General features: G+C 43.8%; 1 protein-coding gene across 2 annotated transcripts; it reads left to right on the forward strand.

Moving 5' to 3' along the window:
• Positions 1 to 12,488: 12,488 nt before the first annotated feature.
• FAM151B (family with sequence similarity 151 member B) lies at positions 12,489 to 109,570 on the forward strand. 2 transcript variants are annotated; one of them, XM_040341597.1, is made up of 6 exons: positions 12,489 to 12,658; positions 20,674 to 20,799; positions 31,155 to 31,314; positions 76,389 to 76,606; positions 105,021 to 105,156; positions 107,928 to 109,570. In XM_040341597.1, the coding sequence occupies exons 1-6, from the start codon at positions 12,532 to 12,534 to the stop codon at positions 108,079 to 108,081; spliced, it is 921 nt and encodes a 306-aa protein (XP_040197531.1). In that variant the 5' UTR covers positions 12,489 to 12,531; the 3' UTR covers positions 108,082 to 109,570. The 2 variants fall into 2 exon arrangements, with proteins under 2 accessions (XP_040197531.1, XP_040197528.1); XM_040341594.1 differs by having other exon boundaries at positions 12,490 to 12,658; positions 20,671 to 20,799.
• Positions 109,571 to 143,997: the final 34,427 nt, after the last annotated feature.

Genomic DNA, 143,997 nt, shown 5'->3' on the forward strand with positions numbered 1-143,997 from the left:
CCGAGAGGACTTTCCAACTAGTAAGGGACAGGTTCTACTGGCCTCACATGAGGAAAGAAGTGGAGAGTTACTGTCATTCCTGCCTCAGGTGTATACAACGAAAGACATTGCCCCAGAGGGCTGCCCCAATGGGCCATTTGGAGAGCCAGGGACCAATGGACCTGGTCTGCATAGACTTTCTTTGTTTGGAATCCGATCTGAGTGGGCAGGGGGACATCTTGGTGGTAACAGATCACTTTACCCGTTATGCCCAAGCATTTCCTACTAGAGACCAGCAAGCAACCACAGTAGCAAAGACTCTCGTGGAAAAGTTCTTCGTCCATTATGGCTTACCTCAACGGATACATTCGGACCAAGGAAGGGACTTTGAGAGCAAATTAATAAAAAGACTGTTGGATCTACTAGGCATACAAAAGTCCAGGACTACTCCTTATCACCCACAAGGGGACCCTCAACCGGAAAGGTTCAACAGGACTCTCCTGAATATGTTGGGGACGTTGACTGCGGAACAGAAACCCCATTGGAGTAAACACATTACTGCACTGGTTCATGCCTACAACAGTACCAAAAGTGACGCCACTGGATATTCACCTTACAGATTGATGTTCGGCCGTGAAGCCCGATTACCAGTCGACCTGGCTTTTGGTTCCTCCTTGGATCACACATCAGAGACCTCCCATAGAGGGTATGTGGATAGGCTGCGGAGGAGCCTGAAGATAGCTTACGAGCAGGCTCAAGCCACCTCGAACTCCAGAGTCAACAGGAACAAGAGAAACTTTGACCTGAAAGTAAGAGTTCAGGATCTTCAACCAGGTGACCGGGTTTTGCTGAGGAATCTAGGCATCCCAGGCAAGCATAAGTTGGCTGATCGTTGGAGATCACAGCCTTATGTTGTGTGTAGGAAGCTTCCAGGGCTCCCAGTGTATGAAATCAAGCCAGAAGGAAACACTGGGCCAATAAAAACCTGGCATCGGAATCACCTTTTACCTCTCACTGAGGCAGTCAGGATAAGCACAGAGGAGGAATTCCCATCCACATCCACCGATGTGTGTAGGCCAATAACCAGATCTCAGCCTGCACCCTCTACAGATGAAGATGAGGAAGTGGAGATGAGTTGGCTGTGGCCTCCGGAAATTTCAGAAAAAGATGCTGATATCTCTTCAGAAGTAGAGGAGGATAATAACGGAACTCTCAGGGCAGAGGCCCCAGAATTTGTGCCGGCAACTCATCTTGCAGAAGAGCCCAGTACTCTTATTTACTCTCCATTTTTAGTCACTGAGAGGAGGGATGACGACATTTGTCAAAAAGGAATGGATACTCCGAAAGTGCAAAGAGCAAAGAGAGACATTCGCCCACCACGCAGACTGACTTATGATACATTGGGCGAATGCTCTGAAGCATCTCAGTTTGTCAGCAAAAGAAACCTTGAACTGTCTGGTCCCTCTACTTTTGATTCAGTAAGGGACAACCCCACCTCACCCCTTGGCACATATGTACCAGACACAGTAGTATCAGCTGTGAGTGCACAGGATAGCTCCCCATCATATGACAATTGGTGGGAAGCTCCTCTGTCTGTATTGTATAACCGTATAGAGGCTAAAATGCAGAATAGAGTTAGCAATTTGAACCTCTTTGGAGGACCAAAGAGATAAAGTAGGGGGAGTGTGTAGCGCTGACATTCTTGTATATTGATGTGTGTTTGCATACTTTAATACAACGTCTATGGACATTGCTATGTTTAAGTATTTGGAGCCATCTAGTGACCAAATACTGGTAATGCAGAGAGATGTTTTGGGTTGAGGATTTTGGTTGCCTTGGAGACGAGGGGAGACAGGAGTGTAAACAAAAAGCCTTCTGGAGGTGGATGCCGAGCTGCTGGGGAGCGAAAGGCTGAGCTCGGAGAGCTAGAGGACAGTGGCCGGATTGCAGAGACCGAGAGACACTCATCCGAGCATCGGAGAACCGGATCCATCCAGCGGAGCTGAACGGAGCTGACGGAGAAACAAGTTGCAGTCATAGGACCCTGAACAAAAGTTACTACCCGGAGCTCCGATCCAGTGGGTGAGCGGGTCAGGACCCACAGTTTGCTAAGTTTACACACAGTTAGACTCATATACAGGCCTCACTGAGATTTATAGTTCCACAGAGGAGCAGAGGAACTGAAACTGAGAAAGCTTGAGGCCTATCTAATTTGACATTTCAAGCGATTTTAAAATAGTTGTTGCAGTTACACAAGGAGCATTTTCACTTCAATTTGACTCATCAAAACTGTGGATTACAAATCACTTTAACTAGCGAAGAAAAGAAGATCCAAGACCAAGTACTTTAAGTGAGATCTCATGCATAGCTAATAAAGTAGGGGGAGCTCCCAGGTATAAAATGTTTATGTATACTGTTTTCAAATAGCTTATGTTTAAATCAATTGTGCTGTCGTCTTACGTTGGGATGACAGCACAATTACTGTAATCACTTATTTGCATATTTCACAGTAAAATATATCTCTGGTTAAGTATCCAGTTGTTGTGGCGTACTGTTTTTCTCACTCCAAATGCAGTCAGTGGATCCTGGGGTTATAATACAGGTATTTTGTATTGTCTTACATTGTATTGTATTGCATTGCATCACAGCTGTGCCAAGGGGATTGAGCCAAGTTAGTGGGGTTTATTAGTAGAGTGCAGGCCCAAATTAAACCAGCAGCTCCTTCGGGGGTCAGTGCTACATTACTTATTAGTATGGTTGGCCTTCAAAAACAGAAGCAAAAATCGATATTTCAGTTTGCTGTGGTTGCTGGCAAGTTGCATTTCATGCTGGCTTTTTAGATCTCCCTGGAACAGTAAAATCCCCCAGGTAGTGCCAATGCATATTATTATTGTTGTTAACCAAGTGTGCATGTGTCTTTTTAGAGCAGGCATGTCCAAAGTCTGACCCAGGGGCCAATTGTGGCCCCCCTGGTGATTTAATATGGCCCCCCTGGGGATTTGAATATATATAGCCATTGCAGCCTCACATGTGCCCTGAGGGCCACAAAAGATATATACCGTATTTATCGGCGCTGCCTCGGAGGGGACAGGACGTGCGCCGTCAGATTACATGAAGAGAATCTTCTGTTTACTCGGCGGCGTCTGTAATAGGAAGTTCGGTTTCCTGGGATGCCATTGGATGACTGTTCTGTTTATCATAGGAGGCGGGACTTTGTATAAAAGAGGCCACCGAGTAAACAAGAAATTCTCCTGTTTGTAATCTGACGGCACTTGTCCCTCCCCCTCCCTGTCCCCTCCGAGGCTGCAGATGGGCATCGATCAGGCTGCACTGATGGCAATGGTGAGGCTGCATTCATGGCAATGGTGAGGCTGCATTCATGGCAATGGTGAGGCTGCATTCATGGCAATGGTGAGGCTGCATTCATGGCAATGGTGAGGCTGCATTCATGGCAATGGTGAGGCTGCATTCATGGCAATGGTAAGGCTGCATTCATGGTAATGGTGAGGCTACATTCATGGCAATGGTAAGCCTGTGCGTGTTATACGCTTTATCCAAATAACACGCCCAAGCTCATTCTTAGTCCTGAGCAGTGCTTGGGAATTCGTTGGGGCCACAAAAGAGATATATACAGTATATCCAAATAACACGCCCAAGCTCATCTCTTCATCACACACAGCCACAAAGGCAAGAGAATTATTGTTGGGCAGTGTATTAGTTTCTCAGACGAACACACTTAGATCAAATTTTAATGGTTCAAAGAATGTCAGGCAAAATGGTCGGCCCTCGAGCATGTTCACTTCATCAAATGTGGCCCTCTTTGAAAAAAGTTTGGACATCCCTGCTTTAGAGCATTAAGATGCAATGGGGGAGATTTGCACTCAAAATCTGATGCAGCCGTGCATGGTAGCCAATCGGCGTCTAACTTCAGCTTGTTCAGTTAAGCTTTGACAATAAAAACTGGAAGCTGATTGGTTTTTATACAGAAGTGAGCCTGATTTTGCACTCTTCAGCGTTATTAAACAAACCCCACAGTGTCAGGGTAGTCTCTTCATTTTAAATGTGCTGTTGTATTTTCCCACACTAAAAAGTGTACCTGCACTCTAAAACACATGTTCCTTGTGGTGGGCTGGTGAGGTACCATTCAAATAAAATGTCACTTCATTAAACGCAGTGCAGTGACCAGCCTCAGATGATACAGAGATGAAACCATCCCCCCCTACATAACTTGTACTTGTTTATCTGCATCCCTCCTTTTCTCTACAGCCATTTAAAGTGCAGAATGTGTACAGTTTTTCTGAGATTCCAGAGGCAGGGGGTCCAGATCTGACATCACACACTGCACAGCTGAGTTTAATCCGAAACCTGAGTGGAGGCAGTGGACAACAAATCTCCTAGGAAAAAGTGCACAGCTGATGCCGTCAACCACAGGCTGTGTGCTGGAGGTTCCCTCTCTGCCCCCTCAGCTACTTTAAATTGGCGCATCCTGTCAAAAATTACTTGTGCTGATAGAGGACTGAGATAGCAGACAGACATTATACTTGGACTGATGCAAGTACACACTATAGAAGGATATGCTTTGTTCATTTTTTATGTTGGTGGTTTACAACCACTTTAAAGTGTTAAACCTACAACAGTAAAATCTGTCTGTATATGCAGGATTGCATGCTTGCTATACTCTCTACAGGGGCTTAAGGGGTTAATCCTCTGGTTTATGTAAAAAGACTCTTTAATCAATGCTGCCTCACCTGTGTCCATCAATCCATCTACCTCAGATCATCAGAGCACTGAGGAACATTGCCATAACAGCTTTAATTTCAATTGCCATGTGTTCCCTGTGCGTGCCATCACATATAGCCCCGTATCCTGGCCTGGGGACTTTGATATACGCCCCTGGATTGGATGGGTGTTCTGTCTATTAAAGTACCTGGGTTAGGAGGCGGGGCTGTATGTGACAGTGAGTCCCGGGAACACACAGCTATTGAAATTAAAGCTGTTGCAGCTATCCTCTTTTCTCTTCTCTGGGCGATCACTGGAAGAAAGGCTCCCATTCCAACAGGTGAAGCGGCGTTGATGGACACAGGTAGGCTGCATTGTTGGGCACAGGTGAAGCAGCATTGATAGACGTAGGTAGGAAAACAGGTGCTGCCCCTTTATAAACTGATGTATATGGTTCGGAACTGCCCAAAAGAGTTTTCGAAGATTTGGGGTAACTGGATTAAGGCGACAGGACCGACTCTGTGATTACTGGGTGTATCCCCCCCTCTTTTTTTCCCCTCCTCTCCCCTTCCCCCACTCTTCTATCTTTTCCCTTACAAGGGAAAATATCTGTTTTCAATTTTTCCTTTTTGATGGATTTTTGTTGTGTATTGATGAGGATATGTAATATAACCTCCCAGGTGTACGCTTAGGTAATGCAAAATAACACTTCAGTGACCTGTCAGATCTGAGCGAGAGACACAAATTAACACACATGAAAGAGTTAGGAAGTGTATCAGTTTCTCTAGTTTATTGAGCACAGATTTACAGTATTTATGTAGTTTCAAAGACGATAAATGGGGGCAAGGAGGGACTTCCTCTACATCATAAGTCATCTTATCATCGTGTTCCTTCCGCCATCGGGGCCACACATTGATTCGGCTATCCATGCTCACATGATCCGCTGTCGCTGACATATGGGTCCACCTGTTGCGGTAAGAGTATTCATTCTTACTACACTAGAGAAGATTTATTTACATATTGGATGCCCTGCTCATCAGGTTTTCCATACTTATTTAGTTGAAGAGCACCATTTTATCACTGTGGACTTACTCGCCTTTTTTTTTTTTTCTTTATTGGACTTGATTTAGGTCATCAGACTAATTTTGTCTTTTTATCAGGTTGGACTTTTTCTTTTCACATTGAATAATCATAATGCTGGACTTTCTTATTAATTTATTTCATGAATGAATATTAGAAACGTTCATCCTTTTATGTGCACTTTCATTCCATATAAGGATTAGCGCTACATTCATATCCATATTCCATTTTGAATTTTTGTCACATTCATATGTAGCAGCTTCCTGTTTTATCACTCACATCTTCTCATTATGCGTTATTCACCTTTACTGTTTGCACAATATTTCCCCACATATCCACTCTATCTTGATGATGCATATTTCTCAATAACGTATATTACAGTTAGGACAGAAAATGTATTCTTAGGCTTCGGCTAAAACCACAGATCACAATATATGTCACAAGAATGCACAGCTCCATGTATGTGAAACACAGATGTTTCCCGCATATTACTTTGTACCTTTTGTGTTTAGAGACCCCAGCCCCTTTGAAAGTGTAATCTGTACTTATTCTGTACCATCCTATGTTTTTAAATTGTTTTATTTTGTTCTGCTAATCTATACAAAATAAACTGCATCCGTAAAAAAAAAAAAAAAAAAAAAAGAGGGCCAAGCAGAGCTGCAGGTGTGTCTGTGTAAACCCAAGAAGTGACCAGGCAGCAGCTTCAGCTGCCCACAGTTATAATTATTAAAAGTCCAACCTGATAAAAAGACAAAACTAGTCTGATGACCTAAATCAAGTCCAATAAAGAAAAAAAAAAAAAAAGGCGAGTAAGTCCACAGTGATAAAATGGTGCTCTTTAACTAAATGAGTATGGAAAACCTGATGAGCAGGGCATCCAATATGGAAATAAATCTTCTCTAGTGTAATAAGAATGAATACTCTTACCGCAACAGGTCGACCCATATGTCGGCGACACCGGATCATGTGAGCATGGATAGCCGAATCAATGCATGGCCCCGATGGTGGAAGGAACATGATGATAAGATGACTTATGACGTATAGGAAGTCCCTCCTTGCCCCCATTTATCGTCTTTGAAACTACATAATCTGTGCTCAATAAACTAGAGAAACTCTGATACACTTCCTAACTCTTTCATGTGTGTTAATTTGTGTCTCTCGCTCAGATCTGACAGGTCACTGAAGTGTTATTTTGCATTACCTAAGCGTACACCTGGGAGGTTATATTACATATCCTCATCAATACACAACATATAAAAAAAAAATCCATCAAAAAGGAAAAATTGAAAACAGATATTTCCCCTTGTAAGGGAAAAGATAGAAGAGTGGGGGAAGGGGAGAGGAGGGAAAAAAAAGAGGGGGGATACACCCAGTAATCACAGAGTCGGTCCTGTCGTCTTAATCCAGTTACCCCAAATCTTCGAAAATTCTTTTGGGCAGTTCCGAACCATATACTTCAGTTTATAAAGGGGCAGCACCTGGTTCACCAGCTCTCTCCACTGCTTGACCGTGGGGGCCAGGGGGTGTCTTCCATTTAAGTAGGACCAGTTTCCGTGCATAGAACGTTGCATAGAAGAGGAAGCAGCGCTGATAAAAGGAAACCTCCTTTGGGGAGCGAACTCCTAACAGTAAGAAGGCTGGATCCAGTGAAACCTGTTGTTGCATTAGGGCATCCAATTCTTCCACAAGCCCAAGCCAATAAGATTGAAGGGCAGGAGAGGACCATACCATGTGTATAAATGTGCCAACCTCCGTTCCACACCTAGAACAATGTGGGTCAAGCCCCAGATATATAATGGTTAATCTTTGTGGGGTATAGTACGCCATTTTAAGAATTTCAATTGAACAAATCTATCCCTAACTGAGATCAACATAGGAATAAATTGTAGTATATCCACCTCTTAGTCCTCAGCATCCATACCTGGGATATCTGCTTGCCACTTCTGGGACAATTGGGTCATCTTGGTGGCTTTGTGCCCTGATATTCAAAGGTAGATAGAGGAGGCATTTTTAGAGATCAGGAGGCGCTCAATTGGGTGTGATTCCAGTGTATTTAATAAATAGCCTCTGAGGGTGAAAAATAATTCAACATTTAAAGGGGGCGTACCATCATCCAGATGATAGATATAAATATAGAGGTACTGGCTCTAAGGTCCCCAGACCAAAGAGCCAAGTACACGGGGGTTTTGGGCCATGGTTGGATGGACTTGGACTCCCTGTGGCCTTACCTGGCTCACAGTGCCACTGATAGGCGTCACTACCCTGACGCCACCATGGGATCCTTTGTGGTCCCCCCTCCTCCCGGGGTCCATTATCATGGACACCCTTCAGCGGAGGTCAATTTGGCTCCTTCAAGAAACCCTAAACCAGGGCACCCCCTTTCCGGAGGCCCCTTACTTGCTGTTACACAACCTTGTATCTTTGGTCCAATCATCCATACCAGTGCCTCTCCGTCGCCATCCGGACCCTATGTGGTGGCAACTGCCCTCCTCGCTCTGTGCGCGGGGGCTTTTAGACTTTCTTCTGATGAAGCGGCTATAGCCGCGAAACTAGTAAAGATGTTTGACATGACCTTCAACCCACTGTTCTTCTCCCCCTTCTGGGATTACTACACTGGTGTTATGCTGGTCATCTATTGTATTTTTTAACTCTATATTGTCCAATTATGTTTTTATTGTTTTTGTACTCAATAAAATGTCTTTTTATGATTTACTTGTTCTTTTTTACTTCTCATACCTTGCTAATAGTACCGCGATAGTCCAACCATGGCCCAAAACCCTTGTGTACTTGGCTCTTTGGTCTGGGGACCTTAGAGCCAGTACCTCTATATTTATATCTGTGATTCCAGTGTAATTGGATTGGTGAATTGTGCCCTGAATGCGTGGCGCAACTGCATATAACGAAAGAACATTCAGTTGGGCAAGTTAAATCCCTGTTTTAACGGGTCCAAAGTTATTAAGGAACCATCTTTAAATATGTGGTTTAAGGGTAGTGATACCAAAGTTATCTTGTAAATACAAGATAGCGTTGTCCACATATAGTGACACCTTCTCAATGATGAAGCCCACTGCTACACCCAAAACCTCTTCTGCACCACGTAGTCAAATTTCCATGGGTTCAACTGCCAGAGCGAACAAGCTCAGTGAAAGAGGACACCCCTGCCTTGTCCCTCTAAACAGTGAAAAGAAGGGGAAAGCAGGCCATTGGTGCAGACTCTGTAATCTATAAATTAAGGCCCAAATCCAAATTTTTGCAGGACGAGCCAAAGCTACTTCCACTCCATGGAGTCAAAGGCTTTCTCCGCATCCAGATAGGCTACAACTCCCGAGCCAGAGCTACCAGCAATCACGTATAGAGTCACCTAAGGTTGATGTCCGTTCCCTTTCCTAGCATAAATCCTGACTGATCAACATGGACTATGGTGAGAATGACTAAGTTTAGTCTATTGGGCAGAACTTTTAGTCTTAGCATAGAAGAAGCCACGTGGGAGAGTGGCATAACGCCTACAGACGGAGCATGTCATTATCTGGATGCTGTGAGAACCTGCTTGATACTTCTTTATACCACTTTGCTTGTTTTTAATTGAATAAATGTGAGTGCGTTTCTTAGGCTTGGTTGGTACTTTTGTATGCTTATTCACCATGATACTGCACTATTGGAGATTGTTTCCTTTATTTTGAGAGCTCTATGGAGTTATCCTATCCGGGGAAGCTTTAGGGCTCTTTCACACGGGAATTGTTTTAGGCGGACCCATTTTTTTAGGCGGACCTGAATGGGCGCTCCGTGCTCCTCTATGGAGCCACGGATGTCAGTGGTGACATGCCCGCTGACATCCGACCCGCTCCGATCTGCCAAATTTTGACGGAGGAAAACCCTATTTTCCATCCGTCTGGTGGATTGGATCGGGTGACAACGGACTCTACAGTCCCTCGTCTTCCGATCCCCCATAGGGGAGAGCGGCGCTCTGACAGGTCGGTCCCTGCACAGTGTGCAGAGACAGACCTGTCATCTGCTGGCTCAGTGGGGATCGACGGAGCGATCCCCGCTGAGCAAAGCGGAGCCCGAAAACGGTCTGCCCCGTGTGAAAGAGCCCTACTATCTGAGGAGGAAGTGAGCAGAGGACCTACCACCTGGTGTATACGATTGATTTCCTTTATGCTGTGTTGGCCCATTTGTGGGTCTTGTCCTAAGGTGAGTGTGTACTTCACCAGGTGACAGAGCACTGTCTATGATATGGTAGAGCCCTCATTGAAATGTAAAGATTTACACGCACTTTTTTTCGTATGAAGACGCACTATTAGAGCGCTTTATGTGTGGACTCTTGGGACTCTTTATATAGTTCATTATGTACCGTATTTATCGGGGTATAGCGCGCTCCCGCGTATAGCGCGCACCCCTAAAGTTGCCCCGAATTCCTGTGGAAAATTTTTTTTTTGTACTTACAGTTTTGGTGTCTTGCGCTGCGTCCATCGGCGGCCTCGTCGGGTCCGGCGTCCGTCTGCGGCTTCGGGTGTCCTCTTCATCGGGTCCTGCGTCCTTCTGCGGCGTCCTCGCGTCCTCCCCGCTCGTTTCCTGCGCCGAGTTTGAATACTGCGCCGACATATACAGAGCGCAGTACACTTGTGTATTGTCGGGCAGGCTCGGCTACTCTCGCGCTGACGTCCTGTACGTCCAGGACGTCAGCGCGAGAGGACCCGAGACTGCCCGACAATACACGAGTGTACTGCGCTCGGTATATGTCGGCGCAGTATTCAAACTCGGCGCGGGAAAGCGGGTATCGGCGTATACCGCGCACCCACGATTTTGCTCTGATTTTCAGGGCAAAAAAGTGCGCGGTATACGCCGATAAATACGGTATATATTTTTTGTTCTATCTTTTCTCATCATACAACACTGTTGTTTTATTGTTTATGTTTAGCACATATTTTTTTGTTTATTAATTATTGATTGAATGTATTTTTTGGGCAGCACTATCGCACATAGTATGTGTATGTATATATGTATAATTCCATTTAATTTTATATACATAGGTGAGGTTTAAAAAAGACACAAGTCTATCAAGTCCAACCTATGTGTGTGATTATATGTCAGTATTACATTGTATATCCCTGTATGTTGTGGTTGTTCAGATGCTTATCTAATAGTTTCTTGAAGCCATCAATGCCCCCCGCTGAGACCACTGCCTGTGGAAGGGAATTCCACATCCTTGCCGCTCTTATATAACCATATAGATCAGACCAAAAAGAGTGACAAATGAGGAAGAAAGAGGGACTTTGTTCCAAATCAGGGACAGGCCCGCAAAATCAGGAACTGTTGGGAATGTATTAGGGCTAAGACAGACATTTTACTGCAATGTAAAACCTCTTTTACCGCAGGGACACGCAGGAAGCAATTGTTTCCAATGTGTCCCATTAACTCTGAAACACAGCACATGGCTGCGCTAACATGCAGTGCACCGTGCTGAATCTCATGGTAATGTATGGCAGCACAGCGCATCGCACTGCTGTATATTGTTATGAAGGAAGTACAGTAAAACGTTGGTTTGCGAGCATAATTCGTTCCAGAAACATGCTTGTATTCCAAAGCACTTGTATATCAAAGCATTTTTTTTTGCAGGGTATAAAAGAGAAGCAAGGCACCTCTAAGTGTAGCATTAAGTTGCTAAATGTTGTACCTTCATTAAAGCGGATCTCCACCCTAAAGTGGAACTCACGCTGATCGGAACCCGCCCCCCCTCCGGTGTCACATTTGACACCTTTCAGGGGGGAGGGGGGTGCAGATACCTGTCTAAAGACAGGTATTTGCACCCACTTCCGGCCACACGCTACGGGCAAAAGACGGGTTTTTCTGACTTCCCGTCTGTCGCCCGTTGTGTGCTGGGAACACTCGGCTCCCAGCACACAGCGTGTGAGCCAATCAGCGGGCGCAGCGCGATTCGCGCATCCGCCGTAGGGAACCGGGTAGTGAAGCCGGAGCGCTTCACTTCCTGGTTCCCTCACTGAGGATGGCGGGGGGAGCAGCAGAGAGACGAGCGATCGCTCATCCTCTGCTGCGGACGGCGCTGGACTCCAGGACAGGTAAGTGTCCTAATATTAAAAGTCAGCAGCTGCAGTATTTGTATCTGCTGGCTTTTAATATTCTTTTTTAATGGCACATCCGCTTTAAATGTAACCATATTGCTACACTTAGAGGCTCCTCTCTTCTTTTTTATACTCAGTTGTGACATGACGCTACTCTTATATCAAGACATCGCTTGCATATTAAGGCAAAATGTATTAAAACATTTTGCTTGTCTTGCAAAATGCTCTCAAACCAAGTTACTCTCAAACCAAGGTTTTATTGTATTTCTTTTGTGCAAAAAGAAAAAAGAGTGCGGTATGATGTGCTGAACTGCGCACCATGCTGCCTCCTACCACAGCTGGCAATGGAGAGCTGCCATAGTGGAATACAGCCTTATCATAAAAAAAACTTGCCCTTAATTTTCTCAAACAAGTCTACGTTTCATATAAGTGATATTTTTTTACACAAACGTGAGGAATTCTCTGAGGTACTCGATGCAGCCAAGGCGCCAATATAACTTATGGCCACAAGAGGTCGCACTTCGGTTTCTTTGGCTGCACTTCGAGCAGAGCTGGAGGGCTGTGAATATATGAAGGAATCTCAGTGATTGGCTCATGAAGTGCCGAGCACTGATTTGCTGTGCCGGAGTTGTCCCCGCCTCCTTCCTGTAGTTCCGTCCAGTTTTGTACGTGGATGAGGAGGGCACTGCGGTGCGGTGACCCCAGGGTGTATATCACTTGTATGGTGGTCACGGTGGGCGCTGTCATTACTTATTACAGGCTGTTCTGCTGCAGTGTGCCGGCTATGGAGGAGAGGCATGGTAAGCTGAGCTCCTATCACACTGTCTGCAGCCCCTCTGGCTCCTTCTCCTGCAGTTTTCTATGGGGAAGTCATTGTAATCATGGAGAGTGGATAGACTGTGCTCCTCACTTTCCTTCTATTAGGCCCCATTCACACTTTGTATAAAAGGAACTTGTCACATTTGGAAGAATTACACAAACTAATCTTTTATTCGTGGTTTTACCACAAATAGAGATTTTTTTGGTGATATTTGATCACCTCTGTGTTTTATTTTTTATTTTTTGCTCTATAATTAATAATAAAAAAAAAATAACCGTTTTGAAAAAACTCACAGTTTTTGCTATAAAACATACCCAATAAAAAAATGTAAAAAATCGAATTTTCCTTTTCTAATCAATTTAGGCCAATATGTATTCTACACGTTTTTGGTAAAAAATATCAAAAGGCTTATATTGATTGGTTCGCGCAAAAGTTATCACATCTACAAACTATGGGATATTTTTATTTATTTTTTTACGAGTAATGACGGCGACTGGCGACTTAAAGGGGGACTGCGACATTGCAGCAGACAAATCTGACCCTAAGGCTGCTTTCACACTGAGGTGCTATAACACTACAAATAGGGCCTGTAAAGCGCCTCTCCCCTCACTCCCCAGAGCGGTGCACTGGCAGGACGCTAAAAATATAGCGATTCTTTACTGCCGACGCTCCCTCTGCCCCAGTGTAAAAGTAGCCTAAGTGACACTTTTTGAAGTTACGCTGAGTAAATAATTACCTAACACGTCACGCTTCAAAATTGCACAGGCTCATGGAATGGCGCCAAACTTCGGTACTTAAAAATCCCATAGGCGAAGCTTTAATTTTTTTTTGAGTTACAGAGAAGGTCTAGGACCAAAATTATTGCTCTCGCTCTAACGTTCGTGGTGCTACCTCACATGTATGGTTTGAACGCTGTTTTCATATGCGTTCGCTTCTGCGTGAGTGCACACGAGGACAGGGACGCTTTAAAAAACGTTTTTTTTTATTAATTTTACTCTATTTTTTTTAGTTTGACTTTTTTTATCGCTTTTATTCCTATTACAAGGGATGTAATAAACATCCTGTGTGATAGGAATATGGCATGATCAGTCCTTTACAGTGAGATATGGGGACAGTGAGACCCCACATCTCACCTCTAGGCTGGGAAGCCGAGGTGGCGCCATTTGTTTGAATGCAGAGGCCGAGCGTGATGTCATAATATCACGCTTGGCCTCAGACGATCATAGAGACTCCAGCAACCATCTGGTCTGCCGGGAATCTCTATGGTAAACATCCAGGGCCAGCGGATCCGTTCTACGACTCACCGATCGTAGTGGTGAGTCGGTAGAAGCACCGAAGGGCGGTGGGAGGGGGGGGGTCCCCTCTTGCCGCCTGTAAGAACGATCAAGTGGCGGAACAGCCACTAAGATTGTTCTTATGGTGTAGGGAATGGCCGGCTGAAAAAGCCGATATAAGGGCTTTCCTTCCCCAGTCCTGGCAGCTGAATGGAGCAGCATGCTGCTCGTGGGAGGTAAAGCTCACCTAGGGTCAAAATGTAGAATCATATATATTTATTTGAGTAATTGCTAGCCTATTCCTATTAACCACTTCAGCCCCGGACCATTTCGCTGGTCAAAGACCAGGCCACTTTTTGCGATTCGCCACTGCGTCGCTTTAACTGACAATTGCGCGGTCGTGCGACGTGGCTCCCAAACAAAATTGACGTCCTTTTTTCCCACAAATAGAGATTTCTTTTGGTGGTATTTGATCACCTCTGCGTTTTTGTTTTTTTTTTGCGCTATAAACAAAAATAGAGCGACAATACTGAAAAAAATGAATATTTTTTACTTTTTGCTATAATTAATATCCCCCAAAAATATATAAAAAAAAATGTTTTTTTCCCCCTCGATTTAGGTCGATACGTATTCTTCTACATATTTTTGGTAAAAAAATCACACGTTTGATTGGTTTACGCAAAAGTTATAGCGTCTACAAAATAGGGGATAGTTTTATGGCATTTTTATTAGTATATATATATTTTTTTACTAAATTCTAAAGTAATAGTGGTGATCAGCAATTTTTATCGTGGCTGCGACATTATGGCGGACACATCAGACACTTTTGACACCATTTTGGGACCATTGTCATTTTCACAGCGATCAGTGCTATAAAAATGCACTGATTACTGTAAAAATTACGCGGGCAGTGAAGGGGTTAAGCACTAGGTGGCGCTGTAGGGGTTAAGTGTGACCTGGTGAGTGATTCTTACTGTAGGGGGATGGGCTGTGTGTGACATGACACTGATCTCTGCTCCGTGCGCTGTCATTGTCTCTAGGCAGAGCGGGGAGATGCGTGTTTACATTAGCATCTCCCTGCTCTATCTCTCCGTGAGACGATCATGGGTATACCCGCGGCGATCGAGTCTGTAGGACCCACGGTCGAGCTCGCGGCAGGGTCGCGAGCACACGGCGGTATCTTAAAGGGGACGTACCTGTACGCCCATATGCCTGTCCGTGCTTTTGCCGATGTAAATAGGCGTGCGGTGGTCCTTAAGCGGTTAATCTGAACCATCTTGACATTTTTTGAACTTGGTGAAGATCTCCACACATTTACTTCCTTGACGTTTGTGGCATGTATTCTCTATGCCCTGTGAGTAGGCTACAGCAGCGGTGTCCAACCTGCAGCCCATGATGGCTGTGAATGCGGCCCAAACTTATTTTAATTTTTTTATTTTTTTGGAATTTCTTGTAAAAATATGTTTACATTTAGTGAACACATGAGGCCAAAGAAAAATATGACAGTGTCTTTACTGGACTTTTAAACGTTTTATCTTCCCAAAGAAAAATCTCCCATTCATCGCAATCGCACCCTATTCATGTCATCTGTTTTCAGGGGCACCTATATTTTGTGAGCAACTATTTCCAGGGAAGAAGCACCTTGAAGGGCTAAATTAGAACTAGAGGTGCACCAAAATGAAAATTTAGGATGCGCTTGGCCGAAAATGACTGTTTTTAAAAAAAAAATATATATATATTTTTATATATAATATTATTATAATCGACTTTTAATTAATATCATGAATATAAACTTATTGTCGGCCATTATCGGCACTTTTAGTGCAAGCTCAAGGAAAATGCATCCCATTAGCTGCATTTCGGTCAGTTAAAAAAGGCACTAAAAACGCACCTCTCGGTTGAAATGCATTGAAAGAACGGCAAGAACAAATCAATAAGGCACCCGTGTTTTTGATGTGGTTTTTGAGTCACATGACCCATGAAAAACAAACAACAAGCATAGTAAAATTGTGGCAAAATCGTGTGCATTTTTGGTGCCATTATTGGCACCTATTTCTCTATCTGCGAAACACAGATACAGTAGGTGACCGCGATATTCTGTCAATCTCGCTCCCTTTCTCGGCGAGATTGACCACCTACGAGCCCCATCGCGGGAGCCAGCACCGCGATGGAGACAAAGCCGTCATAGAAGCGACAGGAGATCCGACTTGGATTCCAAGTTCCAATTCTAGCTGCGGCATTTGGTATGCATTCCTGAGAGGGAGAACTCCACGCCAATTTTTAAATAAAAAACCGACATGGGTCCCCCCCCCCAGGAGCATACCAGGCCCTTAGGTCTGGTATGGGTTGTAAGGAGACCCCCCCTACGCCGAAAAACAGACCTAGGGGGTCCCCCTACAATCCATACCAGACCCGTATCCAAAGCATGCTACCCGGCCGGCCAGGAAAGGAGTGAGGACGAGCGAGCGCCCCTCCCCCCCTCCTGAGCCGTACCAGGCCGCTTGCCCTCAACATGGGGGGGCTGGGTGCTCTGGGGCAGGGGGCGCACTGCGGGGCCCCCCCACCCCAGAGCACCCTGTCCCCATGTTAAGGACAGGGCCTCTTCCCGACAACCCTGGCCGTTGGTTGTCGGGGTCTGCGGGCGGGGGGCTTATCGGAATCTGGGAGCCCCCTCAAATAAGGGGGCCCCCAGATACCGGCCCCCCACCCTAAGTGAATGGATATGGGGTACATCGTACCCCTACCCATTCACCTGGAGGCAAAGTGTTAAAGTTAATAAACACATGACATAGTCTGCTCCAGGGGCCCCCCTGTCTTCTTTAGCTCTTTCACCAGGGGGTGGCTTCTTCTTCACCGCCGTCTGGTTCTCTTCCGCTCTCCGGGGGGGTCTTCTCCGCTCTCGGGGGGTCTTCTATCTTCGCCGCTCTCCACTGTTGACTCGGCGCTCCCCCGGTTCTTCTCCCGCTGTCCGGTGCCTTCTCCTTCAGGGCTGGCCGCCGCTATCTTCGTGTGTTAGCTCAATTACTAGCAGCGGCCAGCCCGCTGTTCTGTGACGTCTTCTTCTCCCTTCTTCCGATGTTGATCCAACGCCTATTCTCACTGCAATGACGGGTGCGCGGTTTGCATCCGATTTATATAGGCCTCACAGTCCCATCATGCTCCGGTATCTACCCATGTGGGTAGGTAAGCACGTGGGTAGGTACCGGAGCATGATGGGACTATGAGGCCTATATAAATCGGATGCAAACCGCGCACCTTTCATTGCAGCAAGAAGAGGCGTCGGGTCAACATTGGAAGAAGAGAAGAGAAGAAGACGTCACAGAACAGCGGGCTGGCCGCCGCTAGTAATTGAGCTAACACACGAAGATAGCGGCGGCCAGCCCTGAAGGAGAAGGCACTGGACAACGGGAGAAGAACCAGGATGCGCCGAGTCAACAGCGGAGAGCGGCGAAGATAGAAGACCCCCCCGGAGAGCGGAAGAGAACCAGACGGCGGTGAAAAAGAAGCCCCCCCTGGTGAAAGAGCTAAAGACAGGGGGTAAAAATAAATAAAAATAAAGGCTTTTGCTCCACTCCTATTTTTCTTTTGTTTTCCGGTGCTCTCTTTTGCCATACCAACTATAGGTAGGGGCAGGCTTTAGGGCTCTTTCACACGTCCGTTCCGTTTGTCAATTTTTTGGATGTCCGTTAACGGACCGCAATGCTTCCCTATGGGCTAGCGTCCGTTAGCGGATGAGCATCCGCTAACGTCCGTTAGCATGCGTCTCTGTTCAGTTCCGTTTTTTTGGACGGAAGAAAACCCTATTTTTCTTCCGTCTAAAAAACGGAACGGACGAAAAACGGACGTTAACGGATGATCCGTTTATCATCCGTTCCGCTAACATCCGTTTTTCTATGTAAAAAGCCCCCCCAAAAAAAAAGAAAAAACGGATGCAAAAACGGATGCAAAAACTGATGCAAAAACTGATGCAAAAACTGATGCAAAAACTGATGCAAAAACTGATGGAAAAACTGATGGAAAAACTGATGGAAAAACTGATGAAAAAACTGATCAACTGATGAAAAAAAAACTGATCTGAAAAACTGAACGGACGTGTGAAAGAGCCCTTAGGATATCACCTGTCCTCTGCCTATTGATTAGCACACCTGGGCTCCCTTTCAGGAGACCTTAAATTCATAGTTAGGACTGCAGCTACACAGAGTGTCGTGTCGCAGGCGCTGCAGCTTCCCAGGTATTTGCAAATGCTTGCAACTAAACCTCTGTTTTTAATTACATCAGTTAGACAGAATAATTTGGTTTAGTGCTTTTTGGTTGACAACTTTGAGCCTGGCCACATGGTAACATTTTTTTTTCCCCATGTTTATATTTAATTGCATATTGCTAAAATCGCATCTCATATAAAGTCCCAACCTCCCCCATTTTTTATCTATTTACAGGGATGGAGGCCTATGGTAGTATCTCTATATGCCTCATTTAAAGTCCCACCCCTATCCCCCCTCTTTTTATAGAAGACAGGGGGGGCCCCCGGAGCAGACTAATAAATTATTTTAAAAACCATGTGTCGTGTGTTTATTAACTTTAACACTTTGCCTCCAGGTGAATGGGTAGGGGTACGATGTACCCCATATCCATTCACTTAGGGTGGGGGGCCGGTATCTGGGGGCCCCCTTATTTGAGGGGGCTCCCAGATTCCGATAAGCCCCCCGCCCTCAGACACCAACAACCAACAGCCAGGGTTGTCGGGAAGAGGCCCTGTCCTTATCAACATGGGGACAGGGTTCTCTGGAGTGGGGGGGCCCTGCAGTGCGCCTTCCTGCCCCAGAGCACCGAACCACCCATGTTGAGGGCATGCGGCTTGGTACGGCTCAGGAGGGGGGGGCGCTCGCTCATCCCCACTCCTTTTCTGGCCGGCCAGGTAGCGTGCTTTGGATACGGGTCTGGTATGGATTGTAGGGGGACCCCCTACGTCTGTTTTTTGGCGTAGGGGGGGGTCTCCTTACAACCCATACCAGACCAAAGGGCCTGGTATGCTCCTGGGGGGGGGAACCCATGTCGGTTTTTTATTTAAAAATTGGCGTGGAGTTCTCCCTCTCTGGAATGTATACCAAATGCCGCAGCTAGAATTGGCGGGAATCCAAGTCGGATCCCCGTCGCTTCTATGACGCGCTCGCTGGAATGTGCTTTGTCTATTCCAGCGAGTGCGAGATGTCGGCACCATGTCGCCGAGAATCAGCGCGATGCTGTCGTGCTAGAAACACATTCTCGGCAACATGTACTGTAACCCTTTTTCAAGGTAGAAGTTTTTTCACCTAAATGCATTATGTGCATTAAGGTGAAAAACATCTGAGGATTAGCGTTGCCCTAACCCCCCCGTTTACTTACCTAACCCCTCGAAAGTCCTGTGCCGTGAACACGCTTGCTTCTTGGCTCATTCATTGGTTGATTGAAAGCAGCGCAGCCATTGGCTGGCGCTGTTGACAATCGCATCCAATGACGCGGCGGACCAGGGGGGGGGCCGAGTGATACAGTGAGCGGCTATGGCCACTGGCTGTATCCCAGGAGCGCGCCCACAAGAACTCGTTACCATGCTCGCTCGCTCGCTCGCACGAAGGTGATCAGTTCTTGTGGGAAGGAGCCGAGACAGCCGCAGAGGGACCCCAGAAGACCAGGTTCGGGGCCACTCTGTGCTAAACGAGCTGCACAGTGGAGGTAAGTATAACATGTTTATTTTTTTTCTTTACATACCCTTTAAGTTGTATCTCTAATTAGAACTAAACTATCTGATGAGCACCATGAGAATGCTACTCCATCCATCAAACCAGATATTGATGTGTTAGTTTATCAAAAACATTGTCAAATATCGCACTAGTCTTATGTTGCCCTCTTTTACTTTTATAATAAAAAATATTACCAAAAATGTATGTTCTATTAATCAGATAGGTAAGTTATTTATGATCATTAACTTGTTGTCTGTCTGACCTTTTCTGCTCATTTGCAATCCTTATTGTTAGTGTATTTTATGTGCGGCCCAAGACAATTCCTCTTTTTTCAATGTGGCCCTGGAAGGTCAAAAGGCTGGACACTCCTGCGCTACATTGTCAGACATTTCACAGAGCCTGCCTTCTAAACTACAGGTGCTGGGAGGAGGAGTTTCAGAAGGTGGAGTCAGTACAGCTTGCAGGCAGCAAGGTACCATGGGATATGTAGTCCCTAGAAATTGAAGGTAAACAGCAGAGGTGGAGCTGCAATATGAAGGTAAAATACATTAAGTATACAGCTCCCCCCCCCCCTCATAGCACATTCTAATACTTGTCTAAGCCCTAACCCGATTCACCGATTTGAGTGAGAGCAGCTGCTTTTCTGGGTCACTGCCTCCTCATTGGCTGAGAGACAGCAGCGGGAGCCAATGTTAATCGCAGCCAGTGAGGAGGGGGTAGTGGCCCCGTTCTATGTGTCTTATGGACATTCAGTGCGGCGCTCAGGAGCAAGCACATACAAGTGCCCCAATAGCAAGCAGTTTGAGAGAAGCGGGGGACCTGAGAGGAGGATGATCGGGGCGGCTCTGTGCAAAACCATAAAGCAGAAAAGCATCATTTTATTTTTTATTTTTTTTTATTTACCTTTAATATCACTTTAAGGAAATATATAATATACATGTATATTAGGATCCATTGATCATGTTTTTAAAAGTTAATTTTTTTCTGTTTGAATGTTGAAGCAGGTCCGTGGGGTGAAGATATCCTAGATTTTTTCCTGAGTAAAGGACTGATAAAAAGCAAGGATGGGATAGAAATTGTGTGGGAGCATGCTGCAAACAGCAAGGACAAGTTACACCATGCATTAGAGAGTGAGTATGGCATTGCACATAGATGGTGAGGTATGGCATTCAAGGTGTTGTTTTCTGTCAAAATAAATGATTCTGATACATTGTCAGAGTAGGTGGCTGTGTCACCAGCTGACTATTGTTTGCGGTATGGAGGCTGCTATTTGCTCAAATTCCTTTGTGAAAATGCTACTTGCTTGGCTGTTCTGGTTTTAGTTCTAATGCCGTGTACACATGACCGTTTTTCGGGTTGTAAAAAATTTAGTTATTTTTTAATGTCATTAAAAATTATCGTGTGTGGGCTCCTGAGCATTTTTCACGATGTAAAAAATGGCCATTAAAAATTTCGAACATGGGGGGGCGTGTCCAAGATGGCGCTGGGAGCAGACATGTAATCCACGAGCTCCCACTCAGAGAATCTCTCCTACCTCGATCCTGTGTGGAATTTGGTTTGCCTTCTCACCTTTTCTTACCCTCTTCCGTGGGGAATGCGCCGGAACAACAAGGGAGGCCAGACTCGCCGGAAAACCGCTCCTGTGGGCACCCCTCCCAAATCTGGGCCTACACTGCCCTCGCCGCCTGCCCGCATGGAGGCTCACGTGGACCCACGTGGTGCGATCCAAACCGGATCGGAGGCGTTCGAGGCGCTCATGACGGCGATTTCCACCTGCCAGACCACCCTCACGGTGAAGATAGACCATGTGCAGGCAGACACGGCGCTTATCCGGCGAGACCTCGATGCGTTCCGAGACCGTGTGACGGAAGCGGAGAGGCGGGTCTCGGACCTGGAAGACATCCAGCATGACCACCACTCCGATATCCAGGCCCTGAAATCCAGAGTGAAGGCCTTGGAGGACAGGGCGGAAGACGCCGAAAACAGGAATCGGCGCAATAATCTGCGCGTACTCGGGATCCCAGAAGGGGCGGAAGGCACCGATCCGGTGGCCTTTATGGAGCAGATCCTCCCTACCCTCCTCCCTGCTGCCCGCTTCTCACACTACTTCTCCATAGAGAGGGCCCATCGAATTCCGGCGACCAGGGGCCCTGTGGGAGCGCCGCCGCGCACCTTTATTTTCAAGTTCCTCCACTACAAGGACCGAGACACCGTCCTCCGTGCTGCCCGCCTACAGGGAGAACTCAAGTTTCAGAATGCCCGGCTCCTGATCTTCCCTGATTACTCCGTGGAGACACAGCGCCAACGCAAGTCGTTTGACCACGTCCGAGCCATGCTCCGAGATCGCAGGGTTAAATACAGCATGCTTTTCCCTGCCAGGCTCCGAGTCCAGGACGGCGAGAGGGTGCAATTTTTCACTTCCCCGAGGGATGCTGCAGCCTGGGCTGATTCCCTTCCAAGATGAGAGGCCTGGTCGTTTCTCCTACAGCGTGCATCCTGGCTGACTGTGAGTAGCCTCCTGGGGGATTTTCTCTATGGGGGGCTGGGGGACTTGCCTGGTCGCCCGTACGGTACTTGGGGCACTCATCCCTCCTACCATGGCTGCGGGTACACCTGACTGGCCCATCCTGGATGGAGACTATGGAGTTCATTCCCCCGGCAGCCTAGCGAACACATACTTCTCCTGTTTGTCCCCTGGGGGTTGGATGGGTCCCGTTCCCCACTTGCTGGCCCCCTCAGCCCTCCAATGCTCACTGACTCTCCCCTGAGGGTTGAACCCCGGACCGTCCCCCTGTTCTTTACCCCTCCACTCTCTCCAGCGATGGGTGCCCCTCTTTACTCCCAGGAACTGTCGCACTGCAGCGATGGCCCACACTCCTTGCTGAAACGGCATGTGATTTTTTTCCCCTTCCCCGGTCTTTTTTGTTTCTGTTTTTGGATCCTTACTGTTTTTCCGCCTTTTATTTGTCCCTAAGTATTGCGCCCCCGGGGCTCCGGGTGATCCACACATTTTCATCCTACTATGGATTCTCAGGTTCACTGACTGTTGTACCTAGCAGAAGCGGACAGTCGCTTGTTCGATGCCCTCATGTCCGGCCTGAGGGCTGGGTTTAGTTTGGGGATACAAGCCCTCTTCCATGTTTGGGGGGGGGTGGGGGGGGTTGGGGGGCCCTGTTGGCACCCGGTTGATTTTTTATGTTTTATGGTTAACGACAGTACTAATTGAAATTGTTGATTTGCATGCTCTGTTGGTGGGCCAGGGCCCTTCCTCCGGCCGTGCTCTGGCCTGGGGGAATGATCCGGGGCTCTTATGTTTGCCTTATCCTCCTTTGCTCTCCCTGTTGGGTCACCATGACAACCCTTGATGTCCTCTCCTGGAACACACGGGGATTGAACTCGCCAATCAAGAGATCCCTTGTGTTTCAATTCATTAAAAAGCATAGTCCTCATATCTGTGTGTTGCAGGAGACGCACCTGGTGGGCAGCAAGACCCTTAGCCTTAAAAAACCATGGGTAGGACACCACTACCACTCCACGTATTCTAACTACGCCAGAGGGGTCAGTGTTTTGGTGCTCAAATCACTCCCTTTTAAACTCCTTGACCTAGTGCTAGACCCGGGTGGTAGGTTTGTGTTGGTACACGCCCTGATTTGTAACCTTCCGTGGGTCTTGGTGGGGCTATATCTCCCCCCCCCCCGCCTCCTTGGGGGTCCTGGGTGTACTTGCGGCCAAGTTGGCGCAATTCCCCTGTGACAATGTGGTCCTGATGGGTGACTTCAACCTAGTCCCAGACACTGGTATGGACAGGTTCACCCCATCGGGCACTACTCGCCAGGGACTGGCGGAATGGGCGGACACTTATGGTCTTACAGATGTCTGGCGTTGGAGACACCCGACCTCCCGGGCCTTCACATGTCACTCGGCCACCCACAAATCCTTTTCACGGATAGATCTGGCGTACGTGGGGAAGGCGGTCCTCCCTAGGGTGCGGGACATTGCTATCCTCCCCCGAGGGATCTCGGACCACGCTCCCCTGCTTCTCTCATTGACACTGTCGACCGAACCGAATAGCATTTTATGGCGGCTCTCCAGGTTCTGGGCATCTGACCCGGAGGTGGAACCCAAGTTTCATGATACCCTGCGGACATATTGGACGGAAAACCCCGGTTCGGCTGGGGAGGCCACGGTGTGGGATGCCTTCAAGGCGTCCTCCCGGGGCCATTACCAATCGATTATCGCAGGGGTGAGGAGGGAGCGGAGGAGGGAGCTTACCGAAGCAGAGAGGGAGGCTGTCAGGCAGGAGGCCCTCTATGTGCGTACACGGGGCCCTCACCACTATTCCCAGCTTCAGATACTGACACAACAAACCGTCCTTTTGCGGACGGCCCTGACGCAGAAGAAGCTCCTCCATCAATCCCAGCGCATCTTTGAGCAGGGGGAACGGACGGGGAAGCTTCTTGCCTGGCTGTCCAAGGAACAGTCGGGCGCGTCTGCCATAGCCCAGGTTAGGGACAGTGACGGGGCCCTCCATTCGACTCCGAAGGAGATCAACCAATGCTTTACCGACTATTACCAGCACTTGTACAGCTCCAGAGTGACATATGACTTAGCTGACCTACTGAGCTACCTAGAGGGGGTAGATGTCCCGGTCCTCACTACCTCATCTATGCGTAAATTGGATGCTCCATTTAAACTGGAGGAGGTACAGGCTGCTTTAAAAATGATGCAGGGGGGCAAGACCCCGGGACCAGATGGCTTCCCGGTGGAGTTTTATAAACTCTACGGGGAGGATCTGGCCCCTAAGTTACAGTCGCTTTTTGCCGACACGTTGACATCGGGAGCTCTCCCGGAGTCGATGAGCGAGGCAATAATCGTAGTTATTCCTAAGCCCGGTAAGGACCCTGCCCTATGTTCATCATATCGCCCCATATCCCTCCTAAATGTCGATGCAAAAATTTTTGCTAAGGTCCTGGCCAATAGACTCAACTCGGTGATCACGGCCCTGGTTCACCCGGACCAGACGGGCTTTATGCCGGGCCGGGGAACGGACGTAAACCTTCGTCGTCTCCATACCCACCTAGCGCTGGCCGGCCCTGGGGAGTCCGGGGTGGTGGCCTCACTCGATGCCGAGAAGGCATTCGACTCGGTCGAGTGGGGCTACCTCTGGGCGGTGTTGTCTCGGTTCGGTTTCGGACCCCGCTTTCTGTCCTGGATACAGATGCTGTATGCCCGCCCCAGGGCGCGCATTCGGACCAATGGGACCCTGTCTGCCTCCTTCCCCTTGGAGCGGGGGACCAGGCAGGGCTGCCCGTTGTCACCGGCATTGTTTGCCCTGGCCCTGGAGCCCCTGGCTGCGCACATTCGGCGCGACCCAGGGGTCCGGGGGGTTAGGGTAGGTCCCCTGGAGGAAAAATTGTCCCTCTATGCCGACGACGCTCTGCTATACTTGGCGGACGCCTCCGCCTCTCTACAGAACGCATTGTCACATTTTGAGATGTTCGGTCGGTTTTCGGGGGTGCGAATCAATTGGGACAAGTCGGTCCTGCTCCCACTCCATCCATCGTTGCCACGAGTGGACACTCGCACTCCTCTCCGGTGGGTGGACGACTTCACCTACCTGGGGGTGAGGGTGGGTCTCGAACTCGGATCCTACTTAGACAAAAATGTCCTTCCAATGCTGGACCTCCTGACCAAAAGATGCTCGACGTGGCGTAGCCTCCCCCTTACACCGGTGGGCCGGGGAAATCTCATCAAGATGGTGATACTGCCTAAATTGCTCTATTTCTTCCGCCAGACCCCGGTCATTATCCCGAGGTCCTTTTTTCGACGGCTCGACGCTATCGTGATGTCGTTCATTTGGGCGGGCAGCCCTCCCCGGGTTGCTAAACGTGTCCTCTATCTTCCCTTGTCCGGGGGCGGGTTAGCCCTTCCAAACTTCCTGGCCTACTACTGGGCGGCGGTCCTGGTAACGGTCCGGTGGTGGTTTTCCCAGCCACGGCAGAACCCGGCGGTCACTCTGGAGGCGGCGGTACTAGGGTCCTACGCGGCCCTTTCCAACCTTGTGTTCCGAGGGCGCAGGGCTCATCCCTCCGTCACGGAACCCATGGCGACGGTGATACGGGTATGGACGTCGTCTAGAGCTCGAATGCTTAAACCACAGACCGTATCCCCGCACACCCCGTTGTGGGGTAACCCGCATCTTCCTCACCTGAACACGGTCCCTGACCCGGTAGTCTGGGCTCGGCGGGGGGGGCCCCCCCCTCCGGCATGTGATGCCGGATGGTGTGGTGATGCCCTTTCAGGAGCTATGCCAGACCTATAAAGTCCCATCCTCCTTTAGTTTTAGATATGCGCAATTGAGACATGCTCAGTTCCCGGAACCGGTGGTGCTCGAGTCGGACTCGGTCGAGCGCCTCCTGGTTTCGGGTGTTATGGGGAAACCCCTCTCATCCCTCTACTTAAGGTTCACGTTGGCATACGACACGGACATGACGCGCACCCTGGCCAAGTGGAATGCCGACATACCGGATCTGGACGAGGAGATTTGGGAGGAGTGTGTTTCTTCTTATCTTCCGTCCATGATCGCATCCAAAGACAGGTTCATTCAACTAAAACTTCTACACAGGGCCTACTACACCCCTCAGAGACTTGCTAAAATCTACCCCGCTAGGAGCCCGGCCTGTACAAGATGTCTGGGGGACGAAGGCTCATTTATCCACATGGTCTGGTCCTGCCCCAAATTAGATGAGTACTGGAGGAAGGTGGCGGAGGTCCTCTCGGACCGCTGTGGGGTGGTGCTTGTGAAGGATCCAAAAATTTTCCTTCTGAGTTACCTGGGTGAGATAGAGGGAGATAGATATACTAAATTATCCATCACTTTCGCACTATTCTATGCCAGAAGGGAGATCCTACTCCGATGGCGGGGCTCTGAGCTCCCCACTGTGTCCTCCTGGCTGGCCACGATCAGCAAAGTCCTTCCCCTTTACCGGTTGACATACGAAAGCAGAAACTGCCCAGCAAAATTCGAACGCATTTGGTCGAAATGGATTGATTCGGTTGGAGACCCCTGATCGCATCCTCTATCATGTCTCTGCCCCCGGGGGCGGGGAGGTGGGTGAGACCCCCTCCCCCCCCCCCCCGGCCGTGCCCCTCCCCTCCTCTGCCCCCTCGCTTCCCTCCTAAAAGGGGGGGTGACGGGGCGGGATTGGCGGACGGGTGGCGCCTCATGGTGCCGTCCTTCATTGGTCTCAGCTCCCTCCTTGCAGTTTATCCCGCCCTAGGCGTGGCCGGTATGTCCTCCCGCCAGGAGTATGCTATGTTTGTGCTGTACGTGTATGATCATCTACATTTGCACTGTGACCTTTGCACTCTCTGTACTGTTGTGTTTATGTGTGTGTTGTTGTTTGTCTTTTAAAAACAATAAAAAACTTATACTGTAAAAAAAAAAATTTCGAACATGCTCTAGTTTTTGAAAAAAAAACGTGCATTCTCAGAAGCAAGTTATGAGACGGAAACGCTCTTTCTGGTAAAACTAGCGTTCATAATGGAGTAAGCACATTCATCACGCTGTAACAAACTGAAAAGCGCAAATCGTCTTTTACTAACACGAAATCAGCAAAAGCAGGCCAAAGGGTGGCGCCATCTGCATGGAACTTCCCCTTTATAGTGCCGTCGTACGTGTTGTACGTCACCGCGCTTTGCTAGACCATTTCTTTTTCACGATCGTGTGTAGGCAACGTCGTTCTAATGATCGGGTTGAAAAAAAACGTTGTTTTTTCTAGACCCTTAAAAACTGCATTTTTTTACAACCCGGAAAACGGTCGTGTGTACGCGGCATTGGACTCATTGGCACAAGTATGCAGATCAGCTATTCTGACTTTTGTGATCTGAAACTTGTTCTATAAACTGTATTGAAACAAGGGGCCAAAAATAACAGCCTATCAACTGACATTTGTCAGTCAGTAATGGCAGCCTCTGTAGTTCTTTCAGAACAGGTTTCCTTTTAAAAGACAAATACTCAGGGAAACCGGCTTAAGAAAATCGTACTGCAGTTTTAGAGCGGAAATAACCCTCTGTGTAAAAATGTGTAAGGCCCATTCACACTTGTCCATTGTGGCAACGTGCGTTAAAACTTGCCTTACTAAAAGACACAGCAATAGATCTGTCATTGGCACCCCAATACGCTGTACAATGCAGCACTCCAATGAATGATGCAATGCAGCACTCCACAAAGCGCGGTATGTTTATTGTGGTGTACTACTCTTCCAATAAAGGGCTATCTGCATTTTTGATTTGTTGTGGTGCTTTAGCAATAAAGAAAAAACGACTCGAGAGATGCTAAAATTCACATTTACTTCCTTAACCTCCCCAGAGATCAGCTATGACTCATATGCCAACAACTAATTATTCTGGTTGTCAGGTTTTCTGTACTGAAAACTTAGATCTCAGATGATACAATAATTTTTTTACAATATACTTGCACATGTTTACATCATGGTCATACAAATGTTCATTGCTTTTTGCTTGTATCTGAAATTGTTCTTTAACCACCTCAGTACTGATGTACAGTGCATCCGGAAAGTATTCACAGCGCTTCACTTTTTCCACATTTTGTTATGTTACAGCCTTATTCCAAAATAGATTAAAATCATTTTTCCTCCAAATTCTACAAACAATATCCCAAAATGACAACGTGAAAGGTGTTTGTTTGAAATCTTTTCAAACTTATTAAAAATAAAAAAAATCACATGTACAGAAGTATTCACAGCCTTTGCTCAATACTTGTTGGAGCCCCTTTAGCACCAATTACAGCCTCAAGTCTTTTTGAGTATGATGCTTGGCACACCTATTTTTGGGAAGTTTCTCCCATTCTTCTTTGCAGGACCCATCACGCTCCATCAAGTTGGCTGGGGAGCCTCGGTGCACAGCTATTTTCAGATCTCTCCAGAGATATTTAATCGGCTTCAAGTCTGGGCTTCCTGTTGGAAGATTAACCTTTGCCCCAGTCTAAGGTCCAGAGCTCTCTTGAGCAGGTTTTCATCAAGGATGTGTCTCTACATTGCTGCATTCATCTTTCCATCCATCCTGACTAGTCTCCCAGTTCCTGTCCCTAAAAAACATCCCCACAGCATGATGCTGCCACCACCATGCTTCACTGTAGGGATGGTATTGGCCAGGTGATGAATGGTGACTTTTTTTTTCAGATGTAATGCTTCCCTTTCTGTGATCGCTCAGTTTGGCTGTGCTGCCCCCTCTAGGAAGAGTCTTGGTGGTTGCAAACATCTTCCATTTACGGATGATGGAGGCCACTGTGCTCATTGGGAGCTTCAATGCTGCAGACATTTTTCTCTACTCTTTCCTAGATCTATGCCTCGACACAATCCTGTCTCAGCGGTCTACAGACAATTCCTTGGCTTTCATGGCTTGGTTTGTGCTCTGACATGTACTGTAAACTGTGGGTCCTTATATAGAGAGGTGTGTGCCTTTCCAAATCATGTCCAATCAACTGCATTTATCACAGGTGGGCTCCAATCAAGTTGTAGAAACATCTCAAGGATGATCACTGGAAACCTGAGCTTAATTTTGAGTGTCATGGCAAAGGCTGTGAATACTTATTTACATGTGATTTTTTTTTTTTTAATACATTTGCAGATTTCAAACAAACTTCTTTCACGTTGTCATTATGGGGTATTGTTTGTAGAATTTTGGGGAAAAAAATGAATTTAATTCATTTTGGAATAAGGCTGTAACATAACAATGTGGAAAAAGCGAGGCGCTGTGAATACTTTCCAGATGCACTGTATGTCTACATATTGTATTGAGGTGGTTATACTGGGGGCATGGTTGATGCTACAGCCATGATCCTGGCACTGTTTTTTAGAGTAGGCGATTCTCTTTCTTGTAAAAGTGATCCACGCAGCTATACAGCTGCTGGATCACGAAAGGGGTCCCCCCTCCACTCCCGCCCTCGCCTTTTACCAGGCTCTTTTGTTCGATTTGGTCGCATTCATTGAGAAGAGCGTCAGGAACAGAAGTTCCCACCTCTCTTCTCTGACATCAGAAACCAGAACCAAAAGGATTTTGTCACTTCTGACTTTGGCTTGTTGACAAGCCATTACTAGCTTGTACAGCATCTTTTCAAACCAATCTCTGTTAGATCTAATGCTTTGGAGACCAGATGAGAGATCTGGGGTCTAATACAGCAGTTCCCAACCTTTTCGCTGCCAGGGTCTGGTATCGTGCAGCCAATTTTTACATGTATGAGAAAAATGTGAGAATTGGCCTGATAGACAAGTGGCTAAACAGATTACCAATGCTATTATTTTTTTTAAACAGGTAAAGGTTTATTGAATAACGCACAGGCTAAATATAAAAATCAGTCAGTATAACACATTATGAATCCATCACGTATATGCCACAATCAGGAATACAACAGGTCATACAGTACATCACACAGTAATTTGCACCGTGTATGGCCTGCTTAACTCTACATTATTTATCTCAACTCCTTTTGAAGATGCTGATTTACCAAAGTGTAATGTGGGATAATTCATTTCAGTTATCCAGTCATCTAAAAAGCAAGTTTCTGTTCACTTTGAATACCCAATCATGCACAGATGAGCTAGGTAACTAGGTGTCTGGTTTATCACATGAATAAATTGTGTGAATATTCACTTCAATTTTGAATCACGCCTCCTTTAGTAAATCAGGTAATATTATAGTTAGAGTTGAGCATACCAGGGTTTGACCATTATCCATGACAGTTCGTGGATTCCTGACACCTGGGTGTATCAGTGTGAACCCCTGGATATGACAAGCCAGGTGCACCAGTTATGTTGGCTATCATGTCCACTGTGTAGAGCCCCTTCTGCATGGGGCTGTTCAGCTCCAATGCATCCCTGGCATTTTAGTGCACCCAGAAGGGACAGGTGTCAAACCCTGCTGAACACATCCTGTGTCTATGGCAGGCTGTGGCTTGATGGGGCTGAACACTGCTCTGAGCGGTACTGGTGTTTAGGGTACTGTGCATTCAGGGATGAAGGTCATTCTTTTGATCTGCAGATGAATGATACAGTTCATACAAAAGTAACAATGTAATTATCCTGCACCTAAACAGTGTTTATAAGCATAATGTCAGATGGTCTGTTTTTTTTACTTCAGCTTCTACAGTTGCTGTATTTACATAGCAATGCCCGGCTGTCGTTTGGACAGCTGAAATTTGCCTGCAAGTGCGACAGAGAGGGCGTCAGGTAGGGGAGAAGGACTTGATCTACTGCACACACCTTTTGTACTTCATTGAAAATATTTTGTCCATGTGTAGCCTGCCTAAGGTGCACGACTGGTTAGGCATACAACTTTTTTTTTTTTTTTTTAAATCAGGCAAACCACATCTTTCCTCATAACATAGGGCTCATATTTTTGATTGGTGGAATTTTACTTTTGCATGAATGTCAACTTTAAATTTTTATCTTCTCTGTATTGACAGGTGAGGACCATATGATTGAAGCAGATGTTCTCCTTGGGGGATCAGGTGATGGAGAGCCAATCATGGCTCATCCTCCTGCTACCGAAAGTGATATAAACCTAAAAGACTGGCTGACTGCGGTCTCTGATTCTAACAAAGGCATTAAGCTTGATTTTAAAAGGTAAGATGGGCTGAAGAGGCTATTCTAATAATTTGCTGAGCCTAATTTACAATGATGTCCTGAGAAACAGCTGCTAATTTCCCCCTTAGTAACCAATCAGATCTTCCCTTTCTTTCTCCCAGTACAGTATATGATAAGAAGGCTCCATTCACACCTGAACGATCTGCAGCAGTAGCCTCTTTTTTTTTTGGTTAAGCATTTTTGTTAAGGCACCATTCACTTGAATGGGCCTCCCTCTGCTCCAAAGGAAGCTCATGTACCAAATCTTGACACAGAGCCAGGAGCGTTAGCGGTCACGATTGTTTGCTGCGATTGTAGCAAAATCGCCCCGTGGTGCCATTAAAAAATAATGGCATTGCAAACGCATTCTGCATTTTGCCACGATTCTGCCTAGGTGTGCACGTAGCTCAAAGGAAATCATTCTTTGTATACCAAGGGCAGTGAAGGCTGTCTGAGACAATTCTTCCAATATAAAATATGGAAGTCTCAAGGATGAGATGGTATTATCCAATTTACTTACTACAGCCAGTTGGATTGGCTTCAATCATGTTGCTTCTGAAATGTTTGGCACCAATAAACTGGTAAATGGGCTAACCATGTTTCTTTATTACATATAAAGCCTGTCTGGTAACATCCTGATGAAGTCTTTATTCCCACAAGTGTTTTTGTAATCCATTTTTTCTTCAGTAGTAGATATGCTTTCTTGTTGGTCAAGGGGCTAAGATCAATGAGTGTTTCTGTATTTGTATGCATTATACAATAGTTTTTCCCCAGTCGTCTTCCAAGTCAGCCCTTGAGAGATGTAGCTCCTCCTCGCAATCAGGAAACACATTGCCATTAATTCCTTTTCCTCCCTTTAAGAGGCGGTCCCTCAGGTCCCTGGTCAGTCTTAGTGTTTCCTCTGTCCAGAGGAGACATGTTGCCAGAGGACCTGGAGGAGCTCCATTTCTCATGGGCTGACAGGGACAGGCGTTCTATGGTGCAGCAAATCTTTCGTGCACAACAGGCACAGGGAGTGGAGGAGCCTCAAAAAAACGGCAGGGGGTCAGGGGACTCACCGGCGCTGTGATGCGGTGGAGGAGGTCGGTTTTGTCGCGACCACGGGCAACCCTCCGTCGGCGGATGAAGGAGGTGTCCTGGGTTCGGATTTCCTCTGTGCCCAGGCGTGGAGAAAGGCGCCATCTCGTTGTTCCCTTGGCAGCGTCAGCAGGGGGCGGATACCCACGCTGAATGCAGCTTGACCCGGAAGATGCGGCGCATCACTTCCGGGGCGGAGTGACGTCATCGGCGTGCGCCGGGGAAACTGGTCCAATCCCCTTAAAGGCGCGGGAAATTCGAACGGTCGGCTGGTACAAACGGTGGATGCAGCTGCATGCGTCAGCACAAAGCACCACATTAACCAGGAGGCTCGTGAAACGGCGGCACTCTATCTTGAAATGCTGGAGGAGGATGAGATCCAGTCGGGCCAGGCTCCAGGGGAAAGTACCAGCAGGGTACAGGTAGGCACCAGTGGGTGATCCTTTTTGTACCTATTTTGTGTAAAGGGAACAGCAGCTAGATGGTGGTGGTCACTAGCTTAGCTGGGGGCTTACAGGGGTAGTGTCACCGGGTGTACACTGTAATGGTATGGTAGAATAGGTAACTCACCGCCATGGGGCCCCTATGTTTTTTTGTGTCTTTGTACAGGTGAAAACACCTAAAGAGCAAAAGCCCACTCCCAGGAAGCGGTGTGCAAAGTGTAATACAAAGATGCCTTTAGAATACACTGAGCCGCTATGCCAGACTTGCATGGACAAGCTGGTACAAAAACAATCTGACGCAGTTTATGCAAAGATTTTTGGATCCGTGAGGGAGGATATGGCTAACACCTTTAAGGATCTCAAAAAGTTTATTGCAGAAGTTAAAAACCCAGCAATTCCTTCTGGAAATCCCTCTCCTATGGCCTCTCCCAGATCTGAAATCGCATCGGGGTCACATGAGTCTGTGAGGGAGCGAGCAGGCAGCAGCGCAGCTAGCGTTTTGGCCAGCGATGACTCTGAACCAGAACAGGAGGAGGGGGGTGAAGAAAGAAGGAAGGCACCCAATTACAAATTGTCGCTGGAAGAGGTGGATGATTTACTTGGGGCCATCTATGAAACCCTGGAAATCGAACATGAAAGGGAGGAACCTTCCAAGCATGACCTAATGTATCAGGGTCTGAGGAAGAAAAATTCCAAGGTGTTCCCAGTGCATCAGGTGATGTCTGACACCGTAATAAATGAATGGAAAGATCCAGAGAAAAAACCATTTTTTGCAGCAAGTCACAAAAGACGTTTCCCTTTTAGTGACGATCCAAAAGAAGTTTGGAACAAAAATCCAAAACTGGATGCGCCACTTTCAAAAGTGTCAAAAAATTCTGCATTAGCTTTTGAGGACATGGGTCATTTAAAAGAAGCTATGGACAAAAAAGGTGACATTATCCTAAAAAGAGCCTGGGAGACAAGTGTCGCTAGCTTAAAACCAGCGCTAGCTACCACCTGTGTTGCAAGAAACATGGAATTCTGGCTAACCCAGTTACAGGAACATATTAAAAACGGTACACCTAGAGAGGAAATCTTGAAGACCCTTCCAGTACTCTCTAAAGCTGTGGGTTATATTGCAGATGCCTCTGCAGAATCCGTAAAACTGGCAGCAAGGTCAGGTGGACTAGCCGTCGCAGCTAGGCGTGCGATTTGGATGAAGACCTGGACAGGTGACGCTGCATCCAAAAAAAGACTTTGCAATTTGCCTTTCACAGGAGACTTGCTATTCGGGTCAGGCCTAGATGAGGCTTTGGAGCGAACAGCAGATAGGAAGAAGTCCTTTCCTACGGAAAAACGAAAATTCCAACAAAAAAGATTTTTTCAGGGGAAAAGAAATCGACCACAAGAGGGGAAGAAAGAATTCCCAAAGAAAAATTGGACAGGTCAAAAGGGAAACCAAAAGAGTAACCCACTCTTTGGCGCTGCTAACACAGCCGCCAAGCAATGACAACCAGATGCCAGTAGGGGGAAGACTGGCTGCCTTCCTACCTCAGTGGCAAAAGGCGACAGCCAATCAATTTATTTTGGAAATAATCACAAAAGGTTACTCGCTGGAGTTCAGTTGTCATCCTCCAGAGAGATTCCTATTGACGAAGCTTCCCAGAGATTCGGAAAAAGCAAAAGCTCTTCCTCTGTTGCTGGGGGAAATGGTGGATCAAAATGTCCTTACCCCAGTTCCAGAGAAGGAAAAAAGAAAGGGTTTTTACTCTCACGTATTCATAGTCAAGAAGCCCTCCGGGAAGTTCCGTCTAATACTGAATCTCAAACCTTTGAATCAATCGATTCAATACAAAAAATTCCGCATGGAATCCATTTTTTCTGTCAAGAACATTCTGCAACCAGAAACATTCATGGCGACCATGGATCTCAGGGACGCATATCTTCACATTCCAATCAGAGAAGAATCCCAGAGATTCCTAAGGTTAGCTGTAGAAATAGACGGGAAGGAATACCACTTTCAAAGCAGAGCTCTTCCGTTCGGGCTGTCCTCATCACCAAGGATATTCACCAAAGTGTTGGCAGAGGTTCTAGCCCCTCTAAGGTTAAAAAAGATGACAGTAATTCCTTATCTGGACGACCTACTGTTCGCAGCTCCATCAGAAGCACAGCTGATAGGGAATCTCAACGAAGCTCAACGGTGGTTGAAATCCCTGGGTTGGATCCTAAACTTGGAAAAGTCAAACCTTTGTCCCACCCAAAACATTCGGTTTCTGGGGTATCTACTCAGTTCTACAGAACAGAAAACGTTTCTTCCACAAGAAAAAATTCAAAACCTCATCACGAGGGTAGGTTCCATTCAGAACAATCTACCGATCACAATCAGAGAACTGATGTCGGTTCTGGGACTGATGACGTCATCGATTCCGGCAGTCCAGTGGGCAAAATTTCACCTAAGACCACTTCAAATTTTTCTCTTAAAAAATCAAAGAGGAGATCTGGACAAAGCTGTGTTGCTCCCAACATCAGTAAAAAGATCGCTATGGTGGTGGAGAACCCACACAAATCTAAACCAAGGTCTGGCTTGGTCCTTCCAGGTATCCCAGAAGTTGACCACGGATGCGAGCAGTTGGGGTTGGGGAGCTCACCTGGCGGGGCAACCTGCTCAGGGGAGATGGTCCCCAGAGGAAACCAAACAATCCTCAAATTGGAGAGAGCTCATGGCAATAGCCAAAGCCATGGAGGTTTTTCAGAACCAGCTGAGGAGTCACCACATCCTGGTACTGTCAGACAATGCCACAGCAGTGGCTTATCTAAACAAACAAGGGGGCACAAGAAGTTCCTCTCTAAGTTGCATCTCCAACCAGATATGCCGGTGGGCAGAAGGGAACTTACTCTCACTAAGTGCAGTTCACCTGAAAGGGGAAGACAATCAAGTGGCGGACTTCCTCAGTCGCCAGGAGATCTCCCGGGAGGAATGGGCATTACATCCAGAGGTTTTCAAAGAGATTACAGTCCGCTGGGGAGTCCCAAGTGTAGACCTGTTTGCTTCGAGAAAGAATGCTCAGGTGAAGTATTTCTTCTCTCTAAACCAGCAAGACCATCCGCTGGGAATAGATGCTCTCCAGAACCCCTGGAACTTCAGGATGTGCTATGCCTTCCCTCCAGTTCATCTGATCCCAAGAGTGATAAAAAAGTTTCTTCAAGAACAAACGAAACTCATACTAATTGCACCATACTGGCCCAAGAGAGCCTGGTTCTCCCAGCTCCTCAGTCTCTCAGCGGAAGAACCATGGCTTCTACCTCACAGGACAGACCTGATGTGTCAGGGTCCACTAACCGGCCTAAAGCAAGAACATTTCAAGTGGGTGGCCTGGTTACTGAAGAGGACCTTTTAAGATCAAAGGGACTCTCAGAAAGGGTAGTAAAAACGCTTCTGAGTGCCAGGAAGCCGAACACCAGAGCCATCTATAGAAAGGTTTGGAGAAGATTCAACAGTTGGTGCACAGAGAATCAAAGACAGAGAATGGACACTCCAACGGTCCTTGAATTCTTACAACAAGGCGCTGATAAAGGGCTAGCGCTCAGTACACTGAAGGTACAGGTGGCAGCACTTTCAGTGTACCTAGAAAGGACACTACAAAAAGACCCTTTGGTCTCTCGGTTTTGCAGAGCATTGGCAAAACATAAAAAACCCAAAATCAAAAAGTGTCCCACATGGGATCTATCGGTGGTGCTTAGGGGGATCATCAAAGGTCCATTTGAACCACTTCAAGAAACATCCTTGAGATTACTAACCTTAAAGACGGTTTTTCTTGTGGCCATTACCACGGCAAGAAGAATTGGTTATTTTACTGATAAGGCTTGAATTTCTCCTTTTTTAAAGATCTATGATGATAGAATAGTTCTTCAAACTGATCCGGGATTCGTGCCAAAAGTGGCATCAACTTTTCACAAATCCCAGGATATTGTGTTACCTTCTTTTTGTACCTCTCCAAAAAACGACAAGGAACAAAATTTAAGTTTTCTAGACGTCAGACGGTGTCTACTTCAATATCTAGAAGTAACCAATGAGTTTAGATTATCAGATAATTTATTTGTGTTGTATGCCGGCCAACAAAAGGGCAAACAGGCGTCCAAAAATACGATCGCCAGATGGATTAAGGCAGCTATCCTGGAGTGCTACAATGTGATGGAAAAAACACCTCCAGAAGATCTTAAAGCTCACTCTACAAGAGCTTCAGCAGCCTCGTGGGCAGAAAAAGCAGGGGCCACTCCAGAACAAATATGCAAAGCTGCAACATGGTCAAGATTTTCGACTTTTGTTCAACATTACAGGCTGGATCTGATTTCCAGCCAGGACCAAGCTTTTGGGAGGAAAGTCCTCCAGGCTGTTGTCCCGCCCTAGATCTGGTGAGTTCTTGATTATCCTCTCAAGGGCTGACTTGGAAGACGACTGGGGAAAAAGCAGAGTTAGATTCTTACCGGTAACTCTGTTTCCAGTAGTCTTCCAAGGCAGCACGATCCCACCCTTGAATGTCTAACCTTGTGGGGTTGTGTTGTGTATTCTATATCATTTCAGATTCCGGCCTTCGGTTCTCGGGGATGACTGACCAGGGACCTGAGGGACCGCCTCTTAAAGGGAGGAAAAGGAATTAATGGCAATGTGTTTCCTGATTGCGAGGAGGAGCTACATCTCTCAAGGGCTGCCTTGGAAGACTACTGGAAACAGAGTTACCGGTAAGAATCTAACTCTGCTTTTTCACAAGATATCAAACCCCCCCCAAGAGCATCTGCAGCATGGAAATCACTTGTGTAGGCCATGTGCTTTGCTGGTTTAGCCTGTTGCTCAATGTACATTACATTCTTCTAATCCCTGTACATTCCACACATTGACATCTGAACTCTGTATATTCTGTACACCTTTTACCCTATGTACAATCTCACTACATTGTGCCATCTCTCTTTTTTTTTTTTTTTTTTATCTCCTGCCATCCAAGAATCCCTTTCAAATGTTTACAGCTCTTGGGGAGGGGATATTGGCAAAGGGGAGTGTCGGGTAAACTGTAAAATCCAAAATTCTGAATTGTAACCAGAACAAAACTAGAGCGGGGACACGTCTTCTGGTGACAAATTTGTGGGCAAAAAATTTGCCTGGACTATGATTGTATCTTTGCAATCTTTGGAAAAGTGCTATCTAGATACTTAACATCTGTAGCAGATCTATGTTGTTAGTTAGAGGGTTTTACCTTAGTGATTTCTCCCGTCCATGCTAAACAGTTTGGATAGAGCAACCCAAGTGCCCGCTGTTGTATTCTGTCTAAATATCTCAAAAGTGATTGTATCTGATAAGAAGCAATCCCTGTTCAGCTAACTATTTTCTACCTGGTTCAGTTGATTTTTAAATCAACTTTTACTGAGCAGGATGATGCTGACCAGGCCACCCATGGTTTGAATTTTGCCCAATTAAGAAAGTCCATGGTTATCTTAAAGGGGTTGTAAAGGTAAAAGTTATTTTACCTTAAAGCGGGGGTTTACCCTAAAAAAAAAAAAAAATTTTTGTCTACCATGCCATCCAGCATACTAGCGTCAGCTACAGTATGCCTTTATTTAATTTTTTTTCGCTGTACTCACAGTTTAATCCATTAGTTACGTTTCAGACTCCCCGCGGGGAGTAGGCGTTCCTATGAAGAGGGGAACATGATTGACGGCCGGCTATGGCGCGTCACGCTTCCCGAAAATAGCCGAAATAGGACTTGGCTCTTCACGGCGCCTGCGCAGTCAGCTCCTAGTCTGTGCGCAGGCGCCGTATAGCGCTGTGAAGAGCCGAGTTCTACTCCGGCTATTTTTGGGAAGCATGACGCGCCATAGCCGGCCGTCAATCAGGTTCCCCTCTTCATAGGAACACCTACTCCCCGCGGGTAGTCTGAAACAAAACTAATGGATTAAACTGTGAGTACAGCGCAAAAAAATAAAATAAAGGCATACTGTAGCTCACGCTAGTATGCTGGATGGCATGGTAGAAAGTTGTTTTTTAGTGTGAACCTCCGCTTTAATGCACTCTATGCATTCAGGTGAAAAAACATCTGTGGATTAGCGCCCCCCGTTTACTTACCTGACGCCTTGAAAGCGCAGGCTTCTCGGCCGTCTTCTCCGCTGATTCATTGGTTGATTGAAAGCAGCGCAGCCATTGGCTCCCGCTGCTGTCAATCACATCCAATATATTTTTTAATTTTTTTTTTATTTACCTTGTTTCTATGGCATAATTCTTCTCTTCCTATGTACACCCGCCGCGGCGAGATATGTTATTTCCAGCTGCGCAATGGCTCCTGGGAGATGCTTGTCATCAATCCCAGGAGTCGATGGGCATCGCTGGTTGGAAGCATCACGTTCTTTCCTTTCCGAAGATCTCCAAGCAACGCTCCTTGATCTAAACCTCATCACTAGCGAAGCGTTCCCTGAGAGTTCCTGCCGCAGAGCCGCCTCCTGCTCTCTCCCCCCCCCCCCCAAGAAACTTCAACCCTCACCAAGCACCAACACCAGCACCCGAACCTGAGGATTCCATTGACTGACTTGTCTGACCTGAACCTCGGTTACTTGCTACCCTGGTGTACCAGGTGCCCTCCTTCACCTTACCCTTTAGGCGGCACTGAAGTCACTGTTTTGTTTTTATTTTTAACTATACTCTGGCCAAACTCTCAATCCAAATTGAGATGAACATCACCATCCTCTTCTTAAATATGCTAATGTAATTACCCAAATGCTCCCCCCTAATCCCTTACCCCTGCATAGCTCCTCTTATGCCTATATTACTGTCAGTTATGCCTTTAACTATTTTATAGAGATTGTGTCCTACAGGCACCTTACTCATTATAGTTCCCCATTAACTTACTCTAACAAGCTCTTCTTTGCTTGGAAACATTTATTCCTGAAACCTCTGATAGACGCCTTGAGTTCACAATCCCCTTGATAAGAATAGTTGACTTTGTGGGGCCTAGCTCATCCCACCATCTCTATTGGCTGGGGAGACCCATGTCCAACTATGTTATTCTAACCATTTTAATAGTTCAAGTGGTTACTGTTAGATCATACATATGCCTATTAACGTTATTATAACTAGGTTGTTATTATTTCTCTCCAATAGTACATGAGATTTAAACCGCTAACTCACCTGACCATTTGTACTCCTACCAGGCATATAAGTGGAAAGTTAGACTTGACCCATATTCTACTGCCTAGACCTTCTGCATACCATATATTGGAGGGTGTACCCCTTAGTTTTTCCCCATGCCCCACAGGGCCCCTTTAGTAGTTTTGCTTGGGCACCCATAACCAATGCAATGTTGAGATTGGTTACGTTCACATTACTGTTAACAGTTCTTTCACCTTATGTAGGCTGCAGCAGTCTCGGCGACAGTCCACTGCATCCTCACATGAGCCTCGATTTTTTTTTTTTTATTTTTTTTTTTTACCCCTTATTTTCTGGGATAATCCCTGGCTCACTTTTTTTTTTGTCCTTTGGCCATGTAGAAACTGCTACAACAATTGCTTTAAAACACCCTCTTCCGCCCATCTTTCTTTACCACCCACTCTCTTTTTTTCTTTCCCCACTCTACCACCCCCCCCGCACCCCTAGAGCGGCACCTCTGGTCACAGATAAAGCAACCAATCTTACCCTCTCCTAGCTTTCTCTAACCCAGATAATGGCCACTCTTAACGTCCTCACACTCGATGTGAAAGGCCTCAACCCCCTCCTATAAACATTCTAAAGCATGTCCCTTCTCCTCTCCGTCTCGTCAACGTCCAAATATTTTACTCCACAAGTTTTCACTACTTCAGCATCTACTAGGCAAAGGGGCTATCTGATTGCATTCCACCATACTACTCCCTTCACTCTCCTGACAGAAGTCCGAGACCCAGAAGGGTCTTACTGTTTACCTTTTTAGATAGCGAAGTCACAGTAGTTTCTTACTACACCCTTAACAAAAACCATCTGCCGTTTCTTTCCCATTTGCTAACTGTTATCAACTCCCACAAACAGGGAATGTTTTCACTCAGCGGTGACTCAAATCGGATCATATATCCCTTTTCTGGAAACCCTAGCCCAGGATACCCCATATCCTCATTCCTTTTAACAACTACCAAACCAACACTCTCTGCTTGACTCCTGGAGAGAGCAGAACCCAGCCAGACGACAATATACCAACGACTCCTACTATCAAAGCCAGTACCTCTCCTCTCCTCACCTCTACCATAATCCCCTGTTCCTAGTCCGATCACAATGCCCCTTTCTCTTCCTTGGTCCCCCGACCCTGGACTATCCAATGATAGTCTTTACTTGCTATTCAATCCCTATGACTAGAAATTGAGAGCGCAATCAAGAACTACCAAGCCAACAACAATTGCACAGGTGTTGCCCCACCTTAATGTTGTGGGAGTCCCACAAACCAGTAATTAGGGGAGTCTGCATTTGCCAAGCATCGCAAAGAGAAATGTATCCTCAACAAGCAACTCAAAGATGCCTTCTTTAAGGCCTCACTGGTCTTTCAATCCTCACCACCTCCATCCTCTTATTGGGACTTTGAAAAGACCCGCTTAGAACTAGACCTGACAGATTCTGCGGGAAAAAAACCTTTGCAAAATGTTACTTTTTTTTTTTTGGAGTGGGGAAATGTCACCCCTGTCAGGTTTTATTACTGTACTGTATGCTTTTTGCAGGGGAAACTGGTGGGAAATCGAGTGTAGCAGCCCCCAGAGTGATGGGAGCAGGCCCACTTGTTCCCTGCTCTCTTACTCCCAACAAATCCATTCACACATGTTTAGTATTAAAGACCTACATCCAAGGTGAGTCACCATTGGTGTTTGGTGTGAATTCGTTTCCCACTGAAGGTAAATTAAATATGTTTTGCACAAACATCTGCTAGCTGCAAAGTTTGAAGGCATCATGAATTTATAGAGCACCATTGTAAAGACATGAGTAAAAAATCATGACATCTGAACATCTTTCAGCAAGATGCATTTTTATTTAGCAAGCTATTTACGTAACTTGTTTACAAGTGTGTGTTGGTGTTACACTCATTTATCCGAATTCATTACAAATTGTACACAAGGTAACTAATTTCAGGGAGATTGTCATAAGAGGCAGACCTAGATGGCTGCAGCACCAATCCCAGCTGCATTTGTCCCCTGCCATCTCTACCCTGAGAACTAGGCAGTCAAACACTGCCGATTGCTCAGTGTCCCTCTCCGCTCTGAGCAGAGAGCTGTGACTGTCAGTTAGCGGCTCTCTGCTCTGCTACTCCAGCGTTCACTGGAGCGCTGGGCTGTGGAAGGGGCAGGAGGGGCTGAGAGGCTGAGCTAGCTGTCAGCCCAGGCATCTGGGGGGGTCCCAACTGTAAAGTGGCATCAGCTGACAGCAGGCTTTAGCCCAATGTTGGCTGAAAACGGGTCACAGGAGTGCAGAATGACCTGCACTCCTGTGATCCATAGAAGTGTAGCCAAAATTCTTTAGCTATACTTTTCCTTTCAGACCCCTTTCACACATGCGGACCGTTTGTCCGTTTTTCATCCATCCGTTGACTGATAAAAAAAAAAATGCATCCCTATGAAAAAACTGATGTAAATGGATGATCATCCATTTACATCTGCTTCCATCAACATCTGTTATTTTGGAAAAGATCAAAACTCTTCTTCTTTTCTTCCTTTAATCAAACGGATCGGACGATAACACGGATGACAAACTGATGTAAACTTCATCAGTTTTTTTTCTTGATGAAATGAACGGTCGGCATGTGTGAAAGGGGCCTATTAAAAGACACTCATTTTCACCTGGTGTTTCCATGCCACTACTGTGGCAAAAGTACACTTCTTACTTTTTTTTTTTTTCTATGTAGATGTTGTATTATGAGCTCCTTCAAGAGTAAGACGTGTGTGTGCGCGCAGGTGCATGTGTTTGAATGCTTGTGCATTTATGCTTGCATGTGGGTTCTATTGTGTGTACATATGCGAGTATGTATGTGAATGCGTGTGTTTTTTTTGTGTGTGTGTTTGTGTTGTAGAAATGTTATTAAGATGTATTGTCCGTGTCCCCCACTGTTCTACTTGCAGCTAGCTCATAAGTGTGAACCGGCACAGGTGAAAGGACTGGTAGTGAAAAGCTTCCTGTGGATGTGAACAGGTGTTCGCTGTGCAAGGATATGTCCGCCAGCGAGGGCCCCTGCATTATGCGCAGATTTGTTTGATTGGTGGGGATATGTTCGCTCTGCAAAGACATTATCGGTTTGATACCTATCTGCTTTTGCGGAGAGATGTATGCTCATGTCTGATCACCACATGAAAAGGCCTTAGCATGTCCCTGCAGATAGCCTCGCATCCATAAGAACAGTAGTATAATCCGGCTATGCATTGTTCTCTGAACAACGTATATTCATTTCCACAACAGTGTGCTTGTGTTCTTTCGTGCATGTGTGGGATTGCTCGTGTTTGATTTGACAAAAGGGTGGAAATAACCTGGAAGTGTCCATGAGATTACTTGCAAAGCTTTTTCAGTACATTGCATAACACTTTTATTAAAACTTTCTAAACTACATTTTTTATGTCATTTTAGTACATTCTCTCTTTCTTTCTTTTTTTTTTCTCACTTTTTTTGATGTGTTTGCCAGGTTCACACTGGTGCGTTTTGACATGCGATTTGGCATGTCAAAACGGCGGTATTTGCCGCAAATTGCCGGCAATGGCACCGTCCTAATCGGTGCGACTCCGCATCTGCGGAGCTGCACCGATTTCAAAAAGAAGTTTCCACGATTTACATTGACATCTGTGCAGAAACCTGCATAGATGTCTCTAAAATCGCGGCCGAAATCAGGACTGCCAGCAAGAGTGAAATTGTGCGAGTTCAGCTGAACTTGCACGGCTTCACTCCCGCAGCCCAGTGTGAACCTGGGCTTAAAGTCATTCCAGTACGTTTTTTTTTTATATGTGTTTTGTCGCATTCCAGTAAAGTTCTGTGCATAAATAATGCAGCATGCTCTACTTTTTTTTTTTTTCTGTGCTGGAACTAACCGCACTGGTGTGAATTTCATTGGAATCTACTGTACATGCATTTTTGATACAGGGGAAAAAAAATCGTGCTGGACTGCACCTGGTGTGAACTGGCCCTAAAACTGCTGTACTGGGAGGTGGATAGGGAGTGGAGACAAGGGTGGCCTGGGGAAGTGGAAGGGGACTGTGAGCACCTGCACCAATTCCTTGACAACAAAAACTTTTTCCGGGCAATCCATTTTAAAATGTATTTTCTACTGTGGGGAAAAAAGCCGGATGGGCAGGCCAGGAAGTAAATAAATCACTTTTGGCTGCAGCAATCAGAGGTTTGTGGGTGCAAATTGGGCAAATCTGACCATTTAGTCCAGGGATCCTCAAACTACAGCCCTCCAGCTGTTGTGGAACTACACATCCCATGAGGCATTGTAACACACTGACATTCACAGACATGACTAGGAATGATGGGAATTGTAGTTCCTGAACAACTGGAGGGCCGTAGTTTGAAGACCCATGATTTAGTCCATCCGTTCAATGAACCATAAACAGCTAGAGTTTGGATTGACTTCTCCATCGACCTTAACCTGAAGCTCATCTCTAGTTGCTAGTCTGTGTTAGGCTTTTCTGATCTTTATATTGGTAACGGCTTCTACTTCTACAACTGTTGGTTTCGTTTTTAAATGTGAACATGCAGGAAGAGAATGTAAGTTGACCAATGAGGTGATTTTCTTTGACCAATCACTCCTACTATTTCTGAAAAGATAAACAGGATGCAGAGCAGCCCACGTTAGGAAGTCTCGAGCCTACGGCATGATACCACAGATGCTGCCTGTAATCACTGCTGACACTTTTCAGTAAAGCTGTAAGAGATGGCAGCCAGCTTCCCAGCAGCAGGTCCAACATGCTACAAGCACTTAATGCTTGGCTCAAAATGATTTTAATTTTCTTTTTTTGTTATATTTTTTTAATTAAACGGTTAGTCTGCCCAAAACGTGCTTTGCTTAGATGCTAGATAATTTAATCACCTAATGGGTCCAGCAGCAATTTATAGAACAGATAAGCTGGGTGGTGATTTCACTTTTTTTTAACAATAGTTTTTATTTAAAATTTTCAGATTTTCCATAGTAAAACTAAATATATACAAAATATAAATAAAAGTTCTTCTAGTGGGGTCTGTGTCTATGCCAAATGAACACTTTTAGGTTTCAGCCTGATGACCCGCATAATTGAGTCCTCCTAATCAGGTGTAACCAAGAGGATTATTTTACCCAAAGAGAGGTAGTTTAAGAAGAAAGAGTTTGAAATTTAGAAAGTGACCCTCGCACCTCTACGTCCACCCCCGATATCAATGTAGTCCCAGAATCTTCCGTTAAATATTGTACACCCTGATCCTGTATCGCCTCACTTTGGGACACTGCCACCATATGTGGAACATTGTCCCCAGTTGTCCACAGCCTCTAAAACATTGCGGGGATGCTTCGGGTATAAAAGTCGCCAGCCTTATAGGGACCATATACCATCTCGTTAAGACTTTGAAATTTACTCCTATTAATGAAGTATTTATGATGGATTTTGTGGCCTCCTGGGCTATTTTGTGCCATTCGTCCAGCTCAATGTTCTCCTGGAGGTCAGCCTCCCATCTCTGCATATATTCTAACTTTTCAGTCCATTTTGTTAGGACTATATATATTTCAGACATATGACCCCTGATCCTATCGTACTGTGTACATAGATATTCCATTGGGGTTGGATGATTTCACTTTATATCTTCCTATGAAAATATGAATTTACAATCTAAAAGCTTGCAAGTTTAACTTGAACACCAGCACTGCTCAAAAAGTCAGTTGATGAACATTTTCCACAAACCCCTGTTGTGTAAGTGCAGTGCTATATCTCGTAGCCTGATATATTATCTTAAAATGTATCCCTATTTGTGTGTCAAATGGTAATGTACAAAATTACTATACATATTTTTTCAGTTAATTCTGGTCTGGACCAAAAAAAGTATTTTAGTTGGTTAATATGAAATATTGCATATACATTTTTGTTTTCTGATATACAGTCAGCAAGTAAAAGCCTTTGACTCCTATTTATTTGTTTTTATCTTCTCTCCTTACTGCCTTTTAGAAAATGCCTGTTGTTTACATGGCTCAATAGCTGATGCTAATGTCAGAACTGTGACACTTCCACTCCTCTCCCTTTCTCCCGTCTCCAATTTTTAATAAAAAAAAGTAAACCCGAAGTTAAGCAGGTTTTTCTGTGCTATGACTTTTGAAAACTGGAGGGCTCTAGTAATCCCTTCCTAAATGAAATAATTAAGCATGTAATTGGTAATGTTGGTAATGTTTATGTGATGAGAGTCACTTTGAGCAGGGGGCTCGTGGAACCCAGCTTAACTCAGAGAGCTCTGGAAACTCATTTTGCAGCCCCCCAGGGCTCTCCTATGTTTAAGTCACCCTGTGTCTACTATTAGGGGTACAGGGGGACTGAGAACCCCAGTGGGGTCTGCCCTAACCAGACTCCCAGTACAACCATACCAGACTTTCATTTGGGACAGTAATATTTATGAACAACATCCCTCAAGAATTATATGAATAAAAATAATTCCATCTTTCAGACTGCTAGAATATTGTAGGAGGGTCTGGGAAATCCAAACTTCTACCTGAATCCAAGGTCCGGATAGCAGGAGAGGAGAGTTACACATACCAGCTGCTATGGAAGAGAAGTTTGGAAGGAGATTACGAGAGATGCGTACCAGTGTCAGAGCAGGTCCTGCTGGGATGGTATGATTATGTCCGCTGGGAACTCTGGAAGGAAGTGCTAGCCCGGGAGCAGTGACACCAGGGAAAAATTCTCCCCTCCATCCAGGAAACGTACTGGTCGCAGTACGAAGTGTGAATGCTGGTTTTGGGGAAACAACCGCACAAAGAATGGAAAGCTGAGTGGTTGGATGAGAGCTACAGAGCCCTCCGCTGGTATGTAGCCCAAGTGTGCCTGTTGACAGTGGATGAAAGCCCAATGGAAGGCTTTGGCTACGGAGGCCTTAGGCTGTTATTAGAGAGGCTGTCCAAGGACCCTGACTTTGGGAGCGATCTGGAGTGGCATTTGGAGGAAATTTTGGAATACAAAGAAGAGATGCTGAATGTCTCTGGGCACTGGAAGATTTGGAGTTTCTAGCCAATCAGAAATGGGAGCTGGAGATCACCTACAGGTGACTGCTGGACTCTGCCTGGGATAGTCCTTTGCCTGGGACTATCAGGAAAGACCAGTTGACGGCTCTGAAATCCTGGCTATGTGGCAGAGTAACAGTGTGCTTTGCACATCTCCACCCGTGGCTATGGAAGCGGAGGTCTTATGGCAAATGCAGCAAGTGCTGACTCACCTTGACGATCCTGTTTCTGCATGGAACAATCTTGGATGGAGGAATGCATCTGTCCAGCAGTCGGATGAAGGTATGGGAGATGGAGGAGTCTCCAGCCACAGATCATATGGATGGATTTAATTGACTTTTTATTGAAGGATGTTTATGGATTATGAGTCACCTTCTAGAATGTTGGCACTGGGCCCAAGTGCCGCCAACCTGTGCCCTGGGTTTTCAGCAGTTCCAGAGACTAGTGATTTATTCAATAGACTTTTCTGCTGAGGAGGAACAACCCAGTGAACCTTCAGCACTGGAGCTAGCATCAGGGCAGAGCTCTGCTGACCTCTGCCTGCAGCAGTTTGTAAACCTGTATAATTTGTGCAAGGCCACTGACTTTTTTTAGTTTACTTCCCAGCAGAACAGCTGGCATCAGGGCTGAACATCACTGAGCTCTCCCCAGCACCAACAGCAGCTTCAGCCTTCCTGAGAAGCAGCCTGCCGTTCTCCCACACCACTGACAGGAACATGGGACTTCCCAACAGCAGCATCTGTGGAGTAGCAACAAACTTCTCCAGCTGAAGCACTGCCGACTGGACAGAGGGTCCAAGACCCCTGTCCCACATCTGCAGCCGGTGGGCCGAGGAGACGATCAGTTCCCAGCAGCAGATCAGAATCCAAGGGGAGAAGGGAGAGGAGGTTGTCGCCCTCTCTCCCCAACAGTCAGCCAGAGGGGAGGAAACTGTGTTCCCTCCCCAGCAGGGATACGTGCACCTAGGAGACGGTGACAGAAAAATGTCATCCCAGCAGCCAGATGAGGGAATGGGAGATGCAAGCACCTCGCTCAACTCCCCCAACGGCAGCTACACAGTTTAGGAGAGAATGAGGAAACGGAATTTGGAACAGATCCGTCAGTTTACATCCATAAAGTATGTTGGACCCAGCTGGTGCTAAAGGAGTCCTTAATTTCACCGGTAAGGCATGCACAGAATGACTCATTCCAATTCACGAAGCAAAAATAGTCGTACAAGTTGCCTAAACGCATCTGAGCTATCTGGACTGTATAGCCTTGTATACATGATGAGACTATCTGATGAAGTATTGTCTATTTGTTTTATTTGCATGCTAGTCTCTCATATTGAAAAGGAAGAGGTTATTAAAGTTACAAAAATTCTCGTACGTCCGAATACAACTTCGGAAGCGATGTAATGTGTTGTAGTGTATTCTTTCATTTCCGAGCATGCGTGGTCTTGGTCTTTCGATTTTTATTTATTTTCAGCCCAATACTGATTAAATGAAAATCATTTTTGTTATGGTATCTTACAAGAAAAGTTTTTGTGTATGTTCCTTCAAATAATTCCACATGAACTGTTATCGACTCTCGAAAGCTGTGTACTAACGATCAGATTATCATATGATCGCTGCAAAATCTGTATTTTTCATCTGGTTTTGTGATCGTGTCATCAAATCCCACCAATACTGAGGAGAGGTAATGTACCAGACTCTGCAAAATGGCACACAAGTATAGAAAAAGCAAAATTTAACACAGATTTGCATGTATACGTATGCACTATTGCAAATTTTACATGTTTGCATTAAAAAGATACTCTAGTTATATAGTTAGTAAACACAGTATTTTAAATATATACTGTATTTATGTGGAGAAACCAAGCTAAATGTATCATCTGATTACACAACCAATATTTCCTAATATGCCAGTTTTCTAGTTAATATTTAACTAGACCTAGCACTAATATTTAACTAGAACTAACTAGCATTAGCTACATACAATAAGCGGTGCTGTGTTCTAGCAGCAGTACTGATGACTTCCCATCTGCCAGAATTGGAGAGTCGGACTTGGTGCTTCTTCACCATTTAGGAGATGCCTTGTATTTTTTATGATTAAACACAAGACTTCCTTTGGTTCGCCATGGTGGAAATTGTAATGGCATCCACCTGCTTCTCCACCTTTGCCATTCAAAGAAAGCCTTGCATTCATTGAAAAAAAAATTACAAAGCTTTTACTGAATGTCCGAGAAGCACTCAGTCTGACTCTCTTTATTTCCGTCATCAAGGTCGCCTGCCCTGTACTCATGGAACACAGCCCACTGTCTTTAGCTAAGGCTACTACAGTCCATTACAGCACACACAGCAGCAGCTGTATTGTTCTGTAGTGGAAATATTTTATTTGCACCAGCTTGACCCAAACAAACTATTTAACCAGTTAAGACCCGGACCAATATGCAGGTTAAGGACATTTCCCCTTTTTGCGATTCGGCCCTGCGTCGCTTTAACTGACAATTGCGCGGTCGTGTGACGTGGCTCCCAAACAAATTTGGCGTCCTTTTTTTCCCGACAAATAGAGCTTTCTTTTGGTGGTATTTGATCACCTCCTGCGGTTTTTATTTTTTGCGCTATAAACAAAAATAGAGCGACAATTTTGAAAAAAATGCAATATTTTTTACTTTTTGCTATAATGAATATTCCCAAAAAAGATATAACATTTATTTTTTCCCCTCAGTTTAGGCTGATACGAATTCTTCTACCTATTTTTTGTAAAAATAATCGCAATAAGCATTTATCCATTGGTTTGCGCTAAATCTATAGCGTTTACAAAATAGGGGATAGTTTTATGGCATTTTTATTAATAATTTTTTTTTACTACTAATGGCGGCGATCAGCTTTTTTTTTTTTTTTTTTTTTTTTTGTGACTGCGACATTATGGCGGACACATCGGACACTTTTGACACATTTTTGGGACCATTGTCATTTTCACAGCGAAAAGTGCTACAAAAATGCACTGATTACTATGACAATGGTAGTGAAGGGGTTAACCACTAGGGGGCGCTGTAGGGGTTAAGTGTGACCTCCATGTGTGTTTCTAACTGTAGGGCGGCGGGGCTGGACATGTGACGTCAGTGATCGTCGTTCCCTATATCAGGGAACAGACGATCACTGACATTGCCACACAGAAGAACGGGGAAGGTGTGTTTACACTCGCCTCTCCCCGTTCTTCAGCTCCTGTGACCCGATTGCGGGACACCCGTGGCGATCAGGTCCGCAGGTTCTGCGGGCGCGGTCATGGAGCTTCGGACCATGGCTGGGCTCTTAAAGGGGACGTATATATACGTCCCTGTGCCCAGCCGTGCCATTCTGCCGACGTATATCGTCGTGCGGCGGTCCTTAAGTGATTAAAGGTAAATTAAACCTGGAATTCACCCTTTTCACTCATGGTGCAGAACTGCTTGACCTTGAAAGAATTTAGAAACCTCTCAAACTAGCTTTTCAGAGGCAGAAAGTTTCCATTTGGCTAAGGGTAGCTATTAGATTCCATTGGACTTATTGGCTAGGGTCTTATGAATGACCCCTGCTCCTGGTTAACACCCCCCCTTTACTAAAAAGTTCCCGTACTTTTTGTAAAACTGAAAACAAGTCCTTTAATTATTATAATATGGTTCATTTTTTTTACATTCTAAAATGAAACATAAAAAGTACAACATGAGGTAACGGTAAAGTAAGTCATTTCCTTGAAATCTTTTCACGTTTCCATTGTTATTACCGTGACCACCAATACATGTCATTATTACTGGCCTTTGAGGCCTTCTGCCTCCTATTCCCGTGCCTGTCATGTGAGTCATTCAAGTGCAAAGTAATTCTGGTCCCGGCGGTAGCACAGGGGGGTCATGTGATTCGTATAGAATGAGGAAGCCATGACAGCCTAACAATTTCTCTTCAATTACTGTTTAAAATAAGCTTTCAAGCTGTCAACTCTTTAATGCTGCAATTTATATTAGTCGTATATGCAATCTACACCAATTACCAGAGTTCTGTATCTGTACAACACAGTCAATCTTCTGTTACTCATCTACTTTCACAGGAAAGGTGAAGGTCGACAATTCACTAACCTTTTAATATTCTCTAGAAAATTACAATAAAATGCTCCATGTTTTAATATCTGATTTTTAAACTGATCAACATCCTAGAATGCAGATAATTATCATTTATAGAACAGAAACTGTCCTAGCATACTTAGTAATATTTTAAGGGGGACTTGTCACTTTGTTGAAGATATATTGCTACAAAACAATGGTGGCAAGTTTTAAGTTACTAGAAATGCTGTTTATTGACTTCAACTTGAAGCTGTAGACCCAGGTGACCCCTATATTTTACAATGCAGTGCACATGCTTTGGTGACCAATCAAGTACAATTTTTATTTTTATTTTTTTTAACAGGTGGCTTAGTGCTTAACAATTTGACATGCAGCACTGGAACTTTTGCTTTAAGTGCTGATCAGGATACTATCTGCATGGAGTTTGCATGTTCTCCCTGTGCTTACATGGGTTTCCTCCAGGTACACCAGTTTCCTCTCACACGCCAAAAAAACTTTGTAGGTTATTTGGCTAATGTCTAATATTGGCCCTAGTATTATAGAAATATAAATTAAAACATTTAAATCATTAATTTTAAAATAAATAGTTTGTTGTATGTGGCAGGTTTTGGAACCTTCTGAACAGATTTGGAGAAACGATTTTACATACCAGTGTTAACCTGACGCCTTTCTTTACTGCTAGCAAGTTGTCAGAGCTTGTTCACGCTTGTGCAGTAATTGTTTTCTTTTTCTGTCTTGATCTCTGCAAGAGCACACTGGAAACAGTTGTTTTCTTTGTGCCCTGTTGACACGCGTAACGTAAACTGTGCTTTAAATGCGAAATGCACCACCGGCCTTAACCTTCACCTCCTTCACAGTAAAAGACAGTGTTGTAAACTTTGCCTTTTTGTTTACATTAGACGGCTGACAGGATGCAAAGTTTCTGTTCCTTAGTGTGCATGATCTAGGCACAGGTTCACTTTAAAGCAGATAAAGCATATCCTTCTATAGTGTGTACTTTCCTTGATCCAAATCATCTACTGCAGGGGTCTCAAACTCAAATTACCTGAGGGCCACAAGACAAGTTTTCATATGCCATGGGGAGCCGCATGCAAACTTTCAAACTTCAAAAACAACAGCACTGGTGTCAGCGAGCGCATTAGTACCACCAGCACTGGTGTCAGCGAGCGCATTATTACCACCAGCACTGGTGTCAGCGAGCGCATTATTACCACCAGCACTGGTGTCAGCGAGCGCATTATTACCACCAGCACTGGTGTAAGTCAGGGTTTGACAAATTTGCTTGGAATCTAGGAGCCAGCTAAAAAAGTTAGGAGCCAGAAAACGCACCCCGTCCCGACGAGCTTGCGCGCAGAAGCGAACACATATGTGAGCAGCGCCCGCATATGTAAACGGTGTTCAAACCACACATGTGAGGTATCGCCGCGATTGGTAGAGTGAGAGCAATAATTCTAGCTCCTCTGTAACTTAAAACATGCAACCTGTAGATTTTTTTTAAACGTCGCCTATGAAGATTTTAAAGGGTAAAAAAGTTTGTCGGCATTCCACAAGCGGACACAATTTTGAAGCGTGACATGTTGGGTATGAATTTACTCGGCGTAACATTATCTTTCATAATATTAAAAAAAATGGGGATAACTTTACTGTTGTCTTATTTTTTTAATTAAAAAAAGTGTAATTTTTTCCCAAAAAAGTGTAATTTTTTCCCAAAAAAGTGCGCTTGTAAGACCGCTGCGCAAATACGGCGTAACAAAGTATTGCAACGATCGCTATTTTATTCTCTAGGGTGTTAGGATAAAAAATATATATAATGTTTGGGGGTTCTAATTAGAGGGAAGAATATGGCAGTGAAAATAGTGTAAAATTACATTAGAATTGCTGTTTAACTTGTAATGCTTAACTTGTAATACCAACGGCCACCACCAGATGGCGCCAGCTTACACATCTGGTGGTAATAACTTGTAATACCAATGGCTCACCACCAGATGGCGCCAGCTCACATCTGGTGGTAATAACTTGTAATACCAACGGCTCACCACCAGATGGCGCCAGCTCAAAAAAAAAAAAATTTTTTTTTTTTTTTGCTCCCCTCACTTCCACCATGCCTGCGGGCCATTTATAACTGGTCCGCGGGCCGGTTCTTTGAGACCACTGATCTACTGTGATTTCTTTCTGCCTGCTCTGTCATTCCTCTTCTATCTGTACAAATCACTTCTGACAATCTATGCAGACACCAAGCATTCCCCATAGACAGCTTGGCCCACCTCCAGCACAAAGAAAGTGATTGACTTAGCTGTGCATGTTTCTCTATTGGACAGTGTAGGGGTTGCCCACTTCCTTCATTCAGGTCTCCGATTACACTCAGCTCCCTGTTTTATGCTGTGCAGAGTGTGGTTTCAGATCCCCGCCTCCTGCCTTCTGGAGCTCAGAGATGCTGTGTAAAATGTGTGCTTTAAGAGGCTGTAGAGGAGCGAGGGCAGCAGATAAACAGGTACAACTTATGTAGGATTTATTTTATCTCTGTGTATCACTTCAGAGGTGGTTCTGGTCAGCTCAGTAGATTGCTTTAAGAGAGGCCTGGATTCTTTCCTAAATGTACATAATATAACTGGGTACTAACATTTATAGGTAAAGTTGATCCGGGAAAAATCTGATTGCCTCTTGGGGGTCAGGAAGGAATTTCTTCCCCTGCTGTAGCAAATTGGATCATGCTTTTGCTGTGTGTTTTTTTTTTTGCCTTCCTCTGGGTCAACTATGGGATTGATTGATATTTATTATTTATTATTTTTTATTTATTTATTTTTATGGTTGAACTAGATGAACTTGTGTTGTGTTTTTCTTTTTTTTTTTTTGTTATCAACCTAACTATGCAACTTCAGTGGGTATATGCAGGGTTTACAACCACTTTAACCCAAAAAACAAAAATTTACTATTTTACAGCTTACCAATCCTTTTTTTTTAGGGTAAGTTTTATTAGTGGAGAAGTCCAGCCTGAGCTCATTCGGCTGGGCTTCTCCTATGGGTCACAGAAGTGCAATTAGTTTTGCACTCCTGTGACCCGTTTTCACTAGAGAGCGGGCTGAAGTCCGCTCTCTGATGTCACTGGAATCAGTCCAGGCACTGCGTTATCCCGACTTTGTGAGTTTGTGAGGTGCCCTGGACTGATAGCTGTCTCAGCCTCTCAGCGAGCTTGAGACCAGCCTCGCGGTGCTTCAGCATTTGACAGTCAGCAGCTCTCTGCTTGGTGGTGGGGGACAGATGCAGCATCCACCTAGGTAAGTGTAAACCTGCAAAAAAAATACATACGTCTCTCTTTTTTTTGTTTTTAAAGTTTTGCACTTCTTTATAGTCTTGTGTGTGTTTTGTTAAATCTCATAGAATTTGAAGCAACAGATAATCAACACAAATCAATTAAACAATTAAAATCAAAAGTAGCAGCAACAAACGTATTATTATATTTTGTAAAATAACAATTACAACCAGATGCGATACATTACCAATTCTTAGCTGTGGTAGCTACATTTTTTTTTTTTTCACCTACTGACGGGGGCGCTTAAAATGGTCCGCGTTTAATCATTAACCTCTTTTTGCCTGCCATCCACATATACAGTATGTGGCCTGCTTTGCAGATGTGCCTTAATGCTGAGCAGCCACATATATGTGGCCATGTTAAAACAACTTACCATGCTAAGAGTGTGCTCCTTGTAGGGTAGCCGGCGGTGATCCGTAAGCTTTCCAATCATGTGGCTGCTGTGAAAGCCAATCACAGCAGTCGCATGACCCGAATGCCTGCCTCTGCCTCAAAACCATGCTGTAAAAACTGTAAGTTGGAGTTTGGCTTTCTTTTCTTGCTCAAGTCTATCTAAACTTGGTAGTGCATCTAACGCTTCCCTCTCCCCAGATTGTCAATGCTACTGTCCACAGATGTCTCAATTGCTCCTCCATCCAGAGGAAGTGGAAGTGTTTTACTGGCTGGATTACAAGGCTAAAATAAAGCAAAAAAAGCATAAAAAAAGAAAACATCGGCACCACATTTAGGAATTGCTTAAAGGGGTTGTAAAGGTAATTTTTTTTCCCTAAATGGCTTCCTTTACCTTAGTGCAGTCCTCCTTCACTTACCTCATTATTCGATTTTGCTTTTAAATGTCCTTATTTCTTCTGAGAAATCCTCACTTCCTGTTCTTCTGTCTGTAACTACACACAGTAATGCAAGGCTTTCTCCCTGGTGTGGAGAAAGCCTCTTGAGGGGCGAGCAGGAGTGTCAGGGCACTCTCTACTTTGCAGATAGAGAAAGGAGCTGTGTGTTAGTGGGTGTCCTAACAGTCCTGCTTGCCCCCTTCCCCCTCAAGAGGCTTTCTCCACACCAGGGAGAAAGCCTTGCATTACTGTGTGGAGTTACAGACAGAAGAACAGGAAGTGAGGATTTCTCAGAAGAAATAAGGACATTTAAAAGCAAAATGGAAGGATGAGGTAAGTGAAGGAGGACTGCACTAAGGTAAAGGAAGCTATTTAGGGATTTTTTTTTTACCTTTACAACCCCTTTAACTGTAACATATTAAACATTTGTTTATGGGTTTAACTGTTGAGAACTCAGATGTGGTGTTTGTCTAAGTCAGGGGTGCCCACGGAGCCCTCTGATGTGGCCCGCGACCCTCCTGCTCTGGGATGGAATAAAAAGAATACTGTTATTAAAGGTCAGTTTATTACTAAAATCACAGTGTATATATGGGCATATCTTTTCTGCAGTGGTTACTGGGCTGCTTTCAAACTGACCTGCAGGTGTAGAGCAGTTTACCTGCGTGTTACCTGCACTGAGCCATAGACTTCTGTAATTACCTGCGAGTTTGATGAGCTTTCTGAAAGTGCACCACACCTGCAGAATATAATAGAAGTACAAAGTGCAGGAAAGCCAAAGGTACACTGCATTGCACCAGTGGTGCAGGTAAACCACACCGTATCAGTGTGAAAGCAGCCTTGGACGCCTTTCACACGGTCAGTCCGACCAATTGGACCCTCCAGTAGTAGTAGTGGCAGACATAAACTGACTTGTGTTCTATTTCCAATACGATCCGCTCAAAAGTATCATGGACTACGTCCGTGTCCACTCTGCATATGCATAGCAGACACGGACATGCCATCCACCTGCTTCGCTCATTGTGGCCCGCAACCGGTTACCAAGTCGCTTAAGTGGCCCTCACTCTTCAAAAGGTTGGGCACCCCTGGTCTAAGTCTACCACTAGCAAAGCAGAAACAAAAGTCCAAAGATACTTCATGGCTCAATCTTTGTGAAATGTGTTGTATCCTAATCTGAATTAATTACTGCTTGGATCGTTACCCTATAAGAACTCTGTGCTGAGTACTATTTACTGAGAGCTCTCTTGTACCAAATGAATTAAATTGTAGAATATTAACTTTTTACTTATGATTCACTTTAACATATTTAAACAAATTAGCAGTTAATCACTTGCCTTGATTTAAAATTGATCTGAACATGTATTATGTAAGACACATAAAAGCAGTGCAAAGGGCTAAGTGCACCAATCTATAGCAACAAATGGAAATCCATATTGTACTGGTGTAGCTACAGCAGTGTTCACTCTTATTGCTATGGGTTATTCTCCTTAGCACTCTGTTTTTTGCATTGTTTATTGAACAAGCTCTTCCATTCATAGACTGACATTGTATGTGCTAGCTGTATTGGCTGCACAAACTAAAGTAAATCATCAAAGGTAGAGTGATAGTTTTAAAGCAGTTTTGTTCCTATTAAAGATCTCAGTGCATTGACAGGTTTTTCGAGCTAAGAACATGTGGGCTGAACAAAATTATTTTGCAGAAAGATCTAGAATCTGTAGGTGTTTTTGTGAAGGATTTTAGTCAAAAAGAAAATGTCACTTTTGAAATTAATCCACTAGAAATTGTCTTGTGCTGTGAATAGACATTATATAATTTGAGTATTTACTGCATTTTATTTGTGATTAACCACTTGCCGCCCGCCCATTGCAGATTGACGTCGGCAAAGTGGTTTGAATATCCTGACTGGACGTCATATGAAGTCCTCAGGATATTGAGCCGCTGCGTGCCCCCGGGGGCGCGCATCGCGGTGATCGTTGTTGCAGGGTGTCGGTCTGACACACCACAACACCGATCTAGGTAAAGATCCTTGTGATCAGCCGTGTCCAATCACGGCTGATCACGATGTAAACAGGAAAAGCCGATAATCGGCTTTTCCTCACTCGCGTCTGTCAGACGTGAGTAGAGGAGAGCTGATCGGCTGTTCCTCTGACAGGGGGGGGTTTGTGCTGATCGATTATCAGGGTAGCCCCCCCCCCCCCCGAGGATGCCCACACTGGACCATTATAGATGCCACTAGACCACCAAGGATGCCCACCACAGGTATCACAAAAAAGATGCAAATCAGTGCCCACAATGGATGCCAATCAGTGCCCACAATGGGCATCACTGATTGGCAGGCATTGTTTGGCACTGATTGGCATCCATTAGTACAACACATACATTAATACGTTGGTGCCACCTATCAGTGCCCATCTATGCCCATCCGTTCCGCCTATCCGTGCCCATCCGTTCCGCCTATCCGTGCCCATCCATGCCACCTATCCGTGCCCATCCATGCCGCCTATCCGTGCCCATCCATGCCGCCTATCCGTGCCCATCCATGCCGCCTATTCGTGCCTATTAGTGCCCATCAGTGCCACCACATTATTGCCACCTCATCGGTGCCCATCAGTGCCCGTCAGTGCAGTACCATCAGTGCCCATCAGTAAAGGAGAAAACTCACTTATCTACAATGTTTTATAACAGAAACCAAAAAAACTTTTTTTTTTCAAAATTTTCGGTCATTTTTTTAAAAAATTTTTGCAGAAAATAAAAATCCCAGAGGTGATCAAATACCACTAAAATAATGCTCTATTTGTGGGAACAAAATTATAAAAATTTTGTTTGGGTACAGTGTAGCACAACCGCGCAATTGTGATTCAAAGTGCAACAGCGCTGAAAGCTTAAAGCGGTAGTTCACCCCCCCGACACATTTTACCATCGAGACAGGCATTGTAGCGCGAGCTACAGTATGCCTGTCCCGATTTTTTTAACCCCGTACTCACCTTGTACTCGGACATCGTAGATTTCGGCTCCCGCGGGGAATGGGCGTGCCTATGGAGAGGGAGGATGATTGACGGCCGGCCCTGGCACGTCACTCTCCCCGAAGACAGCCGGAGTAGGTCTCGGCTCTTCACGGCGCCTGCGCACAGGCTATGCGCACGCGTCGTGAAGACCAAGCCTATTTCGGCTATTTCCGGAGAAGCGTGACGCGCCAGAGCCGGCCGTCAATCATCCTCCGTCTCCATAGGCACGCCCATTCCCCGGTATCTTCGATGGACGACTACAAGGTGAGTACGGGGGTAAAAAATTCGGGACAGGCATACTGTAGCTCGCGCTACAATGCCTGATTTTAAGGTAAAAGAAAAAAAAATGTTTTTTTTTTTCGTCGATAGGGTGAACCCCCGCTTTAAAATTGGTCTGGGTGGAAGGGTGTATAAGTGCCCGGTATGGAAGTGGTTAAAATTGCATCCCACCTTCATCAAAAGCTTCAGCTCTATACACAGCACTACAGACGCGTTTGCTCATAGGAAATTAGCAACGTTGACTACAATGGAATTATATATGGTGTTATACGTTATGTAATAATCTGATCTCAACATAGAAATATTGGTTTATTTCAGCAAACTGGTCCCCTCTGGGAGGGCAACTCCAGCCTAACTGCTTAAAACTCTGGATAAAGGAACTTCTCAGTTTCCCGTTAGATATGTACAGTAGTGCAGATATGCTTGTCACCTTCCCACCTGTACTGTGCTAGGCGGGTATAAAGCGGCATTGTCCAATTTAATTTGGCTCAAAGGCCACATTTGTATCCTCAAACCAACTGCCTCCTATATGAACACCTCTGCTATACCTTTTCCAGGCTACATGGCCTCATGGGATTGGTGGGTCAAGGTCCCCTGGCAAGTGTGCGGTCCCCAAGTGTGCGGTCCTGTCCCCCCCCCCCCCCCATCAAACGTTTCAATTTAAAAAATGTACAAATAGTTTCTAAAAGTTTACACTCAAATGAAACAAAAGCTAAGGGAAAGAATTAATAAAGACTCATTAGAGTACACAAACATTTTAACTAGAGATTTAAAATTTTAAGGTGGTTGTAAACCTCAGTCATCGAATTTGAGCAAAGCACACATATCTGCAGTGTTTACTTATCTCTCTCCAAAGCTGGAAGTGTCACTTCTCTCTGCTGCTTCATTCCTCTGTTATCAGCATGAGTCCCTTCTGATAAGTCTTTCCAACGCATAAGATAAATTTGTGTCGGGGAGGGGAGCTCAGAATGGAGCTTGTCTATTCAGAACTCAGTTCTTCTGCTTTTGTGAGGGAGGTGTGTTCCTTTCCTCCAATCAGCTCTAACACTAACTGCAGTCTCTCCAGCCAATCCACTGTGCTGACAGACGAAGAAAGAATTTTATTACAATCTGGGTGTAGAGAGAACACATAAGGGAAACCTATGTAGGATGATTTATTTAGTCTCCATGTATCATCTGAGGCTGTTCACTTCACTGGGTATATGTTCGGGTTTGCCACTTTAATACAAACTTTATTTCTGTTTTTATGGTTCTATCACAAAGCATGTTTTAAATTCTGTGCTACAAAAATGAATGGACACACATTTAAAATGTTTGTATACAAAGGATAAAAAAACAAAACACATTCTGCAAAAAAAAACTGCTACAGGAAGGGGGATGAAGGATTAAAAGAGAAGTATGTTGTGTTTTTGTTTTTTTGTTTTTTGCAGTCTTATACTTACACACTTATCAATATGATGCTGCATTTGTCCCCCAGCTCCTCTGCGCTGAGAACAGAGCAATTGAGAACCGCAGATGGCTTGGTTCTCACAGCTCTCTGAGCAGAGAGCTGCTGACTGTCAATGGAAAATCTGCCCATTTGTATGCTCCATCGGACAATTGTTGGATTTTCCATGGAAAAATGTTGGATAGCATGCTTTAAAATTTTCCGCCAACAATTGTGTGTTGTCGTATTTTCCGAGCGTGTGTAAACGTGTCCGTCAGTACAAACACGCATGCTCCGAAGCCATGCTCACCATACTGCAACATTAGCAGAAATTGCCCAAAGGGTGGTGCTAAAGAGCTGAAAAAACACGTAGTTTTGTGTTTGTTGGTCGACAATTTTTTGCCGTTTGTATGCAAGACAAGTTAGTGGCCAACGCACTTCGGACAAAAGTCCTACGCTTTGTCCGCAGAAAATCCAATCATGTGTACCAGGCTTAAGAGTTGTTTATCCAGCTGAACTTTGAATCTAAATGTTCAGTGAGACTGTCCAAAGTAAATTTTAGACACTTAAAGAAAACATATGAACTTTTTCTACCCTGAAGTATTTTAGAAAATATGACGTTCAAATGATATAAAGATATAATCGTCATTTCAGTATATACTAAGTATTTTATATATTATTTAGATAGAGATGTATAGATATAATCTATAGGTAGGTAGAATATATACATATATATATATATATATATATATATATATATATATATATATATATATAATTATCCAGATTCACGTATCTGGCCGTATCTTTGTGCGGGCGTAGCGTATCCTATTTACGCTACGCCTCCGCAACTTGGACAGGCAAGTGCAGTATTCACAAAGCACTTGCTCCGTAAGTTGCGGCGGCGTAGCGTAAATTGGCCTGCGTAACCCCGCCTAATTCAAAATAGGCTGGTAGGGGGCGTGTTGTATGTAAATGAATCGTGACCCCGCGTAAATGACGCGCCTAACGAACAGCACATGCGCGCGCATGCTCAGTATCACGTCGAATTTACTCCATAAGATACGCCAGGCCCAATGCCTGTGACGTGAACGTAACCTACGCACAGCCCCATTCACGTACTACTTACGTAAACAACGTAAAAAGATTTGCTTGCCGACGTCCATACTTTGCATTGGCTCATATAGCAGGGGTAACTTTATGCCAGATGTAAGCCTAACATAACCGGCGTAGCGGGCGCAAAGTACATTCGTGAATCGGCGTATCTACCTAATTTACATATTCAACGCGTAAATCTACGGAAGCCCTCCATGCGGCCAGCGTAAATAAGCACCCAAGATACGACGGCGTATGAGACTTACGCCGCTCGTATCTTGGCCAAATCTATGTGTAACTGATTCTAAGAATCAGGCGCATAGATACGACGGCTCACATTCGGACTTACGACGGCGTACGTGGAGATACGCCGTCGTAAGTCCACTGTGAATCTGGCCCACAATCTCTATCTATCTATCTATCTATCTATCTATCTATCTTGACCATGTCTACATAAATATATATTCATATAGAATGTGTTTTTTTTTATTATTTTTTTACCTAGATGAATAAGTATTTATAGTATATACAAGATTAATACATTTATCCATATTCAATCATTATATATATATATATATATATATATATATATATATATATATATATAGATATATATATATATATATATATATATATATATATATATATATATAGATATATATATATATAGATATATAGATATATAGATATATATATATAGATATATATATATATATATATATATATATATATATATATATATATATATATATATATATATATAATTATAGATATTTCAGGTTAAGTATTACAGTATCTGCCCTTGGACATGCTTGGTGGTTGAAAGAGGTATTACCTAAACCTTCAAAAGGGTTTATCAATAGATCTTTCCAGCAATGGAAATAAAGACACGGCTTGTGGGTTAGGTTATTAAATTTTTTAGAAGTTCATTGTTCATAGTGGTATTTAAGACCACTGAGTTACCCAAAAGGACACTCAATCAGACATACACACACTGCATTCATTAAGTCATAACTCCACCCACATTCATGAAGCTTCCTTGACACCTTAGGGCTCTTTCACACTGGCGGCCCGTTCAGATCCGCCTGCCAGTTTTTTAGGCGGACCTGAATGGGCGCTCCGTGCTCCTCTATGGAGCCGCGGATGTCAGTGGTGACATCCCCGCTGACATCCGACCCGCTCTGATCTGCCAAAGTGTGACGGAGGAAAAAACGGAAAATTGTATACTCACCTTTCCGTAATTTTCCTTTCCTGACGCATCTTCATGGCAGCACACACTGGGTTGTGACTCCGCCCCCACAACCTGACAGGATTGGTTAGCTATAAATTTGAAGGGGAGACGCCCCGCACCATTCTCTGTATATATCATCATAAAACAATAGGGCAGGCATCTGTGTGCTGCCATGAAGATGCGTCGGGAAAGGAAAATTACGGAAAGGTGAGTATAAAATTTTCCGTTTTCCTGACGCATTCATGGCAGCACACACTGGGAAATAACTCGCCAGTCGGGAGGGTGCAAGAAAACAGTAATATTTATTCTCTATAGCGCTGAGGAATTGGCTCTAAGAACAGATCTGCCAAAGTCGACGGTAGCCAAGAGAGCAGAATCCACTCTGTAGTGAGAAATTAAGATGTGTTGGGAAGACCAAGTTGCTGCTCTGCCTATGGTTTCCGGTGAAATCCCGCAATATGCTGCCCAAGAAGTGGCCACTGCCCCTGTCGAATGAGCCCTAATGCTCTTTAGGAGTCGTAAGTTGCTGGATGGAATAGGTCTCCGCGATAGCACTAACAACCAAGAGGTAATGGTACGGGAGGTAGCTGGCTGACCTCGTCTGCTCCCGTGTGGGATAATTAAGACAGAATCCGTCTTCCTGAGATGTAGCTGTGAAGTAACTGGAGATGGTAGGATTGACATCCTAGGCATGGGACTCGCCCCTCTCATTAGTAAAAGATGGAAGGACGATGTCCTGGTTATAATGAAAGGAGGAAGTTACCCTTGGATAAAAATGGTCTGAGGGCTTCAGAACCACTCTGTCAGGGGAGAACACTAAATAGGGGTTCCGTAGCCATAAGTGCTTGTATCTCCGACGTCCTCTTAGCTGAGGTGATCGCAATACGGGAAGCCATCTTCAGAGCTAGGTTCCACGGTGAGACTAAGTTGAATGGAGAAAAGGGTGGATTGGACAGGGCCTCGAGTACTACACAGAGATCCCCTGTTGGAAAGGCTGGCCTCCTAGGTGGTCTGATCTTACGCAGGCCCTGAGGAACAGAGTGACCGGATGATGAAGAGCCCATCTAGTACCCGTCATGGCTGAAAGGGCGGATACTTGCACCTTCAGGGTACCCGGGCCCGGGCCCTTGTTAAGCCCTGACTGAAGAAATTCAAGAATTTGAGATGGGATTCCAATCTCTTTGCTGTGACGACACGAACCTCTCCCAGATCCTAGTATAGGTGACATCAGTGGAGCTCCTTAGAGCTTGTAATAAGGTTGATATTACCTCCTGAGAGTATCCTAGTTCCCCTAACCTAGCCCTCTCAACTTCCAAGCTGGCAAATGCAGCTTCTCTGGGCTGGATGGAAGAATTGCCTCTGATGTATGAGATCCCAGGTTACTGGAAGATGTATTGGAGGCCGCGTACCTAGTTGTAGCAGGGTCGTAAACCATGGCCTCCTCGGTCGGAACGGTATTGGTACAATAACCGTGGCTGAGGACCTCCGAAGTCGGGACAGGAATCTTGTAATCCAAGAAGTTGGAAGAAAAATGTACCCCAGCTCGAAGCTCCATGGAAGAGCTAGGCAGTTTGTCCCTTCGGCTGATGGAAAGTGGGCTCTGGACAGGAACCTCTGACACTTGGAGTTCTTTGGCGTGGCCGCTAGGTCGACTTCTGGTATTCCACAAGTTTTCATAAGAATGGAGAATACCTGTTGGTTCAGGGACCATTCGTTGTTTGAAAGTGTCTCTCGGCTTAGGTAGTTGGCCAACGAATTTTGTGTTGCCGGGACGTACACTGCCCATAGATCTAACAGGTGCACTTGTGCCCTTTCCAATATGGGCAAACTTCCTCTTGAAGCGTGCGACTCCTGATGCCCCCCTTTATCTGGATACATGACACCGCTACTTGTTGTCCATCCTGATCAGGACACTCTTCCCCTCTAGAAGAGGCGCAACGGCCAGGAGAGCCTGAAAGGCTGCTCTGAGCTCTAAAATATTTGACACTATGCCCTGAGCCCGAAAGTGCCACTGTCCTTGGGCTACTTGGTCTAGATAGTGTGGACCCCATCCCCCCTGGCTGGCGTCCGATGTTACTACTTCTGGACTTGGGGGAACTATTGGAATGGACTCCCTGAGGTTGGACGGGTGTGTCCACCACCATACTAATTGCTTTACCCAGTTCGGGATGTGAATGGTTTGGAGTATTGACGTTCCATTCCACTGCCTGAGAAAGGAGTTCTGTAAGACTTGCATGTGTCACAGGGGCCACTGTATCAAAGGTATGGATGCTGACATGGACCCCCGGGTACTGAGGCAGGCTCTGACAGTAGACGTCTGGATGATAGCAGATTCTGTACCTTCTGGAGTAAGGGCTTCAGCCTCTCATGAGGGAGTTGCACTCGGTACAACCTGGTATATTATTCTGCCCCTAGGAACACCCTGACTTGCTGAATGCTCTGGGTGCTGAGGTGATGCGGAATGGGGGGCACCAAAATTGGAAATAAGATTGATAGATTGAGAACCGAAGGGACCTCTGGAAGGCAGGATGATCGGGACGTGAAGGTAAACGTCCGAAAAATCTAGGAGATAGCATCCAGTCTCCCACGTCCACTGTCAACAAAATGGACTGAAGGCTTTTCCAATCTGAGGGCCTCTATTTTGATCGTCTGTTGAACCTCTTTAGGTCCAGGACTGGACGTAGATCCCGTTTTTTTTTTTTTTTGTACCAGAAATAAAGGGGAATAAAACCCCCTCCCTTTCTGGTGCGGAGGTACTTGGTAGGCTGGAATGTGTTCCCTGGCAATGTGCCCATGAATTTCCAATTGTGACCGGTCTTGATAGAGGATAGTGTCCATGAATCTGTTATACGAGTTGCCCATATCCGAGCGAATCTCTTGAGTCTGGTGCCCACCTGAGCTGGGTGGGCAGACGGACCCTCAAAAAGGACTTCTGCTGTTCCCCGGCTGTGATAGCCTTGGCTTACTGTAAATACATGAAGGAGGGTCGAGTCTTCCAGTCCCTCCTAAATTTCCTGCCGGGACGGTAGGATCTAGCATCCCTGTACTTGACAGGAAGATCGCGTCTGTAAGCGGGGCCCTTCTGGGGCTCTGGTCTCCTATCGGAGGGAATCAGCCCGGATTTCCCCCCGGTAACCTTGGAGATGGCCAAGTCCATCTTTGTGCCAAATACACTTGAGCCGCCATATGGAGTTTTGCACCAGTAGATTTTGATGCTGTCTCCGCTATCCAGGGTCTCAGCCATAAGGCTCTTCCCAGTCATGAAGTCGCCCCCTCAGGAGCTGTAAGCCAACTTAATTTCCCTGCAGGGAGGAGAATATCTTCCCCTGGTCGGCTCCTTCTAGAATGGAATTCTCAACGTTAGCCGCCCATGCAGCGATAGTTTTAGCTACTGACGCCGTGGTGATAGCCGGCCTACTAGCGTCTCCTGCCGTGGAGCAGGCTTCCTTCAGTTCTATATTGATTTCACGATCAAGAACGTCTCGGATGGTAACTGCATCTTCAATCGGTAGAGAAACGTCTCTAGCGAGTCGCATTAAAGATGAATCGACCGTAGTTGCATTGATCAAAGAATTGATCCTAGACTCCCACAAGGGGTACAATCTGCAAACGTGTTGCTCATACTGGGCCGCTTATGCGATCTCCCCTACTCATCCTTTATGAGGTTTTCCAGCTCTTTGATGAAGGGAAATGATTCAGGACCCCCTTTTCAGCACCAGGAAATATTTCTGAACCTTCAGAGGTTCTGCCATAACCCCTTCCCAGCCGATCGCTTCCTCGACTGAATGGGCAAATGGTTCAACTAAAGAAGAGACAGTCCGACGCCTGCTCACACTCCTCATTCTTAGAGAGGGTTTTTGCAGCCTGGCGTAACGGCCGGGTGCTGGGCGATGTGCTTGGGGAAGGATCGCCCACAATTGATCCCTGTGCGATTCTCCTAGGAGCTCAGTATATACTCTGGCCTCCGAATCCTTGGTTACTTCAATGAAGCACAAGCGGCAGGCCAATTCCCCTGGCAAGGCTGGCACCCCGCATATTTGGCAAACATTTGCTGTGGTGCGGGTAAGATAGCTCCATCTGGGATGAAGGTAATCGTCTGCGGTGGGACCGACTATGACAGGAGTGGCTGTGACGCGAGCGGCTATGCCTTGATTGAAGAAAGCAAGAGGGTAACCTTGAGTGACTTCTTGCGCCTTCTGCCGGAAGCATGGCTAGAATCTCCCTCTGTGCCGCAAACTTGCGTCTTTTGACCCGATAGGGCTACCAAAACTGTAGCGTCAGTGGCCAAGCTCTCTTTTTTGTCTCTTCTCTACTTACCACCTTCTGGACGGCCTCTATACCTGGTCAGCTGATGGTGGTCTGCGAGGGCAGTGGCCCCCATGAGGATAGCAGGGACACAGCCCGGAAAGGTGGGAAAAAAGAGAGAAGGGAAAACATTACAATATGTCCCCCCCCCCCCCCCAACATTTCTATTTATTAAATATAATGATTTATATACATATATCTATCCTTATTTTATTTTTTATTTTTTGGATTATATTAATTGTTTAATTATGGATATACTTTCTCCTATAATATGTTATAAATTAATATATAAATGTATTATATCTTCTATCCTATTTGTTCCTATTTCTTTTTTTTTTTGTATGTAATCAATTGGCCCAGGCTGAACTGGGACGAGCCTGCACACACCTGGTGCAATCTTCACTCTGAGTAGAGCAGCAGGACTGCAGCCAGAACTACAGAGCGATAGGACTGTTTCCTTTTTTTTTTTTCTTTTTTTTTTTTAAACGGCGCCGCCATTTGGAAGAGGGCAGAGGAGACCGGCGGCATCATCACTGAGCTGCGTGCATGCGCAGAGCGCTGAGGGGTACGCGGCGGTGACCCCGAGAGTATGGGGTGTCAGAGGAACCACAGGGCTCAGCAGAGCTGAGAAAAAAACAGGCAGGCAAAGGTACAAAACAGACTAACCTTAGGTGGCAAATGTAATGATACAAATACCTTTGTGGAAGCACACACTGCACTGGAAGGAAAGACAGAGCGAAAGTGGGGACCACTGCGAGATTTGAAGCTTCTTTAAAGCTTGCTACAGATGCCAGTATAATTCCAGAGCCCCTGAGACCACCAGAACGGGGGTTCCCACCATAAAGCTCATTTAGAGACTGTACAGGAGGGACTTCCAAGCAGGAGAGGCTGAACCTGCTGGGGCAATCTGCGGTAAGAGGCATGCTTCTTGCTTGTTCGTCCAATCTGTCAGGTGAGGATAAAAAAAGAGAATGGTGCGGGGCGTCTCCCCTTCAAATTTATAGCTAACCAATCCTGTCAGGTTGTGGGGGCGGAGTCACAACCCAGTGTGTGCTGCCATGAATGCGTCAGGAAACCTACTTTTCCATCTGTCTGGCGGATCGGATCAGATGAACACGGACATACGGTCCGTGTTCATTCGATCCCCCCCATAGGGGAGAGCGGAGAAAAGACAGGGCGGTCCCTGCACAGTGTGCGGGGACCGCCCTGTCATCCGCCGGCTCAGCGGGGATCAACGGAGCGATCCCGGCTGAGCAAGTGGAGGTACATGGGGCGGATCATTACTGATCCGCCCCATGTGAAAGGGGCCTTATACTCTGAACCTGAGGACGAAAAACAGTCCTCTTTAAGCAGAAGCCATCTTGAAAACCACAGCTGCCATTGTAGAAAAACATGGGAACCACCTTTTTAGGCAGGTAGCCATTTTGGAAAGAGTAATTATACTGGATTAATTTTTACCTTCTATTCATTTTATTTTATTATTATTTTTTTTGTTTTTTATTTGATTGTTTTAAGCAGTTTGATAACCACCTTGTATATGTTTTTTTTTTTTCCAAGCTTCATTTTTACATTTATAGTTTTTGTAGTTTCCTTTCTGTTGACATAGCAGACGTCTATTTTATTTCACGATTTCACGTTATTGATCACTTACCTGCAGTATAGTAACAGTTGAATTAGTGAAATTCAGACGTTCTGTCTAATCGTCATATATACACAGTTATTGACTCTACAGGGAAGTTTTTATAATTTCTGTGTCATTTAACCACTTCCCGACCTCCGCATGTAAATGTACGTCCACAATATGGCACGTACAGGCACATGGGCGTCATTGTACGTCCTTGCGTATTAGCGGGTGGGGGGTCCGATCGGGATCCCCCCCGCTACATGCGGAGGTCGGGTCGGCTCGGGGAGCGATCCGGGACCACGGCGCGGCTATTTGTTTATAGCCGCTCCGTCGCGATCGCTCCCCGGAGCTGAAGAACGGGGAGAGCCGTATGTAAACACGGCTTCCCCGTGCTTCACTGTGGCGGCGCATCGATCGTGTCATCCCCTTTATAGGGGAGACGCAATCGATGACGTCAGTCCTACAGCCACACCCCCCTACAGCTGCAGTCTCTCGGGAGACTTGTGGAGGAGATCGCTGTCGCATATACTGAACCAGGCTTACCACTGCCTTAATACCTGGCTATCAGCCGGCACCCAGCTCTGGTTGCTCACTTCTGCTACCAGGAAGTTTAGCATTTATTGAGGATTGATAGAGGGTACTGTTTACTCTCTCCCTTCTTTCCTTTCCTCAAGCCCTGCCCTCCTTCATTGAAGACTGTTACTTTTTATTTTATTTGGGTCATTTCCCCTATACCCCTTACAACGTCCAGCAGCCCGGACACAGTCTGTTTCTTCCTCTATTATTGCCAGAAAATTTATGTATCGATCCCCCTACCAACCAATACTGTTTTTAAAACTACACTGCTGACTCCGTGAGGAAGCGCTGCTAAAGCGCGAAACCGGTCGAGTCTACCAACGCAGCAAGCCAAACCACCACAGACATATCTTTGCCTGCATTTCCACAACTTGACAGGATTACTAATTATGTTTATGCACTTTATTCCAAATCCTTTTGGAAGTGTTCAATCTCATTGTGGATACATTGTTATATTTTATGTATAATTCCTGTCAATGTTTATGGATAGGCTTGCCTAGTTAGCCTCTTAGATAGTTTTTTGTGCTGGAAACGGCAATACTTTTTCTTCTTTATTTGTTCTACATATTACGATATTTTATATCTAAATAAACAAACCTATTTTTTAGAGAAAATCTTTTCTTGTGTAAATATATTCTGACCAACCAAATCGTGCCTAAAAAGTCCAAAAACTAGCCCTTAGTTATCTCCTTTATCATTTATACTAGGACGTGGCACCCTCTCTTTACTTTATAATATCCACATGCACACTACATGTGAGGATATTGTCATCCCTCCCCCCTACAGTTGTAAACACACACTAGATGAACCCTAACTCCTACAGCGCCACCTGTGGTTAACTCCCAAACTGCAACTGTCATTTTCACAATAAAGAATGCATTTTAAATGCATTTTTTGCTGTGAAAATGACAATGGTCCCAAAAATGTGTCAAAATTGTCCGAAGTGTCCGCCATAATGTCGCAGTCACGAAAAAAATTGCTGATCGCCGCCATTAGTAGTAAAAAAAATATTTTTTTATAAAAATGCAATAAAACTATCCCCTATTTTGTAAACGCTATAAATTTTGCGCGAAACCAACCGATGAACGCTTATTGCGATTTTTTTTTTACTAAAAATAGGTAGAAGAATACGTATCGGCCTAAACTGAGGAAAAAAAATGTTTTTATATATGTTTTTGGGGGATATTTATTATAACAAAAAGTAAAAAATATTGCATTTTTATCAAAATTGTCGCTCTATTTTTGTTTATAGCGCAAAAACTAAAAACCGCAGATGTGATCAAATACCACCAAAAGAAAGCTCTATTTGTGGGGAAAAAAGGACGCCAATTTTGTTTGGGAGCCACGTCGCACGACCGCGCAATTGTCTGTTAAAGCGACGCAGTCCCGAACTGTAAAAACACCTTGGGTCTTTAGGCTGCATATTGGTCCGGGGCTTAAAAAGTACATCTTTCCCATTAGCGGCCTTTCCAAATCCTGTCCATTGAATTGAATTTACAACAGGTGGACTCCAATCATGTTGTAGAAACATCTCAAGGATGATCAGTGGAAACAGGATGCACCTGAGCTCAATTTTAAAAGTCATGGCAAAGGCTGTGAATACTTCTGTACATTCAATTTTATATATATATATATATATATATATATATATATATATATATATATATATATATATATTTGCAAAGGTTTCAAACAAACTTCTTTCATGTTGTCATTATTGGGTATTGTTTGTAGATCTTTGAGAAAATAATGACTTTAATCCATTTTGGATGAAGGCTGTAAGTCCCCATTTACATCTAGGCGTTTTGTCGCCTGTAGTGCGACGCCGCTGCCGCCAGAGGGATGAAAAGACATTGCCCTCTATGGAGATGGTTCACATCTCCACGCCGAACGCCTGCCGCCTGAAAAAAGGTCCCGGACCTTTTTTTCAGGCGGCTTTCAGCGTTCAGGAACCATCTCCATAGAGGGGCACATCTAGGCGGACAATCGCGGCGACAAAATCGCGGTACAAAACGCCGCTATTTGCCGCCGCAATTCGCCGCGAATTTGTCTGCCTAGATGTGAATGGAGCCTAGCATGGCAAAATATGAAAAAAGTGAAGGGTTGTGAATACTTTCCGGATGCACTGGAAATTAAATTGTGTGTTTTTTTAGTATCACTTTAAGGTTGAGGTTTGGGCATGGATCCAATTTGTTGTTTTAAAAAAAAAAAGGTTGCAAGGCCTATGCCATGGCTCTTTATTGACTGCGGCTGCAATTTGATATTCACATAAACATAATGTTAAAATGGTGTGCTTTGATACAGGGCTGTTAATAGGGGGGGGGCACCGGTCCTCTTGTAGGGGGCCTGAGCACGCAGAAGGGCCCACAAATGGAGGGGGATTAATGATGGCCGAAAATTGAAGAACACTTTCTCCAGCAACTGAAAGCTGGTCTCTCCCCCTCAAGCTGCTGCCAGATTTTATCTGCTGAGAAAGAGACCCTCATCCCTCACATCCCTCACTAATCTCCCCCCCCCCTAATGTTCACTCTAATGCTAGCTCTGCTCCTGAGTTTGTAACCTTTGTTTCTCTCCCTCTGTCTTTCTGATCCTGGAGCCCAGCCTGTATATTTTTTTCATCTCATCTTCATTTTTATTTATTAACTCAGTTTTGTCTTTTAGATTTAGCAGGAATTATGCGAGTTATGTTGTATTTGTGTCTGCTAATAATGAAGTTATTGTATTTTTGTCTACTAATAATGATTTTATTGTATTTTTAGCGAAAAGTAGCAGGGGGCCCTGTCAGGTAGTCTGTACGGGGCCTTACGATTTCTATCAGCAGCCCTGCTATGATATGAATGCTTCTGTTTTTTTTCTTCAATATGTCAATTTCCACCAATCCCCCCTAGACTTTGCACACAGTCTAATCAGGAGCCTCTGTACTCCTGGGGTAGTCTGTCAAAAGGAAAAATTTAAATCTATGTAATGTAACCCATTGGGACAGTCCATAAATATCTTTGCATATAAATAAATGTATATGTCTCTGTTCTTTAAATGTAATCATGATCCTGGAATAAATAGATGTTCAGGATCTGTTGGCACCAGATGCACATATGGAAATCCTGTCTCCCAAAATATGTGCTATTAACCACTTAAGCCCCGGACCATATTGCTGCCTAAAGACCCAAGGGGTTTTTACAGTTCGGGACTGCGTCGCTTTAACAGACAATTGCGCGGTCGTGCGACGTGGCTCCCAAACAAAATTGGCGTCCTTTTTCCCCCACAAATAGAGCTTTCTTTTGGTGGTATTTGATCACCTCTGCGGTTTTTATTTTTTGCGCTATAAACAAAAATAGAGCGACAATTTGGAAAAAAATGCAATACTTTTTGCTGTAATAAATATCCCCCAAAAACATATATAATTTTTTTTTTTACCTCAGTTTAGGCCGATATGTATTCTTCTACCTATTTTTGGTAAAAAAAATCGCAATAATCGTTTATCGGTTGGTTTGCGCAAAATTTATAGCGTTTACAAAATAGGGGATAGTTTTTTTGCATTTTTTTTTTTTTTTTTTACTACTAATGGCGGCGATCAGCGATTTTTTTTTCGTGACTGCGACATTATGGCGGACACTTCGGACAATTTTGACACATTTTTAGGACCATTGTCATTTTCACAGCAAAAAATGCATTTAAATTGTGAAAATGACAGTTGCAGATTGGGAGTTAAACACAAGGGGCGCTGTAACATTTAGTGTTCACTTGGTGTGTGTTTACTAGTGTAGGGGGGTGTGGCTGTAGGAATGACATCATCGATCGGGTCTTCCCTATAAAGGGAATCACCCGATCGATGCGCCGCCACAGTGAAGCACGGGGAAGCCGTGTTTACACACGGCTCTCCCCGTTCTTCAGCTCCGGGGAGCGATCGCGACGGAGCGGCTATAAACAAATAGCCGCGCCGTCGTCCCGGATCGCTCCCCGAGCGGACCCGACCTCCGCATGTACCGGGGGGGTCCCGATCGGACCCCCCCACCCACGTCTAGCAGAGGACGTACAGGTACGTACATGTGCCTGTCCGTGCCATTCTGCCGACGTAAATGTACATGAGGAGGTCGGGAAGTGGTTAATGACATCAAAAAATGATGAAATGCTGTGCAAAATTGCTTGTGGACAGCCATTGATTTATCCAATAGGAATAACACTTGCCAAATGTCCCTAGATTTTAAAGACTGAGCCACCATATCGTAAAATTCCTTTTAGTTGATTCATCTTCCATGATGACACCTTAATTTTAAGAACTCCTCCAACACTAACTAAGGTCTTTTGCTGGGCTGTCTCACCTAAGGTTATGGTTCCCTCCTGGAAGCCTTACCTCTGTTGGTCACCTCACTATAATGAGCAGGTTTCAGTAAGCTTCCCATCACATCTTTGCAACTCTGCACAAACAAGGTGCTTTGAAAGTGTGGTATCCCTACTGCCTACTTGGGTGACTTCCATCCAGCCTGCATTACTAGGGCTTCAGGGAGAAAGAGAGCATCTCCACTGTCTGGTAGAAAGCTGCTAAGCAGTGAAGACCCTTCACCACCTGTCCCACGGAAGCGGAAAACGCCATAGAGAAGTAAGGCAGGGCTTTAAAAAAAATCTTTAATTACAACCTATTAACAGTTTTTTAGTTTTACTGCTAATAAGCAGACTAGCTTGAATCAGAATCTTCACCTGTTTTCTTTTAAAGGAAACCACCAACTACAAAGTGTTGAAGTTAGACAGGCAGGTAGACATTTCTACCAGCAAGGGAAGCATCCCTATATTTCACTCCAATACAGGTTTTCTTTAAACTCTCTGCTTCCTTACTTAAAGGATCACTAAAGGAATTTTTTTTTTTTTTTAGCTAAATAGCTTCCTTTACCTTACTGCAGTACTGGTTTCATGTCCCTATTGTTCGTTTTTGCTTTGAAGTAGCTGTAATTCTGCTGTGATCTCCACACTTCCTGGTTGTCTGGCTCCTTATAACCACAGTACTGGGAGCTTTTCACTGTAGGTCTAAGCTGTCATTACTGTGTGTCTAAAACTTAACAGAACCAATCAGATTCATTTTAAAAACAAAACACTGCCCTGGATTTGTTTGTTTTTGTTCTGTGTGTCTCTCTAGTTCACAGGAACATGAAACCAGTTTAAAAGTGAAACTAACCTGCAGGCACATTATAGGATTGGTTTTTATCTATTTGTAATCATTTTTAAAAGGAATCGGTTAACTTTTATGTCTCTACACCCTGTAAACAGTCATTTCAGCAAAAAAAATGTTTTCCTTTAGTGACCCTTTAATACTAATAATTAATATTAGATAGGCCGAATAATTTTTATAATTAAAGATGTTAATTAGATTCTGTTTGTATACCGTATTCCCTGAATAATAATCAGGACTTTAAAAGATGAGATCCATTTCCACCTTTTACAGGCTAAGTTTTGTTTACGTGGAATCGGATGCTCAAAAGATCTTTATAGGTTTGTGACTAACTTCTTGCTACTTGCACAACCATTCACCAAGAAATACACACTTCTAATCATTGACTGTCATCAATTTGTTATTACTGAAGAGCAGTACTACCACCATCACCAGTGGGTGATCAAAAATACACTGGCCCAGATTCAAGTAGAATCGCGCAATATTTGCGTGGGCAAAGAGCAAATTTTTTTCTCTGCGCCCACGCAAATATTGCGCTTTGCCCGCGATTCACGGAGCAGTTGCTCCGTAAATTGCGCGGGCAATATGCTAAGCAGCCGGGCGCAAGGCTGCCTAATGTAAATGATCCCGCCGGGGGCGGGAATCATTTAAATTAGGCGCGCTCCCGCGCCGAGCGAACAGCGCATGCTCCGTCGGGAAACTTTCCCGACGTGCATTGCGGCAAATGACGTCGCAAGGACGTCATTTGCTTGTAAGTGAACGTGAATGGCGTCCAGCGCCATTCACGGTTCACTTACGTAAACGACGTGAAATTTGAACGTCGCGAGCGGGAGGCGCAGCTATACTTTAGCATTGGCTGCGCCTGCTATAGCAGGAGCAGCCTTATGCTAAAGGCGCCGTACGGAAACTCCGTACCATGCGTGAGAAGGGCCCGCGCAACTTTTGTGAATCGGTGGTAGTATGCAATTTGCATACTATACGCCGATTACAATGGCCGCGCCCCCTAGCGGCCAACGCAAGATTGCAGCCTGGGATGTGAAGGCATAAGGAGGCTTATGTCTGTCACATCCTAGGCTGCAGTCGGTGTAACGAGGTTCCTGAATCAGGAGCACTCGTTACACCGGAGCAAGTAAGCCCTTGCGCCGCGCAACCTATGGTTGCGCGGGCGCAAGTGCTTCTTGAATCTGGGCCACTGTATATTAACTATAATAAGAATAACATAAATATGTGCATATACTAAATACTATATTTCACTGGGTATTTCTTTGTTAGTTGTAGATATTTAATATTATTAATTCTCATCAGTCTCTGCCCTCAAGCAGCTTACAATCTAAGGTCTTTCCTACACAAGCATGCACATACCAGGGCCTATTAGACAGGAGCCAACTAACATGTCTTTGGAGTGTGTGGGGAAACTGGAGTTCCCAGAAGAAACCGCACACAAGCACAGTAAACTCCATACAGGTAGAGTTTTTTTTTTTTTTTTTTTTTTGGAAAACTGGATGTTTAAGGCATTGGTCAGTGATAAAAATTCTGCAAGTGCAGACAAATTATTTCTAATGGAAAAATATGATATGATTTTAACCTGAACCTTTTTTCATTCAGCATAAAATAACTTGTTCATTTAATACTATTAAAGTTTTACTCAACCCAGGACCCTGCATTTACTATATCTGGTCTCCCACAGTACACAGAACATAGAAATGTAATAGTGTTCGTAAATATAAACTGCTAAATACTTTTTCTCATCAGCAGTGAGAGCAGTCTTGTGACTTCTGTTGGTGTTCGGCAGAGCACTGGTTAATGCTTGTAGGAGGAGTTTTCGTTCTCCCCTGATTGTCCAAAGAGACTATAGGACCCCTGATAGGTCCTGTGCTGATCACACCCCCTCCCCTCAAAAAATAAAAAATTCTATAGCAATACGCACCTTAGCATGTGCAGCTTGCCCTCAAGGCTCTGTTCTATCAGTAGATGGTTTGGGGACTGTAGAAGATGGGGAGGATGAGAGAAGACGGGATTAAATAGCCTTTTTACATAATGCAGAGAATTAATTACTTAGTTTCCACAGTGAGTAGAACATGCATGCTTTACTGCATATGCAAACCAAATTTACTGTTGTGGGTTTAGTAACACTTTAAGGAAATCTTGATCATTGAGAATTTCACAAAGATTGATGTTTTATTTAAAAAAAGTAGAATTTTAGATGGAAAAAATACAATTTAAAGTGACCTGGTCACAAGAATAAGAGTTGGCAAGGAATGTTATCCTGTGAAGAAGAGACATTATACTTGCCTGTCCCATTGTATGTGGTGCAGTCTTTGCGCTGTTCAAAAGCTATGGTGCCCGGAAAGTCCTCTTTATCCGATACAATTTCGAGAGTTTCAAATTTTTAATCTCCAGCCAAGTAATGTTCTTTATCTTTGCTAATAATGTAAATAAATCCTTTTTTTGCAGTTTGGAAGCAGTGTTACCATCCATGAAAATCCTGGATGTGTTGAAGAATAGCATTAAACAACCTATATGGATAAATGCTGACATACTGCCAGGTCCTGGAGGAAGTGCCAATCCGGTAGATGCCACAGAATTCCTGCAGACTGTGTCATTATTTTTCCCTGATGTGACATTTTCATTGGGTTGGACAACTGGATGGCTACCAGGCCAAAAAAATGAAGGTATATTCCAGACTATCATGTTCCTGGACAGTAATGTGTTTTGTCACTAGTACAATTTTTACAAATGTGTTTATTTTAACTTGGCCAACATTGAGATTGATTTAAAACTGGAAAGTGCAAACTCTGGTACAGCAGTGCACGGTAGCCAATCAGCTTCTAACTTCAGTTTGTTTAATTAACTACTTGCCTATTGGGCTAATTCTGACACTTCTCTCCTACATGTAAAAATCATATATTTTTGTTTGCTAGACAATTACTCAGAACCCCCACACACTATAAATGTTTTTTTAGCAGAGACCCCAGGCAATAAAATGGTTGTTGCAACTTTTTATCTTGCATTGTATTTGTGCATCAATTTTTGGGAAAAAAAACAATGCACTAAAAAAAAACAGTCCAATTTTTTTACATAATGTAAAACATGATGTTACGCCGAGTAAATGGATCATCACGCTTTAAAGCGGAGCTCCACTCTAAAGTGGAACTTCCACTCATCGGAACCCTCCCCCCCTCCGGTGTCACATTTGGCACCTTTCAGGGGGGAGGGGGTGCAGATACCTGTCTAAGACAGGTATTTTCACACACTTCTGGGAGTCCACTCTGCGGGGACCTGTGGGTAGTGCGTCACTACCCTTCCCCCCGTTGTGTTCTGGGAAACACACAGCTCCCAGAACACAGCAGGGACCAGTGAGCATGGCGCAGCGCGACTCGCGCATGCACCGTAGGTAACCGGGCAGTGAAGCCGCAATGCTTCACTTCCTGGTTCCCTCACCGAGGATGGTGGTGGGGGCAGCAGAGTGACGAGCAATTGCTTGTCTTCTGCTGCCGACGTCGCTGGACTCCAGGACAGGTAAGTGTCCTAATATTAAAAGTCAGCAGCTGCTGGCTTTTAATATTTTTTTTACGGCGGAGCTCCGCTTTAAAATTGTGCACACTTGTGAAACTTCGGTATTTCAAAATCCCCATAAGCGTCTCTTTAATATTATTTTTTTTTTTACAGGTTACCTGTTTAGAGTTACAGGGAAGGTCTTTCGCTAGAATTTTTGCTCTCGCTCAAACATTCGCTGCTAAACCTTACATGTATGGTTTGACCGCCATTTACATATGCGGGTGCAACTTGCGTATGCATACGATAGACAGGGGGATGTAGTGGCGCTTGCAAATACTAAAAACCGACAATAATTTAAAACAATAAAATATTCTAAACAATGATTCCTAAAGTATGAGAGTGAGTCCGTCCTCTACTGGGGTAAAAATGTGTTCCACTCGAGGTCTATGCCCAAAGAATACCATCCAGCATCAATAATTAGATGTGGAAGGAACTGCGAGTAAATAAATAATGAAATCCAATGGATAAAAGTGCCTAACTGGCCGCACAGTGTACATGGGATAATACCGTATTTTCCGGCGTATAAGACGACCCCCTAATTTTCCAGGAAAAATTTTGATTTTGGGATATACTCACTGTATAAGACTACCCCCTTCTTACTGTCTTTCTGGAAGCTGAGGGGGAGCCAGAACCGCTGACAGAAACAGGCTTTTTCAAATCTCACTGTGCCATTACATTCCTCACTGTGCCATTACATTACATGCCCAGACTGTGCCATTACATTCCTCACTGTGCCATTACATTACATGCCCAGACTGTGCCATTACATTACTCACTGTGCCATTACATTACTCACTGTGCCATTACATTACATGCCCAGACTGTGCCATTACATTACATGCCCAGACTGTGCCACTGTGCCATTACATGCCCCCACATTGCCATTGTGCCATTACATGCCCCCACATTGCCATCACTTGCCCCTCACATTGCCATTGTGCCATTACATGCCCCCACATTGCCCCCACTGTGCCTGAACTTGTTGCCCCCCCCCCCAGTGCAATAACACTCACTTTTTTTCCCCAGCGCTGACAGTCTCCCATGCTGCGATCGCGATCGTGAATGATTTCAAAGCCGCGCCTTCATTGCAGAGTGTTCTGTGATAGGAGGAACAAAAATCTTCCCAGCAGCGCCTCTGTTATGTTTTCCGCCTATCACGGACGTCTTCTCATCTCGTCCGAGGATGAGAAGGCATCTGTGATAGGAGGAACAAAGAACAGAGGCGCTGCTGGGAAGATTTTTGTTCCTCCTATCACAGAACACTCTGCAGTGAAGGCGCGGCTTTGAAATCATTCACAATCGCGATCGCAGCATGGGAGACTGTCAGCGCTGGGGAAAAAAAGTGAGTACTGAGACCGTATCCGGCGTATAAGACGACCCCCAAATTTGGATGCATTTTTTTGCATCCAGAAAGTCGTCTTATACCCTGGAAAATACGGTAATCCTTTTTTTAAAAATATGTGTCATAAATCCTTAAAGTGCTTGATAAAAAACAAGTGCAGAGTGCTAATAAATAAAACAATAATAGCAGTGAATGAAAGCTCCAGCTCTCCTGGAAAGTGGTTAATTACTAATTAGCAAACACATGCAGGAAAAAGCAACAACCTAAAAAGAAGTCCAAAAATGCAAGTGTCCTAAAAACCTAAACGGTTCAATCATAAAACTGTTGTTTTTCTGTGCGATGAAAAAAATATAATAATATAATAATAAATAAAAAAAATAAAAAATAAAAAAAATAAAAAAATCATAAATAATAGTCCAAAAACAGATAGTACAATATCACTGCAGGATTAGTGATAGTGAATAAAACTATATCCAGTGCACAATCAAGTGATAATGATAATATTAAAAATAAAGTCCAAAGTGCAAAGTGCATCTGTGCTCCATTCAACAATTCAGATGATCAGTGGTTAATTCAGTGAAGACTTGTTACATTGTGCTCATTCAGTGAAGACTTGTTACATTGTGCTCATATGTCTGTGAATCAAACCAGCCCGATTTTCCTCAGTGTGGGGATTATTTTTACCAGCCTCTTACCTTCCTGAGGCTTTTACCAAGCCTGTAACAGGAGCTGCTCTGCAGTCACATAGATAAAATCCAGGATCCAAAAATGGCTCACACTCCTCCCCATTCAGGCTCTCAAAAAGAAACACAGGAATGCCTCCATAGCATAAAACCACAGGATATCAGTTTAATAAAGAAAAACAAATACACTCACAAACATTGCTGTGTTAAACAGCGTGTGTACAATCGAGTGTCACCGCTCTGCGGCCGCAAAGCAGGTGACTTCACCAGCAAGCCCTCTGTGTCCTCCTCACGCGTATCGCGACAGCCCTACGTCGCTTAATCATAGGATCCTATGATTAAGCGACATAGGGCTGTCGCGACACGCGTGAGGAGGACACAGAGGGCTTGCTGGTGAAGTCACCTGCTTTGCGGCCGCAGAGCGGTGACACTCGATTGTACACACGCTGTTTAACACAGCAATGTTTGTGAGTGTATTTGTTTTTCTTTATTAAACTGATATCCTGTGGTTTTATGCTATGGAGGCATTCCTGTGTTTCTTTTTGAGAGCCTGAATGGGGAGGAGTGTGAGCCGTTTTTGGATCCTGGATTTTATCTATGTGACTGCAGAGCAGCTCCTGTTACAGGCTTGGTAAAAGCCTCAGGAAGGTAAGAGGCTGGTAAAAATAATCCCCACACTGAGGAAAATCGAGCTGGTTTGATTCACAGACATATGAGCACAATGTAACAAGTCTTCACTGAATGAGCACAATGTAACACGTCTTCACTGAATTAACCACTGATCATCTGAATTGTTGAATGGAGCACAGATGCACTTTGCACTTTGGACTTTATTTTTAATATTATCATTATCACTTGATTGTGCACTGGATATCGTTTTATTCACTATCACTAATCCTGCAGTGATATTGTACTATCTGTTTTTGGACTATTATTTATGATTTTTTTATTTTTTTTATTTTTTATTTTTTTTATTTATTATTATATTATTATATTTTTTTCATCGCACAGAAAAACAACAGTTTTATGATTGAACCGTTTAGGTTTTTAGGACACTTGCATTTTTGGACTTCTTTTTAGTTGTTGCTTTTTCCTGCATGTGTTTGCTAATTAGTAATTAACCACTTTCCAGGAGAGCTGGAGCTTTCATTCACTGCTATTATTGTTTTATTTATTAGCACTCTGCACTTGTTTTTTATCAAGCACTTTAAGGATTTATGACACATATTTTTTAAAAAAGGATTATTATCCCATGTACACTGTGCGGCCAGTTAGGCACTTTTATCCATTGGATTTCATTATTTATTCACTCGCAGTTCCTTCCACATCTAATTATTGATGCTGGATGGTATTCTTTGGGCATAGACCTCGAGTGGAACACATTTTTACCCCAGTAGAGGACGGACTCACTCTCATACTTTAGGAATCATTGTTTAGAATATTTTATTGTTTTAAATTATTGTCGGTTTTTAGTATTTGCAAGCGCCACTACATCCCCCTGTCTATCATATGCTGTCAGTGCGTGAGCACTATTAGTTGTGGCTGCTGCTTGATTGTAACTTTTAATTTATTTGTACCATTATATTTTTTCCCGGGTTAGGCTGGTTTGCGCATTAGTTCCCCCCTTGTTTTATATTGCGTATGCATACGCTTCTGCAAGCGGGGACAGGGGCGCTTTAAAATTAATTTATTTTTTATTGTCAATTTTACTCTTTATTTTTCTATTTTGATTTCTTTTGACATTTTTGTTTTTTTGATCACTTTATTCCTATTACAAGGAATGTAAACATCCTTTGTGATAGGAATATGGCATGACAGGTCCTCTTTACTGTGAGATCTGCGGTCTATAAGTCCCCAGATCTCGCCCCTAGGCTGAGAGGCCATAAATAAAATAAAAAAATCTCGGCTTCCCACTGGAGGCGGCAGCATTTTTTTTTTTCAAATGCAGAGGCTGGGTGTGACGTCATAACAGGCCTGGCCTCCGAATGATCATAGAGACTTTGGGGACCGCCAGAAATCTCTATCGTCAACATCCGGCACTGGTCGGTTCCTTCTCTGGCTCACCGATCGTTGAAGCATTGGGGGGCTTCCCCTCCCGCCGCCTGTAAGAATGATCAAGTGGCTGGACAGCCACTATGATTGTTCTTACGGTGAAGGGAATCGCCGGCTCTAAAAGAAGATATCTGAATGATGCCTGTAACTGCAGGCATCATTCAGATATCACCACACAAAATCTGCAGCATTATATGACATTGGGTGGGCAGGAAGTGGTTAAGCTGTAACAAAAGAAAAAAACATGGAAGCTGTTTGGTTTCTATGCAGAGCTGCACCAGATTTTTGCACTTTCAAGTTTTAGTATATCAACCGACCCTAAAGATAGATACAATTTAGGCCAGTGTTTCTCAACTCCAGTCCTCAAGGCGCCCCAACAGGTCATGTTTTCAGGCTTTCCATTGTTTTGCACAGGTGATTTGATCAGTTTCACTGCCTTAGTAATTACAGCCGTTTCATCTGAGGGAAATTCTGAAAACATGACCTGTTTGGGCGTCTTGAGGACTGGAGTTTAGAAACACTGGCCTAAATTGTATCTATCTTTAGGGTCCCTTGATATACTAAAACTGGGGTTGATATACTAAAACTCCATGTTTTTTTTCTTTTGTTACAGCTTAACCACTTCCCGCCCACCCAAAGTCATATGATGCCGCAGATTTTGAGTGGTGATATCTGAATGATAAACTGATTTACAGTAGCAAAAGTGTGTTTAAATCATTGAATAGGACGGAAGCATGTGTTGGTGTGGTGGCGGTGAGCACCGAAATGTTTGACTTGAGCACAGTAGTGCAAATTTTCTGCACAATTTCTTATGGCTTGCCATGTACTTTTTCTTTATAGAATATGCTGAAAACTAGTATCATTATCAATCCTCAATATTTTTCTGTTTGTATTAGAAGGGTTCCCTGGGTTCTGTTCTCTGTTAAAATAAATCTTGTTTTAAAGAGCGTATGTAATAAATAGTGCAGAGCTTAAATATGTACAAATATAGGCAACTGACTGCAGTGCTTAAAATGTAAATCCTAGAAAAGTATAATGCAAAGATATAACATAACAGTGAGAAAATAGTAGTAAAACAGTCCAAAATATAAACACTCCAGTGAGGAGAACAGAGTTCCTCTTCTGTGTATAAATGATCATGTAACAATCTTCAAAGCACCCCATCGTTGTGCACCGTCACTAATGTAAAGGGCAAAAAACACTTACCAGAGGGAGTGGATGCCCTTACCAGAGGGAGTGGACGCCCTTACCAGAGGTATGGAATCAATCTCGCTAAGTATGTAAAGTATATGATCACCAGATCAGCATAAGGGCATCTCTCCTCCAAAGGTAATCAAATAGATGGTATCTGATCAGTCAACACTCCGATCTGGTCGCCAGCATGGAATTTAGAATGGCTCGCGGTTCAACGTCCACATAGTGTAAAACTGTAGGATTAAAGAGTGTTTGGAATTGTTAAAACCCTTGTCCTATCAAAGTCCCTGCTGGGGAAATTCCGTCCCTCCCCATTTCTTTTTTTCTATGGGGAATCCATGGAATTTTTTTTTTCCTCCTCCATGTTATGTTTTTGTGATGGGATGGAAAATCTTCACAATGTGACACAGACAGCAAAAAAAAAAAAAAAAAGAAAGAAAGAAAAGAAAACAGGTTTACTAACCATTGCCCCCTAAAAACTGGCTTTTAAAAAAAAAAAAAAAAAAAAAATAAGCTGTTTGTATACTTTGCACTCTGTTCTTGGCCACCATTATCAGAGTTAACATTGAAGCTACCTTACCCAGTATTAAGTTGTCTTTTGCAAGACACCCCTCTGGTTTTAGTTAAATATGTGATTTTGATTTTTTTCCTTTTTTATTATGTGTTTTTAAAATGGCAAATGGACTTGAAGTTAAACCAAAAATCGTTTTTTTTAATATAGTGTCCCTAATATTATGTCTGTTGGTTTGTCATTTTTAGTATATAGCACATATGACCCTGAACATTATGATTATCATTGAATGAGTTGCCTCTTCCTGATTTCAGAGAATTTGTTCCAGAGAGAAATAATGTACTTATTCTGTTGCCAACATACGCATTACTTCGATTCTCTGACTGAGCGCTGATATCTGTCTTTTTTTTTTTTTTTTTTTTGTGAACAAAGAACTTCCTCCATGTGAATAGCAGAAGAGGTTGAGACTGGTGTTCATGATGTTGGCACAGACGTAAAGCTTATCTTGTGAAGGACAAATTTGCTTTCACTTGTGAGTGGATGATCTTTGGAAATAAAGTACTTTGCTATATAAATAGCCATTTACATCACTGTGATGTTTAACATTTTTATTTCTGAACATCACTTCTCTTAGTCAAAGAAAATAGATCCAGGCAAAACGTTCTTAGCAGATAGTATAATAATTTTCTTACAGCTTGTTCTTTGCGTATACAGCATGTACCAGTTTTATAGAGTGCCCTTCCATCAGGTAATACCCAACTCCAGCAAAAAAGGTTGTTTAGTTTTGGTTAGAGTGGGTAAATGTCTGTCACATTGGAAGTTCTCACCTCCTGTGTGACCGGTTACCATGATATCTCACCAACATTTTTACAGAAATTATTTTGACACTTCTTCTTTTTAATACAGTGGGGAAGGTTGGAGCTTTGGCTTTTTTTTCTGTGTCTTAGTCGATTGCTTACCCCCTGGGGTCACTGAAACGGGAGGTTAGGAGAAGAGACAGGGGCAGCAATAGTAACTTGGTGGGGATAACTCTTGTCTACTTTATCCAAATGTTAATACGTTTTGGTTGAAGGAGTGTGATGGGGGTCACTTTGGGTGGGGGGTTTGTGCAACTCGGCTTACCTTGGTGAGCTCTGGAAACTCTGTGTCCAGCTTCCCCAGACCCTCTTATGTGTAAATCGCCCTGTGTCTCTAATAGGGGCACAGGGTGAATGAGAACTCCACTATGATCTGTGCTAGTCAGACTCAATGTTGTATATATTGTTGTCTCATGCTGCTGTGTACTCTTTGCTGTGATAGCTTGGGGTGTGACTGTGTTCTATTGTGGCTGTCTGCCTCAACTATTATGGGATGTGCAAGTGTGTTTGCTGTGAGGAAAGAGGGAGGGGGATTCCTCCAGCAGCCCCCTGCTGATAAGACTGTTTACTGATGAGAAATTTGAACACACCTGACCTGTGTGTCCATTGCCATTGGACAGTTTAACCCGCCCTGTTTTCCAAGGGTAGGGGGGGGGAAGTGTTTTGAAGTGTGATATCTGTGTAACATGTGCTTGAATAAAATAGTCTGCTGGTTTTTACCCTACACTGGTGTTGGCTGGTGACTGTGGGGGCTAAAGAGTCTTGGATAGTTTTGGTTCTGGACAGAGGAAGCATTGACGGCGGACATGGGTTCATCACAGAGGGTTTTCATATTTATGTTCTATTAATTTACCATCAGATAATCACATACAGGAGGACCCCTAAAATATAGTAGTCTTAGTTTCTTGCTCATGAGGGAGTAACAAAAAGGTTATAAGAGGAAAAGCACTTTCTTTACAGTTAAAGCCATAAAATAGATCTGTATCCAAATAAGAATGCTTCTTTATGGTGCCTTCACTCCCCTTAAAGTGATATTAAAGTCTTTTTTTTTTCTATAAAAATAACAAACCTGTCATACTTGCCTGCTCTGTGTAATGGTTTTGCACAGAGCACTCCTGATCCTCCTCTTCTCGGGGGTCCCTGGCCCTACCCTCCTGCCTGCACAGCAAGCAGCTTTCTATGGGGACACCTGAGCCGACCCGCTGCTCTGACAGACACGCAACTGTGGCTCGGCACCGCCCCCTCTCGCTGAATTTGATTGATTGACCAGCAGTGGGAGCCAATGGCACCTGCTGTGTCTCAGCCTGGAGGGAGAGTCCCGGACAGCCGAGTCTCTCGTGCAACATCGCTGGATTGAGATGGGGCTCAGTTAGGTATTGGGGAGCTGAGGCATAGGGTGCATTAAGATAAAAAACTTTAATTTAGAATCACTTAGTCCCAGTTCACACTGTAACATTGCATGTGAGTCACACAGGAATCGAACCACATTCATGTGCAAATCGTATGCTGTTCTGTGCAGTGCGCTTTGCGCCCATCATTTTGTATGGCGAAATCGCACTGCATCCGCACGAAAAAGGTGCAGGCACTTTTTTTTTTTTTGCACTGGAATCGGATCGCATGGATGTTCATACCCATGTGATCTGATTCAGGTAAGTGCACTTTGTTTTGCAACCTTATTTTGGGGTGTCAGCTTTTAATGGACAACCACAGCAGATCGCATGAAGTGCGATTGCAGTGTGAACCGGGGCTAAAGGTATATACTTGTCTTTACTATATCTATTACTATAACTATTACTTTTGCACCCCATGTTCAGATGCGCTACCGTATATACTCGAGTATAAGCCGACCTGAATATAAGCTGAGGCACCTAATTTTACCACAAAAAAATGGTAAAACTTATTGACTCGAGTATAAGCCTAGGGTGTTCATGTGCATGCCTCACTGTGCCCATATCTCACTGTGTCCATGACTAGACTGACGTTTAACATGGGAGTCTATGGAAGGGGTTCCCAGATTTGAAAAATCGGTGCTCCCTAGGCTTAGGTCCCCCAGACATCAATCTTTGCACACTTGTAGATGAGAAATGGGGCTACATGTGTGCCATGTTCCGGGTCCAGGGGACCTACGACCGAACAGTACCGAGTCCCCAAAGTCACCAGAGAAATGAGCGTTTAACATTAGAGTCTATGGAAGGGGTGCCCGGCTTTGAAAAATCGGTGCTCCACGGCCGTAGGTCCCTCGGACAACAAACTTTGCACACTTGTAGAGAAAGAATAGGGATACACGTGTGCCAAGGTTGGGGTCCAGAGAACCTACGGCCGGCTGGTACCAGGTCCCCAAATTCCTGGAGATCAGGCGCAAATAGGTGACTCGAGTATAAGCCGAGGGGGGCATTTTCAACACAAAAAAATTGCTGAAAAACTCGGTATATACTCGAGTATATACGGTAATTCTCCCTTTTTTTTTTAAACAATGAAATGGTTCTAAATACCTAAGCATTTAGTCAAGCCACTAATGGACATAAAATCTTGCAGAAATTCTTTGTTTCATGATTTCTGTTATTTTTGTGACTTAAAAGATACAGGGTCAGCCATATATGATTATGATGTCACTTTATTTTTGCAATGATAGTAAACGGTGGTAGGAAAAGTTTTTTTTTTTGCATTATTGATGCAAAAAGGTTTTCTCCTTTTCAGCGTATTGCAAATTGGACATTCAGAAAGTATGTGGGTGGAACTAATTTGCCCTATTTACGCTTGCCATACACTAGTAGATTTTCAAAAGAAGGTTTGTACAAATATTCATACAAAAATTATCTCTACATTTGATGACTTGAAGAATACATGGATTCCAATGGCATAATTCACACAAGTGCAGTGCATTCCAGTCAGTAGTGTATTTAGGTTTTGTGCTGCCCTAGGCCTGACTAAACTCGTGCACCCCCTAATTTAACCACTTAAAGACCTTAGGTGTTTTTCAGATTTGGTGTTTGCAAGACTAAAACAGTTTTTTCTGCTAGAAAATTACTTAAAACCCCCAAACATTATATATATTTTTTTCTAACACCCTAGAGAATAAAATAGTGGTCATTCCAATACTTTTTGTCACACCGTATTTGCGCAGCGGTCTTACAAGCGCACTTTTTTTGGAAAAAATTCACTTTTTTGAATTAAAAAATAAGACAACAATAAATTTGGCCCAATTTTTTTATATATTGTGAAAGATAATGTTACGCCGAGTAAAATGATACCCAACATGTCACGCTTAAAAATTGCGCCCGCTTGTGGCATGGCGTCAAACTTTTACCCTTAAAAATCTCGATAGGCGATGTTTAAAAAATTCTAGAGATTGCATTTTTTGAGCTACAGAGTAGGCCTAGGGCTAGAATTATTGCTCTCGCTCTAACAATCGCGGCGATACCTCACTTGTGTGATTTGAACACCGTTTTCATATGCGGGCGCTACTCGCGTATGCGTTCGCTTCTGCGCGCAAGCTCGTCGGGACGGGGCGCTTTAAAAATTTATTTTTTTTGGTTTTCTTATGGTTTTCTTATTTATTTTTATTTATTTTATTACTTTTTACACTGAAAAAAAATAATTATCACTTTTATTCCTATTACAAGGAATGTAAACATCCCTTGTAATAGAAAAAAGCATGACAGGTCCTCTTAAATATGAGATCTGGGGTCAAAAAGACCTCGGATCTCATAATTAGACTAAAATGCAAAAAAAAAAAAAAAAAAATTGAAATTTTTCCTTCAGTCTCGTCCCCAGTCAGCAGCCGAACGCACCCGATCTCCTCCGCCGCTACCGACGGCTCCGGTAAGCGGCGGAGGGCGCGGGAGAGCGGCGGGAGGGGGGGACCCTCTCCCGCCACCGATAACGGCGATCTCGCGGCGAATCCACCGCGGAGACCGCCGTTATCGTGTACCAGACCGCGCACACTAAAGATCGATACCTCGGTTGTGGCAGCAGCTGCTGCCGTTACCGAGATATCAATCTTTAAAAATAGGACGTACATAGTCGTGCGCAGGTCTGGAAGTGGTTAAATATGACCCACCCCTTCCTGTCAAGGCCACAACCGTTTCTGTTTAAGAACCGCCCTGAAATTTTTGAGTGGGGACACTAGTTCTGAGAGCCTGAGGGGGCGGGGGGTCAATGGATTCCCTTAATTTGCATAGATTTTTCTTCACTTCCGGTTATGGGGCAGGAAGTGAGGGGAAATCACTGCAATGGGACAGGGATGGCATAAAAAATAAACTGACAGGGGCTATAAACCTTCCTTACTCTATCCAAAATGAAAACAAGTGTTGCCTATAGTTCTACTTTAACCACTTCCCGCCCGGTCCATAGGGGATTTATGTCCGGGAAGTGGTTCTGAAATCCTTACTGGACGTCTATGGACGTCCTGCAGGATTTCATGTCCGTGGGGGCGCGCAGCGTGGCGATCGGTGATGCGGGGTGTCAGTCTGTCAGTCTGCTCGGTAAAGAGCCTCCGGCGGAGGCTCTTTACCACATTATAAGCGGTGTCCAACCAAAGCTGATCACGATGTAAACAGGAAGAGCCGTTGATCGGCTCTTTCTCACTCGCGTCTGACAGACGCAAGTAGAGCAGAGCCGATCGGCGGCTCTCCTGGCAGGGGGGGTTCGCGCTGATTGTTTATCAGCGCAGTCCTCCCTTGGATCGCCACACTGGACCACCAGGGAAGGGCAAAAAAGGGCAGTAAAAAAAAAAAAGATGCCAATCGGTGACCACAAATGGGCACTGACTGGCAACATGGATACATCAGTGCCACCCCACAGTGTCCATCAGTGCCACCCCACAGTGTCCATCAGTGCCGCCCCACAGTGTCCATCAGTGCCGCCCCACAGTGTCCATCAGTGCCGCCCCACGGTGTCCATCAGTGCCGCCCCACGGTGTCCATCAGTGCCGCCCCACGGTGTCCATCAGTGCCGCCCCACGGTGTCCATCAGTGCCGCCCCACGGTGTCCATCAGTGCCGCCCCACAGTGTCCATCAGTGCCGCCCCACAGTGCCCATCCATGCCCAGTGCCCACCCATGAGTGCCCATCTGTGCCGCCCATGAGTGCCCATCTGTGCCGCCTATGAGTGCCCATCTGTGCCGCCTATGAGTGCCCATCTGTGCCACCTATGAGTGCCCATCTGTGCCGCCTATGAGTGCCCATCTGTGCCGCCTATGAGTGCCCATCTGTGCCGCCTATGAGTGCCCATCAGTGCCGCCTATGAGTGCCCATCAGTGCCGCCTATGAGTGCCCATCAGTGCCGCCTATGAGTGCCCATCAGTGCCGCCTATGAGTGCCCATCAGTGCCGCCTATGAGTGCCCATCAGTGCCGCATACCAGCGCCGCCAATCAGTGCCACCTCATTGGTGCCCATCATTACTACCTCATCGATGTCCATCAGTGCCATCTCATCTGTGCCCATCAATGCCGCCATATCAGTGCCCGTAATTGAAAGCGAAAACTTACTTATTTACAAAAAAATTAACAGAAAAAAATAAAAATAAATGTCCATCAGTGCCGCCCCACAGTGTCCATCAGTGCCGCCCCACAGTGCCCATCCATGCCCAGTGCCCACCCATGAGTGCCCATCTGTGCCGCCCATGAGTGCCCATCTGTGCCGCCTATGAGTGCCCATCTGTGCCGCCTATGAGTGCCCATCTGTGCCACCTATGAGTGCCCATCTGTGCCGCCTATGAGTGCCCATCTGTGCCGCCTATGAGTGCCCATCTGTGCCGCCTATGAGTGCCCATCAGTGCCGCCTATGAGTGCCCATCAGTGCCGCCTATGAGTGCCCATCAGTGCCGCCTATGAGTGCCCATCAGTGCCGCCTATGAGTGCCCATCAGTGCCGCCTATGAGTGCCCATCAGTGCCGCATACCAGCGCCGCCAATCAGTGCCACCTCATTGGTGCCCATCATTACTACCTCATCGATGTCCATCAGTGCCATCTCATCTGTGCCCATCAATGCCGCCATATCAGTGCCCGTAATTGAAAGCGAAAACTTACTTATTTACAAAAAAATTAACAGAAAAAAATAAATAAAAATTTTTTTTTCAAAATTTTCATTTTGAAAAAAAAAATCGCAGAGGTGATCAAAAAAAAAAAATCGCAGAGGTGATCAAATACCACCAAAAGAAAGCTCTATTTGTAGGGAAAAGGATGCCAATTTTGTTTGGGTACAGTGTGGCATGACCGCGCAATTGCCATTCAAAGTGCGACAGCGCTGAAAGCTGAAAATTGGCTTGGGCGGGAAGGTGCGTAAGTGCCTGGTATGGAAGTGTTAGGCACAAATTTCTGATAATTTTATGGAGAGGACTAAGAAGATATAATAATGCCAATGGTGCAGCAGAAAACATATAGCACAGTGAGGAACATTTGTGGTCCAGGATGATCGGACAGTCAAAATTAGAAGCCGCTTGCGTTACACTAAGAGTGTAGTGCAAGCCGGCGAGGTCTCTTTCCGTGTTGCCCCCCTGCAAAGTGCTGCCCTAGGCCAGGATACAGCGTTGGTTCCAGTGCAGTCAACAAAGGTCCTCGTCTCCTTTTTCCTTCCATGTTTTGCTGCATCAGGGTTTTTTTTAAGTCCTCTCGTCGCATTAGGTGGCCAAATTATTTGAGTTTCAGCTTCAGGATCTGTCCTTCAAGTGAATATTCAGGGTTCCTCTACCACAATTTCAGCTCTATAGACTTCTATGTTAACACATGGAAGTCGCATTAGCATGTAATAAGAAGCAATTATTTTGCAACTTTGATCAGTGTTTTTTTTGTTTTTTCAAACCTTGCCTCTCCTCCCAGGTTATTCGTGCTTCCTGAAAACCCTCCTCCAAAGCACATCTCATTCACACCTGAGCGCAGCAGAAAACACGCGTTCCCTGTTCACATCTTTTTTGTGCATTTTTCACACGTAAACATGCGACGCGCATAGGGCAACACATTCATGCAAAAATGCATCACGCTTGCCTGGCCATTTAGGCTGCATTTGCATCTGCGCATTTCCGAATGCCAAACGCGCTTTTGACATGCATTCTGGAAACGCGTGGCAAACACTCGCACACATTGTACTATTTTTATAAATGTATCATTGTACTATGTAGCTTTCTTTGCCCCCTTTTGTTACAGAATTGTATTTTAGCTTCCCAGCCCAGCTTCAAATGGCAGCAAAGGCACATGCCCCGTACACACCATCACTTTATGTGATGAAAAAAAATGACGTTTTTAAAAAGTCACTTTAATTGACCGTGTGTGGGGGAAAATGTCGTTTTATGTCTTGTAAAAAACGACCAAAAAAAATTGAAGCATGCTTCAATTTTATCTGTCGTTTTTCCAAAACGTCATTTTTTACTTCACAGAAATTGACCATGTGTAGCAAAAAACGTTGTTTAAAAAGACGTTTTTACACCCGCGCATGCCCAGAAGCTACTTATGAAGCGAGCTTCAATGGAAAAAGTGGTGAGAAGGTAACCTCGCTTTGCTAGAACATTGTGAGAAAAACGATGGTGTGTAGGCAACTTCGTCTTAGAAAATTGAACTTTGAAAAAGGTCGTTTTTTACTTCACAGAAAATGTCGTTTTTTTTCATCACATAAAGTGATGGTGTGTATGCGACAATACTGTAGAAAGTGGCAGCATTTTAGTGTTTAGCACACAGTTATACCTCCAAGATGATCTTAACTAATATGCTGTGATTTTAATATAGTAGATATACAATATGAGGTGATGGGCAATTATCTTTGTTGTATGTTTATTTTTTTTAATCAATTTTTCATATACTGAAGGTTTTTTTTTCTTTCCTTAGCTGGAAGAAGTGGTTTATAATTAGGACACCACGCTCCTTGGGTTATAGTCTTTCTATTTAAATAGATTTATACTTGTTGCTAAGTGTTTGCTTTTGGTACTTTCTATTTGTGCATTTTGCGTCAGAGCCCCAAGGACATCACTTAACAGCTTTAGTGTTCGCTGTAAAACTGTTCAATAGAGCTGATGAACGTAAGAACAAATAGATGTAAACTCTATGTAATAATACATCTTATTTTGCCAGATATACAACGTGCTGATGAGACAGAATAGATGAACTTTATTCACTGGCTGTCCTCTACTGTGTAGATTATTATGGTTTGTAGTAGTGCGGTGGCAGGCCCTAAACTTCTCTTCAGTCTTCTAATTAGATGCCTAAATATTATCAAGTGGATCTAATTTAAGCAGAAGTAAATCTATTATTTTGGAGCCAAACACATTTAAAATAGAGGAATGGAAACTTTGGTGCTAAAACCAAAAATGCAGGATGCACTTGGCCCAAAATTACAGTTTTAAAAATATATATTTTTATATAGAATTGTATTATGAATGAATATGAATTTATCGTCGACCATTGTTGTGTAAGAAAAGTTCAAGAAAAATGTATCCCTTTTAAATTCTATGTATGTCTTCACACTGGTATATTGCACATCTGTTGTGGTTCTAAAAATCCTGCTTGCTGCATTGTTGGTCAGTTTAAAAAAAAACACACCTCCCCGTTGAAATGCATTGAAGACGCATCAATAACGCACTTGTGTTAAGTTTTTGAGTGACATGACCTGTGATAAATACCATAAGCACAGTAAAATCTAAGCAACGTTGTGGGTATTAGGTGCCATTATTGGCATATTTTTTCTCTTTTTGGCAAAATGGCAATAACACAATTTTTCTCCTAATGTTTTGGTGTATCTCTAATTTAAAATGTACGTAAACCCTAAGAGCCTCTCTGAACTACACAACACCTCTAAGTTAGGTGGTTGTTAATGAGGAGTTCTAACACACTTCCTGTCCTAGTGTTGTTTTTGGGTTTAGATAAACTTTAAAGAAGTGTGTTGTCCAGTACTTCATAAACTCTATAACCTGCAGAAAATTCTGTCCAGGGTACCACTAATGTTGTGCTCCAATGTGTTTAAAACATGAGTTTGATAACCACTTGAAGACCAAGCCTTTTCTGCCACTTTTTGTTTACAAGTTTAAATCTGTATATTTTTTGCTAGAAAATAGCTTATAACCCCCAAACATTGTGTGTGTGTGTGTGTGTATATATATATATATATATATATATATATATATATATATATATATATATATATATATATATATATATATAATTTTTCTTTAGCAAAGATCATAGGGAATAAAATGATGATCATTGAAATTTTTTATGTCACACAGTAGTTGCGCAGCGGTTTTTCAAACGCAGTGTTTTTTGAAACAATGCAATTTATTGAATAAAACAATTAACTTTTTTTTGTAAAATATGAAGGATGATGTTATGCTGAGTAAGTAGATACCTAAAATGTCATGCTTTAAAACTGTGCACGCTCGTGGAATGGCGACAAACTAAGATACTTGAAAATCTCCATAAAAAACCCCAAATCTCTCCTTTACCTATAAAAGCAAAAGTAAAGAAATATTTTTTTTTACCTTCTTTGCTTTAAAAAAAAAAATGTTTACTTCAACCCTAGACCAGAAGTGATGTCATGGCGTTCTTCCGGTCCTCCAAGGCCATAGTGGTGATCAGAGACAATCTGGTCTCTGTTCACCTCTGTGACTGACTAGCCGGCCACACTCAGAATGTTTCTCGGGAACACCACTGAAAACTGAAAGCCTGAGAAACACCAGCGAGTAGCAGGAGGGGGACATGCCCTTGTGTTGCTTTGGAAAGCGATACAGCGACTAATGAGAAGCTTGGACCACTTTCCTAAAAAAGCAGCCAAAAAAAAAAACTGGGTTATGGCTGATGGCTTCAGACTATCTGTCTGAAACACAGTTCTTGAAGGACAGAAAGACCTCTGACTGCCATACCTGGAAATCATATTTAGTCTGGTGTGAACTCTTTTAAACCCCAGAAATTACTTTGTACCCTTACATTCTGGCATTCCTACACTTGGGACCATTATATTCTAGAAATCTCTGGCTTTATAATCCCTTGACAGAACCTTTTATTTAAGGTGTCTCGAAGATCAAGCCCCCATTACAGCACCCCATGCTTCTTTGGTATCTCAGTTTAGTTCTTTATAAGGAACTCCCCTTGGGTGATCTCTCTTGCAAAGTGACATTTTTGGTGGCTGCCACATCGATCAGATACATTTTTGAGTTAGTGGCTCTCTCATTCAAAGCTTCTGTTGTAAAATAACGAAGATGTGCGGTTTTTGACTGAAATATTATCCTAAAAATGATTCTGTAACCGATGCAATAAACAATGTGCAGTAATCAAAATTAAACAATAGTGAATGTTCAAATGGCAAAGTGTCACTGGATAAGCGAGTCTTGTTGCCTAGAATGGTGTATCAAGTGAATTACATCATAAATAATTTTTGGATAAGTAGCCATGATCTGTTCACCAAAAATTACAAATAATAAATGGTGCAAAAAGTTCATAAATAGTCCAGTCCTCCATGGAAAAGATGATTCTCCAACTTTTCCCACCTGCAAATACAACAAACTGTAGTGCAGCTGAAATAATCCACAGTGTGTGTCACTGCTGTGCTCTATATGTGAAAATTGGCCGCTTATGGAATAAAATTATCCCACCAAGAGATCATATGAGTGTGAATGGAAGCGCCTCTGAGGACAAGTGGTCAGCCAGCTTAAGAGAATGTAACCAGGTTTATGATGCTCATTAATCTGGATGAGCATGATACAATTTTCTTTGGATTTTTTTTTTGTTTGATTTACCAAAACCATATCCTAATACCCATAACCATAACCTTAAAGGGGTTGTAAAGGTACAATTTTTTTTTCCCTAAATAGCTTTCTTTACCTTAGTGCAGTTCTCCTGCACTTACCTCATCCTTCGATTTTGCTTTTAAATGTCCTTATATCTTCTAAAAAATTCCTCACTTCCTGTTTTTCTGTCTGTAATTCCACACCGTAATGCAAGGCTTTCTCCCTGGTGTGGATTGTCGTGCTTGCCCCCTCCCTTGGACTACAGGAGAGTCAGGATGCTCTCTACGTTGCAGATAGAGAAAGGAGCTGTGTGTTAGTGGGCGTCCAGACTCTCCTGCTCGCCCCCTCAAGGCAGGGGGCGAGCATGACACTCTACACCAGGGAGAAAGCCTTGCATTACTGTGTGGAGTTACAGACAGAAGAACAGGAAGTGAGGATTTCTCAGAAGAAATAAGGACATTTAAAAGCAAAATCGAAGGATGAGGTAAGTGAAGGAGGACTACACTAAGGTAAAAGAAGCTATTTAGGGGAAAAAAATTTACTTTTACAACGTGGAGGGGGGGGGGGGGGGGGGGAGATAGGGGAATTTGGGACTTTATATGAGGCATAGGACTTGTAGGTCCAGTGTCTCCAATCCTGTAAAGAAATTAAGCTGGTAGGAAGGTTGAGACTTTAAATGAAACATGCACCAAAAGAGTGATAACAGACAATGGGTGTCTGACCAGAAGGATGCATATTACAACTGTACTAGCTGGATCTCTATATCCAGCACACAGGACAGTAGTACATAATAATATTAATTTCATATATATACACATATAATACATTATAGCATAAAAGTATTACAGTACTTGGTAATAATATGAAAAAAAGTCAGGCAGAATAATCCATACATCACATGATAACCATATAGACGTCATTATTGTTACAGCATAATACAAAACCTAGTAAGATGATCCCATGTAGTACATGATAATAGCATCGGAATAGCTTGACGCGTTTCGTGCAACTCTGCACTCTTCAGGAGCTGATACTAATGTGTATCTGAAATTAATAAGATATATAAACTGTTGTTACAGGGTCTAAAATGAACTGAGGGGGTGTGTGTATAGGGGGAAGAAGGTAAAGACAATATAGACTAGTGTGGGACATAATAAAAACATGTCCCAAGACTTTCAAATCACCTGCGGATCTAATTGGTAGCGAGATGGGCTGCAAGCTGGGCAGATAAATCAATAGTACCGGGAACTGAGGTGGTATATCCCCAAAATAGGTGTTGAAGAGGACCCTCAGAGGACATGTCCCTGGGGGTGGGGTACCCCATGGATGGTGAAATAAGAAGTGATTGGTGTAATCGTGAAAACATCTATAAAGGGTAAAAAACGTGAAAGTGTAAGTAGACTGTACTATGTAATATGCTAACTAGGTATGCATAAAGCAAAACCAGTATAATGCATCAAAAACATGAAAGTAAGATACAATGACTAGGTGGGGATAGACCATCTCTAGACAGAATGAGAAAGTAGTATATGAGGTTATAAAACTAGATCAAGGGATTAGGTAGTGGCAAGTGAAGGGTAAAACTGCAACAAGCAAAAGTGAAAAACCAATATAAGAAATGGACCATAAAACTTCCTTGTCCTCAGGGCTGACACATAGTCCATATTAGTGCCGAAGTTAGACGGGGACCAGAAACCTCTCGGGGCATGTAACAAACTGAGGAGAGTATAAATACTCTAGAAAAGTGGGGGGTGACCACCGTCACGCAAGCGGAAACGAGGGGGGGGGGGCGGCACCATCACCTGAGTAGAAGTTCAGCTCGGTAATTGGGGCCAATTCCCCTAGTAGGGCGTTGATGTAAACACACAGCATCTGCATGTTGGAGTCAAAGAGATGACGTCACATACACGGCGCTGAGGGCGTGGCGTCGATGCGCAGCGTGACGTCCGCACCATCCCCCGGCATCCAAGGGCACAGAGGGAGAGAGAAGGCACACGGTGCGCATCGCAGCTCCCGGAAACTGAGAAACAATCAGTTCAGATGCAAGCTAACCAAAATCGCAAACAAATATCGCAGGTCATAAACCATGCAGGTCTGATCAATTGTTGGTAAATAATTGTAGTATATTCAACCCCCAGCACTCTCCAAGATCAGGACCCTGAATAAGCCAAAAAGTTGGATTATAAATGTAAATGCTGTGTGTGTGTGTGTGTGTGTGTATATATACCGTATTTATCGCGGTATAACGCGCTCTGGCGTATACCGCGCACCCCCAAAGTGGCAGCCAATCCTGTTGGAAAAAAAGATTTTTTGTTTTTTTGTACTTACAGTTTTGGTGTCTTGCGCGGCGTCCATCTGCGGCCTCGTCGGGTCCGGCGTCCTTCTGCGGCCTCGTCGGGTCCGGCGTCCTTCTGCGGCTTCGGGTGTCCTCTTCGGCGGGTCGGGCGTCCATCTTCGGCGGGTCCGGTGTCCATCTTCGGCGGGTCCGGTGTCCATCTTCGGCGGGTCCGGCGTCCTGCCGCTCGTTTCCCGCCACGACTTTGAATACTGCGCCCGCATATAGCGAGCGCAGTACACTCGTGAATCTTCGGTCAGGCTCGGGCGCCTCTCGCACTGACGTCCTGTATGCTCAGGACGTCAGGACATCAGTACGAGAGGCGCCGAGACTGCCCGAAGATTCACGAGTGTATTCACGAGTGTACTGTGCTCGCTATATGCGGGCGCAGTATTCAAACTCGTGGCGGGAAAGCGGGTATCGGCGTATATCGCGCACCCACGATTTTGCCCTGATTTTCAGGGCAAAATAGTGCGCGGTATACGCCGATAAATACGATATATATATATATATATATATATATATATATATATATATATATATATATATATATATATATATATATATATATATATATATATATATATATATAAACAGGGCTCAAAATTTCAAGTCCTGAGCCACTAGCCAGGCCTTAAAGCGGGAGTTCACCCAATTCGTTTTTTTTTTTTCTCTTTTCCCCTTAGCTTCATGCTTGTTTTGTCTAGGGGAATCGGCTATTTGTTTTAAAATATGAGCCGCACTTACCGTTTTCGAGATGCATCTTCTCCGTCGGCTTCCGGGTATGGGTCTTCGGGAGCGGGCGTTCCTTCTTGATTGACAGTCTTCTGAGAGGCTTCCGACGGTCGCATCCATCGCGTCACTCGTAGCCGAACGTCGGTGCGGCTCTATACTGCGCCTGCGCACCGACGTTCGGCTTCTTTCGGAAAATCGTGACGCGATGGATGCGACCGTCGGAAGCCTCTCGGAAGACTGTCAATCAAGAAGGAACGCCCAGTCCCGTAAACGCTAAGTACGGATCATATTTTAAAACAACTAGCCGATTCCCCTAGACAAAACGAGCATCCATCTAAGGGGAAAATGTGTTCTCTATGGGTGAACCTCCGCTTTAAGAGTTACTCGCCACCAGTTGCCCCACCCAACACCTCCCCCTGCCCTACCCATAAGTCCGCCCCTAAACACGACATGTAAATTATCTAATGAAATTACACTGTTAAATATTTTAAGCAGAATTACGTTCCAAAAATAAATATTAACAACTTTAACAATAGTAACATAAAGCATATCAGTACCCATCTGTGCCTCACTGAGCCCATGAACGCAGCCACACTGTGCCCCATCAATGCAGCATTACTGTGCCCCCATCAATGCAGCATTACTGTCCCCCCATCAGTGCAGCATTACTGTGCCCCCATCAGTGCAGCATTACTGTGCCCCCATCAGTGCAGCATTACTGTGCTCCCATCAGTGCAGCATTACTGTGCCCCCATCAGTGCAGCCTTACTGTGCCCCCATCACTGCAGCCTTACTGTGCCCCCATCACTTGCAGCCTTGCTGTGCCCCCATCACTTGCAGCATTACTGTGCCCCATCAGTGCAGCCTTACAGTGCCCCATCAGTGCAGCCTTAGGCCCCGTACACACGACCAAACATGTCTGCTGAAACTGGTCCGCGGGCCAGTTTCAGCAGACATGTTCGGTCGTGTGTAGGCCCGAGCGTTCAGGATTCCAGCAAACATTTGCCCGCCGGGCCTTTTCCCAGCGGACAAATATTCCTGGACTTGTTTTAAAACAGTCCGCTGGAATCCTGCCCGCTCGGACATGTTCGGTCGTCTGTACAGACCTACCGTACATGTCCGAGCGCCCGCCATCCCTCGCATGCGTCGAATGACTTTGACGCATGCGTGGAAGCATTTAACTGGCAGGCCCGCCCACGTCGCCGCGTCATCGTCGCGGCTACACCGCAGACACGCCCCGCATATTGTTTACGCGCGGATTTCTGTACGATGGTTAGTACAGCCATCGTACAGAAATCCCCGGCCAGACATGTACGGTGAAAACGGTCCGGCGGACCGCTTTCATCGTACATGTTTGGTCGTCTGTACACGGCCTTACAGTGCCCCATCAGTGCAGCCTTACAGTGCCCCATCAGTGCAGCATTACTGTGCCCCCATCAGTGCAGCATTACTGTGCCCCATCACTTGCAGCCTTACTGTGCCCCCATCATCACTTCCTGGCGCCGCTTTAAGCGCCCTCCTTCTCCTCCTCTTGTATCTCACACAGCGTGCATCTTCCGCTGTGTGTCATGGAGCGGAGTCTGTGTTTGGCAGCACATTGTGACAAGGTCCCGCCCCCCTAGACCGGTTAATGTGATAGTAGATTGAATTAGTGTTCTGCCTATCACATTAGCCGATCTAGGGGAGTGGGACCATGCAGCCAAACATAGAACCAGCTCCAGTCCCGGACTGGGAGAAAAAATAGGCCTGGGCATTTTAGATTGAGGAGCCCATGGCTTATTTACCGTGCCCTTCCCCAATCTCCAACCTAATGGAGGCGAGGAGGACCGGGAATGATAGAGCATGGGGGAGAGCGGAGAGCACAAGGGGACAGCAGAGAGCATGGGGGTCTGGAGAACATAGGGGAGTAAAGGGCACTGTGGGGGGGTGGGGACTGGAGAGCACAGGGGGGGGGGGTGGAGAGCACAGATGGGAGAGCACTGGGGGGGGGTGAAGAGCGCATGGGGGAGGTCTGAGAGCACATGGGGGTGAATGAGAGCACATGGGGGGTGAATGAGAGCATGGCAGAGCTGAGAGCACTGGGGGGGGTGAAGTTCACAGGGCGAGTTTGAGAGCACAGGGCGGAGGGCCTAAGAGCACTAGGGGGAGCCTGAGAGCATGTGGGAAGATGAGAGAACTGGGGGGCTGGAGAGCACGGGGGGGGGAGTTTGAGAGCACAGGGTCGGGGGGGGGGGCAGGAGAGCACAGGGGTAGCCTGAGAGCATGGGGGGAAAACTTAGAGCACTGGGGGGCTGGAGAGCACAGGGGGGGGGCGCAAAAAGCACAGCAAGGTGGGGAGCCTGAAAGCACAGGGAGAGAGAGCACTGAGGAGATGGACAGCGCATGGGGGGTCAGAAAGCATTGGGAGGGTCAGAGAGCGCATGGGGGGTCAGAGAGTACTGGGGGTGGTGGAGGGCGCATGGGTGGTCAGAGAGCACTGGGGGTGGGTGGTGGAGAGCTCATGTGGGGTCAGAGAGCACTGAGGGGGTGGTGGAGAGTACATGGGGGGGTCAGAGAGCACTGGGGGGCGGAGCACTGGGGGGTGGTGGAGAGCTCGTGGGCGGTCAGAGAGCACTGGGGGGTGGTGGAGAGCTCATGGGGGGGTCAGAGAGCACTGGGGGGTGGTGGAGAGCTCATGGGGGGTCAGAGAGCACTGGGGGGTGGTGGAGAGCTCATGGGGGGTCAGAGAGCACTGGGGGTGGTGGCAAACACATGGGGGCGCCTGAGAGCATGGGTGGTCAGAGAGCACCTGGGGGGTGGTGGAAAGCGCATGGAGGGGTCAGAGAGCACTGAGGGGGTGGCAAGCACATGGGGTTGCCTGAGAGCATAGGGGGCAGTAAGTACTGGGGGGGTGGAGAGCAATGGTGCGAGAATGATGGTGAGCACATGGGGGCGCCTGAAAGCATGGGGGGGTCAGAAAGCACTGGGGGGGAGTGCATGGGGGGCCAGAGAGCACCGGGGGGGGGGGGTGGTGAGCACATGGGGGGCACCTGAGAGCATGGGGGGTCAGAAGCATTGGGGGGCGGTGGTGAGCACATGGGGGCACCTGAGAGCATGGGGGGTCAGAGAGCACAGGGGGTGGTGGAGAGCTCATGGGGGTCAGAGAGCACTGGGGGTGGTGGGGAGCACATGGGGGCGCCTGAGAGCATGGGGGGTCAGAAGCATTGGGGGGTGGTGGTGAGCACATGGGGACGCCTGAGAGCATGGGGGGTCAGAGAGCACTGGGGGGGTGGAGAGTGCATGAGGGGGGCCGGAGCACTGGGGGGGGGGTTATGGTGAGCACATGGGGGTGCCTGAGAGCATTGGGGGTCAGAGAGCACTGGGGGGGGTGGTGGTGGTGAGAACATGGGGGCGCCTGAGAGCACAAATGGGGCAGCAGAAAGTAGCTGGATGGGAGGATTTAGAAGAATCAATCTCTTTATTTTACTCCTGCAGCCTCTGAATGTGGGAGAGAGGAGGATTAGCTGGCTTTAAGAGGCTGCAGGAGTAAAATAGAGAAATTGATTCTTCTATGCAGACGTCCCACCGCTCCTCCTATCCAGGCACACAGGGAGCGTTACCTTTGTTCAGGTCCGGCGTATCCTCCAGATCCCCTCTCCCTTGTCATCCCCACACAGATCATATGACCTGTAGTTTACATCCCCCCCCGCTCGACGGGGGGGGGGGGGTCTGCACATCTCCATAACACACAGCGGAAGCGCTGTGTGTGTGTGTGTGTGATACGAGAGGAGGAGAAGGAGAGAGCTGCAGCCACGGCTCAAAGCGGCGCCAGGGCAGTCCAGCCCTGCCGCTCGCTGTGTCATTTGGCTGACAGATTCCTGGCTGATCGCTTCAGCCAGGAAACTGTCAGCCTGGTTCACCCCTCGCTCCTCACTCGCCCTGGAACAAATTCCACTCGCATTTTGCGAGCAAACAGTGGAATTTTTGAGGGCTGTATATATTGTGGGAACATGAGAACAGTGAACTGTCCATGCAGTGAACTGTCCATGCATGCTTCCATCCCCGAGAATTGGACATGAAGGGGGGGGGGAGATTATATGAGGCATAGGACTTGTAGTTCCAGTGTCTCCATCCCTGTATAGCAATTAAGCTGGAAGGAAGGTTGGGACTTTAAATTAAACATGCTATACGGTGATGGAGACACTGGAGCTACAAGTCCTATGCCTCATATAAAGTCCCAAATTCCCCTATCTCCCCCAACCCCCCCCCTCCCTTCATGTCTAATTCTCAGGGATGGAAGCATGCACTATGGACAGTTCACTGTTCTCATGTTCCCACTATATATATATATATATGTGTGTATGTACACACACAGCATTTACAATTGATCAGACCTGCATGGTTTATGACCTGCGATATTTGTTTGCGATTTTGGTTAGCTTGCATCTGACCTGGTTGTTTCTCAGTTTCCGGGAGCTGCGATGCGCACCGTGTGCCTTCCCTCTCCCTCTGCGCCCTTGGATGCCGGGGAACGGTGTGAACGTCGCACTGTGCATCAACGCCACACCCCCAGCGCCGTGTATGTGACGTCATCTCTTTGACTCTGACATGCAGAAGCTATGTGTTTACATCAGCGCCCTACTAGGGGAATTGGCGCCAATTACCAAGCAGAGCTTCTGCTCAGGTGATGTCGCCGCCCCCCGTCATTTCCGCTTGCGTGATGGTGGTCACCCCCCACTTTTTCAGAGTATTTATACTCCCCTCAGTTCGTTACATGCCCCGTGAGGTTGCTGGTCCCCGTCTAACTTTGGCACTAATATGGACTATGTGTCAGCCCTGAGGACAAGGAAGTTTTATGGTCCATTTCTTATATTGGTTTTTCACTTTTGCTTGTTGCAGTTTTACCCTTCACTTGCCACTACCTACTCCCTTGATCTAGTTTTATAACCTCATATACTACTTTCTCATTCTGTCTAGAGATGGTCTATCCCCACCTAGTCATTGTATCTTACTTTCATGTTTTTGATGCATTATACTGGTTTTGCTTTATGCATACCTAGTTAGCATATTACATAATACAGTCTATTTACACTTTCACGTTTTTTACCCTTTATAGATGTTTTCACGATTACACCAATCACTTCTTATTTCACCGTCCATGGGGTACCCCACCCCCAGGGACATGTCCTCTGAGGGTCCTCTTCAACACCTATTTTGGGGATATACCACCTCAGTTCCCGGTACTATTGATTTGTCCGGCCAGCTTGCAGCCCATCTCGCTACCAATTAGATCCGTAGGTGATTTGTAAGTCTTGGGACATGTTTTTATTATGTCCCACACTAGTCTATATTGTCTTTACCTTCTTCCCCCTATACACAGACCCCCTCAGTTCATTTTAGACCGTGTACCAACAGTTTATATATCTTATTAATTTCAGATACACATTAGTATCAGCTCCTGATAAGTGCAGAGTTGCACGAAAGCGTTAAGCTATTCTGATGCTATTATCATGTACTACATGGGATCATCTTACTATTTTTTGTATTATGCTGTAACAATAATGACATGTATATGGTTAGCATGTGATGTATGGATTAATCTGCCTGACTTTTTTTATATTGTTACCTAGTACTGTAATGCTTTTATGTTATAATGTATTATATGTGTGTATATATATATATATATATGAAATAAATATTATTATGTCCTACTGTCCTGTGTGCTGGATATAGAGATTCAGCTAGTACAGTTGTAATATGCATCCTTCTGGTCAGACACCCATTGTCTGTTATCACTCTTTTGGTGCATGTTTCATTTAAAGTCCCAACCTTCCTTCCAGCTTAATTATGTACTTTTACAACCCCTTTAAATTTCAATTTGTATGCAATCAGGCAGGCCCTTGAACGACATAGTTTTGGTTAATCTAAAGGAAATCTTGTTAATCACATCGGCTGTTGGCTTTTATTCTTTAATGAACTACCACCACATTTGCTCCTCCTGTCAGATTGTATCTGCATGCACGTACGGGATGTATGGGCACACAGATACACTGGCAGATCTGCTATAGACCTGCATGGCACAATCGATCTGATCGCTGGTGCAATGCTTTTCAGGCTCCAAAATAAATAAATAAATGCACTTTTTTTTTTTACCTGCAAACAAATGTGCATTTAAAATTTGTTTTCTAAAAATGTAACTTATCTTTTTTGAGGGGTCTCTTTATTTACCTCATGTATCAATACATCCTCCATGTATTAAATACAATTTTATACAATAAGGCCCCTTTCACACAAAGGGTACAATCGGGTCCTCCTGTCAGTTTTTCAGGTGGATGTAAAAGCCATTTACACCCGCCTACCTCCAGTCTGTTATAGAAAAGAAATGGAAGGGAATCCGTCCTCCGTTTAGGTGTATCCGATCAGAGGGCAGTCAGGTGTAAGCAAACAGCTGCCCATAGAGCAGAGTGGGCTCTGTCAGTGTCTGCTCTGCAAACACTGAGCAGACACGGATGTGTCATTCACCCGCTCTGCCAGTTCTTTTTTCCTATCTTTACTCTATTGGGAATATTTTCCATTGCTTCCAGTTCTGTAGACACAACAGAAAATGAGGGAAAATCCCTGCACGGCTTTACTATAGGGGCACCCGAAAGAGAGGAGTGTAGAGCACCAGCGGGGGGCCACTAAAGAAGAGGTTAGGGATCGTTCTTTGTAATATTGTTGCACAGAGCAGGTAAGTATATTATGGTTTAAGTGTTTGAGTTTAGATACACTTTAAAATGGTGAATTATGCAATGCCCACATAATTCACCTGGATGATAGAATGCCTGCTGAGGAAGCACTTGTTGCATTACTGTTTGTAGAGATATCCAATATGCATCTCTAGCTCTCCCTCCACCATCATAGCTAATAATTTCATAGCTGTATCACACACCTTGAGATGGGGTGCTCTGACAGATTGATTGGATGTGGATTCACCTGATCATTAGGGTAAAGATGAGTGCCTGTGAGTGCTCTTTTTATAAGATTCATGAACTCACATTCTGCATAAATAATGGACAGCCTTTGTGGCAGGAATTAGTTTAAGTGATGACAGTTTTAAAATGCTTAATAAAGTATGTGTTGGTTTTTCAGGATACAGCTGGGAGATGGCTAAAGAAATGACAGAGATATGTAATACTTTGAGCCAAAAAGTGACTTTCCCAGTGAGGGCGGCACTAGTGAGACAGTCCTGGCCTGCGCTGCAGTGGCTGTTGCAGACCTCGGACAGGTAATTCTATGCAGATAAATAATAATTGTGTTTAGGTTATGAGTTGTGTATTATGTTATGTGGAACTATCCGATTCAGCATATGGGTGACTACATAAGCATTGCCTCTACCACTCTCAGGTTCATACCTGTGTTTTTTTTGTATTCTTCTTCTTCCTCAGTATACTGTGTGCTATAGACCTGACACATTTACTGTAATTTATTATTTAAAAAAGCGAGGTATACAAAGAGGTGCGCTCTTCATTGTGGCTTATCTTTCCCTGTCCAAACACAGACTAGGGTCAAGGTCAAGACCTACTTGCATCATTTAATTAGTAGAGAAACATCAGGTCTCAAGACTTCTATGCTGTCTGGCAGTGTAAATCTCAGGACTGGATGGACAAATATTTAAATCCTTTGGTAAAACGGCTTCCTTATATGTATTTATCAATGTATTTAGATGTTTCCCATACAGTTTAGTTTTAAAGACAAATTCCAGAAAACTTGAAAATTATCCCAGTTATTTGCTTGTTTTAGTCTAGAGGAGAGTAAAAACGCTTTTACTTCCCAGATCCCCCACTCCCCTGGTAGGTGGCACTTCCCCCACTTTCCAGTGGTGGACCCTGCATTGGTCTTCGACAACATCAGGACCTTGGACCACTGGAGCATAGGGGAGAAGATGCTGTAGGGACCAGGTAAGTAAATCTACTTTAACAAGTCTCCTACACCTAAACAAGCAATTAACCCTGCATTGTGCAGGTGGCTCCACTGCATTGGATGATTTTTACGTTTTTCTGGACTTGGGCTTTGAAGCTTAGTACACACAGGCCAAATGTCGGGGGGCATCAGGAAGTTCAGAAGAAACTGTCTGACATTCAGCCCGTGTGTACTGCAGCCGGTCCGACAGAAGCCGCTGACCGGAGTGTTCTGGCGGAACACAATAGAACAGCAGGGGCGATCACGGTGCGAACATCAGATTGTTAGTACAGCGGCTCCGACCTGAGCTGTCAGTTTTTTTCCGTTCAGTCTGCTGGGTTGAACGAAAAAATACTTGTGGTGTGTACTAGGCTTTAGTATATCTTCACACTGCAAAAAGCCAGCACCCAATTCAAATCCATAGTTATCTTTATTAATCACATATCACATAATACTAGCTGGATATACAAAAGCTCACTTCCTCTTATATACAAATTCAAAGTCAAAAGTGGAAAACATCACACAAATACAGACCGAAATTCCTAGAAAGAGATGTGAGCGTACTGATAAAACAATACAAAAAGCATAACATTTTATAAAATCAAAGCACAACTACTGTAGGTAAGAATACCAACATGCAGACAGTAAGCAGGAACAGATGAAAGTAGACGCTCTGGGGTTTATGTACTAAAGGCAAACAGGTTGTTCACTATGCAAGGGGATTTTTACTAGCTTAGTGAATGTGGTGAAAATTCACATGCAACAACAAAAAAAAACAGTATTTTTGCTTGAACCTTATTGATTGAGCGATGGAAGTCAGTAGAGGGGAAATTCCTTTCAAGCTGAAAATTCCCTTGCTAAATGAACATACTATTTGCCTTTTAGTAAATCAAGCCCTATATGTGCAGGTCAATGCACCACCCATAATTAAAGCGGTAGAAAACCTGCATCATTGCACCCCAAATTATAAATAAGTAATTACATGTTGTTCATTTGCAGCTATGCACCGCATATATAAGGGGAAAAAAAGTTCTTACTTGATATTAAAACATTTGTCTGCGTCTGAATAGTATTGCATTTCTCCCCTCACCCGGGCTCCATGTCCATAATCCCGCACATGCGCAGTAGTTGCCAAGTCCAATCCTTGTTTTTACCATGGCAACCTTCTTTAGCCAATAGGACCTGATGTAACACCGGTCCTGCTGCTGTCTTACTTGAGAAGGGGGTAATAGTATCGAGGGATGTCGAGGCTGACGCCGAGCTAAGGAAATGACGCAGCCCCGGCATGTAAACCTTCTTCATGCCGGAAAAATTGTGTGAACAGCACATGCGCCTGTGATGTCATTGCACACAAATCTAGTGATTACACTAAAAGCAAGCAGGTAATAGGCAGAGCACACAGTACATTTCCTTGGAATTATTAATTTAAAAGAAAGTTGATTAACGTTTACTACCAATTTAAGTCCCAATGATATTCTAGTTTGTAACCTAAAAATCCAGAAAGCTTCATCATGAAGAAGATGACACGAAAAGAAAATGAACTCATAGACCCAGTATGGGTGTTCACAAATGTCAGGATAAATTTGTGGTGATGACATGTTGACCTGCACAATAGTGTACGGCTATCCTAATTCTCATGGGCCTGCTAGAACAACCAACATATTGAACTTAACTTATAGCGTAAGTAATCACATATACCACGCTCCTGGTGGTATGCCTTTAACAACAATAGATAAGGCCAGCTATAACTGTTTAGGTGTGGTTGTGTCTTTTTAGTTAGGTTTATTCTTTTACAGATACATATTAAATGTGAAAATGAAAGAGTGCTATGACCTGAAATATTAATGATTAAATCTCTCCTTCGTCAAATGTACAGTAGTTTGGCTGCTTTGTGTCGCTGAGCCAATTTGTTCTTTACCCATGTAGGAAGCCGTGATTGGCCAGTAAAATTACTAATCTGTAATCATGGAGCTTACTACATTCTAGATGGAGACCTATTGAGCAATGGATAATTTTAGAAGCAAGTTATAACACTGTTCACTTGTCAACTCAACTTCAGCACAGAGAGTGATAATCAATAACAATGGCTTATTGCAGGTACAGCTTGACTGTCTGGGCTGGAAAAGACGACGTCTATTCAGTGGAGGACCTGTTATACATCCGAGAGCACTCTAAGGAACACCAGATATTTTATGATTTATTTGAGCCTCACAAGACTCAATTTAAGGAGTCAGTGGACCATAAAGTTTAAAAGGCGATTCTCATAAAATGTGATAATCAAATTGGTTCTGTTCATTTTGTGGCTGCTGGGACCTTGTGGATTTAACACTATTATGGACTTTATACTTTCAGCACTGACACGGTTCTTAAAGAGCGCAACATGGTGTTAGTAGTAAGTGCAAGGGTTTTAGATTAAATATTGGGTAAGATTACAACTTAAAGCAGAGTTCCACCCAAATCTGGAACTTCTGCTTTAAGCACGCCTCGCCCCCTTACATGTCACATTTGGCACATGTCACAATTTTTTTTTTTGGGGGGGGGGGCCTAGTTTTTTTAGGTCTCCAGCTCCAACTTCCGCTCACGCAGCCTAGGCAACTCCTCCTCTCCCCCTCCCTTCATGCAATCTTATGAGAAACGTCTCGGGTCCAAGAAGATTGCCCGGCCACTGAGAAGGTGCAGCACGACATGAGCATGTGAACCTGCAAGCTGTCACAGCCAGGTGCCCACACTTGCAATGATGGTGCCGCAGAGAGGAGAGAGGCTTCTGGGCGGCCGCATCACTGAACCATGGGACAGGTGGGTCTGTTTATTAAAAGTCAGCAGCTAAACTTTTTGTAGCTGCTGACTTTTAATAAACTTAAAAACGAGTGGATCTCTGCTTTAAGGTGTATGGCAAAGTAAAGCGAAAAAAATTAATACTATTTAGTACTTCTCTCCAATAAATGCATTGGCCCATGTTTTATATATTTAAAAATGTGCAAGTATGGAAAAATTGTTAATCCACCTAAAATCCATTCTGGGGGAAGTTAGACGGTTAGTTTTACGAGTCAGAAGACCAAGATAAAGTGTAAGGTAACAATTTTATCTTTAACACTTGTAATCTGTGACACCTGCACACAAAGCTACTTGACACCTTTGTGATGGTATTTATTTTATATCTGGATAAACTATGTTGCTCACTCTACATTTTTTACTAGCATCATTCACTCCTAGTCAGTAGCCCTAAGGATATAATAAGGTAATCTAGATAGTGATGTAGTAGGGGTGCCAGGAATGGATGCAAGATCTGAAACTGGCTGAAGTCAGAGACAGAGCATGGTGATCAAGCAAAGTAGCATGTAGATGAGTCTTCAAGCAAGGCAGTGGCAACATTTGTAGGGAAGAATAGAATCCTTACAGAAGGGAGCCGCAGAGTCACAAGACAAGCAAGGAAGTTCAGATCAGCAGGAAATATACCAATTCAGATAGTCAAGGAAAGGTACAATTACAAAATACACAAAACCACAATGCCTAATTGTAGTATTTATTTGCAAAGTGAGTTTGACACTTCCTTGCCAAAGCAATTATTTGGAATTGGGCCCAGTCAAAAGTGTTGTGAGCCTTGATCCAAACGTTCCTTTTGGTAGAGTACTATAAAACTGGGGTTGTTATAAGAAAGTACCGTATATATTTTTAGGTTTGAGAATATCTATGATGTATTGATTTGGTATTACTCTATTAAATATATTCTTATCAAAACAGATCCTGCATGGTCTTTTCATACTGAGTAAGGTTGAAGCCTGACAATGCACAGCTGTAGTGCTGCATACATTTATTGATAGAGAGTCCCTAATGTGCATAAATCACGTCATTAAACCTGAAAACAGTGCCCAAATCAAGTTGGTACTCTATTCTTCAATTTCTTGACCTGCTCCTAACCTTCCATTTGCTGGGAAGGTTTTCCTCTCTTGAAAATCTGATATTTTATTGCTTCCAACTTTGCAAGATGTAAAAGGCGGACACTAAGGTGAGTGTGCAGCAGGGAAACATGGGTGTGGCTTAGGTATATATGGGTAGAGCATTAAAGTGGTTGTAAACCCTCATACAGTATTTATACCCAGTGAAGTGAATAGCCTCAGATGATACACAGATATTAAATAAATCTCCCTACTTAAGTTTTACTTGTACATCTGCTGTCTTTCCCTTTCTACAGTCTTTAGACTGTGCACTGTGTTACAAATATTTCTTCCTTATTCAGCAGTGGGTGTTGAGTCTAGGCATACACTGTGTGAGAGCTGATTGGAGGAAAGACGCACCCCCCCCCCCTCCACATAGGCAAAGGAAGTAAGGGAACATGCAGAGCTGTACTATGACTAGACAAGCTCTCTGCTTCTCTATCTCTAAGTTCCCTCCCGACACAAATTTCCAGCTGCTTTTATCTTGTGTGTCGGAGAGCTTGTTAGAAGTTATCATGCTGATAACAGAGGAATGGAACGCAGCAGAAGGATACGGCACTAAAAGCTTTGGAGAGAGAGAAGTAAACACTGCAAATATATGTACCCAAGTCAGGTTTCATGAATGGGGTTTACAACCACTTCAAGGGGCCTGATCTGTATGGACATGCCTTCCCTCCCATACACTATATATTTTGAAAAGGGGATTGCTGTTATAGAATTTGACTGCTTCTGTGATTTAGGAGACTACGGCCCAGATTCTCTAAAAAACGCCTATCTTTAGGCGGGCGTAGCGTATCTCAGATACACTACGCCGTCGTAACTTACAGCGGCAGGTCCCGTATTCAGAAACTTCAGAAAATCTTCCGCTCTAAGTTACGGCGGCGTAGTGTATCTGATACGGCGTAAGCCCGCCTAATTCAAACTAGGCTGGTAGGGGGCGTGTTGTGTGTAAATGTTATGTGACCCCACGTAAATTACGCTTTTATCGAACGGCGCATGCGCGCGCATGCTCAGTATCACGTCAAATTTTCAAATTAAATTTCCCCCACTCAATGCCTAGTCGCGTGAATGTAACTTACGTCCAGCCCCATTTACAGACGACTTGCGCAGACAACGTAAAACGTGAATATTTCGACGCTGTTCCGACGTCCATACCTAACATTGGTACGCCTCATCTACGCCTCATAGAGCAGGGGTAACTTTACGCCCAAAAAAGCCTTACGTAAACAACGTAAAAAAATGCGCCGGGCGCACGTGCATTTGAGAATCGGCGTATCTAGCTCATTATCATATTCGAAGCGTAAATCGACGGAAGCGCCACCTAGCGGCCAGCTTAAATATGCAACTTAGATACGACGGCGTAAGAGACTTATGCCGGTCGGATCTAAGACAAATCTATGAAAACTGATTCTAAGAATCGGGCGCATAGATACGACCCCTCACGCCGGCGTAACTCCTACTAGAATCTGGGCCTACATTTACTAGTGATGGGCTACTGCTGTGTTATAGAAGACCAAGTGACTTCTGCTATGCAATGGAAGACAGTGACCACTGCTGCTTTGCCATGAAAGACCATTGGAAGGCAGCTGTTTCAGGCCAGCATTTATGTTACATAAACAAAGTCACAGTTTAGGGAAGGCCATCAACATTTGTATTGCCTACTTTAATGGGGCTCAGGGGGTAGGGGGAAATTTACTGCACTGTTTAACCACTTCAGCCCCGGGCCATTGTTTTGCGATTCGGCACTGCGTTGCTTTAACTGACAATTGCACGATAGTATGACGTTGCACCCAAACAAAATTGACGTCCTTATTTTCCTACAAATAGAGCTTTCTTTTGGTGGTATTTTATCACCTCCTGTGTTTTTTACTTTTTGCACTATAAACAAAAAAAAGAGCAATGTTTTTTACTTTTTTGCTATAATAAATATCCCCAAAAAATATATACATTTTTTTTCCCCTCAGTTTAGGCTGTTATATGCATATAATAATATGCATGTTGAGATTATTTTTTTTTACCAATAATATGTAGAAGAATATATAACGCACCACTTCCAATGTCAATAGATCTATTATAAAAAATGTCTTCTAAAATGATATGAATAAATTAGCTTCTCTATATAAAGCAACTGTCATGGGTATTTAGGTATAGATATGTATAAAAAAATAATAATAAGGAATTTATCCAAAGCAGACAGCTACTAGTGTGCATGACTGACAGGTAGGGGTATATTAAGTTGGCACCTCTTGGGGACTAGGCACGGTCAGGATAAGCAAAGATTATGTTTACATAATAGTATGCACTTCAAGATCCTCGTTGAGGCCATTAGGGGACAAAGATCCAAATTTGAAGATCCAAAAGGTTTCCCTCTTGCAAAGGAGGGAGAATGATTCATCAGTGTACCCTTAGGAATGGCCTCAATCGCCATCACCTCCAGGCAACAGATATCTTTCTTATGTGCCTGTAGGAAATGACAAGGGACACTATGTTCATCACAGCCTTTTTTGATGAACCTTCAATGTTCGCCTATGCATTTTCGCATGGTGCGTCTTATGTATAGTTGGTTGCACGGGCACCTAAGCACATCAATCACAAATTCCATTGAGCATATGATAAATTGTTTGATGTAAAAAACATTGCCTTTGTTATCAGTAATGCAATATGCAATATGAATTGGCATGTGAGGCATCCCATTTTCCTACATTGGAATACCCCTGTTCTATTGTCAAAGTAGGATCTGAAAACTGAAATAGGGCTATTGTTAGTGGTTTGTAATTTTACAATGTTTTTATGTAATTTTACAAGGTGTTTTTATGGTACGTGCCCTCTGAAAGGTGAGGCATGTGGTAGAATTGGGAATAACTTCTTATCTGAGCTTTAGAATATTAGTGTTTCCGGATTTTAGAGATCAATCTATATTGTTCATTGAAAGTTGTAATGAATCTAACTCCATTTGGATTATCATGTGATGTTGTGGCGTTTTTACTTTTACATTAGGGTACCATATGTGAGTTTAAGGCCTCCTATGTCAGCTCCAAGGGATAGCCTTTGTCCAAAAACTTCTGGGACATCAAGGCTCCTTGTGAAATATAATCCTCATCTTTAAAACAATTCTTCCTCAGTCTGTTGAATTGGCCACTGGGGGTATTTCTTTTCCATGCAGGGTGATGAACATTGGAAAAATGGAGGTAAGTATTACCCCCAGTGGGTTTGACATGGTTCCTAGTGATAATTGTATGATCGTTATGAGCCAAAATGAAGTCCAAGAAGACCAGTTTGTTGGAGTTTAACCACTTAAGGACCTGCTCATGTATATATACGTCCTTTTTTTAAAGATGGATATCTCGGTAACGGCAGCAGCTGTTGCCACAGCCGAGACATACATCTTTAGTGTGAGCGGTCCTGTAAACGATAACGGTGGTCTCCGCGGCGGATTCGCCGCAAGATCACCGTTTTCGGCGGCGGGGGAGAGGGGCCCCCCTTGCATTTAAGTCTAAATATGAGATCTGAGGTCTTTTTGACCCCAGATCTCATATTTAAGAGGACCTGTCATGCGTTTTTCTATTACAAGAGATGTTTAAATTCTTTGTAATAGGAATAAAAGTGATCCATTTTTTTTTTCAGTGTAAAAAATAATAAAGTAAATAAAAATAAATAAGAAAACAGAGTTCGCGTGCAGAAGCGAACGCATACTTGAGTAGCGCCTGCATATGAAAACGGTGTACAAACCACACAAGTGAGGTATCACCGCGATCGTTAGAGTGAGAGCAATAATTCTAGCCCTAGATCTTCTCTGTAGCTCAAAAGATGCAACCTATAGAATTTATTAACCGTTGCCTATGGAGATTTTTAAGGGTAAAAGTTTGACGCCATTCCACGAGCAGGTGCAATTTTGAAGCGTGACATGTTGGGTATCATTTTACTCAGCGTAACATTATCTTTCACAATATGTAAAAAAAAATTAGACTAACTTTACTGTCGACGAAAATTCCCAGTGGTGCAGGTCTTGTAGTGAATGATACACTTACAGGATTCAATCAGGGAGAGAGAAAAAAAAACGAGAAAAAAGGAGGGGAAACAACTCCTCATAGCGTAAAAAAGTTTTAATTTAAAATCAAAAAGTACACTTTAAAAAATCCAAACAGGAAATCCAAAGTGACACATGATCCATACAACCCGACCGGTTTCGTCTTATCAGACTTCAGTCATACACCCCAGTTGAAGTCTGATAAGACGAAACCGGTCGGGTTTTTGCTGGATTTACCTGTTTCCACTGCGCATTTGGACTCCTTTACTAAGATTTTTTGTTCTCTGAAGTGAAGTATTGCTGTGAGTTGGGGAAAACTTTTTTACCTGTATGGATCATGTGTGACTTTGGATTTCCTGTTTGGATTTTTTAAAGTGTACTTTTTGATTTTAAATTAAAACTTTTTTACGCTATGAGGAGTTGTTTCCCCTCCTTTTTTCTCCTCTTTTTTTGCTCTCTCCCTGATTTAATCCTGTAAGTTTATCATTCACTACAAGACCTGCACCACTGGGAATTTTCGTTTTTGGCCACTTTTCCTGAGACCTCATGAAGATTCTGCCGGGTCTGCCTGTATTAGGAGACGTATGCGGTACGGAGACCAAAGAGGGCAGTTGGCCCACACAAGCTCTGAGGACCCCCCACCGTATTGAGAGCTGTGGGTCTACATCAGCTGGTAAGCGTATTTAATCTACCCTTACGTTAATGATTATTTCCTGGGAGATGTGGTGATATTGGAATCTAGGAGAATACAAACACAATTCTTGTGTGTCTGATTGGGACGACAGAGGAGACACAGTTTTCCCCATTTATCCATGGGATTAACAACATCATGTCTATGTGTTGAATTTGGACTATACACTCCATTTATAGTGGCATGGATTGTTTTTTATATATTTATATATTTATAATCTTTTGGTTACCTGTTCAATACTTTTGGAATTCACAAATCCTTTGGTTATTTGGTCACCATATACACACTGTGGGCTTAAAGTCTAATTCTGGCCCTTTGGGTATCTTACCTGCATTTCTGTGTAATATATATGGATTTCACCATTTTATATATAGTTATTGGGATCTAGATGTGATCTCTAGGCCTATTTTTTGTATCACGTTCACTCAACACTTGAGGATCCCCTGCCCGGGAACACCTCGCTTTTTTGGCGCTGCACTTTTTCCCACAGTAATAATAAAACATTACAGTATTTTTATTTATTTTTTTATACATATTTGTAACTGTAAATGTTTCTGGATAGGGTCTCTCAAAATGCGATTGCCATCTCATCTTTCGAGACCCTGTGTGATAGTGTGCCCTAGGACTTTGCTGTACCCTAGGAATAAGTATACAGACACTTTTTTGTACCAGCCTCTGACCATTGAAGTCCATCCCTCCCATTTTAAGGTTGTATTCGTGGACACAGACGGGCTTCCCAACAACACCAGTCGCTGTAGTAATTTGAACTGCCGTGTCTGCGTGAATGGAAGACAGAATGAAAACATTCCGTTTGTCCTTCCATCTAACGGCAAACAATTCATTGGACCTCAAGTAGGCTCTCTCTCCCAGACTAAGGCGGGCATCTACAAGCCGATTAGATCGCACGGTGTCACATGCGCCAATTCCTAATCGAAAAAGGTGTCTAAAAAGTGGCACGCTTGTTAAAAAAATTCTACGTATAAATGGTACCCCTTTATGAACAAGGGTGACATCAAGTCCCAAACAATCTTGCCACTGCACCCTATGTAGTCTGGGCAGTTGGGGGTCTCCACACTCCTATCTTTTCCCTCGCAAACCAGGAAACTATATGTACAGCCTGTTGCCCTGCCACAAAGCATACAGTGGGGATCGAAAGTTTGGGCACCCCAGGTAAACATTTGTATTAATGTGCATAACGAAGCCAAGGAAAGATGGAAAAATCTCCAAAAGGCATCAAATAACAGATTACACATTCTTATATGTCAAAAAAAGTTAGATTTTATTTCCATCATTTACACTTTCAAAATTACAGAAAACAAAAAAATGGCGTCTGCAAAAGTTTGGGCACCCTGCAGAGTAAATATCTTGTACTGCCCCCTTTGGCAAGTATCACAGCTTATAAACACTTTTTGTAGCCAGCCAAGAGTCTTTCAATTCTTGTTTGAGGTATCTTTGCCCATTCTTCCTTACAAAAGTCTTCCAGTTCTTTGAGATTTCTGGGCTGTCTGTCACACACTGCTCTTTTAAGGTCTATCCATAGATTTTTAATTATGTTGAGGTCAGGAGATTGTGAAGGCAATGGCAAAACCTTCAGTTTACGCCTTTTGATGTAATCCCCCGTGGATTTTGAGGTGTGTTTACGATCATTATCCATTTGTAGAAGCCATCCTCTCTTTAACTTCAGCTTTTTCACAGATGGCATCAAGTTGCCATCCAAAATTTGCTGAAATTTTATTGAATCCATTTTTCCTTCTACTCGTGAAATGTTCCCTGTGCCACTGGCTGCAATACAACCCCAAAGCATGATTGATCCACCCCAATGCTTAACAGTTGGACAGAGGTTCTTTTCATTAAATTCTGTGCCCTTTCTTCTCCAAACGTACCTTTGCTCATTCCGGCCAAAAAGTTATATTTAACCTCATCGGTCCACAGAACTTGTTTCCGAAATGCATCAGGCTTGTCTATATGTTCATTTGCAAAGTTCAAACGCTGATTTTTGTGGTGAGGACGTAGAAGAGGTTTTCTTCTGATGACTCTTCCATGAAGACCATATTTGTACAAGTATCTCTTTATAGTGGAATAGTGTACCACAACTCCAGTGTCTGCCAGATCTTTCGTGGGTCAAACGTGGGTTTTGAATTGCTTTTCTCACAATCCTGCGAGCTGTTCTGTCTGATATTTTTCTTGGTCTACCAGATCTTGCTTTAACTTCCACTGTTCCTGATGACTGCCATTTCTTAATTACATTCCAAACAGAGGATATTGACATCTGAAAACGCTTTGCTATCTTCTTATAGCCTTCTCCAGCTTTGTGAGCGTCAACTATTTTCAGTTTTCTAGACAACTGCTTAGACCAGGGGTCTTCAAACTACGGCCCTCCAGTTGTTCAGGAACTACAATTCCCATCATGCCTAGTCATGTCTGTGAATGTCAGAGCTTTACAATGCCTCATGGGATGTGTAGTTCTACAACAGCTGGAGGGCCGTAGTTTGAGGATCCTTGGCTTAGACGAACCCATGGTGCTGATTGTTGGGGCAAGGTCAGATGAGTCTGGGCTTTTAAAACCTTTGAGATTGACATCACCTGGTCTTCGCAGACGATGATTGAGAACAATCCATGACACTGGCAGGTCTCAGCTTTGCAAAGGGGGCAGTGCATGCTATAAATTCTGCAGGGTGCCCAAACTTTTGCAGACGCCATTTTTTTGTTCTCTAATTTTGAAAGTATAAATGATGGAAATAAAAATAAAATCGATTTTTTTTTTTTTTTTTTTTTTACATATTATAAGAATGTCTAATCTGTAATTTTAATGCCTTTTGGAGATTTTTCCATCTTTCCTTGGCTTTGTTATGCACATTAATACAAATTTTTACCTGGGGTGCCCAAACTGTCGATCCCCACTGTATACAGCTTGACCCCTGGGGAGAAACGGTTTTAACACAATGCGGCCAAAAAATTTAATCAGGGACTCGTCAACACAGACATCTTGATCGGGAATAAACAAGGCTGCAAATTGTTGAAGTGGTTTATGAGGGGCCGAATTTTGTGGAGCTGATCGGATTCAGGATCACCCCAACAGTTTTGTGTGCTGTGTTTTGTAAAGTGACAGTGATCTTCTGATACTGCACTTTGGGTGGGCTGGGCTTGACGGAGGGGCTAAACACAGGTGGTGACGGGGGGCTGATCCTGCCAACGCCACATTTTTGGGAACACTTTACTACTGGGGATGCTAGTATAGATCTGGAAAGAAATATGGTCGCGCTAAACCTGTGGTTATTACAAGTCTAAGTGTAACCTTGTGAATATATCAACGCTTAAAAATGAAAATACATGTGAATAGTCCATATAAAACACATTTGTGAATGACAAAAAACTAATATGGATGTGAACCTTAAGTGAATGAGTGAATAATCCAAAAAATATCTAGTTATTAAAATAATTCAGAAAAAAATGAATGAATCATATAATGAAGTGAAAAGTTCATAAATAAAGTTCATAAAAATTGATCAATATTGAAATAAACAATTCCGTGAATCAAAGTTCATAAAAATTTAATTGAATAAATTAATATCCGTACACCCATGCAGAAATAATTCTTAATGGGATTCATCCATAAGAAAAGACTCCTTAGATGTTTAAAAAAGCCATTGTGAAATCCACCACCGATTTGAAAAAAATGCCTGCTTACCAGAGCTCCGTGATCCCCCATGACAGAGGATCCGGAGAAGCTTAAAATGTAAACACGGTTTGCTCCAAAAACACCCGAGATGGATTGCAACCCCAGTCAGCACACTCCGTGGATATTCAGTGGATACTCAGACTCGTGTAATCATACCATGTAAGAGACATAATGCTTCCATAGTGTAAAAAACTTTTGGGAATTATTGAGAATAAAACCGTAACACAATTTAGCAGCGCTAAAAAGCCTTAAGCCTGTTGTGCCGGGCTGGACAAAAATAGGCAAACCCGTCCGTCTGGATGTACGAGTTTTGTGGGTGCCGACGTCAACGCACCGCGACTTTTCTACCGCAAACTCTAAATGGGACTATATATTATCATACAGTGGAACCTCGGATTGCGAGTAACGTGGTTAACGAGCGTTTCGCAATACAAGCACTGTATTTTTAAAAATCCTAACTCGGTTTGCAAGTGTTGTCTCGCAATACAGCAGGATTCAGGCCAAAACGGTGTGCAGTACCACGTTTGGCCTGAGGTTGGGGGAGCCAGAGCCCTTCGGAAATGCTCAGAAAGACACAGGAATACTCCATTCCCAAGCCTTTCCAAGGTTTACCGAGGTCAGCCGAACTGTCCTCGGGCCTTTCCGGCTGTTTCCGAGGCTCTCCGCCCCCCCCCCCTCCCACCTCTGCAGTATTGCATGCCATTGAAGTCAATGCGGAAAAAATTATTTTCGTTTCCATTGACTTCAATGGGAAAACCCGCTTTGATATGCGAGTACTTTTACTTACGAGCATTCTCCTTGAACGGATTATACTCTTAATCCGAGGTAACACTGTACATGCCATAGGTCTAATATGTCAAAAGGTCAAGCTATGGTTGATTTTTATTTACAGCCTGGGTGTAGAATTTGACCAGAACTCCTCTAAAACAATGAGAGCAGCTAAAAGTGTGTACAATGCTCATCGAATTGTTTACATTCGCCCAATATACAACAATATCTATTTTCCTATTTGTATTAGAGCACAGCATGTGTAAACATTGTTCTAATGGCATTTGTTTGAAAAATGTTCACTGAAGTGGACTGACGTTTACTCCTAAAACAACAGATTTATATATATATATATATATATATATATATATATATATATATATATATATATATATATATATATAGTACACACACTCATCGGCCACTTTATTAGGTACACCTTGCTAGTACCAGGTTGGACCCCCTTTTGCCTTCAGAACTGCCTTAATTCTTCATGGCGATTCTACAAGGCGTTGGAAACATTCCTCAGAGATATTGGTCCATATGGACATGATAGCATCACGCAGTCATTGCAGATTTGTCCTGATTATGGGCTGAGTAGCCTTGCGTGCTTTGCATCCGTCGTACGGATGTGACGACAGGTTTACATGGCGCGCTCCTATAGGCTACTAACATGTAGTTCGCCGCCTGTATATTTCTTTTTACTCCACGGCCAAATAGATTGGTTACCAGTTATGGAAACGCCCTGTTGGGCGTAGCGCATGCCTGTTTGTGATGGCGAACCCGGAAGTGCACTGAGCGGTGGGACGCACATGCTTTTGAGGTTCCCCTATTTAATCGTGGGGGCAGCTGGCTGGTGCACACCTCAGTTGATGTCTTATTAGACGAAACACGTCGGGATTATGCACCAGCACCAGCTGCCTTACGACGCCAGTACTCACTCTCTCTGCTCCTTTTTCATTTATTCATTTGCTGGGAATTTTTACTTTGGATCTTATAATAAGTTTGTTTTTACTTGCCATTGGTCACATATTGTTTGATTGTGGCTATTTTCCTGCTGTGAAGCCTGTTTGAAGTTTGTCATTTGGCAAATTTAATAAAACTTGCCAGTTTTACCAGAATTGCACCATGTGGAGGCTCTTTTTGTGCTCTTTTTACGTTCCCAATTAAGTCCTGTTGCAACCACGTTTGCTATCATTCTGGTGGACCAACGCCTGTCTTTGGATACTATTGGACTAATAGGATACGTGAGCTTGCCTGCCAAGTGAAGGAGACGTCCTGTGATTCCAGTTCTGATCTATGGTGGGTGTGATTAAGCGTTATAGATCCACCGCCGTACGGTGAGCTGGGTCCACCCGTGGGGGTAAGAGTATTTATTTCTCCCCCTGCCCATTGGTGAAGGCACTCCTGGGTGACATCTGTATTTCTACATCACATCCATTTGAATCGTTATCAAAATACGTGTACATTGGGGACCAGACCTCCTACTTTGGGCTACTCATCAGAAGAATCATTTTTGATTTTAGCACATATGTGGACTGATTTTTTCATGTGTTTTAGCTGTGCAGAGCAATCTGTATTCATTCACATCTTTGTTGTATTTTTTGGACCCGTATCTGTAAACCCTAGAGATGGATGTGAGTGAAAATCCCAGTAGATCAACAGTTTTGGTAATGCTCAGATCAGTCTGTCTGGCGACCAGCCTGCCTGACCCAGTGGATCTTTACCACGTGATCAGCTGTGTCCAATTACAAACAGAAGCCAATTATCGTCACTCCTTTCATCACGTTAACCGGAGAAGAGAGCCGATAACCGACTTCTGTAAAAGGGACATGTACACTGATAATCATTTTGTGTGAATTTGTGTGAAAAAAATTATACAAATTTCATATGGGTACAGTGTTGTATAACCGCGCAATTGTCATTCAAAGTGTGACAGCGCTGAAAGCTGAAAATTTGGCTGGGCAGGAAGGGGGTCAAAGTGCCAAGTAGGCAAGTGGTTAAACATTTGGAGAAAACAATGGTTAATAGGTGAATAAAGCATCTGTTCCAAATGGCTTGCATCCACGTGTCCTCAAAGAGTTCAGTGTTCAATGCACGCGGTTGTGGTGAGCTTGTGCAGAGTTTAAGGGGTTAAAGTAGGCGATGAGGAGGTGACACAACGCTGCCTCACTGCCTGTTTAATGGGCTCTGAATAGCAATCTGAATGCGGATTGCTCTTCAAAAGACCAAACTTGTGTAAATGGGTCAGAGGCGGCTCTTTAATTAGGCGGTCGCCTAAGGCCTCGCGCACACACAGGGGCCTCACGACCGCCTAACTTACCCAATGCCCACGTTTTGAGGGACAGGGGACCTTAACGCCGATGTGCTCAGGCAGCGTTAAGAGCCCTGACTCAGAAGCAGGGGCCGCCAGCATCCCTAACAACCAGTGAACATCAGTGACACCACCCCTTGTGACATCAATGACCCAGCATGCCCTCAATCAATGACGTCACAAGGGGGCGGGTTCACAAGTTGATATCTCTGAGTGGCCACCGCCCCTTAGTTAATAAAGGGCAGGATCTGGGGGCCACCTTGTTAAAGGGGGCTTCCAGATTCCGATAAGCCCCCTGCCCACAGACCCCCACAACCACCGGCCAGGGTTGTGGGCAAGAGGCTATTGTCCTTGAATTATTTTTCCCATCATGGGTGTGAGTGGGGCCCCATGTCAAGTTTTGCCTAGGGCCTCACAAAGCCTAGAGCCGCCTCTGAAATGGGTCCTTTGTGTTTACATTAAGCACTAACACAATGTTGGTGTATCCACTGAGCACCAGTGCACTGTCAGTGTTAGTGTAAATGTTAGTATTTTTACTAGCTCGCTGAGTATTCTAACATCCCGTGAGCTGTAGAACATAACTCTAACTATTCTTAAGGGGTCCCCGAGACCTGCAAATAAGATCAAGGGTTCCTCAGGTATCAAAAGCTTGAGAAAGGCTGGATTCTCACCACAATTAAATCTGACATGTATAATGAGAGCGATTTCTTCCTTACTTTGGGGACTGTATCTCTTTAAAGCTTGGCTAATTTTCATCGTGAAGCAGGCTGTTCGTTTTATCTCCACGTTTTTATATCTTTTAGCTCTGACATTAGCTTGTGTAACTTGGACACTTAGCAGCTCAGATTTAATTGTACGTGCACATTCTGGGCTGGTAACCATGGTTACGTCTTTTTATCCAGTGTATTCCTAATATTTGTTTGTGAATTGATAGTAACTCTGCATTAACATTAAAATGTGCTTTCACTGTTACTAATGTGAAAACAATGTTTAAGGACAACAGTAACACAGTGGAGGTAGGTGAAGCCCTCATTTATGTTTTCGGTCAAAGCAACACCTTGTTGTATAGTGGTAACCATATTTCCTTTCTTCCAGGATTCTGTGGTTCTCTTTTTTATATTATAGTACAATTTCCAGCTAGCGTACAATCAGAATAACCACATTGCATGCTAATAATTTTTTTCAAAAATTTTATTTTCTTTTATATTTTTTCTTACTTGATACTTTAATAACTGCAAACCTTGGCAGGGAAAATTCATGGGTTCAGGGAGTAGTCTTTATAAAATGCAACAATAAATTGGCAATTTCAGTCATTTTTATTTTTTTTGTCAACCATTATCAAATGAAGGAAGGAGGGGATTTGAATGTAATTGTAATCTCTCTCTCTCTCCCCCTTTTTTTTTTCCCTCCAAAGCTGAACTTATATAATACAATAGGTCTCTCTCTCTCTCCCTCCCTCTCTCCCTCCCTCTCTCCCTCTCTCCCTCTCTCCCTCTCTCCCTCCTTTTTTTTTTTCCCCTCCAAAGCTGAACTTATATAATGCAATAGGTATAAATACCTAAATGTCAGCCGTTTGTAATCTGTTGAATCACAGGATGTATTTTCAGCAGCACTTAGACTGGGAGAGGGAGGGGCAGAACTTGAGGCCAGTTGGGTGTCCAGCACACTGTCACATGTGCTAACAAGGAACATGCAGACACCCAGCCTTATCTCCAGTTATGTGCTGTTGTACAGGCTTCTCTCCTGTGCTGAATTTGCTTAAAGTGATATTCAAAGGGTTGTAAAGGTTAGTTTATTTATATTTTCTAAATAGGTTCCTTTTAAGCTAGTGCATTGTCGGTTCACTTACCTTTTCTTTCGATTTCCCTTCTAAATGTTTTTTCTTTGTTTGAATTTCTCACTTTCTGTTCCTCCTCAGTAAGCTTGTCCCCATCATCCGAGCCATTCTGGCTGGGGGTTAGTTGCACAGCATCTCCCCGCATGGATGTAGTCCCAAGGGAGGGGGCGAGCACGCTGACTAACCCCCAGCCGGAATGGCTCGGATGATGGGGGCAAGCTTACGAAGGAGAAACAGGAAGTGAGAAATTCAGACAAAGGGGAAAAAAACATTTCGAAGGGAAATAGAAGAAAAAGGTTAGTGAACCAACAATGCACTAGCTTAAAGGAACCTATTTAGAAAATAAAAAATGAACCTTTACAACCCCTGAAAAGGCAGATTTAAAAATAAATAACAATCGTGTCATACTTACCAGCTCTGTGCAGGGAATATAAAGGGCAGACTCACTATAAACCTTGCTAAAAAAAACACAAAACATAAAGGTCAAAAGCCAATCTTATGTGAATATTTGGAGCCAGTGGCAGCCCGTCACTAATCAATGCTTTTTTTTTTTTTTAAGCACATGATTAGAGCCTAAAGGCTCTATTGGCTTAAAAAAAAGTGGCTCTAGGTGTAGAGCACTGTGCCCTGAACCCACCCAGTTGTGTGATAATAATGAATGCTTGCAAGAGGTTACCATGACCCTGTTAAAAAGTACTGTAACGCATGGTAGGGCTTAAATTTGTCTATAGCCGCCAAGGACTTCTCAGGACTTCTCATGGGCATGTACCTGTCATTTACCTGACAGTAACGGGCAGGTAAATGAGGATCTTTTTTGTAATCGGCATGAGTCAGAACAAAAGAACACAGTAAGGCAGTGTTCACTTCAGCATTAGTTTGTTGCCACCCCCCCCCCCCCCAATATTTAACACCAGCCGCAAATTGTACATGCATAAGAAAAGCAAAATTACATGTGCACTTGTTTATAACAATTTATATAAAATACCATGGTACATTTTAAATATGGATGCCGTTTAATTAGTAATTAAACCATTTAGGGCCAGTGTCGATGGGCTTTTGTTCCTTTATACAGATACTGCCTGTTGGTAACAACATGAGGATCTATTGCTGGCCATACACTATATGAAAAATCGTCTGAAATTCGGTCATTTAGACAGTTTGTTTGTTTTTAAGACAGTTAATGGGCACAAAATCGATAATTGTTGGGGCGTTTTTGAGCCGAAAAAACGAAGGACAAGTTTGGAACGAACGATAAATTGAAAGGTTAATGTGTTTCCCGCCCCAACTGTCTGCACTAGGTATATGAAAAAACAAACAAAAAATGTATTAATTTATGTCCACTGAACGATTTATCGGTCATTACATGATGGCACTATCGTTTGCGCTCACGGCTGAACGTTTGTTTTTCGAAGATGGATTTTTCTTATAGTGTATGGCCAGCATTAGATTACTTTTTAAATATTGCATCCACTCCAATACTCTTGGAGATTTCTCCTGTTCACATGCCTCCCATCTGTTTATTGTCAGAGATCTACCCACTTTACCAGCCTTACCTATGTTATCAGCACTAATGAACATCAGGGATTAGCTGCAGTGTTTTGTTTTTTCACAGCAATGCAATTTGGCCATATCAACCTTCTACTTTTTTAAGATGTTTTTGAGGGAAGTCTATGCATACACTCTGCAAATTGCAAAATAGTGTATTTCGCACTCTATACTTATCAGCAGCAAGGTTGGGGTGGGGTGGTGACAAAAAAAATGGTTTTCCTATTTTTCTCTGAAGTACAAAAAGTTCTTTAATACAGACTGCCTTCATTTTAGACATCAAGGATTTCTGATTAAGGTAAATGTGTTCCCGTCTTGCATTGTTCATTAAAATGCAGTTTAAAGTTGTAGAAAACACTGTTGCATGGAAACTAATCTTTAAAAGCAATTATCCTTACACTATTAAACCGAATCCCCATCCAGCTGTTTCAGTCCCAAATTCTTTGTGTAGTTGGCATGAATTAATCTCTACTTACTGTTCAATTTAACCTCCCTGATATTATCTGAGCACCTGCACAATAAAGATATGAATATAAGCTACTGATTTGTGCAGCTCATATAGGAACCAAGTCCTGTCTGTTTATTGTAGATGTACTTATGCAGTATTTTTATATGATTCCGAGTCACTTATACATTGCTTATTATGTAAAATATGACCATATATATCTACGTGATGACATCAATGGGTTGATTTACTAAAACTGGAGAGTTCAAAATCTGGCTCAGCTGTGCATGGTAGCCAATCAGCTTCAGCTTGTTCAATCAAGCTTTGACAAAAAAACAGGAAGCTGGTTTCTGAGTAAGAGCTGCACCAGATTTGTACTCTCCAGTTTTAGTAAATCAACCTCCACTGGTTTTGTAGTCTCTTATCTTATGCTATATCATATATCTGTTCCTCTTTCTTCTACAACTGGCTGTTTCAATGTGATGTAAATGTGTATAAGTAACGGAAGTATTATAGAACCTTTTTGAATACATCAGGATATACAGATATCCCATTCCATGTGGTATCATTTGTTGCACGCCTTGGGACTCTACCACCCTACCAATCAACAATGAAATACTGTGGCTGTCAATGGATGTGTTGACATGTTATAATTGTAGTCCACAACAGGGTGACAATGCTGCTCCTAGATGATGGAGATGGGCAACTTTTTCACCCTGTTACAGGAAGTTGGATGGGCACTTCTTTTTTTTTTTTTTTTACCCTATGCAGCCTGCGTGCCAACACATGTATCCTCCAACAATGCAGCTTTACCCTCTCCACCATGTCATGTTTTGATGCATATACTGTCCACCTTACACACATACCTTTTATAAAGGTTCATTAGAAATGTCATAATGTGGGGGCGTGGCCTGGATGGCAATGGAGTAGGAAGCGGGCAGAGTGAGCTCCTCTTGATAAATATCCTTCCTGATATCCTCCTCACAAAATAGCCCTAAAAAAATTACTGCCAGACAGTGCACAACAGCAGGGAACGGATCCGCACCATATCGCCACCCAAAAGAACCACGGATGCGATGGATAAGCTGCAGAAATTCAGACACCAGGATAAAAGCCAAACAGACCAAGATGGCACCGACATGTGCTCTGCAGCAGAACATCAGTGTGCAGACACAGCCAAAGTACTGGAGGCCATAGCCACCCTCCAGGGGACACTTACTATGAAGATTGATGAGGTTAAAATCGATATATCCCTGCTTAGACAAGATCTTTCTACTGTGAGGGACCGGGTCACAGAGGCAGAGACCCGCATAGGAGCAGCAGAGGATATACTGCACCCCTTAAGCCATACTGCAGAAGACATGCAAAGGCAAATACAACAACTGCATGCACATCAAGATGAAATGGAAAACAGGCTGAGAATGTGCAATCTTCGGTTCATAGAACTGCCAGAGAGAACTGAAGGTAACAATCCCACTGAATACCTAGAGTCACTTCTCATTGATCAATATGGCAAGGAGGCTTTCTCTGTCATGTTTGCAGTGGAGAGAGCTCATGGCATCCCAGCAAAACCCCCTCCAACAGGAGCCCCCCCCCCCAGGACCCTTTATTGCAAAGTTTCTCAATTTTAAGGAGACAAAATCCTCAGACTATCCAGAGAGAAAGGAAATATTCAGCTTGATAACAGTCACGTGGCAGTCTTCCCTGATTTCTCTAACGAGGTTCAAAAGAGAAGGGCACAGTTCCAAGATGTTAAAAGGCGGTTTAGAGCACTACATCTCAAATATGCCATGCTGTTCCCTGCTAGACTAAGAGTGGAGGAAGATGGCCATGTACAGTTCTTTGAAAATCCTAAGGCAGCAGCAGCCTGGCTGGATCAACGCGGATAACAAGATGTAACACGCCGACTACAGAAACTGAGTGAGTACAACTACATTTGCCCACAAATGATGGAGGATTTACCCCCCAAAGCTCTCCCCATTTCCCCTGTGTCACTTTACACACGGACCCCCCCCCCCCCCCCACAGGACTGTCTGCAAGGGGATGGGGATTGAGAACATTAAATCATGCTCCACACAAGGGGGGTAAAAACATCAGTTTTTATCTCCTTTAGGAACAATGCCCCCATACACAGGGCATGCCTGGGCAACAATGCTCTATAACTAACATTAACTCACACTGTGATAAAATCTGACCCACCATGAGACACTGCTGAACTATATGGTCACATAATTTGCACTCACGTGTTCCAGAATCCTGAACGGCAAGAGACTCGCTCGATTGAAGGACTACTGAACATAGGACTTCACCTGCTCCCTTCCCATGCGCTGTGCAGTGAGAAATCGCCCCCATCTCACATATACAGCCTATTTTTTTGTCATAGCTTTTTTTCATGCTATAACTGGTTCAAGAAGAATACCTCCAGTCAGTTTGGATGGCTGGAAGAAAGTCCGAACACTGGTTCATGGGTATTGTATGTTTTCACCAAGTTGGGGTGGTGGGTGAAAAGCTGGGAGGGAAGGAAAATGCCAGATCAGCAGATCAGAGCATTGGGAAATGTTGCACTGTTGTGCATAAGTTTTCTATGTTGGAAAAGAAGCCCAAAAATGCATGGTTATTGTGTGAATTGTAGTGATACTCTTAGAATGAATGTACAATAAATGTTAATAGCCGAATGACGGCTACAGCGCGGACCTTAAAATTCAACTGGACGTCAATTGACGTCCGCCCCTTTTGGCGTTCCCCGCGCGCGCTCCCGAGCGCGCAGCGGGGAAACTCTGTTTCGGCCGTGTCCCCTGGACACAGCCAATCACAGATCGTGGCGAACGGCCAATCAGAGTGGCCGTTTGCTATGCGATCTGTGCGGCCAATGAGAGATGATCTCAAATGTAAACATTTGAGATCATCTCTCATTGCCGGCTCACACAGAGACAGCGTCCTGTCTCTGGAGAGGAGACCGATCTGTGTCCCTTGTACATAGGGACACAGATCGGTCACCTCCCCCAGTCACCCCCTTCCACCTACAGTTAGAACACTATACAGGGAACATATTTAACCCCTTCCTCACCCCCTAGTGTTAACCCCTTCAATGCCAGTCACATTTATACAGTAATTAGTGCATATTTATAGCACTGATCGCAGTATAAATGTGAATGGCGCCAAAAATGTGGCCGCCATAATGTCGCCGTCCCAATAAAAATCGCAGATCGCCGCCATTACTAGTAAAAAAAATAAAATTAAAAAAAAAACAACTCTGTCCCCTATTTTGTAGGCGCTATAACTTTTGCACAAACCAGTCGCGATTTTTTTTTTTTTTTTTTTACCAAAAATATGTAGAATATGTATCGGCCTAAACTGAGATTTTTTTTTTTTTTTTTTAAATTTGGCTATTTATTATAGCAACAAGTAAAAAATATTGTATTTTTTTTTTCAAAATTGTCGCTCTTTTTTGTTTATAGCGCAAAAAATAAAAACCGCACAGGCGATCAAATACCACCAAAAGAAAGCTCTACTTGTGGGGGAAAAAGGACATCAATTTTGTTTGGGAGCCATGTCGCACGACCGCGCAATTGTCAGTTAAAGCGACGCAGTGCCGGAAGCTGAAATTTCACCTGGGCAGGAGGGGGGTATATGTGCCCAGTAAGCAAGTGGTTAAGTACATGGGGGTAGAGGTCACTAGGGCTTTAACAGACTACACACACATGAATGTCACACCCTTATTTGACTTAATAAAGTCCAAAACCCAGACATGGTCCAGGTTGCCACTAGGTGTGATGCGACGTATAAATATAATAAAAATGATTTTGTTACCCAAAATATTATATATGGTTTGGCATGCTCCTCTCTATATCACTTTTAAAGTCTTTAAACTAATCAAAGCCATTCTAAACTCATTTGTATGGGGAAATGGCAGACATAAACTGGCCTGCCATGTTCTGAAGAACCCTGTGGAAATGGGAGGAGTGTCCCTTCCTGATTTACAGGATTATTACTTGGCAGCTCAACTCTCCCACATATACCACTTTAACAAAGTGGAAATGCAACGCTATAGGTCCCTAGTATGTAATAAACCGGGTCACCCAGCATTTACCCATGTACAAAGAATCTCACACAAAATGACTGTTATAATGTACTGTTTTATTATTCTACATAAGTAACTACTTTGTAAAATGACTTTTATCCAAATAAAGTTGGCTTTTTCCAATTAAAAAAAAAGAAAGGTCAGAATGTATCCTGGGCAGTTGGCGATGCAGGGTGTTAAGAATATTTTGTATATATGTAGTTTAGTAAATCGGCACCCTTTTTGTGTAGTCACTTGTGGAGACGGGAAGTATATAAACATAGTCCACCATGTTTTTGAAGAAACTACCCAATATGTCTTCTCAGAAATTATGGTGGAACGTTTAAACATTTCTTTCTCAATAATATGGTGGTAGATGTGCAGTTTATAGATTCAGGTGGCAAGTCTGCCAGTAAGTTGCAGAAGACATTTTAGGGGGTGATTTCAGAAACATGGCTGACCAGTGACTGAACATTGGAACTGCGCTTATGCTTTGCAACAGGGTATGTGCACATTTCATAGGTTTCCATCAAGAAGAGTTGTGTTTTGCAAATATTTTTTACAATTACAATTTACAATGGTTAAGACCTCTTTCAGAATTGTATTGTGTATCCATGGAAGAGGTTTTCCTTAAGAGCCGGTTCACACAGGGGCGGCACAACTTCGGGGGCAACCTGAAGACGACTTCTAAGGCGATTTGCAAAATGACTTCTGTATAGAAGTCAATGCAAATCGCCCCCGAAGTTGTACAAGAACCTTTTTCTAAGTCGGAGTGACTTGCGTCGCTCCTATTAGAACAGTTCTATTCACTAGAATGGGACGCGACTTGTCAGGCGGCTGTGTCGCCTGACGAGTCGCCCCAGTGTGAACCGGGTCTTACTGGTTGAACCACTGGCACTCAGTTGTCCGTACAGGAAGTAAAAGAAAATATACCTAGTGGGAGACAGACAATAATAAAAAGCTGGTTTAACACCAAATAATGAAATGTATAGCTGTAGGTGGGTTTTAACCTATTGACGTTTAAATGGAAAGAAATCTTGAAAGACACAGAGATCAGTTTAGGCAAATGTGTATAACTTTGGGTTTAGAAATATTTATTTCCCCATCTATAAAAGTTTTTCTAGGAGTGAAAGAATTATACCCAGATTTTAAACATTAAAGCTGGGTTCACAATATCTTCACATGCAACTCACAGCAGGGGTCTGGTGTGTCCTTGTTCATCGTTTCAGGTCCGATTTCAGCCTGAGTGTTGGGCTAAATTTGGACCTGAAACGGACCAGAAAGATGCACAGGGCTCCTGTGCAAATTCGCACCGCAGCTGCATCGGAGATATGTGAACCTGCTCCATAGAGAACCAGTCAAAATCTCCAATTCACAATAGTGCGAACCCAGCCTTAGGAGAAGATCATTAGTTAAAAACAGATTAACATTGTTTACCTAGATGTATTCCCCATATTAAATTATTCTGTCACATGGCAATGGGCAAATGTTCCAAAATATAAACAGACCTATGGTGCAAGACACTGAATACTGAGATAATGGGCAATTATTTAAAATAATTTTGAAAGGAAACAAAACTCTTTTTAATATCAAATTTCATCAGTTTATTTAAACATTTCAGCATACAATTCATTGTCAAAAGATCTTCAGTTTAACTGCTGTTTTCATACACGGAATAATTTTTATAAGAAATGTTACATTTTAATATTTGGCACATAACAGAAGCAAGCGGTACTTAGTATGAAAGGTCTGTCAGACAAAGTGTCATTTTGTCCATAGATTTGTATACCATTGCTAATTATGAATTGTTTGTTGGCTAACTACACCCAAAAGAGGGTCCAGCACCATTTCTTTACATTTTGTCAGTGCAAAATAAACACCCAAAAGCACGTACAATGTAGCTAGCCAAATTTCTACAGGTATCAATGGTCACAAGGTATCTATATCAACCCATAAGGTATTGTGGTTACACAGAATATTTACCGAATTATACTTTTAGGGAGCTCTAAATAACCTCAAACATTCATCTACCTTGACATGTGAAAGGGTTTGTGTGCGTTTTCAAAAAAATAAAAAAGTAACATGAAGGGTTCCCCACTGCTTCCTAGACCCATTTATATCTGCATCTAAAGAGCTGTATTGTCTTTTGCATTGTTGGCTGAAATTAGGACAATTGTCAGGTACAATGAAGTCCATATATTATTAAATACACTTTTGGAGTCCCAAGACAATAGTAAAAAAAAAGAAAAGTTTGTTCTATAAAAGTGGCACACTGCAATTTAGTTTTATTTAGTTACCACCTTTTTCTCTAGGACTACAGAGAACTTCATTTTTTTTTTTTTAAGAATTTCAAGGGGGCATCAGACAAAAAGCTAGGTGTATATTATTGCCACTATATCTTAGTGGAAAAGCTAAAATATCATAGCTCGACATATAGAGGTAGATTTACTAAAACTGGTGCACACAAAATCTGATGCAGGTTTTGCCATAGCTTAATTGAACAAGCTGTCGTTAGAAGCTGCTTGGTTACAATGCACAGCTGCATCAGAGCCTGTTTTATAAAATCTCCCCCATTGGTGCTTTGCCCATGTAGAGCAACAGGTTCACTTTAATCCCCCCCACCCACCCCAAGAGCACATACTTCCCTTTCTTTACTGACATTCCACTGCCAGGAGCAGGAGTAGTCTCAAGCTATGACACATTCACTTCAAAGCTTACACAGTGCTGTCGACTCTCCCTTAGGCTAGATTCACACCTATGCATTTTTTGTGCTTTTTGCAGATTTGCACTACAGTCCATTTACCATGGTTTCCTACGTAAATCTGCAAAATGCAAAAAGCACTAAAACTGCATAGGTATGAATCCAGCCTTGGTCAAAGTGCTTGCTGATTGGCCCAGTGCTGTCACATGGTGTGAGCCACATGCTCCTTCATACTTGGAAGTAGTGGGTTCCCTATCTTGACATTTTAACAGAGTGGTGAGGGTGTAAAGGAAAGGTAAGTATATACTTCTGAAAAGGAAAGGATGTTGGCATACCTGTTGCTTTGTCCTGGATGCACAAATGACAGGTTTGTTTTAATATGTTATATGGGACATTATGACTTTAAAACAAAAAGTTTTAGGATAAAAAAAAAAAATAATCGTATAGAAACTTTTTTTTTGCTAATACTATGAAATAAGAGGGTTAGTTTTAGCTGGAGCTGGACATCTGTCTAGGCTTTTCATTCAAATAACGGAAAAGTGTTGGGTGAAATAAGGTCCCCTACTGAAAGGCTAGCTACTATGGCGTCTCATTCACTGATCTGTAACAACTATAAAATTGCCACAAAACCATTGCAGTCAAAAGTGGGAGGACATGATCTGAATATTTTGTTCTAGAGTTATAACTTACAGGCCCAAAGCCATTGGATCAGCATGACAGCCAGACAACCAGCATTTCCAGAAGCTATGCAAACCTCTATATGTCTTTAAACATTTAAAGATTTATTAAACTCTTAATAAATATTAGTTTACTCGAAGAAATCCATACTATAGCATAGATAGAATTTCTGTGTTTTTAAACAAGCTTTAAAGTGGATGTAAACCCTCACATGAGTATCCACCGAGATTAAACTATTTTTCTTACATAAGTTTTACATGTATATCTGCTGTCTTCAGCTTTCTACATTCTTTAGAAAGTGCATGTCGTGTTACAAATCTTTTTTCCTGCTTTAGCAGTGAATGTGTAGTCTGGGCATACACTGTGTGAGAACTCATTGGAGGAAGGAGGAGGGGTTCTTTGTCACAGTAAGTGGGCTTAGCACTATATGACCATATAGTGTGACCAAACCCCCCTATTTTTTTGAATATGTTCAGGTGTTTTTAACTATCCTTGCAGGATAAATGTCATTCTTGAATGTGTGCGCTATAATCTGTTATGTACTGTTTGTTGGTCTTGTAGCTGCACCATCTTGAATCCAAACACATTTTAGGGTGTGCTCCCCAAATATGTTTTTGTATTGACCCTGACCAGGTTTTTTGGGCTGGAGCACCCCTCCCCCTCCTCATTACCTCCTTATTAGTGGCCACCAGTGCATAGGAGGAATCCCTTCAGTTCTCCCACATAGAGGAGTTTGGCTCCCATGGTTGAGACGCAGGATCTTCCATTCTATTACTAGGGTAGGACCCACTAATTCAGGGTACTTTGTCGCAAGTAAGTGGGCTTAGCACTATATGACCATATAGTGTGACCAAACCCCCATATTTTTTTTAATATGTACAGGTGTTTAACTTGCCTTGCGGGATAAATGTCATTCTTGAATGTGTGCGCTATAATCTGTTTTGTATTTTTTGCTCATTGGAGGAAAGGCACACACCTTCCTCCACATAGGCAGAGGAATGAAGAAACTTGCAGAGCTGCAGTGTGAATAGACAAGCTCTCTGCTTATCCATCTTTAAGTTCCCTCCCTAACAAAAAATTTCAGCTGCTTTTATCTCAATTGTCTGAGAACTTGTCAGAAGTTATTGCGCTGATAACAGAGGAATGGAGCAACAGAAGACATGGGACGTAGAGCTTTGAAGAGAGATAAGTAAACACTACAGATATATGTGCCCAGGTCAGATTTCACGAATGGGGTTTTCAACCACTTTAGGACAATAACAGTTTCTATTCCAGCTGCCCGATTCCAATTTAATGTAAACCAGAAATGTTTGTAATATTAACAGGAACCAATGGAAGTGTTATAAAAATAAGAACCACAAGGAGAGACCTTTCCTTGTCAAGCTTTACAATAAAAGTTCATGTTCTACCTTACCATGGAATAACATCAGATAAATATTACAAGTATTTTCTTTAACCTTTTTTTAATAACTCATTTATTTTATAAGCTTGAAATAAATAGAAACACATTCAATGAATGTTCAATTCCCTAGGTACATCATTTGTAGCACTATTCCATGGTTACATGTTTCAAGAATACCCAAGAAATTAATACAATAGAGTACCACTGATGTAACCAACAGGGGAGCGGGTGTGCAGTTATAGGTGAATAAACTGCCTGGCCAATCTAGGGTTCTGGACAAGGGCACAAAACACAATGAGCCACGCGGGAAAAGTAAGCGAGTCTAGGTAGGTGGTGGTCAACTTTGACATATACTGTAGGCCATGGTTTGACAAATTTGCTTGGAATCTAGGAGCCAGCTAAAAAAGTTAGGAGCCAGAAAAAGCGACCCGTCCCAACGAGCTTGCGCGCAGAAGCGAACACATACGTGAGTAGCGCCGGCATATGTAAACGGTATTCAAACCACACATGTGAGGTATCGCCGCAATCGTTAGAGCGAGAGCAATAATTCTAGCTCTAGACCTCCTCTGTAACTCAAAACATGCAACCTGTAGAATTTTTTAAACGTCACCTATGGAGATTTTAAAGGGTAAAAGTTTGTCGGCATTCCACGAGCGGACGCAATTTTGAAGCGTGACATGTTGGGTATCAATTTACTCGGCGTAACATTATCTTTCACAATATAAAAAAAAATGGGCTAATTTTACTGTTGTCTTATTTTTTAATTAAAAAAAGTGTATTTTTTCCCAAAAAAAGTGCGCTTGTAAGGCCGCTGCGCAAATACGGCGTGACATAAAGTATTGCAACGATCGCCATTTTATTCTCTAGGTGTGTTAGTATAAAAAATATATATAATGTTTGGGGGTTCTAATTAGAGGGAATGAGATGGCAGTGAAAAATTACATATTAGAACTGCTGTTTTACTTGTAATGCCAACGGTCACCACCAGATGGCGCAGGTCACAGAAGGAAGCTTGGCACTTCACAAGGCCGCAAAGCCGTGGCCTCAATTACCGGCAGGCCTGAGCAGCGGGGGAGGTGGGGGTGCACGGGGGCACACTGTGCCCCCACCTCCCCCGCTGCGCGATCAGCGCCCGCCGGTAATTACAAAGCCGCGGCCTCAATTACCGGCGGGCGCGGGCGCCAGGTCACAATTTCTTGTCGCAATTGTCGAGCCCTGCTGTAGGCCCCCTTTTAATATGACGCGTTTACATAGTGAATGCAACCCTGAACCTAGACATATCCTGCTGGGCCTTGGGCAGCCGTGGCTGATCCGGTTACAAGCACATCTTGTAATCCTGAGAACGGAGCTCAGTTTTGTCTCTTTGCTCCGGACTTCATTTTTTGTGGGTGTTAGAATTAGTTGGCACAAAAAACAATGCCCTGCTGTTCCTGCTTGCACCCACAATATTAATAATTTGCCCTTGTGTTGGTAAGGATACAGATTTTCTACCTTTTCCAAAAAGCAAAGCAGGCGATCGAAGCAGGTAAATGGGAAAAATACAAAAAGACAGATGAAATGATTGAAATCTCTGCGATTTCATGTTTTTTTTCTGATGAGCTGTCGAGTTTAACCTGCCCGATCTGAAGCTTGCTGCCATATCTCGGCATGCTTTATTCTCTGATGCATAATACTAGTTGATAGTGTCAGGTCCTCTGTAAAATGACTGTCTTGTGTACAGTAGTGGTGGTCATTGTAGAACAGAATATGATAACCTCACGGCTGTACACATTTCAATGATATCTGCCAAATGTATTTACATTACAATAAAAAATAGCATTTCTTTATTACACAGCATGCTGTATTTTCTTATGTATATCAGGTCAGTCATCAACATGCATTGGACACATTTTAAAGCTGAACTCCAGGCAAATGCAGATTCAAAAAGCACAGATTCATGTAGCTCTGTATTAATACTTTAATAAATGTAGCAATGTACAGTAAGCAGAGGTGGCTCTTTAATTAGGCAAATTAGGCGGTCACCTAAGGCCTCGCGCTTGCAGAGGCCTTACGGCCGTCTGATTTGCCTGACGGACGAAGGGGAGAGCCCAGCATCGGAAAGAATGATGGCACTGTCTGCGGATGTGTGGGACCAATCTCCTCATGCAAGGACTCTGCACTAAACGTTTTATACTTTTTCCCATTATGAGTGTGAGTGGGGCCTCATGTCTAAGTTTTGCCTAAGGCCTTACAAAGCCTAGAGCCGCCTCTGACCGTAAGTACCTGAATTTGACTTGGTAAAAGCTTGGGTGGAAGGAGGGAGAGGTAACAGCAGTACAAAGTATCAATCAGATGCAGGAAATGTATCAATTAATGTTGCAGTGAAAGGAGCATGCTAATAGGAGAGGGGAGCAGAGTGACAGAGAGATGATCTTGTTAGTATGCTCCTTCTCCTTTCTCTGCCCAGTCACTGGGTAAAGGTGGTGAGAGACCTGTTTAGTGAAGGTGGATCTGCTGCAGGGAAAGTTTAGGTCGCCTTTCTTGCCAAGGCCTCGTGGAAGAGCTGTGTAAATTATAAGAATGGATGGACAGAAATAATCCTTTGGCTGGGAAAACAGTTAAAATGTGTGCATTTCATTTGTATTTAGCTGTTTGCCTGGAGTTCAGCGTTAAATGACCTCTGTACTAATGATAAAAACTATATTAAGAATAATAAATAAGTGTTTTACTTTTTTTCAAAATTCCTAATGCATTAAAGTGGATGTAAACCCAAAAACATTTTTTTTTTTATGTTACAATGTAGAGTATAAGATTTCCTATCATCTGTGCCCAGTATTGCCACACAGAGTTAATCCAGCTCTGAGCAATCCTCTTTTAATGTTCAGTGAAAATTAACAGAATTCCAGATAAAAACTTGCCAAATTATAAAGTCTGTTTCTCTGTTCTTGCTTTGTGTTACAAGTTATTTACATATCCTGGTAATATACAATGAACTTTGGATCACCTCATATTATGATAAACATAACATAACATATGATAAACATGTCCAAGCTCTAGATATGTAAATAACCTGTAACACAAAGCAAGAACAGAGAAACAGACTTTATAATTTGGCAAGTTTTTATCTGGAATTCTGTTAATTTTCACTGAACATTAAAAGAGGATTGCTCAGAGCTGGATTAACTCTGTGTGGCAAGACTGGGCACAGATGATAGGAAATCTTATACTCTACATTGTGACATCATTTTTTGGGGGTTTACATCCACTTTAAAGGGTTATGATAGTACACATTTTAGTAATTCTATAATCCTATATGACAATCGTACCAGACGTTAATATACAGTGCCTTGAAAAAGTATTCACACCCCTTGAAATGTTTCACCTTTTGTCATGTTACAATCAAAAACGTAAATGTATTTTATTGGGATTTTATGTGATAGATCAATATAAAATGTCACATAATTGTGAAGTGGAAGGAAAATGATAAACGATTTTCAATTTGTTTTACAAACATGTGAAAAGTGTGGTGTGTATTTGTATTCAGCCCCCCTGATCAATACTTTGTAGAACCGCCTTTCTCTGCAATTACAGCTGCAAGTCTTTTTGGGGATGTCTCTACCAAAAAGAGTGACATTTTTGCCCATTCTTCTTTGCAAAATAGCTCAAGCTCTGTCAGATTGGATGGAGAGCATCTGCGAACAGCAATTTTCAAGTCTTTCCACAGATTCTCAATTGGATTTAGGTCTGCACTATAACTGGGCCATTCTAACACTTGAATATGCTTTGATCTAAACCATTCCTTTATAGCTCTGGCTGTAGGTTTAGAATCGTTGTCCTGCTGGAAGGTGAACCTTTGCCCCAGTTCCATGTCTTTTGCAAACTCTAAGGCCTCGTACACACGACCGAACATGTCCGCTGAATCTGGTCCGTCGGACCAGTTTCAGCAGACATGTTCGGTCGTGTGTAGGGCCGACCGGACAATTTTCCAGCCGACCGGACAGGTTTCCAGCGGACAACTGTTTCTTAGCATGCTAAGAAACATGTCCGCTGGAAGCCTGTCCGCCGGACATGTCCGATGGTCAGTACGACTCATCGGACATGTCCGCTGGCCCGAGAACCCACGCATCGCGTCGAAGTGATTCGACGCATGCGTGGAAGCATTGAACTTCCGGGTTCGCACACGTCGCCGCGTCATCGTCGCCGCGTCGTCACCACGTATTCTGTCTGCGCGGAATTTGGTCTGATGGTGTGTACAGCCATCAGACCAAATGATCCCAGCGGACATGTCTGTTGAAAACGGTCCGCGGACCGTTTTCATCGGACATGTTGGGTCGTCTGTACGAGGCCTAACAGCTTTTTCTTGTAAGATTGCTCTGTATTTGGCTCCATCCACCTTCCCATCAACTGTGACCAGCTTCCCTGTCCCTGCTGAAGAAAAGCATCCCAGCAACATGATTCTGCCAGCACCATGTTTTACGGTGGGGATGGTGTGTTCAGGTTGATGCGCAGTGTTAGCTTTCCACCACACATAGCGTTTGGCTTTTAGGCCAAAAACTTTCTTCCACATGTTTGCTGTGTCCCCCACATGGCTTCTCACAAATTGCAAGCAGGACTTCTTATGGCTTTCTTTCAACAATGGCTTTCTTCTTGCCACTCTTCCATAAAGGCCAGATTTGTGGAGTGCACGACTAATAGTTGCCCTGTGGACAGATTCTCCCACCTGAGCTGTGGATCTCTGCAGTTACCATGGGCCTCTTGGCTGCTTCTCTGATTAATGCTCTCCTTGCCTGGCCTGTCAGTTTAGTGGGATGGCCATGTCTTGGTAGGTTTGCAGTTGTACATACTCTTTTCATTTTCGGATAATGGATTGATCAGTGCTCTGTGAAATGTTTAAAGCTTGGGATATTTTTTATACTAATCCTGCTTTAAACTTCTCCACAACTTTTCCCTGACCTGTCCGGTGTGCTCCTTGGCCTTCATCATTGCGGTCTCTTCACTAAGGTTCTCTAACAAACATCTGAGGGCTTCACAGAACAGCTGTATTTTTACTGAGATTAAATCACACACAGGTGGACTCTACTTATTAGGTGACTTCTGAAGCCAATGGTTCCACTAGATTTTAGTTAGGGGTATCAAAGTAAAGGGGGCTGAATACACGCGAGCACGCCACACTTTTCAAATACTTGTTTGTAAAAAAAAATTAAAAGCATTAATCACTTTTCTTCCAATTCACAATTATGTGCTACTTTGTGTTGGTCTATCACATAAAATCCCAATAAAATACATTTAAGTTTTTGGCTGTAACTTGACAAAATGTGCAAAATTTCAAGGGGTGTGAATACTTTTTCAAAGCACTGTATATAAAACTCCTTAAAGACCTGAAAAATGTCTCAGTATTGACCACCTTATATACCTTCAATATCACTTATCAGCCTTTTGGCTAAGATCAAGTGCCTTCAGTTGCTACTTGTTTTGTAGTCAGCCATTTCAGGCTAAGGAGACCCAAAGTGGCCAAATCTTCAATGTTCTACATATACAGTAAAACTTTGGATTGCAAGCATAATTTGTTCCGGAAGCATGCTTGTAATACAAAGCACTTGTGTATCAAAGCAAATTTTCCCATAAGAAATAATGAAAACTCAAATGATTGGTTCCACAACCATTTATTCATCATTCCTTCAGTTTATAGTCCATATAAAAAGATTATAGCAATGTTATAAATTGTGTAACCATAAAATGTCCATCCACAAATGGAAGCCTACACAAGGGGATTAGAAGCAAAATCCAGCAGGAGCTACAGAGTATAAAAGAGAAGAGAGGTGCCTCTAAGTGTAGCAATATGGTTACATTTAATGAAGGTACAAAATTCAACAAGTCACATGGTTAATGACTAAAAGAGGCACATCTAAGTAGGCAGGCATCCCGGGTAAAGCGACTGTGACTGGGAAGACTACCCTGCAGTAGAGTGATCTGAAAGCTAGGCTTGAACCGCTTGTGGAAGGGACGACGTCAATAGTGGTGAAGAGGATGGTCGATGTGGACAACTTTACTCTGGATGCCTGCATACTTAGATGTGCCTGTTTTAATCATCAACCATGTGAGTTTCTAAAGCCTCGTACACACGTACGGGTTTCACGGCGGACTTTTTACCGCTGGGAAACCCGAGGGGAAAACCAAGAACCTGCTTGGTAACTTTTTCCCCCTACACACGACCGGGTTTCCCGACAGGAAAACTGCCTTGAGAGCTTTGGTCAGGAATACCGGCCATCTGTATATGCTCCATCGCAGTGTTTCTTATAGGAAAACTGCCGGGTTAAAAACTGCCAGGAATCCCGGCGGGAAAAAAGAGAACTGATATGCCTTGTACACACGATCGATAGCTTTTTTCCCCCTACACAAGGCCAGGTTTACCGGCAGGAAAACTGCCATAAGAGCTTTGGTCAGGAAACCCAGCTGTGTGTATGCTCCACCGCAGGTTTTCCTCATAGGTAAACTGCCAGCTTAAAAACCGTGGGGAATTCCCGGTGGGAAATGTTCTCATTTTTTCACCGAGATACCCAGCGGTTTCCTATCGGGAAAACTGCCATTGAGCATACACACACCCGGTTTTCCCAACCAAAAGCCGTCATGGCAGTTTTCCCGATGGGAAAACCAGTCGTGTGTACGAGGTAGTTCTCCCAGCAGTTTTTCCTGGCAGTTTTCCTGTGAGGAAAACTGCGATGGAGCATACACACGTCCGGTTTTCCCGGCCAAAAGCTCTAATGGCAGTTTTCCCGATGGGACGAGGTTTTAGTGTTGTACCTTCATTAAATGTAACTATATTGCTACACTTAGAGGTCCATCTCTTTTATACTCAGTTGTGACATGACGCCACTCTTATATCAAGACATCGCTTGTATATCAAGTCAAAATTTATTTTAAAATGTTGCTTGTCTTTGAAAACGCTCTCAAACCAAGGTTTTACTGTATACAACTCTTTAAAGACCTGAAAAAATTCTCAATATTGACCACCTTATATGCCTTCAATATCACTTCTCGGCCTTTTGGCTAAGATCAAGTGCCTTCAATTGCTACTTGTCCTGCACTTGGCCATTTTAGGTTAGGGAGACACTAAGTGGCCAAGTTTTCCATGTTCTGCCAAGGTGATAATTAAACTTTTTGTGTGCAGCAAAAGTTAACTCGCATTATACTAGCTTGATCTGCAGTATATTCATTTTTGATACGTTCATGAGACATTTCATATTAAAATCCAACCTATATTTTAAGGGTTCTTTGTTCCTGTAACTATACCACTTTACAAAAGAGGCAGACCATTTGATTCTAGCAAAGACAATAGCTATAATCCTGTACACTTTCTAGACTGGTGCACTGATTTAAAGGTTGGATCATGCAACCTTACTTATAAAGTTATATGATACAAAAATTCCCATCTACCATGAATTTATTGGTCCACAAGGGTCAGTCACTCACACAGTGAGGGCTTAAGGCTGATTTCTGCTTCCCTAGGACTAGATTACCTAAAGCAGTACAATAAATACAGTTCCATTAATATATAGTCAGTGCTAATTATTTACTATATACATCTAAAGGAATGACACAGTCACCATAAGCCTAAATCAATTTCTATGACATTTCAGACTGCTGCTATCCTGTTAAGAAGAAATACATCAAACACTAAGGATTGATTAAAAAAAATGTGAAATAGTCAATACAGGCAATGATAATAAAGCACATTCATAGTACAGTATATAGCCAAAATAAAAGCCATCCAATTCATTGAAAAAAAAACAAATTAACCAATACATTTATTTATCTCTTATGGAGCCTTGTTTTTGCCATTCTGTTTTAATTTATGTGTCAGTAGATAAATAGCTTTAAAAAATTTAAGAAAGAAAAAAAAATGTTTGCTGGTTGTACTTAAAGCGGAGTTCCGCCGAAAAAAGAAATAAAAATAAAAGTAAGCAGCTACAAATATTGCAGCTGCTCACTTTTAATCTATGGACACTAACCTGTCCTGGGCACCCGCGATGTCGGCGCCCGAAGCCGATCTGTCCCTCGGCTCTCGGGTGGAGGCGCGGCCATCTTCGGTAAGGGAATCAGGAAGTGAAGCCTTGCGGGATCCCACTGGTCCCTGCTGACTTCTGTGACCTGTGCGTCTCCCAGAAGACAGCGGGGGAGGGGCGGAGAAGGCGCCGGACATAGTGTAGATCGCCGCGGCATCCTATGCCCGTAAGTAGGAGCAAAATCCCTGGATTACACAGGTATGTGACCCCCCCCCGGAAAGGTGCCAAATGTGACACCGGAGGGGGGAGGATTCTAAAAAGCGGAAGTTCCATTTTTGGGTGGAACTCAGCTTAAAGCCTTGCCTGTGCTGAATAGGTGCGTAGCGAGAAAGGAACACACGTACACAGGATGTTTTAAAACCTCTTCTGAACAATGAAACTTGACAGCTAGTAACCGACTGCGTTTACATGCAGTGTTTAGCCACGTTTGTGTTTAGAAGCATTTTTGTGCATTGCAAATGGTCAGAAATGTATCTCTATTAAAAATGTCTATAAACAAAATGCGGCTAAATGCAAGTTACCGGGTTTACACACATTTACAAGATGTTACAGGCATTTGGCGTTTCAAATGCCTCTGAACATCCGACCTGAATGCAATTTTTTGCATTCCAAAAAATGCTTCTAACCTCAACTGCCTGGAAAGGACTATAAACGACTAAGGCCCTGTACACACGATAGAACATGTCCGATGGGAGATTTTGGTCTGATGGCTGTACACACCATCAAACCGAAATCCCCGCTGATAGACAGCGCGGTGACGTGGCGGTGACGCCGCCACGTCACCAAACCAGGAAGTAAAATACTTCCACGCATGCGTTGAATCCATTCGATGCATGCGGTAGATTTCTGTCCGCTGTTTAGGTGTACTAACCAGCGGACATGTCGGACGGACGGGTTTCCAGCAGACAAGTTTTAAAGCATGCTTTAAAACTTTTGTCTGCTGGAAACCTGTCTGCTAGGCTGTACACACCGTCGGATCTGTCCGCTGAAACTGGTCTGCGGACCAGTTTCAGCAGACATGTTCGATCGTGTGTACAGGGCCTCAGTGTACTGATAAGATAACATAGAGGAGAGTTCAGGGGCAGCTGAAAAAAAACGCTCAACTGCTCTTAAATGTCCATTTACCAGCATCAGTGTACAGCGCTGCTCTTCGTACGATCAGACATAAATGTCCTCTTGGCTTATACTGGAAGTAGCTATAATAAAGAAAGTTCCTGACCACATAAATGTACTAAAAGGGGAAAATCATCCAAAATGTTTTTATTTCTTTGGATAGAAGCCAGAAAGGTTGGGACCTTTGATTCGTTTGGTGAAATTAAACTAAAATCTATTTGGATTATTTCCAACATTTTTGTCTCTTGTGTCCTTTTTTTCTCCCTCTTTTGGGGCTGCAATTTCATATGCTGAAAAACACTGGTTCAGCCAAAAACAAGGATAGAGTCCCTTTTATTGTATGATTATTGGTTCAGAAAAAAACTCAGAGTGCCTTATAACATATGAAAAAAAAATCTATGAAAAATGAAAATTCATTCACACTGTTTATAACCAGTGTCCAAAATACAAGCTAAATAAATAATAATAAAAAATAAATTAACAATAAAAAAGCTTGACTGAATTTTTTTTTTTTTTTTTTTTCAAATAGCAGGCCTTGCAGTTACAGTAAAAATGTTTAAGGCCCACTATCTCAATAAATAGGCCACACCTTAATAGCTATATGAGGCTTTTGAATGAAAAAGGCAGTAATTTTAAGGCCACATAGGCCTGTATATGAGGTTGCCGATCAAATTCAGATATAGCTGATAATATGATCTGCAGGTCTGTCATAAAAGCCAAATGTTTATCAGACTTGCCAGTTGTAATAGATGGGCAAATCTGTTATAAACATGTGGTTTGATTATTGTGTCATACAGATAACATTGTTCTACCTACTTTTGCACTTCAGAGAATTAGAAATGTTTGGTAGTCAGTAGTACCACAACACAAGCAATGCATAAAAAAAATAAAATAACTAAAGTAGCTAAGTAGCTTTTTTTTAATTAAAAA

This window comes from Rana temporaria, chromosome 1, assembly GCF_905171775.1.
Source record: "Rana temporaria chromosome 1, aRanTem1.1, whole genome shotgun sequence".
Lineage (NCBI taxonomy): Eukaryota > Metazoa > Chordata > Amphibia > Anura > Ranidae > Rana > Rana temporaria.

Coding starts and splice junctions, on each gene's coding strand:
- FAM151B (XM_040341594.1), top strand. CDS start 12,532: ATGAGGAGGGCACTGCGGTGCGGTGACCCCAGGGTGTATATCACTTGT. Junction 20,800..31,154: donor GTTACACCATGCATTAGAGA/GTGAGTATGGCA, acceptor CTGTATTGACAG/GTGAGGACCATATGATTGAA. Junction 105,157..107,927: donor CTGTTGCAGACCTCGGACAG/GTAATTCTATGC, acceptor GGCTTATTGCAG/GTACAGCTTGACTGTCTGGG.